Raw genomic sequence first — 144,179 nt, 5'->3', positions numbered from 1 at the left:
AAGATTAAAGGGAAGAAAAAGAAAAACTGCTGATTCCAATTTAACTTAAGGAGAAAAGAGAAGAGAGAAAAAGTTTTTTATACTCACGTGTTCTAGCAGCTGTGTCTTTAAGCCAAGTTTGCTGTTAAAAGGGACTAAGTGGTGAGAAGGTAGAGTAAAAAGGCAAGGAAATTCAGAAGTTTATTGATATAATTCTTTAGACTCCCGTGTGGTCAGCCACAATGTGATATGGAAATCACTTTAAAAGACTGATATATATTAATTTAAGGTTGCCAAGGAATTCAGCTATATAATTCCTAAATGAAAACTCAAGTCAGCAGTCAACCTTTATGGAGTTTTTAATTACAAAGAGGAGGAAGAAAGGTATTAGAGGGAGAGAGAGAGGGATAGAGAGAGAGAAAAAGGAGAGAGAAGGGAATAGGGCTTAAGAACCCCCTCTGCTTAGGCTGGGCCAAAGGCCCAAGCCCTTAGATAGCTGAGACAAAGAAAAGAGATCAGTCCCTATCACTCATGTGACCAAAATGGAGAAACAGTCTCAGGGGCCTCCACCTCCAGCCTCCTTCAGAGCAAGCCCTCCTCTCAGATCTCTCCAGGAGCTCTCCCTCCAGGACCTCTCTCCTCTCAGAGTCCTTCAGAGCAAAACCTCTCAGAGCAAAACCTCCTCCTCCTGTCCTCAGACCCTGCTATCTTTAAGGCAACCATCTAAGTCCCCTCCTCTCAGTTCTCACATCTACCAATCACTGTCGATGTCTCCCCTGTGCCAATGGTGGCTCTAGCTTAACCCAGGACCGCCTAGAGGTCTGTTTCCTTTGCACATGTCTGTTGAAGGTCATATTTTCAAATAATTAAATCTTGATCTTTGCTTCAGCCCTTCCTAAATCCTGTTATTCTGAGTAGGGTGGAGATTGTAAGTTCCAAGACCTGGTTCTGTCATTCCAAGTATCTCTATTGTATCAATTCTAAAATCAATCATGACTCAAAGAACTTCCTGTTCTATGCTTAAGCATAGGTCAAAGCCCTTTCCATTGTTTAGCAAAAGGTTTCTGTCCTAAAGTAGTCTTAAGTTGGGAGGAGAAGGATCCTCCCATGCCAAGGAGTTTCACATTCCATTAGAGTTCTTACTATCAGTAGAAAATTTTTTCAAGTATGAAATTTCCCAATGGGGAATTTTCCAACATTCCTAAGTCTAAGAAATTTTAAGGTTTACAATGTGAAAGGAAAGAATTTAAGACCAAGTAAGAAATAGATAATATTGTAAAATATAACATGAATAATTTTGATTACATTTCATTAAAAAGATTTTCTAAAAACAAAACCAGATCTTCAACTGTACCATAAAGCAGTGATGAATATTTGAAACAGTCTGATATTAGATAAACATGGAAAGGTGAACCAATAGAATAGGTTAAGAGGAAAGGACCTCAGCTATCTACAATTTGATAAACCCAAAGATTCCAACTTTTGGGATAAGAAATAACTGTGTTTTTGTAGTGGCAAAAATTTGAAAATGAGGGGTTCTCTATAAAATGGGGAATGACTGAAGAAATTGTTGTATTTAATGGTGATAGAATACTCCTGTACTATTAGCAATGATGAACTAGATGATTTCTTTCTAATTTGGAAGACATTCCATGAACTGATAAAGAATGCAATGAGCAGAACCAGGAGATTGTACACAGAAACTCAAACACTGTGGCTACTTAATAGCAAGACAAGGATCCAGAAGGACTTATAAGAAAGAACTCTATGCTCATGCAGAGAAGGAACTGTGGGAGTAAAAACACAGAAGAAAATCATATAACTCTTCACATGGTTCTATGGGTATATGATTGGAGGGTTGGTTTTAAAAGATCACTCTATTACAAATATGAATAATATGGAAATGGATTTTGGGCAATCATACATGTGTAACACAGTGGAATTGTTTGTCAGCTCTGGGAAGGGAAGAAGGGAGGGAGAGAGCATGAATATGTAAACATGGGAAAATATTCTAAATCAATCAATAAAGAAATTTATAAAGAAAGTAATAGGAGAGATCATATTTATAGGAAAAATACTTCAATTGTGAAAATCTATCTTTCAGATAGAAAATCTATATTATATAATAAATATGTTCTGGTATTTATTCCAACCTTTCATTCATTGCCTTTTCTTATGACTCATCAAAAGAATTCCTCTTTTCCAAAGCTATTTATTATATCCTTCCTACTCTCTCCTTCTCTCCCTTCCTCCCTCCCTCCCTCCTCTCTCCCCGTGTACAAGTATTTATATGTGCATATATATATGTAATATATATGCACATATAAATATATGCTACATACATATATGAATGTGTCTGAGTGAAGGAAACTGGCCCATAGTTTTACTACCACTGTTCTATATGTTTGAGATATATTTGAATCATGACTGTCATTCAGTATTGTATTTAACATCTCAGTTTTGTATGTCATCTACAAATTTGAAAATCATATGAACTATCTTTTATCTAGCTCTTTGATTAAGAATATTTAATATGAACAATGTGGATAATATTGATGTTAAGTTTGTAGACTTTGTATATAAAGGTAAAATGGTTACTTGATACACCTAATAGGGAATAAGCCCAGCAGGTCCTTCTAGGCCCAGAAGGCTACCTCACTATTAGACAAAGGTTTAGAAACACCAAAGATAGTTTTATTATTATTCAAATGAAAGAGGACAGGAGGACTAGGAACAAAGGAACCCCTAATTTTGAATTCTCGATACTCCTCACCCCTTTTTCTATGGATTTTGCAAAGAACCATTTTCAAAATCTTCCAGATGCCTATATCTATACTCTCTGTCTATAAAACCCACTATATATCTACCTGATCTACCTAGTCCTCACAAATAATGTTTGGATAAGTTTATATTTCATCAGAGTAGCAGCTTTGAATTCTTGCTGAGTTCACCCTCTTCTGCCTGGGGCCAAGACAGCTTCAGGCCTTTTCCATAGACAGGTTTAATGGCTTACCAGCAGTTCTCTTCACAGGTGTCAGGAACCAGGCTAAGGAATCAGGACCACTTTGGATGACAGAATGAAGAGATAAAGTTGATAGGATCTCACACCAGGATACTAGGACAGCAGGAATGGTAGCTTCGTATCCACCAGGAACAGGTAGGCACCACCCTCAGACAAAAATCAGTCATAGAAAGTTGACTCTCCAAGCTCTCCCAAGGACAGGGACTAAGGGCCCTCAGCTATTCCAGTGTGTCTCTTACATCTTCCCCACTCTAGAATAAGGTTATCACAGTTCCATGGAATGCAGCAAGTCCTCTTTGCAAACTCTTGCATCTGCTCTCTGTTTACAAAGTTTTTCTTTCCTTTTCCTTATTGCAAATAGTAAAATTGAAGTTTAAACTATAACACACATGTAAGTTGGTATCAAACCAATGCTGGATCTGGTCACTGGGAGCAGTTACAAATCCCAAATAGTTTTACTATCTATACCCTACTTTACTATTTTGTATATATATATATATTCTGTATGTATAGTTGTATATATATAAAAATTTTACTATTTTGTATATATATATTTTGTATATATATTTGTATATATATAAATATTTGTATATATTTGTATATATAAATATATATATATATTTATATATGTATGTGTGTATATATGTATATATACAATATACATATATACATATAATATGAATATATAAACATATATAGATAGATATACACATATACATACGGAGATAAATATACATATATACATACATAATCAGAATATATCTTATCAAATATCTCTCAAAACTCTACCCATGTTATATCTAAAGGATTCTTCTTATCTATTCATCTTATATCAGTTTAGAAAATTTATAGAAAAAATCTAGATCCCACATATATGAATCTAGAAGCAAGTTATATGTTTCACCACCTGCTCAAAACAGCTCATACTATTAGGATAAAATGTTATGCCCTTTTCCATCAAGATAGGCAACAGTTCTTCTCTCCTATTACCAGAAAAAAACATTATATCCCACAAAAGCAGCAGAATTACTTTCATTTTTCCATCATTTCTCACTAGGAAATCATTATTGAGAAGATTCCATCATATTGTGATTCCATCAATTCAACCATACTAGTTTATTATGGTTTTTGTTTATTTTTTTTAATATCTACTATATTCAGGTTCTAGGCCAATCACTGGAAGAATAGAAAAAAATAAAGTCTCCTCCCTCTTCCCTCAATCAATCAATTAAATATATTTACAAATAAAACTGGGAAGAGAGCAGTAATACATTTCAATTTTGAAAGGAGGGCATTAGTATCTGAAAGCATAGAGGAGGGATTTTAAGGATATATCATTCATAGAAAGTGATACATGAGGTGATTCTTGAGAGGAGTGAAAGACTCTCAGAGATGAAAAGAAGAGCTAAGGAGTGTATTAATTTTCAGCATGGAGTCTAGCCAGTTTAATGACATGGAAAATGGAGATACAATGTTGTATCTGATGAACAATAAGAAGGTCAAATTGAATATATTTAAATATCCATGGAAGGGAATAATTATTAAGAATACTGGAAATTTAGTGAAAGGCAATATTATCAAAAGAAAAGTTAACATGTAAGTTAAGTTTACATTTAAACTGATGTTTATGGAGGGGAGAAGTTACATGTCCTGGATTATGAGAAAATCATTTTGGAATTGAAGGAGGATTAGCTGAGAAGTCTGCAATAATCCAGGCAAAGGAGATAAGATACTGAACCAGAATGGTGGACGTTTGGCATCCTGATTTTAAAAGATTAATAAGTCCACATTTAGTCTCTAGCTAGCAATCAATTGATTTCCTCCAACTTTATTCATCACAATCATTGTTAAATAGTTGTTCCCCTTCAGTCAGCTTGTGCTTTATAATCGAACCATTTTTCTCCTCTACAACCTTGAATTTATAAATAAAAGTTTTTATAATTCTTTATCTCCCACATTTTAGAATAAGTTCCTTACATTGATCTTTGGTTCCCTAAGCAATATTGGTCCATGTCAAATATATATATATATATATATATATATATATATATATATATATATATATGTATATATATATATATACACATTTATATATAATCATCTTCCTCTAATTCACTTATTTTTATTTGCTCACCAAGCAATGTATTTTTTTTTCAATCATACTTCTCTCTCTTTGGATTTATTTCTCTTTGTACCAGCAAATTTCTCCATTAATACAAACCCATTTAACCTGGATTTATTAATTATTGTGAGATCTTAGAAATAATATTATGACAATTTTCAAAAGTATGATTACTCAATTAAAAAAAATTATATTTTGTACTAAATTAGAGTTACCGATGGTTAACATCTGCTATCTTCATGAGCAAAGGGATATAGAAATTAATAGATAGTTCTACATAAAACTTTCAGATGACTAATAGGAAATTCAATCAAGAGTAAAGAGGGGGAACAGCTGGGTAGCTCAGTGAATTGAGAGCCAGACCTAGAGATGGGAGGTCCTAGGTTCAAATCTGGCCTCAGACATTTTCCAGCTGTTTGACCATGGGCAAGTCACTTAACCCCCATTGTCTAGCCCTTACCACTCTTCTGCCTTGGAGCCAATACACAGTATTGACTCCAAGATGGAAGGTAAGGGTTTAAAAAAAAAAGAGTAAAGAGGAATAACAAGTTTCTGTATCAATTGTAGATATGCGGTATTTAACTAATATTAACTAATATATATATATGTATATATATATATATATATAATTTATATTCACTGAGTGTGGTACTCTGTGACCCTCAGGTCCAAAGACCCTTAGCAAGGCTTAGGCCCAAGAAGGGTCCCCAGCCACATTCCCCTGCCTTTTTCTCCTTCTGCATTTAGGTTATGTATGTGTTCACTACCCCTAGAAACCCAGACAAGCATTTGTGTATGTATCATGCAACCTAGGCAATTTCTTGCTTTGTATCCTTTAATCTATGGACACCCCCAGTTCTCCAATACCTGTATGAGATGTACCCTAGAAAAGCACTGATGTATGGCATTGCATTGTGTCACTTAAGGTCTCTCTGTAAAGCATTGCCTGTTACCATGTGTATGGAAAGTTTGGGTAGAAACAACAGCCTATCTTGGTTCTCCTATAAAAAATCATGACTACTTAATAAAGTGAATTTGGTTTCCATAAGCACCTTAATCCTCCTGAATCCACTTAATTTTTCTTACTCCTTTGGACACCAGATTGTTTTCTGGCTGGCCAATCCCTGCCACTTACAACTGAGGACCATGTCATCAGTATTGCAGGACCAAAGGTCTCATATAGTTTTCAATGAAATAATACAATTTCATTTAAATATGTCTTTCTGTTGGAATATAAAATAACTAAAGAAAATTAAAAGTAGCTTCACTATTAGAAGATGCAGAGTATTACAATTTCAAGAAACTTGAGATAAATGACAAGAAGTTATACAAAGTCATAAAATCAGACATATTTTGTTATGCTGGTCACTGACATGAACATAAAAGAGGAATGTTTCTGCACAATCATATTTTAATTCATAACTCCAGAGAGACTCTTATGTGTAGATCTAAGAATAGAATGCTGATGGCAAATAAGTACTATGTAACAATTATGATATCCCCAGAATAATAAACAAAAGAGAAAGAACTCAATATCTGCACATCTGACTAAATTAAAGCTCTTGTATTTCTAGAGAATTAAATACTTTTTTCTTTTCCACACTTTTATTACTTAGAATAAGGCAAAAAGTTCAAATTAACTGATAACTGAATTCCTTCTTCATCTTCCTTTGATCAATTATTATTCTAGTTCAGAATACTTTTTTTTTGTTTCTGAGTGTACAGAATATAAATTGTTTTGCCTATGCAATGAATTATAGCTTTCATTTTTTTAAGTTTTAAACTGCCTGGTTTAACAAATTAAAATTCAGGACTCACTAAGATCGATAAGCAACTGAGAATGATATCAAATATGTATACTCTTCCATTGTATTTAAATACAATTGTGAGGTAAGAAAAATATTAGTTAGAAAGGGGTAAATGCTATAGGCATTTAGAATAATTCAGGAAATTACTTCATTCTTCCTGGTAACACAAGAAGAGGTGATGCTTAGGAAATATTGAAAAAAATATCTAGAAAAGGAAAAGATACTTCAGGAATAAAATATAAACCTTTTTGAGCTGTAAATATTAATAGAATATTCACAATTCCTTTTATTATCAAATGTTTAGATATGAAAATAAAAGGTTTTTAATCAACCCTAAATTCAATAAGGTTTCTGAATGTTCATAAATGACATCTTCATCTAGTAGCTGATGAAATTTGAAATCTTCGCTAATTAGGCTAATAATTACCTTGAAATTCATACCCCAACAATAATTGCTTAACTAAATAGAAGCAGGTAAAATGAGTAATATTCCACAAGGTTATGTCCTGAAGTAATTTTTTACTTAAATTTTATTAATAATCTGTATTTTTAAAATCATGTATTAAGGTCAAGTTGCAACTGTATGTATTAATAATAAATATTTATATGTAGCATTATAACTAAATAAGTATATGTACATATAAAGAATTAATAAACAGTTGGCTGCAGAGATTAAAGAATAAATTAAGGATTAAATATTAATAACCTTTGAAAAAACTGACAAAAACAATGAAATTTGACAAGAACAAATAGACATTTATAATTAGAATATACAAAACCAAAAATATAAATAAAAAGAACAAGCTATTCAAGATCCTATAAAGGAAAAAAATAGTTCATACTTTATGAGGTAAATAAGAACCAATAATGCCTTACTTTTGTATTTAAAGGATTGTTAGGATAAAATTTATATGTTGGCAAAATATATTTTAAATTAATATGCCATCATGATAAGTTACAAAGATCCCCATATCTAAAGTCAGAAGATATGTATTAGATACCTATGTCTATGTATGTATATAGATTTAGAAAAATATTTTCTTCTGGATCTCTTTCCTCAATTTCACGATGAGACATTAAAACTAGAATATGAATAATTCCTTTTGCTATCTAAATTTTTAACCAAATATGTATTATCTGGTATCACATTTCCAAATGTGTACTTGACTACTTCTACCACATATATTATAGAAATATTAAGCTCAACACTCTCAAAATTAACCTCATCTTTCTTCAAAATCTCTTCCCAGTCCCTAACTCCAACAATTATACCAGTCACTTAGGCTTATAGCCTAGGTGTCATCTGTAAGTGCTTATTCACTCTTTAATCTTCCCCAAAAAGTTTCATCTGCTGCCAAATTTTTTTTCAGTTTTACCTTCATAACATTTGTCAAAGCATCCCCTCATTCCTTGATATTATTACCATCATAGTTCAGGTAGCCATTTCTCTTGCCTAGACTATTGCAACAATCTTCTGGTTGGTCTCCCTTCCTCAATTCTCTCCCCACTACAGACTATTTTGAGTTAGATATAAAATTTATCTTCCTAAAGGATAAGTCTGTCCATGTAATTGCTTCATTCAATAAGCTCTAAGGAATTCCTGTCAACTGCTCCATCTAAAAACAAATATTGATCCCTTTATGCCTGTCCAGTCTTCATACACCTTACTTCTTCTATGTACCCTTTTCCTGGTCCTCATTTAGAACTTTCAGTCTCTGATTCCATTAATTTTCATTCTTTGCCCTAATTAGCTATAGTTCCTTTTCTTTCCTTTTCTTTTCCTTTTTTTTCATTGTTGTCTCCTGGTCCCACTGCCTTACTTCAGATCTCATTTTAAATCTTGTGTAAAAAAACCTGTCCAGCTGCTGTTGCTTAATATGAATACATCTTCTCTGAAATCATCTCTAATTTATTATGTATATGTTTACATGGTCTTTCAGATTAGACTAAGAGTTACTTGAAAGAAAATACTTTCCCCCCCATTTTCCCCAATTATCACATAGTGTTTAGAACAGTGGTCAATTATTAGTCAATTAATATTTCTTAATATTTATATTTCTTCATCATATTTTAAATATTTTTTCATATTTTATTTTTCCCCATGTGCCAGCTGCAATCCTAAGCACTGGGGATACAAAGAAAAATAGAAGGATATTCTTTCCTTCAAGAGTGACATAACATGTAAACAGTCATGTGCAAAGAAGCTCTATATAAGATAAATTGGAAATAATTAACAGAGAGAAAGCACTTACATTAAGAGGAATCAAGAAAGCTTCCTTTAGAAAGTGAGATTTTATTTGGAATTTGAAGGTAGTTCAGGAAGCAAGGAGTCAGATGAGGTGGGAGAGCGTTACAGGCATGGGAGATAGATAAAGAAAATGAATAGAGCCTAGAGATAGAATGCCTCATTTGTTTGGGGTAACAGAAAGGAAGCTAATGTTACTGGATCAGTGAGTAAGGCATAAGAAGACTGAATGTGACATACAGAATGTCTTATCATTATGTCTGTAGTTTTATATGTATACATATATTAATTTATTTGTTATTTAATTGTATATTTTAATTTATTATATATTTATAAAGATAATAAAATAGTCTACTACAAATAAAAAGGAACCATTGGAGTTTGAGCATGGAGTCCACATTAGGGACAATTCTTTGATAGAAAAGTGAAGGATGAAATGAAGTGATGAGAAAGTTGAGGCAGAGAAATACATGAGTAGCCTGTTGGAATAAGCTACGCATGAGGTGATTAGAGGAGAGAAGATATATTAGAGAGATGCTACAAAGGTGAAATATTGGCCAAATGTTCAATATAGTATAGTGGTGGATGGGTTGGGTGTAAAATTGAAAATGATATGTATATTGTACACCTATAAAAAGGAATAGTCATATCTTTATATATAATTAAGAAGTTAAGAAAAGGGGAAAATTGAGAAGAAAAAGAGCAGAACATAGTAGTACTTTGCTACCTTCATTTTACTTGACCATTGCTCCCTACATATTTTAACATATGTGTTACCCAAATCTGTGACAATAAATATATTGATATAAACCTTCTATTATTCCAAAATACCTCAGACTAAGAACAGGAGAGTGGTTGATTCTTCCCATTATAATCATGTTTAAATACAGAGATAACAGTAAAGTGAAAAGGAAAATGCAAGTTAGCAAAAAAATAAATCAAAAGTGATTTTGTTATTTTTATTGTTTATTTTGAAAAAGAAAGAAATGCAGTTGTCTTCTTTTTTATCTTCAGAAAACACATGTGGGAGGGTATACTCTTCCCAAATCAAAAGGTCTCAAAGTTTTTCATGCAATAAGTTTACACTTTGTAATACAGATAAAAATAGAGAAATATTTACTGAAATAAATGCTTCTTGAAAGCAGCTATGTGGCTTAATGAATAAATTGCTAGAAATGAGTCAGCAAGACCTGTTTTCAAATCCATCCTCAGACACTTAGCTGTGTGACCAGGGCAGATCACTTAACCTCTCAGCTTCAATGTCTCACATAAAAAATTGGGTTAATAAAAGCCCCTACTTCCCTTTAGGTTTCTGAGAATGAAAAGAGGTAACAATTTTAAAATGTTCCATAAAGATTAAATATAAAATCTATAAAAATGTTATCTAGTATTATAATTAGTAGTAGTAGTAGTAGTAGTAGTAGTAGTAGTAGTAGTAGTAGTAGTAGTAGTAGTAGTAGTAGTAGTAGTAATAGTAGTAGAGGTAGCTGGATTCTTAAACTTTAAAGTGTTCAGAAAATTGATACAAATTCCAGTGTTGGCAGAAATCAACATCACACAAAGTTGAATAGACTTCTTGTATTTAGTAGCATCAGCACAAAAGTAAGCTATTAAGCAACTATTTCTGTTAATTTTTCAAATAACGATTTTCATCTCACCCCTCCCAAAACCCAGAAGGCGACCATTGGAAGTGAATGATTATCAGGAGATTAAAGCTCTACTAATATTTCCAGGACAATGACTTCCCTCAGAAAATCCAATCATGCTCTCACTTGTGCATCTGTATCTTCTCTCATCTTTGTGTGGCCAACTAAGTAGAGAGAAGGCAGCTAGAAGAAAATATGCTTATGTGGGAAATTTTTAAATGAGCCAGAATATGCTATCAATGTAGCTGTTTATGAGTTAGATTTTCCAATCATCAGTGTTGCAGAAACTGAATTTGAGCTCTCTCCCTAATAGCTATGGTGAAATCTATTTGATGGCAGAATTTCAGGAAACACAGTTTGAGGGATAAATAGCAAAGACGTATTCAAAATACCATTTAGCCTCTAAGCAACTAGAAATGACTGTAAACAAAGAGTTCCAGTTAGCCAATTAAGATGCAAAAAAATGCTTGTAATAAAAACTTAATTAACAAACATAAAGCAATTTCCTTTGGAGGAGTAATCTAGAATCTAACTCATCTTCCACACAAACATCAGTAGCCCATTTTACTACCTATTTTATGATGAGTACAAATGCTAGGGTACAATAATAATTCCTTATGTGATCTAGGTTACTTAGCTTAAAATAATCTAATATTTTCCTTTATTCTTTCAAAAATGAACATCAAATAAAGGACATAAAATGCAATTTATTCCAAAAGTGTATGAAATCCATTTTGAAAAAGGAAATGCGATAAACTGGAAAGAACATTGCTCTAGAAAAAGAACATTAAATATTGCCTTATTTCTTCTTAAACTCTCTGGCCAAATCTGCTAATTGAGGCTTGACTGAATGCCCTTTTAGTTTGATTTCAGGTCTAGATCTATTATCATATGTATTGTATTGGAACAATCATTAAACTAAGAATTTGTGTTCTGTGACTTGGTCTAGCTGTTAGGTATTCTTCATCATCTCTAAATTGAAGGGTCTGAATTAGATGAGTTAAGATTTTTTTTCTACCTCTCATTATGGATCCAATTGTAACAAGATTTAGTTAATTTCAGAACCTCACCAAATTTTTCACATGAGGACATTTTAATTTTTAATCATAAAGTGACAATCATGATCAATTTTGCCTTATCCTAGAGTATTTCCACATTTGGATTTCTAATTTAAACTTGTGCCTCAAATAACAAAATACTGCCTTTAATTATTTCTTTAAAATAGGTTTTCAACATTCAGCATAATATCTGTCAGATAGTGAATAACTCTTCAATTCAACTTCAGTTGAGTGATGAAATAATAAATATTTTAATATATTCAAATTGATAAATTCTCAATTTCCTCAAATAATCTGATTATAACATCTTTGAATCTTGAAAGAATGGCTATGTTCTAAAGAATATTCTGATTCTGTCACATGGTCTCTCAATTGCCCTCCAACCCTAAGGGTTTATGGGTATTAACCTTTAGGTAATGGCAATTCAGAGCAATATTAAAAATAAACATATGCCCAACCTACATTTTGTTTAATTGACAATGTATACATTTCAACCCTAGTCATATATTTCCCAGGAGCAGAAATATTTATGTATGTCAAACTTTTCAGAGGATACATGCATTCTGTGAAATTCTTTACACACACATATATACATATATACATATTTTTTCCTTTCACCGATAAATGTCCTCATGTATTAGACTTCTAAATGCCTTTGTAATCATACACTTACATGATTTCATGTTTATAACTATGAATCATAGCACTTAAATATGTACATCTAGATCTGTGATTTCTTTTCTGAGCTACTGTTCCATATTCCCATAAATTTAGTGGACTATCTACATAACCCATAGACATATAGAACACAATCTATTGAAAATGGAACTCATTATCTTCCACCAGAAACCTGCTCCACCACCTAACTTCTATATTTCTGCAAAATGTAAACATTATTGTGCTAACAACCAAGGAGAAAACTTCACTTTTTTCCTTTAATTTACTTTACTCCCTTTGTCCAATCAGTTGCAAGCTTATTATTTTTACTTCCATAAAAGCTTTGGCATATATATTTATTTCTACTTTCCTTTCCACCACCCTGGTTTAGACATTCATTACTTCTCTGCAATACTGCAACATCTTCTTAACTATGAATGTTCAGTCTTTTTTTTAATTAACATTTCTAAAGCAAAAATGTCACCTCACTTACATGCTTTAAAAATAAACAAGAAATACCTCAGTATAAACTATAAATACTTCAGTCTAACATGCATGAGCCTTTATAATTTTCCTTTATTCTACATTCTCAAAGACTTCTAGAATTTGAATGAGTCCATTAACTTGCAATATCTGTGTTTACTTCAATTTTTTACTTCTATTCATTCCCTAACTCATCTCATAGATGGTTAAGTGGGGCTTAGTTAAAGCACAGTTCCCCTTAGGAACTTATTTTTTTGGTCTAGAAAAGTGAAGAGTTATTAAAAGGAAAAAAAATTTGTCTAAATTTTACCAGACTGAAAGAACAACTTCTACAAACACTCATATTTTTTCCATATTTGAGGTATTAATTAGAAAAATAACAGAATTGGAAAATGTTATTGAGAGTAGATCAGCAACAAAATTAAGTAGGCAAAATAAACCACAAAACACAAAGTCAAACTAAGAAGTGAAAAGCCATAAAATATTCAATGGAAGTCATTAAACAATTAACAATTATTACACCAAATATCAGGGGATTAAATTTTCAATTAAAAAGAAATACAAATAGGAATATATCTACAGTTTTTAAAATAACTTTTATTTTCCTTGTTTTAATTAGTAAACATTTTGCATTTTTCCTATCAATTTTATTGAAATAAAAATAACAAAATAAAAAAAAACCTAAAAAATATTCATGATAAATCAAAAAAATTATTTCTTTGGACATGAGGAAAAATGTCTATTTTATTCTTCATCTTGGGTTTATTCATTTTTGTCCAAAAGTTTGTAGTATGATTCATTATAAATATTCTAAAAATGAGGTTTGTCCTTGTATTGATTCAGAGTTCTAAAGTCTTTAAAACTTGTTTGCCTTTAAATTGTTGTTACCACGGCATGAATGATTTTATTCCATTCACTTCACTTTTTATCAGTTCATACAAGCCTTTTCAATAATTTTTATCATATCTTACAGAGTAATCGTCTTTTGTTATAGTTACAAAAATTTTTTGTCTTTCTTCAATCATGAGGCTTGTTAGTTTGGATATATTCCATTTTTCAAGATCATTTATTGTTCCTTATTTCTTCCGATATAGAATAAAAGCTCATTTGCTTGGCAAGTAAATTCTTTCCAAATCTGGCACTAGCTTACATTTTATATAGATTTCAAAATAAATTACTTTCACTATACTCTCCAATCCAGCCAAACTAATTGTTATAACATGATATTCCCCTTACTGATTCTATGAATTTTCACAAATTTCTCCTATGCCAATATGTGATATCTAAGATGTATTTACCAACTCCTGCAACAAGACTTGCAATTATGTTGTGATACCCTATTTCATTTATTTTGGACATTTTTGTATGTAGTTGTTTTTTTTTTTCATTTTAAATTTATATTCACAAGGTCTACCTTTATACCTGGAACAACTGTTAAGTGGCTGACTAATTATAATGATTTAACCCCAAATATTAACTAATTAAAAAAGTCAAGAATAATGAATGGATTAAAGAGTCGATATAAATAAGAGTGATAAAATGAAATAGTCTAGAGTAACGTATGAACATAAGAAATTCAATTCATAGTGAAAATCATGTTTATAGTATCAAAGCAGATGAATAAAAATGCAAAAATGTGCAAAAGAAATTCTTGAACATAGCAATAATTAAAGATAAACACATGAGAGAAATCAAGTTGTCAAATGTTTTAAATGAACAATGTAAATTGCAACTGTAGATGGAAGCAATATAGGAACCAAAGAAGTTGCTATTCTATGATAGATTTATATTATGAATATGTGCATTGTTCAACATTTGGAAAATGCAATTAATAATTAAATAAATTAGATTATAATATTAATTTATTCCGGAAAATATTTTGATAAAATACATAATCACTTTGACATCAATGAAAATCTAGCATCATTTCATATGGAGAAACACTAGACATTTTCCCTCACTAAACAAAAAATATACAAGGATCTTATTTTCCCCTCACATTAATTGTCAGAATCTTAGAAATCTTATCTATAGCAAAAATGAGAAAGAAAATTGTCACAAACATTTGGAAAAAGAACCCAAACTATCCCTATTTTCAGATATAATATTTGTTTTACTTGAAAACCTGAGAGAATCTACAGCAGATGCAGCTGGAATTTCTACCTTCAGTTAAGTAGCAGATCACAAAATCAATTCACAAAATCAACATTTTCATAAACTGGGGTTGGGGGGAAGACCAGAAGACAAATATTCTAATTAATTTCAATAAAATTTCCACAAAACACAAACAATATCTGGGAAATATTAAAGACATATAAATATAAGGAAAAATACCTTAATACAAATAAAATGAAAAAAAAATTGGAAATATATCTAAGGCTCATGAATGGGCTATTTCAATATATTTAAATGCTAATTCTACCTAAGTTATTTAGAAATATTTTCTTATCAAATCAATGCAACAAATATTCATATATGCATTTTGAAAAGACATTGAATTCATGTGAATTAAAAGCAAAGAATATAAAGTAAAATTATAAAAAATATATAAATAAAATGGTAAAATATTACAAGTGCTCAGACAAAATAATCAAGCAATAGTCACCAACATTAAATTGTACTGAATAAAAATACAAAAAGTAAATTAGTAGCACCAACTAAATAAGTAATAAAGTTGTCCCTCTCTATATTGTGGTTCACTTATCACAGTTTCACTGTATCACGGGTTTTAATATATATATATATATATATATATATATATATATATACATATACATATATATGTATATATATAGTTTTGCATAGCAGAGTTTTCACTATATTGCAGGATGCTGATGAATATCCTACTATACACAAAGGAAATACAGTTTGCCACTACTACTTTCCCAAGTTTGCCAATGTGGGATTGTACTCAGCACACTATTGACTGATGGAATTAAGGCAACCAACCATAGCTCTGTGTTCTGTACCCTGGCCACTGATTGGTTAATGACTGTAGCATCCGTCTGTTTGCTGTCCCACAGTGTGCCCATATATTCAGAAAGTGTTTAAGAGCATATAAAGTGTTTATGTGGGTATGGGAAAGGTTAATGAGAGTGTGGAGAAGGTTTACAGGAGCTTTAAAATATATATGTATAAATAATAAAATAAATATAACACCACTCCTTAAGCAGATTTTTGCCTATCAAAGGGTCTCTGGAACATAACTCCTGCAATAGGAGAGGGCTGACTGTACTAAGAAGCAATGGAACATGGAATTCTATTGTTTGATAAAGACCAGCATGTATTTTCTTCCTTTTAATATTTCCTTTGAAAACTTAAAAATATTTTTGTCAAAATAGCCCTGGCCCATCACTTATATAAATAAGTTTTTGACTTGTTTTAAAGGTATTTTCTTTAAAATTAGAGAAGAATCAAAGGATATATCCTTCACAATAATGGATAAAGTATTTATAGCTAAGGAAGGCATAGAGGAGATTCAAGTTACAAAATCAATAATTTTATTAATAAGGTACTTGAGAATATTTTAAAAATGTGAATATAATTATCCTTTAAAATTAAATCAAAGTGGGAAAATAAATTCATAAATAAAGCTAACAAAGAGCAATATCTGAGTTAGTTAAGGAGTTGATAAACAAAAACATCATAAATTTTAAATATAAAAATATCATTTCATTAATATATATCCTCTTTAGTATGATCATCTAATTGTGAAAAACATTTAGAATTCATTTTATCATATTGTATCTATTAATTGTAAAGGTAATTGAATAAATTTTTTAAATTATTAAAATAATATTATATAGCATTTTTGCATTCATTATACTATAAGTTAGTCATAATCACTTCAGTTTTTCCTTTATGTAATTCTTTTTTTGTGCATTTTAAAGTATTTTCTTAATGCACTTTTTTCAGTCTGTGTTCTAGCCACCAACTCACTCTAGCTTCCTCTAAGTAGAAGCCCTTTTTTATAATACATTAGTGTTAAACAAAATAAAGATGTTTAGCAAGTCTGAGAATGTGTCTTCTTTTGTACCTATAAATACTCATATCAATGCCAAGTGTTTGGACATAGGTTCTTAAAAACATGATTTATCAGTGCTTTCATTAAAGCTTTGAGGTCTTTCAAAATAATTCCACACACACAGTATTATTAAAGCTATCATGTACATTTGTCCTTCTGGTATTCATTTCATTTCACATCATTTAATAAAAATCTTTACAAATATCCTTTGAACAAGAAAGGAAACATTTTCAAGAAATATTAAAATCCCTGTTCTTGGAATTAAAATCCCTCAATAACCTAATTCCCAACCAACTCATTAACAATTTTATTCTTCTTACTATTCACTCCCTGCTTCACATTCTCAGATCCAATAGCATTGGTATCCTTGATGTTTTTCTAACAAGATACTACATCTCTTGAATGTGAGAATTTTCACTGGTTATTCTTCATGCATGGAATACTTTCCTGATCTGTGTCATCTGGCTTTCTTGGTTTCTATCAAGTCCCAAACTAAAATCTCACCTTCTACACAAAGGTTTTCCCAGCTACTAAATTCTCATGTCTTTCCTTTGTAAATTAATTCCTGTTGATCCTAAATGCAATTTTTTGTACATATTTGTTCATGTGTTGTTTTCTTAATTCGGTTCAAATTTCCTTGAGAGAAGGGCCTCTTTGTTCTATCCCTAATGCTTAGCAAAGTATTTGCCACATAACTGGTGCTTTATGATTGTTTATTTATTGACTGACATTGCATAACTATTAACATACACAGCTTGGGAAGCGATGAAGGTCTAAGATGTTAGTATTACAAAAACAATAAGAGGTTGAATGGACATATGAGTTCTACAAATATGTGCCTCTCCTTCAGTTTCACAAGCCAAGAAATTATTTTTCACTGTCCTGCAACTTGTTCCCTAAATCAATACTGTCATTGTTTTTGTTTTACACTTTTACACTTTGAACCAATTTTTAAGTCATTTCAGGAACTATTGTGGATTGATTTGTGATAAGCATATTCTATGGAATCAGCAAAGGTTACATCAAGTCATGCAATCATTGGATTTGGAGCAGGAAGTGATGCTTCTGCTGCCAAAGATTTCTATTATCCAAGTCTGAGTTTTGCTCTTAAAATTAGCAAGGAATTCCTTTTTCCTATACCTGCTTGAGGCCCCAAAGAAATTACTATCATTTGGGGCATCTGTCAGGATTCAAGAGAAATATGCAAGCAACTAGCTTCTATTTAACCCAATGCTTGAGAAAACTAGGCTTATCCTCAAGCAAGTAGGCTGAACTTTAAATACACCTATCTCTTCTCCAGGCAGAAAGAGATGAGGAAGTAGATAAAGATCTAAGAAGTCTAGGCCAAATTTCCCATCATTACTAGAAAGGCAGTTAGATAGGGGGACTGTAAGGTGGAGGATGATAAAGGAATAGTTTCATGATGAAATTACTGCCTAAACAGGCTTAAGATGCAGATCATTCTTAAAGATTTACAATAGCCGGATAAAACTGCTAGAGCATGGATATGAATTTTACTAGGGAGGGTTTGACTCTGACTTCCAGGGAAGTGAGACAAGTGATATCTATGTGCAGGAATGTTGCACTAATTGTTCACATAAAAAACCCTGAAGAACTTCAAAAAATAATCACAACAATTCCTACATGATACAATATTTCTTTTCTTTTCTCAGGTGGGTTTTCTGAGCATTGAGAGCTGCCATTCATCACAATTAAGACACAAGCCTGACAGGTATTGTGTTTTCAGTCTATCATAATACTAATGTACCTTCCCAGGAAGAGACCAGAGAATGCCTAACTAGATGAGAAAGCCAAGGTTGTGCACAGCTCCAGAGAATCTCCAAGTCATTTGTTTCCCCTGATGGCAAGTACTGAAAGTGTTTAGTCTCTGTTTGATGACCTGGACCTTGTGGAGGAACAGCAAAGTGAGCCTAAGTCTCAGATATTTATCATTTAATGCAATGGAGATAGCAAGACAAGCAGGGAGAAGTAAGTGGAAGTGGCCAAAGTTCCAAACTGAATCAGATAATAGAGAAGTGGGGATCCCTGAGATAGACAAGAAAGGCATCACCATCAGACAGTGCAAGGGGCCATGTATTGGTTAACAACAGATTAGGGATCCCTAGCTCGTAGGTATCATTCTATATTCCTCCCCAAATTCAGGCCCTTATAGATGCAATGTAGTGAAAAGAATAGGCGATTTCAATATATTCATGTGTCCGGCAGTTTTCTTGAATGATTTCAATCATAAGGAGAACTCCATTGGAACAATTGCTCCTTCATTTCACTCAAGGTGCCTTGGGCCCCTGGAAAATAGGATAATTGAAGTGCTCTGCTAGATATTGGATCTCAGGTCACCTTAATTCTAGGCAATCTTGATATATACCAAACCCGACTAATTCCATACACAATGTAGAAGGTACCACTACCGAAGGCACTAAAATAACTGTAGTAATTGTGGGAACAATAAAAGTACTTCAGGTCTAAGTAGTTCTAGTTCCTGAATACTCCATTCCCTTACCTAAAGTGGCTTGCATATCCTAGGACAGTGATGTTGCACTATTTAGAGATGAGCCTCACCCCACCCCCAAACAATGCCATGTCCCAGTCCCAACTGTGTGCACCACTCCCTAACTGCATGCAGTGCCCCACCACTCAGGGGTACAGCCAGTGGCTGGGCCAAGCTCCACTCCCATACTCTCCCCTTGCCTTTGGAGTATAGGTCCATGCTAAAATATTGAAGACTCTAAGAGCATAAAAGGAATGTAAATATACCAATATTTATTTGGGAATGAAGATAAATATTTGTAACAGTGCTATATTATGGTTAAGCTCTTCCAGAGACTTGATAATATATCATGGAATAACTTCATTTGAAAACAATTTGTGTGTAGTATTCTATAATTGTTGACATTTAAAAGAGAAAAGTAAAATACCATTCAAAAATACAATTCAAAAATATCATTAAAGATATGAAATATAAACAAAAATCATTATATAATAAATTATGGCAAAAGGTCAAGTTGCATGGTAATATTTGCATGTATATATTTGAATAATATATATGAATAAATATATACATGTGAACATATACATAAATATATATATATACACACACAAATATGGGGTTCTGGAAAATAGTCATAAAATTCATGAACTATGAAACTATACATCAAGAAGATAAAAAATACATAGTGCATATCAATTTATTTATTTCAAATTTGGCATAATTACTACATATTCGACACAACTGTTCCTGAAACTGTATTTCAAAAACAAGATTTTATTGCATCAGTAACAACACATATAGAGAAAGTTTTCTTATGGGAAAGAAGAGCAATAGCACAATATAAAATATGGGCATGGTGAATATTATGTCAAAAACTGAGCTCATAGTCTTCCTCCCAAAACTAATCTCTTCTCTAACATTCCTATTTCTATTGAGGGTATATTTATTTTGGTCATATACACTTTCAACCTAGGAGCTGTAAACATAAATCTCCAATTTCACTTGTTTCTCATATTTTATATGTTTTTTTTCAATTATACCTTCTCATATTTCTCTCACCAGTTTCCTCTATTCTCATGAAGTCACTGCCCTAAGTCAGACCCTGACACTTCTTACCTGAAATATTGAAATGGCTTCCTAATTGGAATTCCTATATCCAGTTTCTCATCTCTGCAAAGTCCTCTTCATGTAATGACCAAATTGACATTTTTAAAGTGTAACTAATCTCACTAATCTAATCAAAAAAGCTCCAGTGGTTCCCCATTACCCCTAGGGAAAATAGCAATTCTTTTCCTCTCATTTCAAGCCCTTCAAACTATTGGCTCTGCATTGTTTAACCATGACTTCCATTCAAGTACTCTATGCTTTAGGTAAATTGTTATTCCCTGGACATGACAGTCCATCCCTTGTCTCTATGCTTTTTTATAGAATATATCAATGCCTATAATGATTTATTTCCTCATTTATGCCTTTTTAAATTCCTTTAGTGTTCAGATACTGTGTCAATTTTTCTTCCTTCACCTATCCCAAATTAGGAAATCCCTGTATTTCTTTTATATTATATATTTTGTATATTAATATAATATGACATATACTATAGAATGAGTTGACTTAGAAGCCCAGAAGACATACTGCCTGGGTGATAACTTTACCCATTAAAATTCTATCAGGAGTTCCTTGTGACATTGAAATAATAGGTAGTGTCAGTATCCACATTTTGTTTATAACTTATGCTTACGTTGCTACTTATGGTATCTGCCCTATTATTCCCATTCCCTACTATTGTGCTAAAAGGAATAATAAAGTGGAGGAATTCCACGGATACTGGAACAACCTCCAGGAAGTGATGCAGAGCGAAAGGAGCAGAACCAGGAAAACATTGTACACAGAGACTGATACACTGTGGTACAATCAAAGGTAATGGACTCCTCCACTAGGGACAATGCAATGTCTCTGAACAATCTGCAGGGATCTAAAAAACACTATCCACAAGCAGAGGATAAAAGTGTGGGAGTAAAAACACCGATGAAAAGCAACTGCTTGACTACAGGGGCTGAGAGGAAATGACTGAGGAGAGACTCTAAATGAACACTCTAGTGCAAATACCAACAACATGGAAACGGGTTCGAACCAAGAACACATGTGAAACCCAGTGGAATTGTGCGCCAGCTATGGGAGAAGTGGTTGGAGGGGGGTGAGGGGAGGAAAAGATAATGATCATTGTTTCCAATGAATAATGTTTGTAAATAACCAAATAAAATAATGTTTAAAAAGTAAAAAAAAATCCATAATAGACTTTTTAAAGGTTCATTGGTCACATGAAAATGAAAATGGTCTTCTACTTGATCCTAGTATAGAGAAATAGAATGAACATGTAAAATTTTCAAAATGGAAAATATAGTCTACATGTAAGAATATACAATTCCTTTAAAAAAAAGAGCCATCTAAAGGTAAGACAGGCTGATTTTGGCAAAAATGGGTACCCCTTAGTGGAGGTCTTCAAACAAGGGCTGCTATTCTGTTGAAGAGATTTTTGTTTAGACAGTTTTTCTAGATGAATTATTTTCTAAATATGCTATTTCATGATTTTGTAATTTATATCAACAAGCAAATTTTTAAAACTTCTCCATTCCATCTGGCCACTTAAAGTAGGCACAGAGTGACAAAATATAAATTTCCCTTCCTTGATTTAGATTATAAAGGTGAATTTTATATCTAATTTAAGGGAATTATAAAGATGAATTGAATCCATGTCAGAAAATAAATTGCTAGATATTATATACTAGTATGATTTTCTTATTTTGTCTCAATCTTGAGGCCCAACATTCAATTCTTCTTCTTTCTTATTTTTTTCTATGGGAAAGTTAAAGCTTGGATCTAGTAAATGTCAGTGCTAGGATTTGAACTATAGTCTTTCTACCACCAGATCCTGTACTATATCTACTCTACAATCATCTGGATTTTTCCACTGGAAATATCTTGGCAGAGTCTGCCACCTCCTATCAAATTGCCTACAATCATTTCTATTTTTTCATCCTTCACACAATCTCCCACTATGATTCTTTGGAAGACAAGCATGTTAAGTCTCCCCAATCTTGGTTTTTCCAAGAGATTAGAATGTCAGATCTCCCCAATGAATCATTCTACACATGGAATCTATACTTTTATGATTTTCTCACTAAAGGGTATAAAAATGGAGAAAATGTTGCACATTTCTAGAAGGAAGTTTCAACAACTTAGGGAATAAAAGAGAAAGAAAGAAAAAAAAACACTGAAAGACATATTGACAAAAAGATTAGGGGGTACCTCCTTTTGGCATTAGAGTTCACAATCAGGATAAATGGCAGGATCAACCCCTTCTCAGTTCAGTTCATTATAGCCAAAAGTTCATCTGAATCTCCTAATGTAATGTGAGATTTCTGCAAGGATCCTTATAACATCTTCTCCAGAAAAACCACATTCCTGGCCCAAGTTATTGGTGATTATATTTTTCCTAAAATTACTATAAAAGATCTTAAATTTTAGATTCTTAGATTAATTACACAACCCCCCTCAGGAGGCTATATACTAACAATAGAATTGACACAGGATACATGGCTAACTTATAAGTTATATGAATCAATTCTCCCAAAAGCAAAAGGAGAGGAGAAAATTAGAGAAATATATATATATATATACATATATATATACACACACATATAGTTATAGAGACAGGAATGTATATATGTTGAATTCATATATGTATAAAATACCAGTATAAATTAAAATAATAGAAGATCTTTGATTCTCCATTAAAGTCCAATTGAGATTACTTATATCCTACAAGCATACAAGACACATACAGCAATATTGCAGCTATCCAACATCAGTCAGAACTTTAGAAAATTGCCATACTACAGAAGAAAAATAATGTCAAAAATCTTAAGTAAAATGGAAATATGATTCCTTGGTCTTATTTCTACTTCAGGCTCAGGGATAGTAAGCCAATGTTAAAGTCAAACACAGATACATGTTATTTTCATATAAAGACAAGAAACAAAGAAGTCCAACTTCAGGACATGACAAAAAGTCACTTCCCTGAATTCTTCAAGACAATCTGCCTTGTCATAGATTCATATCATCCTCACAGGGATTATCAATTTCCTTGACCTTGTGCTTCTTCATACTGATCAGTGGCTTATTAGCAGTCTCTTCTTCTGAAATCATATGCAAGTATCAGTTAAAGTACTAAAATATTTAACAACCAATGGCAGGTTTCCATAATCTAAAGCTTTTTCATATGCAATATAATCAGGGGTTGATAGGTATTTTATACTAATAATTCAATATGAAATGAGCAATACAGCTTTCATATACTCAAAAGAAAAAATCAAATTCCAATTAGGAAGAAAGAAACAAGAAAAAAAATTAAAAAGAAAATCATATCAGAACTCCCATTAAACAATGAGTCAGCCAAACATAGGCACAAAAAAAGATTTACCCTTAAAAATGAAAGATATTATCTCTCTAACTTGGCTATGATCCACAGTTTGATTGAATATTTTTTCTCCTGGTAAAAGTTTGGTATAATCTTTGCTACAACAGTGAAGACAAATCCAAAAGATCACTGTAATTCCCAAAATTAAAAAGGCACATTTGGCTATAATAGTTAACAAACCAAATCCCTGTAGCCATGACAGGTTCGACCAGATATCACATGGGTCTCTAAAGCAATTTTTGAGAGTCATTCAAAATCCTTTGAAGCTCATGAACATTTGTAACAATTTCACCAGATTTATTTATATAGGAACAATATTGAATAATAAGGTGACACCACCCTTATTACTATAAACATATCAAGATCTACTTGGTTTTGTATAACTGTCTTTGCTAAGTCAATCTCATCAGGTAGGAATGAGATAACCTTAGTTCTGGAGATGGCTTTAACTGTATCTTGAGCCTATCTTTCAACTTCAGCAAATATATTTCTAATAAAATATATTACTGCCATCATTCCAAAATTAGGAAGAACTGCCCACAAAAATCTCTTTATTCTTATTAAGGATACTACTGAATTAGGCCTTGATTCTTCAATGCCACCAAGTACACAGATTCCTAGAGGTGGACTTGTCTATCTGACCAATATAGAGGTCATGCATCCCTAATGGCAGAGTAGCATAGGCCAGACCACAAGTGCTATACCACCTTTGGAGAAGGGTAGAGTAAGCTGAAGAGTTACAGATATAAAATTACCCAGGGGTCACTAAGCCCCATGGGAAATCTACCTTCAGCTGGGATAAGGCAATAGCAGTTGTAAAAGACATGTATTTGTGTATCCCATTCTTTGTGTTTTCTAGTTTTGCCTTAGCACAAATAAATATTGTGGTAGGGAATGGGATAGTGAAATTGCTCTTACATTGTCATCCATAAACTTAATATTCAGTGGGCCCTTACCTCTCTTCACATGACAGTCAAATGTAGGCACATGATTGATCAGAGAAAATCAGGCTCCCAAATATCTAAAAACCACTTCAGAAGACCAGTTAAAATCAAGTGAGATTTTTAACTCTTTAGATATCTCAAAAAACAATGTTACAGGTTGTGACCATTTTGTGACCATCTGACATTATTTGTGTGATGTGTAAGAAAAGCAAAAGGAGGAAAATACTGTTTGATAACATATGAACATCCTGGAATGCAAGTTGTGGCAAAAGTTCATTCATAAGGACAGGAATTTTTGCCCATGACAAAACAGAACTCCAATGGTTCTGGTGATAGACTCAGCATGGATAGGGGCCAATTGTGTTGCCTTGGAAAAAAGTAGGTCTAATTGGACTATGACTTTTTATAATAGCATCATTCCTAGTCCTGTCATGGGAAGAGGGTACAAATTAAGACAGTACAACAGAAATTATAGTTAATAACTAAAACATACTAACTGAAGGTAACATTCTGTAACAGAATAAGCTTAACATAGTAAAGTCTTAGTCTGATGACAATTCCTTATTATTTCAATATGAAATATGAAATTTCAATATGAAATGCTCCAGTGGTGTCCAGCTGCTTAATGCATTGCTCCCAGTGAATATCTAAGGAAAGGGGACTTTAATAAATTGAATCAATATGGAGTTACTTTAAAGACTGTCCTCATATAGAATATGCATGTATTAAGCTATAGATGAGTTTAATTTTATTAAAGGGAAATAAATCTAAAGTAAATTATTATATATAAATTTCCCAAACTGTGAGATTTTTTGGCTGTTTTCAGATTATCCTTTAATAATAAATAGTCAATTTAAGCTTCCTCAGTATAAAATACTGGCTTATGTGATAGCTCTGATGAAAAATGTTTCATAATTTTCAATTCCTAAGTTTTTAAAAATGTCATTGATTCCAAATTACAAACAAAACATTTTACGTTTAATTATTAGCATTTAGTATTTTCTAGGCACAGTTTCATAAAAGTCTAAACACTATTTCTTCCAGAAATGTTGAAAGAGGGAATTATGTGTTCCTGAGTAAATCCTTATCAGTCAAGGAAAAGTGGGAGTATACTTGTTTGTTTGTTTTTATCTTGAAAGTGTACCCAGAGCATTCCAGGTTGTCAGCTTATGAAGTCAAGCTTTTTGGAATTGTGTTGTCTTTAAATGCTCCCAGTAGGCCAAAATGTAGAGAATCCTTGACTCTTACATCCATTTATCTCCTCTTGAATCCCAGTAGAGAGAAATTATTTGAAACAAGATTCAACAATGAGTCAAGCAGCATACTATTGGGAAATCATCCTTAACTGACTAGAGAACATAAATGAAGGGGCAATACCCTTTTGTAGTTTTGAATGCTGAAGAAATGTTTAATTTCTGGTGTTACAGACAATTAGTGTAGAACACTTTAATAGAATTCATTTCTATTGGGTCTCAGAGGCAATTAGAAAACATCTTACTTTAAATTTATTGGGATCTTAACCTTATACTTGAACTCTACTTTACTTTTAAGAAAAATAGCATTGTATGAAATCCAAAAGTTCCCAGTTATCTGGTGGATTCTCTCTATACTTCTCACTCCTGAAGCCTTTTCAGGCTAGCTTTTGTTCCCATTACTTCCATTACTCAATTTTACTCCTCTCTCCAAAGTTACCAATGATCTCTTAATTGATAAATCTGATAGCCTTTCCTCAATACTATTCTTCCTAGACCACTTGCTGCATTTGATACTATTGAGCATTTACCCTTTCATGCTTTGTTATTCTTGGGCTTCCATGGCATTATTCTGTACTACTTCACATCCTATCTATCTATACCTTTTTCTCTTCTGTTTCCCCCCCCAAATACTGTGATTTTCAAATTATGATAAATCTTTATTTTTGGTTATAGATTCCCTTTCATCAAAGATCTTTCATTGTTGCCAAAACAAATATTTTGAGTAATTTGTGAATTTTTTAAAAAGGGTTATGTAAGCGTTATTACTTTAAGAAGGACTTATAAAATATAATTAATTTAGAATTTAACTAAACCAGATACTTTTAAGAGAAGTCTCCCAAAATGTCAATTAACACCTGCTCTTTACAGGACTAAGGAAGTAGAAGAGGAGTGAAGAAGTTCACAACAGTTAGTGTTTGCTAAAAGACTGGGGTACCATCAGCTGTGGTCATTCCCAGGAGAGTGGAGTCCCTGGTTGTTGTCACAGGAGGAGGCTGGACTGGCAGCTTACATTTGCAGTAGCAGAACTGCCTGTAGGTTCTGGTTGGAGTATATGATATCAAACATCAATTGGGGCTTGAGCAAGGGACCAAGAGAATATCTGACTGGATTATAAAAACTTCAACAACTAAATAGCCCCAGGAAAATACACATACTCACACACACATACACACACACACATCATGAAACCTAGATAACATACATAAACAAAATAGGAATTCAGAAACTCCAGGAAAAAACATATAATTGTTTTTAGGTCTGGCCACTAATATTATAAATAAATAAACTGAGCAAGAAAAAAGAGAAAAAAACCACTACAAATAACCATTAGGGGGACAGAAAAAAACACAGCTTAAATTCCGAGAACTGTTAATTAAAAACACCTAATTCAAAAACAGCAATATGTATATGTTTATATATATATATATATATATATAATAGATGGCCATAACCTCAAAAAGAAAAATTGGAAGAGTTTTAAAAAGACAAAAACAAAGGAGACATGTTGAGGGGAAAAAAAATTAGAGAAATAAGAATAAAGAGAGAATTAGGAAAGGAAGATTACTCAAATGGAAAAAGAGATACAAAAATGTATGAAAGAAAATTATGTATGAAGAATTATAAATGAGCAAGGAGAAGCTAATGATTTCCTAAGACAACAAAAAAGAATACAGCAAAATCTAAAAAAATAAATAATAGGAGAAAAAATTGAACACCATATCCCAGAAACATCTGATTTGGAAAACAGATCAAGGAGAGATAATATAAGAATAGCTATCCTCCCAGAAAGTTATGATAAAAAAAAGTTTTAAACTCAATACTACAAGAAGTCATCACTGAAACCTACCCAGAAATGTTAGAAACAGAGTATAAAATTAAAATTGAAAGGATCCACAGATTATCACCTGAAAAAGACCCAAAGATGAAAATGCACAGGAACATCATTGCTAAATTCCTTAGATCCCAGATTAAAGACATAATATTAGAAACAAAAAGAACAACAAATAATTAAAATAATATGAAACTGCATTCAGAATAACACAAGACCAAACAGTTACAATATTAAAAGTATATAGGAATTAAATAGAGCAAAATAAGCTGGTGTACAACTAATAATAACATATCTAACAAGATGAGCATATTTTAAAAGGGGGGAATATATAATGAAATAAAAGAATTCAACCTTTACTTGAGAAAAACCCAGAAAATTTGATGCACAAGAAACATACTAGGTCATTAAAAACTTTTAAGAAATGCAAAAGATCAAATTGTTTAATTCTGTTACTTTTTTTCTTTTCAGATCTTTTTTAATTTTTAATTTTAATTTTTTGTCAGCATAACTATTTTTATTTAAATTTTTATTTAATTAATTAATTTAGATGATTTTTCTTTTTTCTTTTTTTAAATTTTATAATATTTTATTTGGTCATTTCCATGCATTATTCATTAAAGCCAATGATCATTTTCTTTTCCTCTCCCCCACCCACCATAGCTGACGCTTGATTCCACTGAGTATCACATGTGTTCTTGATTCGAACCCATTGCCATGCTGTTAATATTTGGATTAGAGTGTTCGTTTTAGAGTCTCTCCTCTGTCATGTCCCCTCAACCACTGTAGTCAGGCCCTTGCTTTTCCTCGGTGTTTCTACTCCCACAGTTTGTCCTCTGCTTATGAATAGTGTTTTTTCTCCTAGATCCCTGCAGATTGTTCAGGGACATTACACTGCCACTAATGGAGAAGTCCATTACATTCAATTATACCACAGTGTATTAGTCTCTGTGAACAATGTTCTCCTGGTTCTGTTCCTCTCACTCTGCATCACTTCCTGGAGGTCATTCCAGTCTCCATGAAATTCCTCCAATTTATTTTTCTTTTTTGCACAACAGTATTCCATCACCAACATATACCACAATTTGTTCAGCCATTCACCAATTGATGGGAATCCTCTCATTTTCCAATTTTTGGCCACCACAAAGAGAGGAGCTATGAATATTCTTGTACAAGTCTTTTTCTCTTTGATCTCTTTGGGGTACAGACCCAGCAGTGTTATGGCTAGATCAAAGGGTAGACATGCTTTTATCGTCCTTTGGGCATAGTTCAAAATTACCCTCCAGAATGGTTGGATCAGTACACAACTCCACCAGCAATGAATTAATGTCCCTACTTTACCACATCCACTCCAGCATTCATTACGTTCCTTTGCTATCATGTTAGCTAATCTGCTAGGTATGAGGTGATACCTCAGAGTTGTTTTGATTTGCATCTCTCTGATTATAAAAGATTTAGAACACTTAATGTGCTTATTAATAGTTTTGATTTCTTTATCTGAAAACTGCCTATCCATTTCCCTTGCCCATTTATCAATTGAAGAATGGCTTGGTTTTTTGTACAATTGATTTAGCTCTTTGTAAATTTGAGTAATTAAACCTTTGTCAGAGGTTTTTATGAAGATTTTCCCCAATTTGATGTTTTCCTTCTGATTTTAGTTACATTGGTTTTGTTTGTACAAAAGCTTTTTAATTTGATGTAGTGGAAATTATTTATTTTACATTTTGTGATTCTTTGTATGTCTTGCTTGGTTTTAAAGCCTTTCCCCTCCCAAAGGTCTGACATGTATACTATTCTGTGTTTACCCAATTTATTTATGGTTTCTTTCTTTATGTTTAAGTCATTCACCCATTTTGAATTTATCTTGGTGTAGGGTGTGAAGTGTTGATCAATTCCAAATCTCTCCCACACTGTCTTCCAATTTTCCCAGCAGTTTTTATCAAATACTGGATTTTTATCCCAAAACCTGGGATCTTTGGGTTTATCGTATACTGTCTGGCTGAGGTCACTTGCCCCCAGTCTATTCCACTGATCCTCCTTTCTGTCTCTTAGACAGTACTAAATTGTTTTGATGACTGCTGCTTTGTAATATAGTTTGAGTTATGGGACTGCAAGGCCCTCCTCATTTGTGTTTTTTTTTTTCATTATTTCCCTGAATATCCTTGATCTTTGTTATTCCAAATGAACTTTGCTATGGTATTTTCTAAATTAGTAAAAAAAATTTTGGGAGTTCCATGAGTATGGCACTAAATAGATAAGTAAGTTTCAGTAGGATGGTCATTTTTATTATATTGGCTCATCCTATCCATGAGCAGTTAATGTTTTTCCAATTGCTCAAGTCTAGTTTTAGTTGTGTGGAGAGTGTTTTGTAGTTGTGTTCATATAGTTCCTGTGTTTGTCTTGGGAGATAGATTCCTAGGTATTTTATTTTTTCTAAGGTGATTTTGAATGGGATTTCTCTTTCCAGTTTTTGCTGCTGAGCTGTGTTGGAGATGTATAGAAATGCTGATGACTTATGCGAGTTTATTTTTTATCCTTCAACTTTGCTAAAGTTGTTGATTATTTCAATTAGCTTTTTGGTTGAATCTCTAGGATTCTTTAAGTAGATCATCATGTCATCTGCAAAGAGTGATATCTTGGTCTCCTCCTTGCCTATTTTGATGCCTTCAATTTCTTTTTCTTCTCTAATTGCTACTGCTAGTGTTTCTAGTACAATGTCAAATAGTAGAGGTGATAATGGGCATCCTTGTTCCACTCCTGATCTTATTGGGAATGCATCTAGTTTATCCCCATTGCAGATGATATTAGCTGATGGTTTTAGATATATACTGTTTATTATTTTTAGGAACGACCCTTGTATTCCTATGCTTTCTAGTGTTTTTAATAGGAATGGGTGTTGTATTTTATCAAAGGCTTTTTCTGCATCTATTGAGATAATCATGTGGTTCTTGCTAGTTTGTTGTTGATGTGGTCAATTATGTGGATGGTTTTCCTAATGTTGAACCAGCCCTGCATCCCTGGTATGAATCCTACTTGATCATGGTGAATGATCCTTCTGATCACTTGCTGGAGTCTTTTTGCTAGTATCCTATTTAAGATTTTTGCATCTATATTCATTAGGGAGATTGGCCTATAGTTTTCTTTCTCTGTTTTTGACCTGTCTGGTTTTGGAATCAGTACCATGTTTGTGTCGTAAAAGGAGTTTGATAGAATTCCCTCTTTGCTTATTATGTCAAATAGTTTTTATAGTATTGGGATTAACTGTTCTCTGAAAGTTTGATAGAATTCACTTTTGAATCCATCAGGTCCTGGGGATTTTTCTTAGGAAGTTCTTTGATGGCCTGTTGGATTTCATTTTCTGATATGGGATTATTTAAGAATTCTATTTCTTCTTCTGTTAGTCTAGGCAGTTTGTATTTTTGTATATATTCATCCATATCACCTAAATTTGCGTATTTATTGCCATATAATTAGGCAAAGTAATGTTTAATGATTGCCTTGATTTCCTCTTCTTTGGAGGTGATGTCCCCCTTTTCTTCTTTGATGCTGTTAATTTGCTTTTCTTCCTTACTTTTTTAAATTAGATTGACCAGTACTTTGTCTATTTTGTTTGTTTTTTCAAAGTACCAGCTTCTAGTCTTATTTATTAAATCAATAGTCCTATCAGTTTCGATTTTATTAATTTCTCCCTTAATTTTTAGAATTTCTAGTTTGGTTTTCTGCTGGGGGTTTTTAATTTGGTCTCTTTCGAGTTTTTTTTATTTGCATTTCTAATTGATTGATCTCTGCTCTCCCTAGTTTGTTAATATATTCACTCAGGGATATGAATTTACCTCTGATTACCACTTTGGCTGTATTCCAAAGGGTTTGAAAGGATGTCTGGCCAGTGTCATTTTCCTCGATGAAATTATTAATTGTTTCTATAATTTCTTCTCTAACTAACCAATTTTGGAGTATCATATTGTTTAATTTCCAATTAGTTTTTGATTTGGTTTTCCATGTACAATTACTGATCATTATTTTTATTGCCTTGTGGTCTGAAAAGGCTGCATTTATTTTCTCTGCTTTTCTGCATTTGTGTGCCATGTTTCTGTGACCTAATGTATGGTCCATCTTTGTGAATGTGCCATGTGGTGCTGAGATGAAGGTGTATTCCTTTTTATCCCTATTTATTTTTCTCCATATATCTATTAATTCTATTTTTTCTTAGATTTCATTCACTTCTCTTACCTCTTTCTTATTTATCTTTTGATTTGATTTATCTAAATTTGATAATGGTTGGTTCAAGTCTCATATGGTTTTACTGTCTATTTCTTCCTTCAATTCTCCTAGTTTCTCCATTAGAAATTTGGGTGCTATATTATTTGGTGCATACATGTTGATTAATGATATTTCCTCATTATCTAATGTCCCTTTTAACAAAATATATTTATCTTCCCTATCCTTTTTGATCAGGTCTATTTTTGCTTTGGCTTCATCAGATATCATGATTGCCACTCCTGCCTTCTTTCTGTCAGTTGAGGCCCAGAAGGTCTTACTCCATCCTTTAATTCTGACCTTGTGGGTGTCTACCAGCCTCATGTGTGTTTCTTGAAGACATCATATGTTAGGGTTTTGGATTCTAACCCATTCTGGTATTCATCTATGTTTTATGGGTGAGTTCATCCCATTCACGTTCAAAGTTATGACTGTCACTTGTGGACTTTCTGGCATTTTGATATCCTTCCCTAATTCTAACCTTTCTTCTTCAGCTGTACCTTTTAGTCCAGTGATTTAATTTAAATCAGTCCCCCTTGTACTTCCCTTTCTACCCCACTCCCTTCTTATTCCCTCCCTTATTTTCCCCTGTAGTCTTTTTAAAATTCCCCCCACCCTCTCCCTCCCTTGTACTGCTTCCCTCCCCACCAGTCTGTTTTTTACCCTTCTACTCCCCTATGGGATGCAGATCTATTCTCTTCCCCAATGGATTTTATTGTTCTTCCCTCTTTGGGTCAGTTTCAAAGTACGTAAGAGTTGAGTATTTCCTATCTCCAACCTCTTTACCCTTCCAGTGTATCAATGTTCTCCCTTCTCCTGCCCTGAGCTTCATTGTGACATATAAATTTACCCCCATTTGTTTTTTTCCCATTTCTTTTGATCATAACCTCTTTTCTTTTTTAGCTTTAGTATATAAATATATATATATGCATATATATTTACATAAACATGTATATGTATTTATGCATACATATATCTATATACCTATTTATGTCTTGTCCTTTCATCCTATACAGTTTGTCGTTGTTCCCTCTGAGTGTAGTTCTTCTAGCTCCTGAGGTGATAGCAACAGTTTTTAAGAGTTGCCAATGACCTCTTTTCTTATAGGGATACATACCATTTTAACTTATTGAGTCTCTTAAAAACTTGTTGTTGTTGTTGTTGTTGTTGTTGTTGTTGTTGTTGTTGTTGTTTCCCCTCTTTTTAAATTTCCTTTTGATGATTCTCTTGAGTTCGGTGGTTGGACTTCAAATTTTCTGTTCAGGTCTGGTCTTTTATTTATGAATGCTTGGAACTCTTCTGTTGTGTTAAATGACCATACTTTCCCCTGTAAGAATATAGTCAGTTTTTATGGGTATTTTATTCTTGGCTGTAGACCTAGTTCCCTTGCTTTCCGGAATATCGTATTCCATGTCTTTCGGTCCTTCAGTGTGGATGCAGACAGATCCTGTGTTATCCTCACGATGTTTCCATGGTATCTGAATGGCTTCTTCTTAGCAGCTTTTAATATCTGTTCTTTCATCTGATTGTTTTTGAATTTGGCTATAACATTTCTTGGTGTTGTCAGTTGGGGATTAAATACAGGAGGGTGATCTGTGGATTCTTTCAATCTCCACTTTCCCCTCTTGTTCTAGGATCTCGGGACAGTTTTCCTGGATAATTTCCTCTAGTATTATGTCCAGGCTTTTTCTTTTGTTGTGGTCTTCTGGTAGTCCAATTATTCTTAAATTGTCTCTTCTTGAATGATTTTCTAAATTGTCTGTTTTGTGAATGAGATGCTTCACATTTTCCTCTTTTTTTTCATTCTTTTTGTTTTGTTTTATAGTGTCCTGCTGCCTTGTGGGGTCACTTGATTCTAGTTATTTTACTCTGGTTCTTAAAGATTGGATTTCATCTCTAGCTTTTTGTTCGCCTTTTTCCTTCTGATATGATTTTCTTTGAATATTGCCTTTCATCCTCTTTACCTAGTCTTTCATCTCCTTTGCCTCATCTTTCATCTCCTTTGCCTCATTTTCCAGCTGGATGATTTTGGCTTTCAGGACACTATTTTTTGTTTTAGTTCAAGTGCCTCTGTTTCCAGATGACTTATCTTAATTTTTAAATTCTTTTCCCAATTGTCTTCAGGCTCTCTTAGTTGTGTTTTGAGTTCTTCCACAGCCTGTATCCAATTCACTGGGATTTCTGGTTTATCATTTGCTGATGTCTCCCCCTCTGTTCCATTTGCTGAGTAGTAGCTGTCTATTGTAGTTTCTTTCTTCTGTTTCTGTTGTTTGTTCCATTTCACCCCTTCTTTCCTCCCCATATTTGTCTGTGCTCTTGTTCCACTCATTTTTTGTTTGTTTGTTTTTTGGGGACTTCTTTCGGTCTCCCCTCTTGGAGCTTTAACAGAAGATCTCTTGGTGTAATCTCTGGGGGAGAGTTGTTGGGGATTTGAGCTTTCCTGTCCTCTGGAGGCTTTTGATTGGCTTAAAGTCCAAAAGTCAATGAGGATGAATGGGGAGCCTGGGCTTCCCTGTGTTCTGGAGATTTTTGATGGGATTGAGTTCAGCTTAGTTGGACTGGGTTTACTCTGAGTTTTAAACTTCCTGGATGACTGGAGCAAATATGGAGGATCTCCAAAGCTCTGGCCAGGCTGCCAGGTCTCTGATTCTTCTAGGCTGCCATCTTGACTTCGCCTCTATGTTTCTGTTATTTCAGAAGACCCTGCTCTCTAAGGGGGGAGGTGCGTGGCCTCCCTGGACTCTGAGGGCTCCTAATGGGATTAGGTTCAGCTGGTTCTTTCAGAAGACCCTGCTCTTTAAGGGGGGAGGGGTTGTGCCTTACCTGGGCTCTGTGGGCTACTGATGGGATTAGGTTCACCTGGTTTGGGCCAAATGAGCCCTGAAGCAAAAAACCTCCTCCTCCACAATCTATGTTGAATGCCTGGAGACTGACCCCAGTTACTTTCAAGGTAAGCTCTTTGGAGCAACCCCTTTGCCATCCCTGAGTTTTCTGTCCTTTCAGTCACTCTGAGGGCTCCTGATGGGATTGGGTTCAGCTGGTGCCCTAAAGGTGGGACTTCCCTTGAGACTCAGATGGAAGGACCCAGCCAGGGGGCTACAGGCTCCCCCCTTCTCTCTACATTTCCCTGCCATCTGTGTTGGGCGCCCCAGAGACTGGCTCAGGTTGCTTTCAAGGTGAGTCCTCAGAGCCCTGAGGTTCCTGCTGCTGCCATTGGCTCAGCACTCTGGTTTGGGGGGGGGGGTTCTGGTACCTTCCTTCTGCCTACCACTTAGATCTGAGTGATCTAGGGTTCTGGCTTTTGGGGTGTGGTACCTTTTGATCCAGGTCCAGGAGGAGGGTTCCCCAAGTCTATTCTGTTGTTCAGCTTGAATTTTGGTGTCCTAGGAGCACTCTGCGATTGGTAAGGAAGGGTTTCCGAGGTCTGAACTTTTGCTGCTTCTACGCCCCCATCTTGACCGGAAGTCCTGTTTAATTCTGTTATGGAGGACTATCATCTATGGTCCTTGGGAATGTCATCATTGCCTTGATATTTTGAAGAGACAGGTATGGATGGACTACTCAAGATTGAGGGAATGCATTGCAATATGCCAAAATGGTAATATAATAGACTAGGAAGAGGTGGGAAGTAATGGTTATCTCATATTGTGAAGGAATGAGTAAAATAACTGCCAGGAGAAGGGAGTGAGGAGATTGAGAGAAGAGAGTACTATCTCCAACTCTCATCATACCTGGAATAAATAGAGAAAGCATGCAATTTGAAAGATTAAAAAATCTCTTTATTGTATGTAGAAATGAAAAGGAAGAGGGATGGGAGAAGAGACAGACTAGAAAGAGAATTTGGAGATATGCACTGTATATTTAAAAAAAAATGAAATATAAGCTTCCGGGTCAAAATCACTTCACAATAGAAGCAGAGCTCTTCTCCTCTCCACCATTTGAGACAGAGTGCTCAAAATGACAAAATCAAAGTTAGACAAGCAAAGGAGTTCCACAGTAGGACACAGTACAGATTGTAGGCAAAATTAGGACATTTCCACACTAAAAGGGGGAAAAATTTCCCTCACCAAGGGGCGACCTATCACCCCTCCCCCACTTCACCTTTCCAGAGTCCAGGCTAGCACAGGACAAACTTCTAAGTTCTAGAAGGGAGGTTGGCTGAGGTCAACACAGAGTTACCCCTAAGAGAAACAAGACTCAGAACACTGGGAAGCTGAGGAAACATTGAAATAGGATGCTGAGCTTGGGGAGATGGGGAAGGTCACAGCAAAAGGCCACAGAGAACCAAAAAAAGCCTTCAATCTAACACTTCTCCAGTGCTCAATACAGAGTCTTGCCTACACTCCAAACCCAGACCTCTTCCAGGCAGTCTTTAAGTTCTCAGAGTCTAGACCTGCCCTTAAGAACAACAAGACTAAGAACCCCAGGAGGCTTCCACTGAGACTTTTTTCCTTCACTCACAAGGACATCATATGAGGATAAATGACAATCTTTATTCTCACAATTATTGTCAAGTGCAAGACAGGAAGATGACTGAAGGATTAGGATCTAGGAGAAAGGAGGTCCCTGTCAGTCTAAATTTTCTTTTCCTCCCTCCAAAGTTGAGAGACACAGGCTTGACACCCAGAAGTTAAGGTTTGGTGAACCTGGTCTTTTGTAACAGCAGAGCAATGTCCAGACTCATGGTGTCAAGAAGCTATGAGAGGTCTTGTTAGGACTGCTTCTTATTCTTCTCAAGTTTCTGCTATATTTGTTGGGATCTATGAGGAGGGATAGTGATTGATTCAAGGAGGAATTTAGTCTAAGGCTCAGGATACGGTCACAGACAAGACTTTCTCCTTTGCTGTTGAGAGAGAGAGAGAGAGAGAGAGAGAGAGAGAGAGAGAGAGAGAGAGAGAGAGAGAGAGAGAGAGAAATGATTTCCACTATTAGAATCTCCTCCTCTTTCAAGATTCTAATCCTCTTGAGCCCCCTCCTCATTGTGAATGGGAAGCCTCTGCAGCTTTCCAGACTGTCAATCAAGTCCTTGGATTAGACCTCTATCTCACAACCAAGGATCAACTACCCATCAAAATTGACTATATACTTCCAGGGGAAAGCATGAGCATTCAACAAAATAGAAGACTTCCAAATATTTGTAAAGTAAATAACAGAACTAAATAGAAAATATAATATCAAAATACAAAAAATAAGAAAAACATGAAAAAGGTGAATAAGAAAGAGAGGTGTTCTATTTTTTTTTCTTTAAGGACCTCAATAAGGCCAAATTGTTTATATTCCTCTATGGGAAAATGTTACTTTTAAATTTCAAAATTGTAATCACTCTTATAGTATAGAAGAATTATCCATAGGTAAAGATTGGGGTATTAAGTGGTTTAAAATAATATATAAAAAAGAAGAAAGAAAGAAAGAAAGAAAGAAAGAAAGAAAGAAAGAAAGAAAGAAAGAAAGAAAGAAAGAAAGAAAGAGAGAAAGCAGAGAGAGAGAGAGAGAGAGAGAGAGAGAGAGGATGGCACCAAGAGAAACTTGAAAGAATAAGAAAATTAGGATAACCAATACTACACAAAAAGGTCATGGGAGTGGGAAGGGAGAAATACAACTATAAGAAGGAGAGGAAGAGTGGTAAAAGGTAATGCTCAAACCTTACTTTCAGTGGAATCAATTCTGAGGTGAAAGATCATCTAGATCCATTTGGGTATCAAAGTCTAGCTTATCCTATAGGGAAGTTGAGCGGGAAAAACTAAGGGGGGGGATTGGGCAGGGAGTTCAAATAAGAGAAAGGGAAGGGAATTTAATAGACCCTAAAAAATAAAAGGGGAATACAAAGTGGGAGGGGGGCAGAAAGGGAGGGTGGGGAGGAAAGCAATACTAGGGAGGGAGAGTGGGTGGGGTAGCGTAAAATGACACCAAAAGAAAAACTAGCGAGGAATAAGAAGGGAAGTGGGGAAAAAGGAAAGCAAAATGAGGGAGGGAAATATGGGGACAGAACACTGGTGTAGAAGTAATAGTAAAAGAGGAAAGGGCAGGACAAGGAGAGAAAATCAAAATGTTGAGGAATACAGAGGTAGTAATCATAATTTTGGATGTGAATGGGATGAACTCACCCATAGTAGTAGTCTCTCGGTAACAGAGGATGACAATTGTCTTTGTGCATTTTCATCTATGATACATGAGTGTGCACAAAGACATTTGTGCATGAAGGAGATTTAAGTGGAAAAGTCGATACATAGAGACAGTCCCACTCTCTCGGCATTGGGAGTCTGGGTCCATTGACATGAAAAATCATTACACCTGGAGACTTCCGCAGCTGCATTGGATGGCCATGTTGTCTTTTGGGCTCCAACATGCCCTAAGCACTCACTCCACAGTGCTTTGCTGTGTCGCCATCTCAGCCTTTGAACCTTCTTACTGGTTTCTTCCGTCTGTTCAGCTGAAGCAGTCTTCACATGCTGGGTGAGCAAGGCCTTAGTTCACCAGGGGTCTATGACCAGATGGCTACTCTCACAAGGTTTAGCTGGCCTGTTGAAGCCATTGCCCAGGGTGTGGCCGCTGCCTTATGCTAGCAGCTACTAGGAGCCACAAGTGAGAGCTGGGTGTCAGGTGAGGATCAGAGGTTAGAGAGCTGCCCTAAGAGGGCACGACAAGCCCTCCATACCAGAGATACTACTCCTCCCTGAGCACCCCATACACCCCTATAACTCACCCATAAGGGGGAAGCAAATAGCAGAGTAGATTAGAAACCAAAATCTTACCAAATGTTGTTTGCAAGAAACAAACATGAGGCAGGTAGATGCACAGAGGTTAAGGGTCAAAGACTAAAGCAAAATCTATTGGGCTTCAAATGAGAAAAAGAAGGCAGGAGTTGCAATCATGATATCTGACAAAGCCAAAGTAAAAATAGTTCTGATTAAAAGAGATAGGGAAGATAATTACATCCTGATAAAAGGCAGTATAGACAATGAGGAAATATCAGTACTAAACATATATGCACCAAATGGTATAGAATCTAAATTTCAAAAGGAGAAATTAGAGGAGTTGAAAAAGGAAAGAGATAGTAAAACTATCTTAATGGGAGACCTGAACCTTCCTCTATCAGATCCAGATAAATCAAACCAAAATATAAATGAGAAAGAGGTCAAAGATGTGAATGAAATCTTAGAAAAATTAGACTTAATAGATATATGGAGAAAAATAAATAGGGACAAAAAGGAATACACCTTTTCAGCAGCACATGGTATATTCACAAAGACTGACCATGTACTAGGGCATAAAAACATGGCAAACAAATACAAAAGAGCAGAAATAATAAATGCAACCTTTTGTATCATAACAGAATAAAAATAATAATTAGTAAGGGTACATGGAGAGGCAAATCAAAAATCAATTGGAAATTAAGTGATATGATTCTCAAAATTGGTTAGTTAAAAAACAAATCATAGAAACAATTAATAATTTCATTGAAGAAAATGACAATGATGAAACATTTTTCAAAATCTCTGGCATGCAGCCCAAGCTGTATTAAGGGGGAAATTCATATCCTACTGTTCCTATATTAACAAATTATCGAGGTCAGAAGTAAAAAACAGGGCATGCAAATTTTAAAAATAATGGGAAAGTAAACAAATTAATAACCTCCATAAGAAAACTAAATTAGAGAACCTAAAAATTAAAGGAGAAATTAATAAAATTGAAAGTAAAGGAACTATGAATGAATAAACAAGACTAGCAGCTGGTACTTTGAAAAAAATCCAAATAAAATAGACAAAGTACTGTTACTTTAATTAAAAAAGGAAAGAAGAAAACCAAATTAACAGTATCCAAGATGAAAAGGGAGACCTCTTCTCTAATGAAGTGAAAATTAGATCAATCATTAAAAACTGTTTTGTGTAATTAAATGGCAATAAATATGGTAATCTAGGTAATATGGATGAATATTTACAAAAAATATAAATTGCCTAGATTAACAAAAGAAGAAATAGAAGACTTAAATAAAACCATATCAGAAAAAAGAAATTGAACAAGATATCAAAGAACTCCCTAAGAAAAAATCCTCAGGGCCTGATGGATTCACAAGTAAATTCTATCAAACATTCAAAGAACAATGAATACCAATACTATACGAATTATTTGACATATGGGGTTTTGACATAATGAGCAAAGAAGTAATTCTACCAAATTCCTTTTATGACTCAAATACAGTACTGATTCTAAAGCCAGGAAGGTCAAAAAGAGGGAAAGAAAACTATAGACTGTTTAAAAAATAAAAGAATGGGAAGTTTTGTGCCCCAAGGGAGGATTGGATTTTCAGTAGGGAGAGGGGAAAGGGAGAAGACAGATGTAACAGGTTGGCTCAGAGAAAGGAGAGGGGGTTTGAAGATTTTCCCCTTCTGCCTTCCCTCCTTAGCTAAACCTGCTCTACCCAATTCACTCTTGTCCCTCTTGTCCCCCCTCCTCTACTCAAGAACAAAGGGTCTCCCCTTGATACGTTCACTCACACTCAACTTGGGGAACAGATAAGTTTTAATGTTAACTCAATCAGGTAATACAAAAGGAATAACAGGAAGGGAAGAATGGGAAAAGCAAAGTGGGAAAAGGGGACCCCTGCCTCTATCTAAACCCTTTCTCTTCCCTCCTTGAGTTTGAGGGGAACTCAGGCCTTGGCAGCCAGAGCCCCCTGAGAGAAAGTCAGGTTTACTCACCCCTGGGCAACAGGAGTTGAGGTAAAGTCTGCTCAGGTTTCTCTTCAGAAAGTCCCTTCAATCAGGAAGTGTTGGGGGAACGATTTCCAGTCACCAGCAGGAAAAGTGGGTAATCCATAGAAGAAAGTCTTTTTTTCCCCACCTCATCACTTGATGTCTCAAGACCCAGAGCCTGTCACTGCTCTCTCTGCCAGAGTCTTCTCTTTCTCCAGAATTCACTCCTGGGGTCCCTCCCCTGTTGAGGTGATCAATTTCACATACTTTTCAGTCTGGCACTTTTTCCTAGTGCCAGGTTCTAGCACAAATCCTCAATTTCCTGTTGTTTGTGTGGTGCCACCCTGGCCCATGCCAGTTACTTATCTTCTATGTCTATTCCAATCTATCTATGCTACTTATTATTCCCATCTAACCTCTCCCCTCCCAAAAGAACAAATCTTATCCTAATCTATCTGTTTGCTGATCTAAATTCCTATCTTATGCTAAGACTGAGTTGTGGATAGAGGGTTAGGATTATGTGCCAACAAAATTTTTTACAATATAACAATTTCTTAATACAAAATCATTCATATTTCAATCAATATAAAATTTAAAACTTAAGTAAAATTGAACTATCCTATGCCTTATATAATGCAAATTCCAATGTAACAATTTATAAATTATAAGTATACATATATATGTATATATATTAACTTGTATATAATGAAATATGGTTTATTCTGTCCCTATGTTATCTCTCTAGTTACAACATTCCATTTTCCACCCTAAACTACTCTGTCCCTGTCAATTAACAGTTAGTATTTTAACTCTCCTTTCTATCTATATTACTGGATTAGATCATTATTATGTTACATATATATATATATATACATGTCTGCAATTTTTACACATTTATATATGTCACATGTTATTTAAATACATATATACATATATATCTTCAGGTAGTAGAGATTTATTTACAGATATACAATTCATGGGCTGTCCTCATTTATGGCACAGTCCCCATTGTCAATGTGAAATGTGTTCATATTCAAGATATATCATGGTGGATGCATATTTATTCCAATGTATATGTGTATGCACTTCCCTATATGTGAAGTTAATGTGATTGGTGATCAATCTTACATGACCCATTTTCCTGAAGTTCATTCCCCATAATGTCTTTGATTCAAAGTTCTTTGCATTTGTCCATGTATCTTCCATTCTTTGGTATTGCTTGAAGTTTGTCACAGGTCCAGGGGTGCCTTCTCCTTTACAGGATACATACTTCCCTGTCATCTCACCTTGAAAGATGATCTCAGGTATCTAGAACTACAGGATAAAGCGTGTGTGTAAGATTAACGTGTGCGCGCATGTAAGAGTGAATATTTTGATGCATGTGAGTGAACTTTTTATGGATGATTATGCAATCCTCATGTGTGCAAGTGAGATTCTTTTTTTTATTGTAATGAATGTAGGTATTGTTCTTAATGTGTGATTGTAAGGTGATTATTTCATTCCTATGTGGTTGATTGTAGAGGTCAATGATAATTTAGTCTAGGCTAGAGATTGAAATTCATATATAGGTTTAATAATCCTAAGGGATTCTAAATCCACAAAGTTCCACAAGGAACTGCTTCTCCTGTGTTCCACAGGCTTCGCTAATCCTCCCTGATCTAACTAACACAAGTTTATACTATCTGTCTTGGGCATTATACTATTTCAGTTTCATGTAATAATTTTTGTTTGGGTAAGAGGCTCCAATAGCATATTGGATGTTTCTAATCTACATTTGCTGGGGTTCATGTACTTGTCTCAGTTTTTTTTTTCAGTCAGGGATTGTCACTATGGGCTTAGGGGTTTTTCTGATTTGAATAAGGTTTCTTTGTGGATGATGTGTCAGACCTTATGCCTAGTACTAGTCTGGGTTCTTATAAGGTTTCATGTTTTTTGCTACCCTATAGAACTCAAACCAGTCCTCGTACCAACTTCTTTAATCATATTACTTCCAATTCAGTATCACTGTCCCCTAATTTATATTTCTTACAAAATTATTCATAACTACTGACTCCTGTAATATAAAGTATTTCCTTTACTGATAGTTTCCTGTTTTCCATTGCTGAATCAGAATCAGAATCAGAAAAGCTTATTTGTTCTGAATTCAGGTGTTCACTATGCCAATTTGTGTCCCATTCATAGAGCTTGATGTACCCATAGGGTTCCTGTTCTTCATCACTTTTCTGTTCAACTATTATTGTACCATTTGGTACTGTATCATCTGATTCTGAGTCTGGTCACTGATTTCTGTACTCTCCAGATCTTTCATTAGCTTTTGTTCAGTGATCTGTTGTAATTCTGTGTCAGATGTTGTTAACTCAAGTTTTGTGTCTTGGTCTAACCATATTTCAGTGATTTCTGTATTTTCTATATTTTCCAATTCTTTTTCTCTCTGTTGCCCAGTAATATGCTCTAATTCTGTTTGTGACAAATTTGATTCTTGTGGGTTTACTGTTTCCTGCAGGTCTGCTTTTATGTTAATGGAGTGCACAGGTTCTACCATATCTTTTGGATCAGGTTCTTGTGTATCTACTCCCTCTTGTGAATCTGTTGACCTAGAAACCATTCCCTCTATGGTGGTATCTTCTGGGAATTACTTCAATACAGATCTACTTGCCCCTATATCAGTGAGAGGTTTGTGCTTTTGTTCTCCCACTTTGATCCATACATATAGCTACTGTATCTCTGCCTCATATTGCAAACTAGCTATTGTTTTGTTTGCATGCACAGGTTTCCCATTATCATCTTTACTTTCTTTCCCCAGGGTTTGTAATGCACTTGTATAACTAGTAAATGTTTCAGATTTTGTAGATGTTATAGTGCAATCTACCATAATCTCTTTAGTTATTTCATCCCCATTTAATGCACTATTATTAACTAGCTCTGTATCACTTTGGACCACTGATACCTGTGAGCTAAGAGCTTGCTCAGAAGAAACATTTGTGATTGTATTAATATCAGTTTGAGAACTGCTTGGATGATGTTTCTCTATCAAAGACTCTTCTGTTCCCACTACCTTATATTGTTTTTCAGTATCTGGTTCGGGGAATATAAAGTCATTGGAAGTTTGATATCGATCTGTGCTAACCCATCCCTAGGACTGGTATCTTTGAGTGTTATAGGATTTCATGGGTAAAAGTCTTTGCTTTTCGATTTAAGTTAGTTTTCTCCTAATTTTTCTTTCTTTCCCCTCTTAAATGTACAAATGTATCAGCTCCAGAGCCTCTTGCAATAATGTCTCATTTAGCTATCTTGTCAGAATGGTCTGAATACTTAAGTAGCGTTTTGAAAGATTTGCTATCCCCGTTTGAGTTTCCACTACCTAGATCCATTCTGCAAGCTAAAAAATTTTCCAAAAAGGATTTAATCAGTACATTGCTTATCTCCATGCAGTTTTGTGTACCTATGTATTGTGAACCATAAATGTCATGTTTCATGTCTTCTATTATCTGTGCAATTTCATTTTCCACCTCAATTCTAGACTTTTGTTTTATACTTAAGTTACTGCCCTTGGCATCTTGCCCAACTATTTGTTTCTCCACCACTAAAATTTTAAAGTTTTCATTTTCCTTTCTACCATCTCCTTTTTTTCCCCTTTATGCTTATGCCTTCATGTTTCCTCCCTGGGGTACCTCCCAAATTCATCTCTTTTTCAATAGATAATGCTAGAGCCTGGCATCATGTGGTATAATGCTTATTTCTTGCTACAACTTCTGAATAATGGGGTTTTGCTCCAGAAGCTATTGCTGCTTCCATGGATTTCATTTCTGGGGTCTCCTGTTCTCTAAGTCTGCAATGAGAGCAACACTGCTTGCTATTAGAGTCCTGTCTCCCATAGTTTTTTGCTATTATATACTTTTTCCTGATAATATGCATTTTGACCTCTCCCATCTCTCTTATTTTGGCCCTGTTCATAGAGATGTGCCCTCGTGCAGTTTCTTACTATGTTTCCTTGATGAGAACACAAAAAGCAAGTCTTGGTATCTCTTTGCACCCTCTGTTGACTTTGAGGTGTCTGTCTATACTGTGTGGTTTGTTTGTTAAATGTCTTAATTGTAGCCAGGTTTTTAACCTCCTCTAATTCTTTCTGCCTTAATATTTCAGAGGTCTCTTGGAGCTTTTTTCTTTAGATCATTCTTTTCTCTTTCTTAATATACTTTGTTATCATGAAGATAGGTGGTAATGTCTCTAAGTCCATTAAGTGAGATGGTGTGAAACTTAGGCTAATAATTCCTGAAGAAATCCCTCAAGTGCTTATCACAGCCCATGAGAAATTGTCTCCTCACATGTACTTCTGATTCTTTTGAATCAGGGCTAAAGTCTAATAGTTCCTCATTTTTTCCCATAAGGTGATCAATAAATGTGCTTGTGTGTTCATATTTTTCTTGGGATAATCTGTCAAATTTTCTCCATGAATTGGGTCTTTCCAACAATTGCTTCATTCCCTGCAATAGATTCTCATGGCATTTTCTTACATAAGCCATGGATCCTGGATTAGAAAAATTCAGATCCTCAAAAACTTTTGGCCAGCTCATATTTGAAGAATCTTTTCTAGTCTGCTCAATAAAGTTTTTATGTTCCTGGGGTGTAAAAAGTTCAGATAAAAGAATTTCTACATCCTCAAAATCTGGTTCATAGAGGCGAAATGCTCTCTTCAGTTCTTTAATTGTGAGATGAGGTTCTAATAAAAATTTAGGCGTACATTTACTTAAAGATTCTAAGTCATGGGTGGTGAATGACTTCTGAACCTTTGCATGTAAAATGCCAGAGTTATCAGTGACCTTAGCTATATCACACAAAGGCATAATCTTTTGAGCCTTTGATGAATTTTCAAGATTGTTAGCAGATGCATTACTTGTTGCCTGTATGTTATTGGCAAGGTCATTTCCCCCTACTGCACCTTATGATGTCCAGGTATTAGTATTAGTAACTACATCATCCTTATTATTCTGTCCCATCATGTCCATCCCCAGTCTCCTCGTCGTTTCCCTTCCTCATGCCTTGTTTTCTCTGCATGTAATCCTGGCATATGTCAGTTATAATAGGGATCTGACCAAGCAATGTCTCTAATCTATCATCAATGACTAAAGCATGTATAGATTTCTTTTGGCAAATCAGGTTGGCACCAGCTTTGATATTCTTTATGATGTTTGTCACTGCCATGAACACAACATAGACTTGAGGTATGATTTGCCAGAGGTAATTTACATCTAGATAATTCATTGGCAACTGTGTCCATCCCATAGTCATATTGGTTAATGTCCCCAGAACATTGTCTATCATCCCTGCTACTGTATTATAAATGATACAGTAGCCTTAATAAATGGCACTTATGCCTAACACAGTCGAAAACAGTCTTAGTTGTGAGATGTTCCCCATTAGATCTTTTCTAGCCTCTAACCACCAGGAATTACAGTTAGAAAATGGTTGTTGTCCCCACAAGCTTTGCTTCTAGCTAGAGAGGATCCAAGATGGATAGATCCTATCACTGACAGCCCTAGTACAGCCTCCCTTTTAAAATAGACTCTCTCACTCAGTATTGTAACTGACCAGAGTGGCAATTGGTAACTGACTTGTTCTCCGCCCACCCCCAACCAGGAATCAAGATGTTTTTGATCCTGTTTAGAAACTGCTAGGCAGAGTCAGTGACAAAGGCTCTTAGCCTCAGGAGTTGTAATTGACAACAACTTCACAACTGACAGATGACAGTTGTTGACAGTCACTAAAGCTTTTTTTTTTTTAATAAATGAGGTCCATTTAAATCTAGGGTATCATCTGTTTTAAAAAAAAAAAAAGATAAAAGAAGTTTTGGTGCCCCAAATGAGAACTTTGGACTTTCAGTATGGCTAAGGGGAAAGGGAGGAGAACCCCCTTTCACAAAGCGGGGTTCATGGGACACAGCTGATGTTTAGGGTTGGCTCACAGAGAGGAGAGGGGGTTTGAACATTTTCATACTAACTGTTAATAGACAGGGACAGAATAGTTTAGGGTGGAAAAGGGAATATTGTAACTAGAGAGGTAACATAGTGACAGAATAAATCAGATTTCATTATATACAAGTTAATATATATGTACCTATAAATGTTATGAATTGTTACATTGGAATTAGTATTATATAAGGCATAGGATAGTTCAATTTTATTTAAGATTTGGATTTTATATTGATTGCAATAGGAATGACTTTTGTTGAGAAATTGTTATTTTAAAATTTTTGTTTGCACATAATCCTAACCCTCTTCCCACAACTCAGTCTTAGCATATGAAATGAATTTAGATTAGCAAATAGACAAATTATGATAAGATTTTATTATTTTGGAAGTGGGGAGGTTAGATAGGAACAATAAGTACCATAGATGGATTAGAATAGACATAGGAGATAAGTAACTGGTTTGAGCCAGGGTGGAACCACATGAACAACAGAAAATGGAGGATTTGTGACAGAGGTTGGCACTAGAGAAAAAGTGCCAGGCCAAAGAGTATTTGAAATTGATCACCTCAATTGGGGAGGGACTCCAGGAGTCAATCCGAAGGAGGAAAAGACACTCTGTCGGAGAGAGCAATGATTGTCTCTCAGTCTTGAGACATCAAAGAGAAGTGGATAAAGACTTTCTCCTAAGGGTTAGCCATTTTTCCTGTTGGTGACTGGAAATCTTTCACCTCAAAACTACCCAATTGAAGGGACTTTCTGAAGAGAAACCTGAGTAGACTTTACCTCAACTCCTGTTGACCACGGTGAGTCAACCTGACTTTCTCTCACAGGGGGCTCAGGCTGCTAAGACCTGAGTTCCCTCCAAACTCGAGGAGGGAGGGGAAAGGGTTTAGATAGAGACAGGGGCCTCCTTTTCCCACTTTCCTTTTCCCATTCTTTCCTGCCCTTTATTCCTTTTGAATGACCTGATTGAGTTAACATTAAAAGTTATCTGTTCCCCAAGCTGAGTGTGAGTGAATGTATCAAGGGGAGACGTTTTTGGTCTTGAGTGGTGGAGGGGGGACAAGAGGGACAAGAGCGAATTGGGGAGAGCAGTTTTAGCTAAGGAGGGAAGGCAGAAGGGGGAAAATCTTCAAACCCCCTCTCCTCTCCCTGAGCCAACCATGAACATCAACCATCTCCCCTGAACACCACTTTGTGGAAGGCAGTTCTCCTCCCCTTCCCCTTATCCATGCCAAAAGCCCAAAGTGGCCATTTGGGGCACCAAAACTTCCCTCCTACTTTTATTTTTTTTAAAGCAAGACCAATCTCCTTAATGAACAAAGAAGCAAAAATTTCAAATAGAATACTAGCAAAAATATTCCAGCAAGTGATCACAAGGGTTATTCATTACAATCAGGTGGGATTTATATCAGAAATGGAAGGATGTTTCAATATTAGGAAAACTATCCACATAATTGACCATATCAACAAGCAAACAAACAAAAACCACATGATTATCTCAATAGATGCAGAAAAAGCCTTTGATAAAATACAACATGCATTGCTATTGAAACCACCTGAAAGTATAGGAATAGAAGGGTCTTTCCTAAAATAATAAACAGTATTTATCTAAAACCTTCTGCAAGCATCATCTGCAATGGGACTAAATTAGAACCATTCCCAATATGATCAGGAGTGGAACAAGGATGTCCATTATTATCTTTATTATTTAACATTGTACTAGATACACTAGCAGTAGCAATTAGAAAAGAAAAAGAAATGAAGGTAATAAAAAAGGCAATGAGGAGACCAAGGTATCACTCTTTGCAAATGGTATGATGGTCTACTTAAAGAATCCTGGAGAATTAACTAAATATCAACAATTTTAGTAAAGTTTCAGAATATGAAATAAACCCACATAAATCATCACCATCCCTATAAACTTCCAACACCTCAATAGCAAGGGTCAGAAAAAGAAATTCCCCTTAAAATCACCATAGACAGTATAAAATACTTAGGAATCTATCTCCCAAGACAAACACAGGAACTATATGAACACAACTACAAAACACTTTCCACACAATTAAAACTAGATCTAAATAATTGGAAAAACATTAATTGATCATGGGTAGGATGAGCTAACATAATAAAAATAACAATCCTACTCAAACTAATTTACTTATTTAGTGCCCTACCCATCAAACTACCAAAAAACTTTTTATAATGAATTAGAAAAAACAATAACAAGCTTCATTTGGAAGAACAAAAGATCAAGAATATCAAGGGAAATAAAATTAAAAAAAATGTGCAGGAAGGTGACCTAGCAGAACTAGATCTCAAACTATACTATAAAGCAGTGATAATCAAAACATTATGTATTGGCTATGAGATAGAAGGAAGGATCAGTGGAATAGTCCTGGGGTAAGTGACCTCAACAAGATAGTCTATGATCAACCCAAAGATCACAGCGTTTTGAACAAAAAAAAACTGCTGGGAAAATTGGAATACAGTATGGGAGAGATTGGATTTGCATCAACATCTCACAACCTACACCAAGATAAACTCAGAATGTGTGAAAGGCTTGAGTATAAAGAAGAAAACTGATTAATTAGGTAAGCACATGATAGTATACTTGTCAGGTCTTTTGGTAAAAGAAAAATTTTAAGACCAAGCAAGACTTAGAAAAAATTACAAAATGTAAAATAAATAATTTTGATTGCATTAAATTAAAAAGTTTTTGTACAAACAAAACGAAGGCAACCATAATTATAAGGGAAGCAACAAAGTGGGGAAAATCATAACAGAAACCTCTGACAAATGTCTAATTACTCAATTTTAGAAAAAACTAAATCAATTGTACAAAAAATCAAGCCATTCCCCAATTGATAAATGGACAAGGGACACAAATAAGCAATTTTCAGATAAAGAAATCAAACTATTGATAAGCACATGAAAAAGTGTTCTAAATCTCTTATAACCAGAGAAATGCAAATCAAAACAACTCTGAGGTATCACCTCACACCTAGCAGATTGGCTAACATGACAGCAAAGGAAAATAATAAATGTTGGAGGGGATGTGACAAAATTGGGACATTAATGCATTTCTGGTGGAGTTGTGAATTGATCCAACCATTCTGGAGAGCAATTTGGAACTATGCCCAAAGGGCACTAAAAGATTGCCTACCCTTTGATCCAGTCATAACTTTGCTGGGTTTGTAGCCCAAAGAGATAATAAGGAAAAAGTCTTGTACAATACTATTGATAGCTGTGCTCTTTGTGGTTGCAAAAAATTGGAAAATTAATTCATGCCCTCAAATTGGGGAATGACTGAACAAATTGTGGTGTATGCTGGTGAAGGAATACTATTGTGCTCAAAGGAATAATGACCTAGAATAATTCCATGTGAACTGGAGAGACCTCCAGGAATGGATGCAGAGTGAAAGGAGCAGAACCAAGAGAACAATGTACAAGATGGTATAATAGAATGTAATGGACTCCTGTACTAGTAGCAATGCAATGATTCAGAACTATTTGGAGGGACTTATGATGAAGAATGCTATCCACATCCAGAGGAAAAAAATGTGGGAAAAGAAACACTGAAGAAAAACAACTACTCAGTCACATGGTTCCATGGGGATATGACTGGGAATGTAGACTCTAAAAGATCACCCTAGAGTAAATATTAATAATATGGAAATAGGCCTTGATCAATGACACATGTTAAACCCAATGGAATTGCATGTCAGATATGGAAGGGTTTGTGGGTAGGGGAGATAAAAAGCATGAGTCTTGTAACCATAGAAAAATATTCTAAATCATCTTGTTAAATAAAATTTTCAAAAGAATTAATTTAATAATTATTTTTAAAAATGAAATATAAGTTGTTCACAATAATTCCTTAATACTTTAATTGAAAAGAATTGTTTATTGTATATTATTACAACACTTCCTATTACTGTCAGTACTAAATGTTAACTTTTTATTGGTAGGCTGAACTAATTCTTCATAAGAAAACATAATAGCAAACATAGGTTATTGAAAAGACAATTTAAATCAAGGTTCCTTTCTTGAATCTGCTACTTACACCAAGTTAGACCTGAGTCATTAATTTGTCCCTCATTAAAGTCACATTCATAGATGTGGTATGTTTTCACATGTCATTTAAGATAAGCTTAGCAAATAGAGAGGTTTACCTAGATTTGGATATTTTTTATTTATAATTTTCTTAATCTTTACAATTACACATATTCAAAAATATGTATTTTTAAAAATCGTACCAGAAAATTTGGCTTCTAGTAGCCAATAGGTTTTTTTGATCTCCATTTCAGACAGTCAGCAGACACAAACTACCCTAAAATTTCTCCTACATAGCCTAGCACTATCCAAGAAAGGCAAAACATTGTATCAGGATACTTAATACCCTTTTAAAAGTGGGAGAGTAACATTTACTTATCTCCTACTATTTAAAAAAAAAAAACATTGATAGAATTTCATACTACCTAAACTATGCTTCTTTACCTCTTTCTGTTCTCTAAAACAGTAATCCTAGCAAAACTGGCATTACCTACATTCCACTTACTTAAGCTTTCTTTTAGAAGTCACTATTCCCCAGGTGTTCCATAAGCATGCAGCACACTGTTCATTATCTGAACAGCTAAATGCTATGACATTACCTTCCAAACACCATTCTTTCTATTGCTACTTTTTTTTAATATCCCTCATGAAGTTTGCTTGGATGATTCTCTTATCTACACATTTTTTTTCTGAAATATCTACCATACAAACAATAATTGTCCTTTTTGTATAACAAATGATAACCTGTTGTCTGCTAAAAAATACTCTCTTGAAATAGTTGAAGTTAAAACTTTTTGACCTTAAGAACATATTATTTTATTTAACAATTCTAAATGAGCCTTCTGGTTTTTTGCGATGGCTCAAGCAAGACATTCTGCATAATAAGACTACTTATTCTTGGTAATTAGAATGCCATAAAATGGGGGGGAAATGACCTTATGAGTAATTTTGTTGCAATGATTAAAATAATATTATTTTCTTAAAAATATTTAAAGTGACCTTGCAACAGTAAGACAAATGACATTCTAAATAGCTAGCATACAAGAAAACATATACATAGCACAATGAAATACCTCCTTCAATCTAGTCAATCTTTTCATGACATAATGAATCTATATAAGTTCCAGAACTCTTTGTAGGAGTTTGTTAGAGGTTTGGATACATATGGTTGTGAAATGATGAGAAGTAACCATCTTATGTAAAATAAACAACCCTTGGTCAGTATTTACACTCAACCTGTTTATACTCATCATATAAGGACAATAAAAATAAAGTTATCTATTGCCCAATCTTCAGATTTTTTTCAAAAGACATAAAATATTATTTTTCAGGGGAACTGAGTGCTACTTAGAACAGTGAGACAAAGAAAAGATTATCTATTTTCTAAGGATTTTACAGCATGTATGTTAATTTAACTGAAAGTTTATTTCAATAAAAACTATCAAGATTCACTGGGAAATAACTACAGAACTATTGTAGATGGTGTTATTAATTTTTCTGATACTAAAAACAGTGACTAGAAGAATAATATATTTTAAAAATAGGAAAGAAGGGCATTATGTCTTAAAGGACACCTTTTAAATTGAAGACCTGAGAAAATGGAAATGCATGATTTAGCATAAAGAATGATATAATTAAGCATCAAATCATTTTTAATTTTTTTCTCAAAGATTGATTATGTTCTGACCTCTTGAGCAATAACAATATGCCTTGAAGCATGAAAAGTGAATTTTGGTTATTTTCTGCATAAATCTCATTATCATAACAGTCTTTAAGCAGCTTTGATTTTTTTAACCAAGGGAATAACTCATTGTGTATTCAGTACTTCATATAATATATGTAGTTGGTACAACAAGAATATTTTCAAACTGCCAAACCTTAACTTTGTTTGTTGCTTTTTCCCAACAAACCTTTATTTCTCTAGCAAGTTCAACCAACTACAAATTATTCTCAATATTTGAGATAAGTGATGCTTTAATTGTGAGATATGTAGATTTAAAATTTGGGGGAAATCAAATTTGACAAAATAAAAAAGCAATACAAAAATATTTATAGCAACTCTTAAGTTAAGAAATATTATTAAATATTACCTCTATTGTACTTTGAATCATAAGGCCTAAAATTGTAAAGACAATTCTGAATTCTATCTAAACAATCCTTTTATGAAACAAAACTTTCCTCCATAATCCTGATGAGATATCTTTGAGTTTTTGCTTCAAAACCTTGGGAATCAGGAATTCACTACCATTTTAAGATAGCCCACATAATTATTGAATATATTTCATGATTAGGAATTAATTTCCCTTATATTAGGAATACATACACATTTACCTTTATATTTCTTGAATACAAATTATATGGATTTTTTTAAATTTTCCTAAATTTTTAAGCATATGAACCCCATCACATGGTCAAAGAAACAAATGTCTTTTTTAGGCTATTTCTTTTTCATGTTTAGGATTCTAAATTTTTTAGTTTGTTTGAGTGTCCTAGTCTAATCTGATCAACCTTGTTAATGTATTTTCTAAAATATTTTTTCTAAATATAATACTCAAGATGTGTTATAATCATATTCACACAAAGTACAAAAAGGCTACATGTTTTCTTATTCTTAACAGTATTTGCTACCAATTTCCTCTAAAATTGCATATTTATTAAACTATTTTAACTCATATTTTTTTAAGTTCACTAAAACACCAAAATATTTCCTCCACATTAACTGCTAACAATTATATATTTGCATACTGTGCTCAGGAGTGCAAGATTATATACCCAGGTAGGGACCTTAACATTTCTCTCTATTAAATTTTACGGTAACTTTCTGAATTAGTACATCCTTACAATTTTTCAAGATCTTGTCAATGTTGATATTGATATATAGTCAGTTTCTTAACTCTCTTAGTATCATCCACATTTTAGATAAGTATAATGAATAAATGTCTTTACCCATATCATCATGAAAAGTGGGAAAGCAAAAAGGTCAGGATCGATCCCATTGTACTGCAGAACCAGGATCAACCTAGCTTAAAATAAAGACCATGAACCCACATTGATTTGATTAATTTTTTAAACCCTTACCCTCCATCTTGTAATCAATACTATGTATTGGTTTCAAGGCAGAAGAGTGGTAAGGGCTAGGCAATGGGGATTAAGTGACTTGCCCAGGGTCATACAGCTGGGAAGTGTCTGAGGCCAGATTTGAACCTAGGACCTCCCATCTCTAGGCCTGGCTCTCAATCCACTGAGCTACCCAGCTGCCCACTGATTTAATTAATTTTAGGACTAGCAAAATCTTATCAAATGTTGCTACGTTCTCCTTCCTCATTGATAACCTGAGAATATAGTATTCCTAATATCAGACACTAGCATACCCAGATGAAAATTAGTCCTTCATTGTTCTGCTTTTGATCAGTGTCTGTATCTCCTCTTTTACCCATCACCACTGGAGCAATTGGAATAATCTTTGCTCCCTGGAAATATTTTAGAGATCTTTCTGCCACCATAACTCAGCAACTTCTCCTTCACTCAAGTTTATTCTATTAAAATTTTGTCCTGAGAGAGAGATAATGGTGTTTAAATTATCTGCCTGTCCCCATGTCTTCTTCCCTTTTTTCTCAAGGAAAATTCAGTATGACTCATTCTATTCCTCTCCTTTCCAATTCCTAAACTGACACAAAGCATCTTCTATGTTGATGTTGACTCTATCACATGTCTTAACTTCTAAATTTTGGAATCTCCTTAAATCTAGTGGTGTGGTCTTCCACATCACATCATGGATTTCATCATTTTAACTTTTTAATTCTGTGATGAAAAACATGATAATCTGCTATCTAATCAGACCTGTTATTAGCCCACATTTTTGTATACTTAGATCTCCTAAAACTATTCCTCATCCTCATTATAACCCCAATTCTTCCTCCACCCAATACTTTCTTAGGAAATTAAGATGTTTATGATAATTTTCTTCTTTTCTTTACCATTAGACTCCCTTTAATCAGTCTCATTTTTACTATGTTCTTTACTCAACTCTCTTGTCTCCTTATTCTGTTGCTCCTCAAACCATGTCAAACTCCAAAACAGAATTATCCATTCCAACTGCCTATGGCATTATATTTCATATGCTACACTAGGTAGTAAAAGAAGATAGACCATACAAATAACAGTGATCCTTTATCTTGTATTTAGAGAAGCTAGTGATACGAACAAAATATTAAGAGTTACTCAAATATATATACTCTTGTCATTTCCAATGGAAATTTAAATTATTTAAAATTAATCAAGCATGTTCAGATTAAAGTAATTTAGAAATAACCTCATTTAACAAATAATCTGCTTGTCAAACAAAGACAGGGCTGCCAAAGCCAAAATTGATTGAGAAAGTCAATTAAATTTAAAATTAGAGTTAGTAAAAGATACTGAAAGCAAAGCATAAAACTTAAGGAAGTATCAGAGGGAAAATTAAATTGCAGAAACCCTAGCATGAATTCCAAAAAATCCAAAACATCACAAAAGAATGGAAGAATTAAGGCTAAATGTATGATTGACAACAAAAATAGACTAAAACAGAAAAGATCTGTTAAGATACATTTAATCTATGACAGTAGAACCATTCCATTTTAAATCTTTATGTTCATTGCTCAAATTTTTCATGAGAAAGTTAAAATGACATGAAAAATTAAAAGTCTTCAAATGCAGGTAAATAGTCACAGAAGATTAACAGACTACAAAATTTGGGGTATTTAGAATCAATTCACAAGGTATGTAAAAGAAGGGGGGATTTCAATTGTTTGGGAAATTAGGCAAAAGTTATTACTACCAACTAAAACTGAATAAGAAAATACTAATAGCACAAATCTCATGTGTTTACTTTCCCATTTGTAAAATAATCCTTATGATTATATTTATAATATCTTTATATAATATAATATTTATATTATATTATATATTATATTAGTATATTTATATATACAGACACACACACACACACACACACACACACATATATATATATATATATATATATACATATATATGTTGATAGTGTCTTTGGTGGAAATATAAGAAGGTAACAGGCCAGTTGGTTTTCAAGAATGTCTTTTAGTAAACCTCATCTCTTTAATCACACAAATGACTAGAAAGTGCAGAGAATACAAGATCCCACTCTTCTATTTTTTGGTTATTTCTGTAAAATTACTTGATTCTTTGTAAAAGTGTTAACTTAAAGTTCTCATGCATACATGCTAAATATATATATATACATATATATATATGTTTAAAAAATTTAATGCTATATTCCTGGATAGTTGCAATAACAGTGTAATTTTCTCTAATGATCTTCTGATTAGTCATTTCAAGTAAGGCATGAAGCAACTAGATTCAATCAAAGTATTTTTGCTCTCTTGGCATAGATCCAGTTCAGAACTGAAATGAAATAATTATTCTCTAGAGATAATGAAATTATTAAAGTGTACTATTGTGAATATTATGTGCTGATTGCATCAAGTATGGGAACCCTGCAATGAGTCTTCTAGTAAATAATATTGATGATCATTCAAAAGTTCAAATTGTCTACAAAGAGAAAACCAAATGAATAATCTTAAACAGAATAGACATTCTAGAATCAATAATTCTAAAAAATAATGAACATTCATATGTCTAAATTGTTCTGGCACAATTATAAATCTTTATTATCTCCTAATCTTCACAAACACCCACCAGGTATTATTTCTATTTTCCTTTTACATTTTAATAAAACTTAATGATCTATTTAATATTTATGTTATATATATATCATTTTAATAATAAATCTCTGACTATTTGTAATCCATCTTTTCTCTCTATATATTCCTTCCTTCTCAAGATAGTGGTCAATATGATATATTATACATGTGTTTTCATATAATACATTTTCCATATAAATCATGTTGTGAAAGTAGACATATATTTCTTACACTAAAGAAAATTCAGAGAACAAATAAAGTAAAAAATATTTTGCTTCAATGTGCATTGAGACACCCAACAGTTCCTTCTATGGCTGTGGATAATCTATTTCACACTGAATAATTTTGGGGTTGTCCTGGATAATTTCATTGCTGATAATAACTAATTCATTCATAATTGATCATCATATATTATTTTATTACTCTATACCATTTTCCTGTTTTGCTCACTTTATTTTGTATCATTTCATATAAGTTTTTTCCAGGATTTTTTGTGATTGTCTTGTTCATCATTCCTTATAGCACACTAGTGCTCCATTACAATCATATATCACAGCTAGTTCATCAATTTCCTAATTTATGTCCAACATTTCAGTTTCTAGTTATTTGCTACAATGGAAAGAGCTGCTAAAAATATTGTTTTCCAATAGTTCCCTTTCTCATATGTTTATTCTCTTTGAGATACAGATCTAGTAGTGGTTATTCTGGATCAAAACCTATGCATAATGGTCCTCTAGGCATGATTACAAATTTCTTTCCAGAATGGTTGTTTCACTTCATAGTTCAAATAATGGTATATCAGAGTTCCAATTTTACTACACCTTCTAACATTATTATTTTTGCTTGTTTTTGTCATATTAGCCAATCTGATAGGTTTGGGATGGTACATCAGAGTTGTTTCATGTACATTTTTTGAATTAATAGTGACTTGGAGAATTTTTTCATGTGACTAAAATAGTTTTAGTTTCTTAATCTGAAAATTGGCTATTCATATTATTTGTCTATCTATCAATTGGGGGATGCTTTGTGTTTTTATAAATTTGACTGAATTCTCCAAATATTTGTCAGACAAATGATCCATACCCTCCATTCTTCCCTACCCCATACCAAAGTTGGCAATCATTTCAATCTAGGTTAAATGTGTATTATCATGCAAAACATGTTTCCATATTATAAAAACAAAGGCCTAAAATATGTACCCAAATAAAGAAGTGTTAAACCATATGCTTTCATCTACATTCCTACTCCAACAGTTCTTTCTATGAAGGTGGATAGCATTCTTTTTCTGTATCATTGTATTGCTGTTAGTAGCTAAGTCTATCATATCTGATCATTCCACAATATTGCTCTTATTATGTACAATGTTTTCCTCATTCTGCATATTTAACTGTGCAAGAGTTCACATATCTTTCCAGCTCTTTCTGAAATCATCCTGTTCCATAACTTCTCATAGAACAATAGAATTTCAGCACCATCATATATTACAATTTGTTTAGTCATTCTCCACTTGGGGGATACCCCTTTAGTTTCCAATTCTTTGCCATCATAAATAAAGCAGCTCTAAATATTGTTTAACGCAGATGCTTTCCAAATTTTTAAAAAATATCTTGGGATATAGACTGTAAGAATAATTTAGGGTTGTGACCGAATCCAAGTTTGATTTTTGGTTGCCAGAGGATATCCCAAATTAAATTCCCAAGTCAGTTTGGAAATCTAGGGTAGTTTAATCAATATATAGGGACGAAATCAAGGAGAAGAGAGAGGGAAAGGTATAGGATTTCTCCCACCTGGCCTGTGCCAGGTGAGTTCAAAGTCCTCCACCATGAGGTCTTTGAAGATTAGAGGCTTTCTCCAAAAGGATGGTGTTTGGAAGGTAAAAGATAGAAAAAAACAGCCCAAACTCCAAGAGATCTCAGAGATGGCACCCTACCTGAAATAAGTCACTAGGCTTCCTCCAGTATGGTATCAAGGAAAACTCACCACTAAACCCGGACAACAGCAGCCGCCAAGATGCCTACATGCTCAGCAAGCTGCTGCCAACCACCTCTCTGCCATCAAAGAGGCTGGAGAGAGAAAGTGACCCAAAATATATAGATGGTTTTACACCACTTTCCTGAGTCTCACATGTACCAATGATATCTTAGGCTTGATTGAGGACAGCCCAGGGGTCTGTCAGTTGTTTCTGATTTGACATTTGCTAGCACATGTCTGTCATAGGCCATTCTTCTAAATACTTAATCCTTAAATATGGGTGTAGACATTCCTGATTTTGTTAGAATAAGTAGGGTGGAGTAATCTAAAGTTCACAAGACCTGGTAATGGCAATACTAGATCTAAAGACATGCATTGATTTATAATTTTTTGGGCATAGTTCCAAATTGCCCTCTAGAATGGCTGAATTAGTTCACAACTCCACCAACAATGCAAATTGTCACATTTTGCCACATCCGCTCAAACATTTATCATTTTCCTTTACTGTCACATTGGCCAATCTGATAGTTATGAAAAGGTACCTCAGAGTTGTTTTAATTTGAATTTCTTTAATCAAGAGTTATTTAGAACATTTGCTCATATCATTATTGATGGTTTTTATTTATTCATCTGAAAACTGCCTAATCATTTCCTTTGACAATTTATCATTTGGGGAATGTCTTGGATTCTTACAAATTTGACTTAGTTCTCTATATATTTAGGAAATTAGACCTTTATCAGATAAAAATTTTAATAATTTTTCCAGTTTGTTGTTTCCCTTCTAATCTTGGTTGTATTTCATTTTGTTTGTACAAAAACTTTTTAATTTAACATTATCACAATGATTCATTTTACATTATGTAATGTTCTCTATCTCTTGTTTGGCCATAAATTCTTCCTTTCTCCATAAATTTGTTATGTAAAGTTTTCTGTTTTCCCCTAAATAGCTTATAATATCACTCTACATTTAAATCATATGTATTTGGGCTTTATTTTGTTAAAGGGTGATAGAAATTGATATCAGACTAATTTTTGCCCTACTTTAACTTTTTAACCTCTTTTAGCATTTTGTTTTACCTTGAAACTCCTTATTTTGGCTGTGATATTCTTAAGAGAGAGATTTCAAACTGGGGTTTCATTTAAGAGTGCATTTTTAGCATTCTTGTTTTAGTCTTCTAGCTCGAGGGTTTTGAGCCATCTTCATTTACAATTTCTTAAAATATAGCCTTCACGGTTTTGGGGATTGTTGATATATATTATATTTCATATTTTATTTCTCATATTTTACATTTTCATATTTCTTTCTGACACCTTGGACCATGGTTTTCCAACTGACCTATTCTGATATTAATAGCATTCACTTCTTTGACAGAGGTTTATGATTGGCTCTTTTCTAAGTTGTCAAATCTATTTGTCAATCTTTTCTCCTACCTTTAACATTTAGTATAACTGTTTTTTAAATATCATCTAAGTTTTCTTACAATTTTTAAAGGTAAGAGTTCCCTTTTTCTCTAAAGATATATTTGGACTTATGAATTCACTCTCTGGATTTTTCAACTTGAGTGTCTCAGACAAATTTATTTCTTAATATTCTTTGTGATTTTCTTGGATCTTCTCATAATAGAAGTCTTGGTGTCTGTGTAAAGGGACTTTTGTCAGATTCGAACTCTATCCTTACATTCCCTAATTGTATTAGAAGTATTGCTTGGTTTTAAGTGTAGAAGTTAAGCTAACATTTTGTTATCTACTCCTTTTGTGGTCTAGACCATCTGAACACAATACAGGATTGGGATTATCTATTGGTTCCTACTCTATTGCCTATAAGCAAATCCATGTCTGCCCTATTCTCAAAAATAATAAAAATACTTCACTTGATCCTTCTATTCTTGATAACTATTGTTTCATATCTCTTCTCCCGTTCATGGCTAAACTTCTTTAAAAGACCATTTACAATAAGTATCTCCACTTTGTCTGTTCTACCTCCCTGCTTAACCCCTCAAAATCCATTTACTGACCTTCCCAATTCACTTCAATTATTCTCTTTAAAGTTACTAATCACCTATTAATTAGGAAATCTACCTTTTTTGAAACTCGAGACAAATTTGATCACCTTTTTTCTTCATGTTTTCTTCCTTCTATGTTTTTAGAACATCACCCTTGTATGATTCTTCTACATATATGATTTCTCCTCAGTCTCTATGGTTGTATCCTCATTCAGATCAAAGCATTTAACTAAAAATATCCCTCAGGGTTCTGTCCTAGGTCTTCTGTTCTCCCTCTGCACTAATTCACTTCATGATGTAAGAAATAAAAAGACCTGGGTTTGAATTCTGAGCTGATAAATCTAACTTTTTTGTGAAAAAATAAATGTGGAGGGGGGCGGAGTCAAGATGGCAGCTTAGCAAGCAGAAAAAGTTTAGACCTCGAGGAAGACCCTTCCTTACCAAAACAAACTGAATGCTCCTAGGGCAATGAAAATTCAAACTGAACAACAGGACAGAAGCTGGGAACCCTCCATCTGGACTCAAATCAAAAGGTAAGCCCCCCAAAAGCCAGAATCCGAGAATACTCGGGTCTAAGGGGAAGGCAGAGGGAAGGTCCCAGGACCCCTCCCTCACAACCCAGAGGGATGAGCCCCCAGCAGCAGAGGGAACCTCTGAGCAGGCAAAGGTGCTGGTTTGGAGGGTCTACCTTGTGAGCAGTGGGGCACCGGACTCTGAGCACCTAGCGTGGACAGTGGGGAGGAAGCCAGGGAGAGACCAGGGCGTGGCTGGGTCCCTCAATCAGGTTCCAGTCTCACCTTTGCCTCAGTGCACAACCAGACCAATCCAGCTGAACCTACTTTGGTCAGGACTCCTCAGAGCTCAAGGACACAGGCAAAGGCCCTGGCTGACAGCAGAGAAACAACTGGAGAGAAGAGAAGAGTGCCTGGGAAGTTCTTACCTGCCAGGAGTCTTCGGCTGCAGAGAACATACAGCCCAAAGCAGTTGTACTTACTCCAATCAAAAGTCTCCAGAGGACAAGGAAGTTAACATTCCTCCCCTAGAGACTGTACCAAGACATCAGACAAAGCTCCAAGAGGGGAGATTGACAGCCCCAAAACCAAAACAAAATGAGAGGAGCAAGAGCACAGATAAATACAAGGATCAAAGAAGGGGTAAACTCGAGCAAACAACAGAAAAAGAAGAAAGAAATTACAATAAACAGCTTCGGCACAGGTAATGAGCAAAAGGCAAATGAAACAGAGGGGGAGGAATCAGCAAAGGAAAAATCAGAAATCCCAGCAAATTGGATACAGGCTTTGGAAGAACTCAAAATGCAATTCAAAACACAATTAAGAGAGGCTGAAGACAATTGGGAAAAGAACTTAAAAACTAAGATAAGTCATCTGGAAACAGAAAATAGTGTCTTGAAAGCCAAAATCAACCATCTGGAAAATGAGGCAAAGGAGATAAAAGATGAGGCAAAGCAGATGAAAGATGAGGTGAAGAAGATGAAAGATGACCTCCAAAGAAAATCCGACCAAAAGGAAAAGGATGACCAAAAAACTAAGTATGAAATTCAGTCTTTAAGAACCAGAATACAACAACTAGAATCAAGAGACCTCACAAGGCAGCAGGACACTATAAAACAAAACCAAAAGAATGAAAAAAATTGAGGAAAATATGAAGTATCTCATTCACAAAACAGAGGATTTAGAAAATCATTCAAGGAGAGACAATTTAAGAATTTTTGACCTACCAGAAGACCATGACAAAAGAAAAAGCTTGGACATTATATTACAAGAAATTATTAAAGAAAACTACCCTGAAATCCTTGAACAAGATGGAAAAGTGAAGATTGATAGAATCCACAGATCACCTCCTCTACTTAATCACCAACTGACAACACCCAGGAATGTAATAGCCAAATTCAAGAACTATCAGACCAAAGAAAAGATATTACAAGTTTCCAAGAAGAAGTCATTCAGATACCAAGGAACCACAGTGAGAATAACTCAGGATCTGGCTGCATCCACACTGAAAAAAAGAAAGGCATGGAATACGATATTCTGGAAAGCAAGAGAACTAGGTCTACAACCAACAATCAATTACCCAGCAAAATTGACTATATTCTTACAGGGGAAAGCATGGTCATTCAACAAAACAGAAGAATTCCAAGAATTCATAAAGAAAAGACCAGACCTGAACAGAAAATTTGATGTCCAAGCATAGAACTCAAGAGAATCATCAAAACGTAATAAAAAAAGAGGGGGGAAAAAGAAAAACAAAAAAATTTAAGAGACCCAATAAGTTAAAATGATATGTATCCCTATAAAAAAAGAGGTCATTGGTAACTCTTAAAAATTGTTATTACCTGGGCAGCAAAAAGAAGTAAACTTACAGGGAATAGCGACAAACTCTATAGAATGAAAGGACAATACATAAATAGGTATATAGATTTATGCATGCAAATTCATGAGTATGCATCTATATATACATATATACATATATACATATATATATATAACTAGAGCTTAAATAGGTTAATATTAAAAGAAATGGGAAAATAAACAAATGGGGGTAAATTTATATGTCATTAAGAAGCTCATGGTGGGAGGGGGGAGAACTTCAATACACTGGAAGGGTAAAGAGGTTGGGGACAGGAAATACTCAACTTTTACATGCTTTGAAAGTTACTCAAAGAGGGAAAGACAATCCAATCCTTAGCACCCTATAGGGGAGAAGAAGGGTAACAAATGGTCTGGTGGGGAGGGAAGCACTACAAGAGAGGGAGAGAGCGAGGGGTTAATTTTAGAAAGACTACAGGGAATATAAGGGAGGGATAAGAAGGAAGGGGATAGAAAGGGAGGTATAATAAGGGTGGGAACGGGGGACTGTTTTAAAGAAAATATTGGTGTAGAAGGAAGTAGTGAAAGAAGAAAAGGCAGGAAAAGGAGCAGAAATCAAAATGCTGGGAAATACACAGCTAGTAATCATAACTCTGAATGTGAATTGAATGAACTCACCTATAAAATGCAAACGAATAGAAGAGAGGATGAGAGTCCAAAACCCTACCATATGCTGTCTACAAGGAACACATATGAGAAAGGTAGACACACATAGGGTGAAAGTAAGAGGGTGGAGCCAAATCTATTGGGCATCAACTGACAAAAAGAAGGCAGAATTCGCAATCATGATATCCGACAAAGCCAAAGTAAAAATAAATCCAGTAAAAAGAGATAGGAAAGGTAATTACATCCTGATAAAAGGCAGTATAGACAGTGAGGAAATATCTGTGCTCAACATGTATGCACCAAATGGCATAGCATACAAATTTCTAAAGGAGAAACTAGAGGAGCTCAAGGATGAAATAGATAGAAAAACTATACTAGTGGGAGACCTGAACCTTCCTCTATCCTAACTAGATATATCAAACCAAAAATAAATAAGAAAGTGGTAAGAGAAGTGAATGAAACCTTAGAAAAATTAGAGTTAGTAGACATCTGGAGAAAAATAAATAGGGACAAAAAGGAATATACCTTCTTTTCAGTAGCACATGGTACATTCACAAAAATTGACCATGTATTAGGGTATAAAAACATTGCAAACAAGTGCAAAAGAGCAGAAACAATAAATGCAACTTTCTCAGATCACAATGCAATGAAAATAATAATTAGTAAGGGAACACGGAGAGGGAAATCAAAAATTAATTGGAAATTAAACAATACTTTTTTTCCAAAACCAGTTAGTTAAAGAATAAACATAGAAACAATTAATAACTTCATTGAAGAAAAGGACAATGATGAGACATCCTTTCAAAACCTATGGGATGTAGCCAAAGCAGTACTCAGGGGGAAATTTATATTATTGAGTTCATATATTAACAAATTAAGAAGGGCAGAGGTCAATGAATTCGGCATGCAAATTAAAAAATTAGAAAGAGAACAAATTAAAAATCCTCAGAAGAAGACTAAATTAGAAATCCTAAAACTCAAAGGAGAAATTAATAAAATTGAAAGTAAAAGAAGTAATGATTTAATAAATAAGACTAGAAGCTGGTACTTTGAAAAAAAAATAAAATAGACAAAGTACTAGTCAGTCTAATTAAAAAAGGAAAGAAATAAACCAAATTGAGAGTATCCAAGATGAAAAAGGAGACCTCACCTCTAATGAATAGGAAATTAAGGCAATTATTAAAAAAGACTATACCTAATTATATGGCAACAAATATGGCAATATAGGTGATATGGATGAATACTTACAAAAATATAAATTGCCTAGACTAAAAGAGGAAGAAATAAATTACCTTAACAACCCCATTTCAGAAAAAGGAATGGAATAAGCCATCAAAGAACTCCCTAAGAAAAAATCCCCAGGTCCAAATGGATTAAAAATGAATTCTATCAAACATATAAAGAACAACTAATCCCAATATTAAACAAACTACTTGACAGAATAAGCCATGAAGTAGTTCTACCAAATTCATTCTATGACATAAATATGGTACTGATCCCAAAGCCAGGCAGGTCAAAAACAGAGAAAGAAAACTATAGACCAATCTCCCTAATGAATAAAGACGCAAAAATCTTAAATGGGATACTAGCAAAAAGACTCTATCAAGTCATCACAAGGGTCATCCACCATGACCAATATGACCATTCATACCAGGAATGCAAGGATGGTTCAATATTAGGAAAACCATCCACATAATTGACTATGTTAACAAGCAAACTGACAAAAATTACATGATTATCTCAGTAGATGCAGAAAAAGCCTTTGATAAAATACAATACCCATTCCTATTGAAATCACTAGAAAATATAGGAATAGAAGGGCCTTTCCTAAAAATAATAAACAGTATACATCTAAAACCATCAGCAAACATCATCTGCAATGGGGATAAACTGGAGGCATTCCCATTAATATCAGGAGTGAAACAAGGATGCCCATTATCACCTCTACTATTTGACATTGTACTAGAAACACTAGCAGTAGCAATTAGAGAAGAAAAAGAAATTGAAGGTATTAAAATTGGCAATGAGGAGATCAAGCTATCACTCTTTGCAGATGATATGATGGTTTACTTAAGGAATCCTAGAGAATCAACCAAAAAGTTACTCAAAATAATAAACAACTTTAGCAAAGTTGCAGGATACAAAATGAACCCACATAAGTCATCAGCATTTCTATATGTCTCTAACCCATTTCAGCAGCAAGAATTAGAAAGCGAAATATCATTTAAAATCACCCTAGACAATATAAAATACTTAGGAATCTATCTGCCGAGACAAACACAGGAACTATAGGAACACAACTACAAAACACTTTCCACATAGTTAAAGCTATATCTAAACAATTGTAAAAACATTGATTGCTCATGGGTGGGATGACCTAACATAATAAAAATGACAATCCTACCCAATCTAATTTACTTATTTATTGCCATACCCATTGAATTACCAAAAAAACTTCTTTACTGAATTAGAAAAAAAAAAACATAACTAAGTTCATTTGGAAGAACAAAAGATCAAGGATATCCAGGGAAATCCTGAAAAAAAATGCAAAGGAAGGAGGACTTGCAGTCCCAGATCTCAAACTATACTATAAAGCATTGGTTATCAAAACAATTTTGTACTGGCTAAGAGACAGAAAGGAGGATCAGTGGAATAGACTTGGCGTAAATGATCTCAGCAAGAGAGTTTATGACAAACACAAAGACCCCAGCTTTTGGGACAAAAATCCAGTTTTTGATAAAAACTGCTGGGAAAATTGGAAGACAGTGTGGGAGAGATTAGGTTTGGATCAACATCTGACACCCTACACCGAGATAAATTCAGAATGGGAAATTCAGAATGGGTGCATGACTTGAACATTTGTTAGAGACAAGAAAACATGTGATACCCAATGGAATCGTGCATGGGCTATGGGAGACGTGGGGGGGGAGGAAAGAAAAGAAGGAAACTATAAGTAAATTAGGTGACTACAGAATAGTATACATGTCAGACCTTTGGGAAGGGAAAGTTTTTAAAACCAAGCAAGACTTAGAAACAGTCAAATAATGTAAAATAAATAATTTTGACTACATCAAATTAAAAACTTTTGTACAAACAAAACCAATGTAACCAAAATCAGAAGGGTAGCAACAAATTGGGAAACAATCTTCATAAAAACCTCTGACAAAGGTTTAATTACTCAAATTTACAAAGAGCTATATCAATTGTACAAAAATCAAGCCATTCTCCAATTGATAAATGGGCAAGGGACATGAACAGCCAGTTCTCAGCCAAAGAAATAAAAACTATTAATAAGCACATGAAAAAGGGTTCTACATCTCTTATAATCAGAGAGATGCAAATCGAAACAACTCTGAAGTATCACCTCACATCTAGCAGATTGGCTTACATGATAGCAAAGGAAAGTAATGAATGCTATAGGGGATGTGGCAAAGTAGGGACACTAATTCATTGCAGGTGGAGGTGTGAACTGATCCAACCATTCTGGAGGGCAATTTGGAACTATGCCCAAAGAGCAATAAATGACTCTCTACCCTTTGAGCCAGCCATAGCACTACTGGGCTTATACCTCATAGAGATAATAAGGAAAAAGACTTGTACAAGAATATTCATAGCTGCACTCTTTGTGGTCGCCAAAAATTGGAAAATGAGGAGATGCCCTTCAATTGGGGAATGGCTGAACAAATTGTGGTATATGTTGGTAATGGAATACTATTGTGCTAAAAAAAAATAATAACGTGGAGGAATTCCATGGAGACTGGAACAACCTCCAGGAAGTGATGCATAGAGAAAGGAGCAGAACCAGGAAAACATTGTACACAGAGACTGATACATTGTGGTACAATTGAAGGTAATGGACTTCTCCATTAGTGGCAATGCATTGTCCCTGAACAATCTGCAGGGATCTAAAAAACACTATCCATAAGCAAAAGATAAACTGTGGGAGTAAAAACACCGATGAAAAGCAACTTCTTTGGAGGAGATATGACTGAGGAGAGATTCTAAATGAACACTCTGATGCAAATACCAACAACATGGAAATGGGTTTGAGTCAAGAACACATGTGATACCCAATGGAATCGTGCATGGGCTATGGGAGAGGTGGGGGGGAAGAAAAGAAAATGATCTTTGTTTCAAATGAATAATGTTTGGAAATGACCAAATAAAATAATGTTTAAAAAAAGAATAAATGTGGAGTTTATTATCATATTCAGAATGTGGTAAAGACCCCATTTAGATATTGAACATTTTATTTTATAAGCTATTGACATTTTATTCACATAAGTGATTAAAAGGACCATATATTTAGGGTATGTTAGCTGAAAGTTAATAAATTATCTTAGAAAGTTCAAGCATTACATTTATCCTATAACTAATACATTCAGACTCAACCCATCACAAAAACTCTGGGAAAGAGGCTGAAAGATAAGCTATACTTGCTTTTCAATCCAATAAAATGGTGCCTGTTGTTGTCAGGAATCCTTTTAAGACCAAATACCACTAATAATAAGTTCCATCATCAGCAACTTTGTACTAAACATCCCATGGTTAATAACAAAACTCTCATGCTAACTGTTTCCTTATCTACCACTATGCCTTTTCACATTTAATTTACTAACTGGGACAATTTATATAATCATCATTACATTTACTATCTAAAGGAGTTTATGAAAATAATATAAAAACAAAGATGAAATTTCATTTCTTTGGTGATTTCATTAGTTCTTATAGATTTAATTATTTTCTCTATGTTAATGATATTTAAATATATATATATATATACATATATATATATATATATATAGTGCCTTAAGCTCTCTCCTGACCTCTAATAACACATCTTCCAATGATTTTCAGTTATCTGAAACTGAATGTCCAATTCTTGAACATCTTAAGCTCAACATGCCCAAAACAAAACTCAGCATCTTTGTCCTCAAATATTCATTACTTTCTACCTTCCCAGTTATGATAAAAACAACACCAACCTTCTAGTCCCCCAAGCTCAAAATCTAGGGATCATTCAGATCATTCTCATGTCTACTATCTTTCACCCACCATTTACTCTCAGTCAACTTAGCTTCTGCAAAATCTCTTTGGTACACCTTTTCTTTTCAGACACTGATGCCACCCTCATGCAGTCTTTTATCATATCATACCTGGACTATTGTAATAGTACATTGGCAGGCATAACTGCCTCAAATCTTTTCCCAATTCTAATCTATTCTACATTTGGCCACAAAACTATTTTCATCAAAGAGAGGTTTACTCATGTTTTGTCCCCATTCACTTAACTCCTGTGGCTCCAAAATAAAATAAAAATTCCCTCTTTGGTTTCAAAACCTTTAATAATTTAGTTTTGTATATTTTTAATCTTCTTATACCTTGTTTCTCTCTACCTACTTTTCAATCCAAAAACATTGACCTCAGCATTTCATAAATAAGGCACTTCATTTGTTGGCTTTTGTCACTTTCTCTGACTATCTTCCATTCTTGGAATGCACTCCCTTCTCATCCCGTTTTCTTAAATCCCCTAACTTCCTTTCAATCTTAACTAAGGTCATGTACTCTATATGAAATGTTATGAAACACTTTTAATTCTAGTTATTTAACTATCCTTATTGTTTCCTGTCTAATGTGTATATAACTTTTTTTATTTGCTTATTGTAAGGGGTTGTCTTTTGCTTCCTTGTATTTGGCTCTAAATGAATGTTTATTGATTGACTGACTGCCTAGAAAGTACTAAGGTCTTTCTTCTGCTTTTAGTATATTTATGGTAAGCACTTGATAAATGAATAAGGACTAACTGTCTATATATATAAGGTTAAAGTGACCCTGCTGCTGAGGCCTTTTTCTGCTTCTTCAACTCTCAGGATTTATCATTTTTCCTTAGAATAGAATCAAAGATGATGATTTATAATTTTAAGGAGATGCTACGAAGAATTGTAAGAAGAAGCAGATGAGGTAATTCTGGAATGAACTTCTATTAATGAAGTAATTATGTTTTTATTTGGAGGGGTATGAAGATTACTGATGATTTTGCCCTCTGTTCTTTATCTCTTTCCTAATGTAATCTAATATTTTCCTATAGTTTAAAGTCAAGTTTATTAATATAGAGTTTTAATACTTTGTGTTCTTATTTAGAAAATCTGAAGTATATTTGCACTTCTCTCATTATATGACATCTCTCTCAGTTTCCAAAGTACTTCTCTGATCACTTTCACTACTTCACAAAGGATTTGAATCTAAGATTTTTATATTGCTCCAAATTGTAATATCTCTCTTTCCTTTTTAATAATTTTTCCAAGATTATTGTTTATGGAAAATAACTAAATTTTAAATATCAATTTATTTTGCATAAATCAATTCTTAATTATTAGATCATTTTCCAAAGAGCATTCTTTCAATTTCTCTCATCATTAGTAAATGTAAATGAAACAATTACTTAGTTAAATTTTAAACAGTGCTATTCATTTGAGAAATCTTTATTTTGTAGCGCAAAGGAAGTAATTTTTCCACCTTTGACACTTGACAGTAAATTCATTTTGATCTAAATTGATTGCTTTGGGATTATTTTAGACTCATTAAAATATTTCTATATTGACATTCACTAACATCTTTTAATGAATGACGTCAAATCTCAACATTTTTATTCAATATGCTCTGATTTTTCTTAAATCCATAGAGAAGTTCATACTTTGTATTTCCAATTAGTATATCAAATGATTGTTTATTTTGTTCTTTCATCAAGCTTTTCATGTTTTAAGTCTTTGTAGATCAAGCTACCTATACTTTTAAATAAGGTAGCTTTTCCATTACTTTGGGGAGAAGCTGACATCTAGAACTCATCTAGACTTTGGATCATGTCTCTTTTTCCCCTTTAGGAAAGATCCCGAACTAACTAACTAACTCTCTCTCTCTCTCTCTCTCTCTCTCTCTCTCTCTCTCTCTCTCTCTCTCTCTCTCTCTCTCTTTCTCTCTCTTATGGGCATTGAGACACTTAACTTGAAATAGGAGAGTGGCTGTAATCTATATTGTCTGGTTAATATTCTGATATGCATGCTTTCTCATTCCTTTTTCATTATCTATTCAGATAATAGGGTTACTTTGTAATTTACTATGTGTGCTCATTATAGACCTGATATTTGGTGAGAAGGGAGTAGTATTCTATATAAAGTTTGGATTCTCCCTTCCCCTTTAAGAAATAGCAGTCAATAGTTTAGTTTGAATGTGAAAACTACATCCTCTTGACTGGTATCTCTCATCTCTGAAGTGAGCAGTGACCACCTCTGGCCCCAAATTTCTCCTCCTTCATCTGACAGGAACAAAAGACTCCCTTAAAGAATTGTGAAATTAGATGTTTAAAATATGTTCCTGTTCCCTTAAAACAAACAAAGGACAGCCAAATTACACAAAAATATTTTTCATGGGGGAATTCTATGCAATTCATTCCATCACTTGTAGTTATATCTTAGGAAGTGAGCTCCAATATTGTTAAGAGGGCAATATGCAAAATTTACCCCAAAAAGTTACAATTTGAGATTTTTAATGTATCACTAATTTAAAAAGGAATTTGCCTTAAATTTAGGTCTACAGGGACAGCTGGGTGGATCAGTGGATTGAGAGTCAGGCCTAAAAATGGGAGGTCCTAGGTTCAAATCTGGCCTCAGACACTTCCTAGCTGTGTGACCCTGGGCAAGTCACTTGATCCCATTGCCTAACCCTAACCACTCAACTGTCTTTGAGCCAATACACAGTATTGACTTTAAGATGGAAGGTAAGGGTTTAAAAAAAATTTAGGTCTACAATCCCATCATGTTCCATTTTCATATTGCTTAGTTTGTCTCATAAACAAAGTAAAAGGGTTGGAATTTATGGGCAATATGCCTCTTTTTACAATTAAAAATTATATTTTTAAAAATAAAAATTTTACCATGTCAAATTTTTCAAGAGGAGAAATGAAGTGATTTTTCATGTTGTAATTTTAATACTATATAATGACCTCCATAAACATTTTCTACATATAGAATCAAAAATGGCTTAATTTCGCTTATTTGGTAGTTAAAATATGCTCATATGGATGTTAAAATTTAGTAAGGTTTTTTAATACATTTACATTATATTATTCTTTTTTTTTTTTACTTTTTAAACATTATTGTATTTGGTTATTTAAAAACATTATTCATTGGAAACAATGATCATTATCTTTTCCTCCCCCCATACCCCTCCCACCACTTCTGCCATAGCCAGCTCACAATTCCACTGGGTTTCACATGTGTTCTTGGTTCGAACCCATTTCCATGTTGTTGGTATTTGCTCTAGAGTGTTCATTTAGAGTCTCTCCTCAGTCATTTCCTTTCAGCCCCTGTAGTCAAGCAGTTGCTTTACATCGGTGTTTCTACTCCCACAGTTTATCCTCTGCTTGTGGATAGTGTTTTTTAGATCCCTGCAGATTGACTAGGGACATTGCATTCTCCCTAGTGGAGGAGACCATTACCTTCGGTTGTACCACAGTGTATTAGTCTCTGGGTACAATGTTTTCCTAGTTCTGCTCCTTTCTCTATGCATCACTTTCTGGAGGTTGTTCCAGTCTCCATGGAATTCCTCCACTTTATTATTCCTTTTAGTACATTAGTATTCCATCACCAACATATACCACAATTTGTTCAGCCATTCCCCAATTGAAGGGAAACCCTTCATTTTCCGATTTTTGGCCACCACAAAGAGTGCAGCTATGAATATTCTTGTACATGTCTTTTTTCTTATTATCTCTTTGGGGTACAAACCCAGCAGTGCTATGGCTGGATCAAAGGGTTTTCTATCGCCCTTTGGACATAGTTCCAAATTGCCCTCCAGAATGGTTGGATCAGTTCACAACTCCACCAGCAATGAATTAATGCCCTTACTTTGCTGCATCCCCTCCATCATTCATTACTTTCCATAGCTGTCATGTTAGCCAATCTACTAGGTGTGAGATGATACCTCAGAGTTGTTTTGATTTGCATCTCTCTGATTATAAGAGATGTAGAACCCTTTTTCATGTGCTTATTAATAGTTTTTATTTCTTTGGCTGAGAACTGCCTGTTCATGTCCCTTGCTCATTTATCAATTGGAGAATGGCTTGATTTTTTGTACAATTGATTTAGCTTTTTGTAAATTTGAGTAATTAAACCCTTGACAGAGGTTTTTATGAAGATTGCTTCCCAATTTGTTGCTACCCTTCTGATTTTAGTTATATCGGTTTTGTTTGTACAAAAGCTTTTTAAATTGATGTAGTTGAAATTATTTATTTTACATTTTGTGATTCTTTCTATGTCTTGTCTGGTTTTAAAGTCTTTCCCTTCCCAAAGGTCTGACATGTATACTATTCTGTGTTTACCTAATTTACTTATAGTTTGCTTCTTTATGTTCATGTCAGTCACCCATTTTGAATTTATCTTGGGGTAGGGTGTGAGGTGTTGATCTAATCCTAATCTATCCCACACCGTCTTCCAGTTTTCTCAGCAGTTTTTATTGAATAGTGGATTTTTAACCCAAAACTGGGATCTTTGGGTTTATCATATATTGTCTTACTAAGGTCACTTGCCCCAAGTCTATTCCACTGATCCTCCTTTCTGTCCCTTAGCCAGTAACAAATTGTTTTATAACTGCTGCTTTGTAATATAGTTTGAACTCTTGGACTGCAAGGCCCACTTCCTTTGTATTTTTTTCATTATTTCCCTGGATATCCTTGATCCTTTGTTCTTCCAAATGAACTTTGTTATGTTTTTTTCTAAAACAGTAAAGACATTTTTTGGAAGTTCTATGGGTATGGCACTAAATAGATGATAAGTTTGGGTAGGATGGTCATTTTTACTATAGTGGCTCATCCTACCCATGAGCAGTTAATGTTTTTCCAATTGCTCAAGTCTAGTTTTAGTTGTGTGGAGAGTGTTTTGTAGTTGTGTTCATATAGTTCCTGTGTTTGTCTTGGGAGATAGATTCCTAAGTATTTCATTTTGTCTAAGGTGATTTTGAATGGGATTTCTCTTTCTAGTTTTTGCTGCTGAACTATGTTGGAGATGTATAGAAATACTGATGACTTATGTGGGGTTATTTTGTATTTAAAGTTGTTGATTATTTTGAGTAACTTTTTGGTTTATTCTTTAGGATTCCTAAAGTAAACCATCATATCATCTGCAAAGAGTGATAGCTTGATCTCCTCATTGCCAATATTAATACCTTCAATTTCTTTTTCTTCTCTAATTGCTACTGCTAGTGTTTCTAGTACAATGTCAAATAGTAGAGGTGATAATGGGCATCCTTGTTTCACTCCTGATCATATTGGGAATGCATTTAGTTTATCCCCATTGCAGATGATATTGGCTGATGGTTTTAGATATATACTGTTTATTATTTTTAGGAAGGACCCTCATATTCCTATGCTTTCTAGTGTTTTCAATAGGAATGGATGTTGTATTTTATCAAAGGCTTTTTCTGCATCTATTGAAATAATCATGTGATTTTTGTTGGTTTCTACCCCCCTTGGTTTTCCCTTCTCCCTACCTTTGTTGGGTAAGATAGAATTCAAGATACCAATGGGTCTGGATGTTTTTCCCTCTCAGAGTTGATTTCCCTGTGAGTAAGGTTTAAGTAAAAACTCTCTTCCTCTCCTTCTTATAGGAGTTTTCTTCCCCTCCCCTTCCCGTGTGAATCTTTGTGTGAGAATGTTTATTCTATTTGATTTTTCCTTTCCCCCTATTTACACATTACATTTTCCATATATCAATATATATAGATTGATATAAATGTAGTCCTCATAGAAGAGAGTTTGAATAAATGAAAAGATAACAATTTTCACCTCTTCCCTTTCCATCATAATTACCTTTTCAGGTATTCCATGCTCTTTGTTTTTCGATATCGAAATTTCCACAGAGCTCTGATCTTTTCTTTGCAAAGAGTTGGAAATCTTCTATTTTGTTGAATGCCCATACTTTCCCTTGGAAGTATATAGTCAGTTTTGCTGGATAGCTGATTCTTGGTTGAAGACCCAGCTCTCTTGCCTTTCTGAAAATCATGTTCCATGCCTTACGATCATTCAGAGTGGAACTTGCAACGTCTTGTGTGACCCTGATTGGCATTCCTTTATATCTAAATTATCTTTTTTCTAGCTTCTTGTAGGATTTTTTCTTTTGCTTGAAAGCTTTGGAATTTGTCAATTACATTCCTGGGAGTTGTCTTTTGGGGATTTAGTGTAGAGGGTGTTCTGTGAGCTCTTTCAGTGGCTGTATTGCCCCCTTGTTCTAGAATCTCTGGGCAATTTTCTTTGATTATATCTTGTATTATGATGTCAAGTTTGCTGTTTATTTCTGGATTTTCTGGTAGTCCAATTATTCTTAAATTATCTCATCTTCCTCTATTTTCCAAGTCTGTCACCTTGTCAGTGAGATATTTTATGTTCTCTTCTAATTTCTTGATCTTTTGGCTTTGCTTTATTGATCCTTGCTCTTTTACCTGCTTGTTGTCTTCCAGTTGCCTAATTCTGACCTTTAAAGCCTGGTTTTCCTTTTCAGTTTGGTCAAACCGATTTTGTAGTTGCGTGAAATTCTTTTGCATTAATTCCCACTTTTCCTGCCAGAAGGCTTCCATCTTTTTGATCATTGTCAATTCAAATTCTTCAAAAGTTTGTGGAGAATTTCCATTTCCTTTGGAAGGTTTCGGCACATTTGTTTGTGTTTCCTCTTCTATCTCCTCCTCCATAAAATGTGTCCAAAGTTTCCCCCTTCTTGTTTTTCCTGTTGTTTTGAGCCTTTTTTTTCCTTCTGTGCTGTTTGCCATCTCTATCTGAGTGAGGGGGACTGTCTCTTCTCTTTTCTGTCTGATGTTTAGTGGCTTTAGCCCCAGGCAAATTGTCTGTTTTCCCCAGGAAGCCCGGAATTGCTGGTGTTTCGGTGTTTTGGTGTTACTACCCTCCTCAGTTCCTTCCCGATGCTTCTCTGTTGCCTTACTTCTATGCTCTGCCCCTGGCTTGACACTCTTAGAGCCTGAACTCTGAGGGGGTGGGGCCATGGCTTCCAGGAGCTCTGAGGGCTGGTGATAGGATTAACCTCAGACTGAGTATGCCCTGAGGCAGGGACCTTAGGTGAGACTCAGATGGAAGAATCTGGTTAGGGGACTACAGGCTCCTTCTGTCTCTCTCTGTTTCCCTGCTGTCTGGGTGCCCCCTCGACTGGTTCAGGTTGTTTTCAGGGTGTGGCCTTCAGAATAGCCGGCTCCAGAGGCCCTTTTTCCTGCCCTGAGGTTCCTGCTGCTGCCTCAGATTCAGTGCTCTGGGTTTGGGGGATGGGTCCTGGGACCTTCCTTTTGCCTACCCCTTAGATCCAAGTGATCTCGGGTTCTGACTTTTGGGGAGCCATACCTTTTGATCCTGGTTCAGGAGGAGTGTTCCCAGGGTCTATTCTCTTGTTTGTTTTGAATTTCTTTGCCCTAGGAGCATTCAGTTTGAGATTAGTAAGGAAGGGTTTCTGGAGCTCTGAACTTTAGCTTTCTCTAAGCTGCCATCTTGACCAGAAGGGTTATTATTCTTTTTGCATCTGCTGAAAAATTAAATGTGTTTTTTGTCATTTAGTGCTCCCATTGTATAATGAGAAAAAATGAGGTCAGGCAGACATAGAGTGATAAGGCTACAAGGCATACTTAGGTAGTTAGTCCAACCTTCCTTAAAACAAGATGACACTTCAACCATAAAGGAAAAAAGAAGAAAAAATATTTTCAATTATTTTTTTCACCTATCTTCAGGAAGAAGATTTTATAGTATTCCCGGAATAATCATTTTATTGGGACAAAGAAGAAATACTACTTGTAGTATTCTTCATACTATAGGCGATGACAGAAATAAAATATAATAAATTCTACTGATAAGTGCTATGAACAAATATGAATATGTAAATTTTCATACTGAAGAGTCTGCATTCTTTGTACATAACAATGTCATACCCCCTGCTTCCCTGAAATAAATCCCTCTATCATCTTTTCCTATTGGAGCTCCCATTTTCCTTCAAGGCTATTTTCAAGTCTCCTGCTTCTACTAATTGTCATTGTCCATTGATATATTATGTATTTTCATTTCTATATATTATCTGAATACATGATGTATCCTCCATACCTTTTCTTTCCTTCTATGTTCCTTGAAAGCAAGAACAGTTTTCTTCCCATGTGTTCTTATTGCTTAGCACAGTTCTTGGTATATAGTAGTAGTTTGATAAATGCTTGTTTAAATGAGTTGTACTGGTTTGAATGGAATTGGATCAGATTTACTATTTCTGGAATTTTTGGAGATAGGTAGTTTAGTGACAAACCAAACAACCCCAAAGCAAAAACAAAACAAATCAAAACCAGAAGTCTACTTTCCCGCACTGCCTCATATTACCAATGCTGAGAAATTAATAGGGTTATTAAAATAAACCATAATTTTTCAGTTGTGTCTGACTCTTTATACCTATTTGGAATTTTCTTGGCAAACATAATGACATTAAATATAATTTTCAAAAAATATAAATGGAAAAATTAAAAGGACTGAAATGGGGAAAGAATATCATTCATTCTGTGATTAACTCTTGGCTTTTGCCCATATGAAGAGGGGGTCTGTACCAGTTGTTGAAGGAAGAACATAGATAGTTCATCATAAAGAAAATGCAAAATAGGACAATATTTAGCAAGTATCTGTTGGTCATTGATGGAAGTTTGGCCTCTTATAATAATAGATAAGATAATATGTACTTATAACTTAGAAAGTGTGAAGGATGGTACTCAGCAACAGAAAATATAAGAAAAAATGAGTGGCTCTGCCCTTGAAAATGAAAGACTAAGATAAATATAAACAAAATAAAACTACCTAATGCACATATCTAACTGCTGAAAAACCTTTAGTGACTCATTGCTTCTAGGTTAAAAAAATACAGTCAGGGTTCTTCATGATTAGGCCCAATCAAGCTATTCACGATCTTTTCTTACTCCACCCCACACCCCACCCTCTTGCATTCCCATTCACATACTATTATTCAATTAAAATATACTAGTAATGGTTGTATGAACTTCCTCCATGTATATAAATAAATATCTGGAAGGCATTGCCTCCTTATCACATTATTTACAGATATTATGAAATTTCATCCTCAAAACAAGCCTGAGATGAAGGTGCTATTATTACCCCCATTTTAACAGATGGGAAAACTGAGGTAGGCAGAAATTAAATGTCTTGCCCAGAGTCAAATTTCTACTGAATCAAACTCAAGTGTTCCTGTCTATAGACCCAGTTCTCTACCTTCCTCCTTCATGACATTTTTCCAGTTTCTACCCAGATTAAAGTGTTCAATGCTTCATCAAATTCTCCAAAAAAAACTTGTAATTTGAAGTCAGTAAATATATGGGTTTAAATTATACTCATATAGTATTGGTCTAATAGAACTAGATAGAATAGATCATTCCACATGAGGGGAATAGCATAAGTAAAGGCATATAGGTGAACTGGTCAACCAATAAATATTTGTTAAGTACTTGCTATATTCCAGGTAGTATACTAAACACTGGAAATAAGTACAGCACTAAGACATATTTAAAGGCCTGTTCCAAAATTTACTAACTCTAAGACTCTGGTCAAGTGATTTAATTATTCTGGGTATTGGGTTTATTTGTTTTGTTTTGTTATCTGGCAGTTTATTTTTTTTTCCTATACAGGACAGCCTTTATTACACAACACAGAAAATGAAGAATATATATATATATATATATATATATATAATATTATAATAATAATCCAGAAACTATACATATATTTCTCTTCTGTATTCAGTGAGTTTTGGTGAGCCAGGAGTAAGGAAGACCTTAGTTCAAATACACCTAATATACTTTCTAACTGTATGACTCTATGCAAGTCATTTAACATTTGTCAGTTTCAGTTTCCTGATCTGCAAAACAGATTAATAATAGCACCTACTTTCCCAGTTCCCATCCTGATCTCAGGATCAAATGAGGTAATTATAAAACACTTAGTAAAGTAACTGGGTCTCAGTAAAAATTATATAACATTAGTTATTATTATTATTACTTCTTTTTAGTCGGGACCTTGAAATCATCATTCTACTGCCTAAAATTCTATTTTCTCTCAGAAGGAATACTTAACAGCATTTTAGAGAGTCCATTTTTTCTAACAAGAAACCCAGAAATGTATCAAAAAGAATGACTCTCCAATGACGTTCAGACTTATCTGATGGAAAATACATTGGGGATTACTAGATACATAGTAAATCATTTTCACTCCCAGGAACTCATATAGGCATGCGACCTTACAGTACTGCTCTGATATTTGGATTCCTTTAAGAAAACAAACTTGGAGTAGATGGATAGGTAATCTCTTTTCCAATTAGAAATGGCACTGCCTTAAAAAATCACATAGCAGAGAAAGTCTTTGTTGGTGGTGGTAGTGTTGGGTTATTTAAATTGTGTCTGGCAGTTTCTGATTCTATTGGAAGTTTTCATTGTACAGATGCTACAGTGGTTTGCCATTTCCTTCTCCAAGTCATTTTACAAATGAGGAAACAGAGGCAAAAATGATTAAGTTACTTGACCAGGGTCACAGAACACTTAAGTGTCTGAGGCTAGATGTGAACTCATTAAGATGTCTTTCTAATTCTAAGCTGACTACTATCTCCACTCAACCAGGTAACTGCCTCTGAGAAAGTGCCTTACTTTCCCAAATTAACTCTCCTTCACTACCCCAAACCTCTTTTATATTCCTTTTGTTTCTGGGACTAAGCATATACTTAAAAAAATTATTTATTTAAAAATATCTTTGCACACTCACATAATTCATTTTCTTTCCTTCCTATTTCTCCCCCACACCCCCAGAGACAACAAGCAATTCCACTGGGTTGTATAAATGTTAACACTTAATACCTATTTCCATATTATTCATTTTGACTATAGAGCAATCATTTAAAGACAAAACTGCTAATCATATACCCTTATATACAAGTGATAAGTTATATGTCATATGTTTTTCTTTTGCATTTCTACACCCATAGTTCATTCTCTCAATATAGATGTCATTCTTTCTCATAAGTCCTTAAGGAGTATCCTGGATTATGACATTGCTACTAGTAGTAAAGTTCATTACATTGGATAGTTTCACAATGTTTCACATTCTGCGAACAATCTTCTTGTGATTTTCCTCATTTCACTCTGCATCAGTTTATTGAGTTTCTTATTGGTCATATAGAAATCCTTCATATCATAATTCCTTATAGCACAAAAGTATGCCATAACCATCAGATAACAAAAATTGTTTAGCCATTCCCCAATGGAGGGACACAACTTCATTTTCCGATATTTTGCTGCCATAAAGAGCACAGCTTTGATTATTTTTGTACACATATTTTTCATTATTATTTGAGAGGGGTACAAATGGAGTGTTCGTATTGCTGGATAAAAGGACAGACATTCATTTAAAGCCCTTTGGGCATAATTTCAAATCAACCTCCAAAATGGTTAGATCAATTCACAACTCCATCAGCATTGAATTAGTGTCCCAATTTCGCACATCCTCTCTAACATTTATCATTTACATTTACTTTCATAATGCCCAGTTTGCTGGGTATAAGGTACTACATCAGAGTTGTTTTGATTTACATTTCTTTAGTCAGGAAGGAATTAGATAATTTTTGTACAATTATTGATAGTTTTGATTTCTTCATCTGTAAACTGCATTTGTATCCCTTGACTATTTGTCAATTGGAGAGTGATTATATTTCTTATAATTTGTCTTAGTTCTTTGTATATTTGAGAAATTAGACCTTTGTCAGAGAAAATTATTATTAAGTTTTCCTCTGGTTTGTTGCTTCACTTATAATTTTTATTTCATTAGTTTTGATTGTAAAACAAACTTTTAAAATATTTAATATAAGGAAACTATTTATTTAACATCTTGCAATGTTCTCTGTCTCTTGCTTGGTCTTAAACTTCAACATTTCCCATACATGTGACTAGTATACCTACACTATTATATGTTCACCTAATTTGTTTATAATTTCCCTCTTTATATTTAAGTCATTTACCCATTTTTGAATTTATCTTGGTATAGGACAAAAGATGTTGATCTAAATCTATTTTTTCCGATTCTGTATTCTAATTTTCCCAGCAATTTATGTTAAATAGTGGGTTCTTTTCCTAAAAACTGGGATCTTTGTGTCTGTTTTACTACTATATTTAATCCATATCTATTCCATTGATCCATCCTATTGTGGTTTTGATGATCAATGCTTTATAGTATTATTTGAGATTATATTCTAGGTACTATGCCACCCATATTTCATAAACTGCTAATGATATAGAAGCTGCCATGGGAATATTTCTTTTGAATCATCTTCTCTACTCATCTATCATACACTTTGTATTCCAGAGACATCACAGAGTTGATAGAGATGACTGAAAATGAATGGTCACCTTTGCCCTATTTCCCATCAGTGAAAACATGTTATTTTTCCCTCATTCTAGAAAGAGAAAAAAAAAGTGTTGACTTTCCTTTATGCATGTTGAATTTACTTATGTCAACAGTTCATAAGAGCAGAGATCAGTCAGTGGACTACACAAGAGCAATCATTCCAGAGTGCAGTGATATGGTGGATTTGTCAGAAGTAGCACCTTGCTACATATTATATGGTTGGCCTCCATGTAAACTCAACCTTTGTAGGGAATTATAAGAAAACCCAGGAATGTTGATTGTGGAACATTATTTAATTTGTATTTACTGTGAATTATAATTATGCAATATCAATAGTGGCCATTTTTCTTTTAATTTTTAATAAAGTAGTCTTTTGTTATAATATTTCCAGCCTGTTTTCAAGTGGAATGGAGTAAGTTTTAGTTAATTTAGTCGTAATGAAGAAAGGTTTCCCTTGATTTTGGGGTGGCTATTCAGAATATTACAATTATAAACCTTATATATATATATATATATATATATAATAAAGCAAGGGTTCTTAATCTTGACTTTGTGAACTTATATATGAATGTGGAAATATGTGTATACACATGTTCTTATATGCTATAGGAGTATGTGTGTATGCAAATAGGTACATAAATATATGTATGTATGTACATAATCACCTATATTTGCATATACATACATGTGATTTATTTTCATATAATTGAATATTTCTATGTATTTTATTTTATACATTTATAAATAATATTCTGAAAAGGAGTCAAAATGCTTCATCAAACTATCAAAGAGTTCTATAGTATAAGGATAAAAAGTCATGAATTCCTGGTCTACAGTAACCTGGGTACTTTAAAATATGAACATGATGATTCTATGCTTACAAGTTCTATTTGTATGGGTAAAATTAGAGTTCTAATTTAAAAAAATGTTCTTGGAGGCACAATCAATATATTACATGAGGTATGTGTAGAAAAGGGGACAGTATCAACAAAGGAGTCCTCAGATAACTTTCTTTTTTAAACTTCCAGGGAGTTACTTTATATGGCTGAGAACACTGAGACCTTAATTAAGTGCTTTCAGCAATAATAAGACATATCCCACTCCCCAAACAAATTAGTATAAGTCAAGGTGAGTGTGCAACTGATATGTGTTCAGTAATATGTTATTGAGTCTGAGAGAAATCTTGGAACCTCTAATAAACTCAAAGTCAAATGCTGAGCACACCATGTTCCAGACCATTGCAGATGCACTCAGATCAGATCCTATTACTAGGATAATTATGTGGGATGTTGAAGTGATGGACCAACAAACATGACAGGACACTTCAATGGTTTACATGCTGGTTAAAAGAAAAATCACATAACTAAATCTAAGTGTAGGGAGGCAAAAAAAAAAAAACCTCCCAGGGAAAACTAAGAAGGAACTGAAATAGAATTTCAAGGTACCTCTGAATTTTATATTTTAATAATTCCCCATGGTTGACTAAAGGAAATAACATAATATAAATATTAGACAATTTATATTCCAACACAAATCAACTACCTTCTTCACAAATGAAAATTCAAGGTGCTTTAAATATAACTTCAACTGCTCCAAAGTATTTTAAATGTTTTAGATTAATCATAATATTTTCAGGCAGACAGGATGAATTTATCAAATAATTATTAGGTATCAAGTACAATGCTAAGCCCTACAATATGACTATAAGCAAAACACAAGATAGTCCCTGTCCTTTGAAGTTCACATGGATATCATGCCATGACAGACAAGTTCAGAGAGTTTGAAGCATAATCTGGAAGAGAATTAAGTATTTCCAATATGGGTCTATCCCCAAAGTGGAGAACCTGGAAAGGAATTCATGAATAGAAGAATGGCATGTAACCACTGCAGAAAAGATATATTTTATTTAACTTTACTTGGATATATTTTTACATTTTTATTGAGATCCTCCCATATCCCAAAGGAAAGAAATTTGGGAAATATTTTCATCATGAAGTCTATGCAACTAGATAACTTCAATTCCAAAAGCAGTAGGCAAGACCTTAGCTCTCAGCTTCCTTATCTTGGCCTCAGGTTGTAAGAAGAAATGAGCATTTTAAAACAAATCAAGATCATGGGGAACAACAGAAGGATAGAGCTGACATCTTCTCCCCCAATAATAGAAAACTCCAAATTATTATATTTATCATTGCCATATGTCATGAATGCCAGTATCTCTTACTTAGTAAGGTCACAATTTTCTCTGTTTCCTTAATAAGGAAAGGGCTATTAATGTCTAGGAAGACTAGGCAATGGATTATTTAAATAAAGATTTAAATTCACAGCATTAAAATAATAGATGAAGAGATGGATTCTGATTTGTTCTCTATCACAGATAAAAAAAAGTCTAAATAATTAGCAAATATTGCAAATATGAAACCAATGTGTGCAAAGGATTGGAGATAGGAGGTGGAAACATGAATTCAGGGGAATAATGAGAGGGTAACATCAATTTTTTGTATTAGGAGTAACAGAGTCAGATGTATGATTTGGGAAAATTATTTTAATAGTATGTGTTAAGTATGAATAGGCAACAGAAAGAATAGATTAGGGGGACAACATGCAAGAGTCTATAAAAGAGGTGGTAAGAATCATAACTAGAGTAATAGCTCTTTGAAATGTCTGCCACAACCATTCATTCTTCTTCATTTCTGCTGATAATACCTTAATCCCAAATCTCATCAGATATTATTGCTAAAAGTCAATCTGAATTATGATGTATAAGATAGAATGATAGGCCTGATGTCAAGAAATATAAGTTCAAATATCACCTCAGATATTTACCAGTTATTTGATCTTGGACAAATAATTTTAATTTTTTGATATCATTATTTTTTCTATTCAAATGTTTCTATTCAAATAATTCAAATAATCATAATTTTTCTCATCTCTAAAGTATGGGTAATAGTTCCTTCCTAAACAACAACCTTCATTGTTGGGAGAATCAAATGCAGTATTGTATGTAAGGTTCTTTGAAAGTTTTAAAATGAAATAGAAGAGATAGTTGGGTGTCTCAGTGGGTAGAGAACAAGGCCTAGAGACAGGAGATATTGGGTTCAAATCTGACCTCAGACATTTCTTACTGTGTGACTCTGGGTCAGTCACTTAACTCCGGTTGCCTAGCCCCACAATGGTGAACCTATGGCAAGTGTGCCAGAGATGGCACATATAGACTTCTCTGTGTACATACATGCCACGGACCCAGTGGCCCAAGGACCCAGTGCTCCTATCCCCCACAGCACATGGTTCACCAGAGTTCCAAATTAGAAAACCAGAGGGAAGTATAGCTGGGCAACCCCCCTCCCTGCTCTCCCCAGTAGAGATAGTAAGCAGTTCTCTTCAAGATAGCATCTCTTGTAGGACAAGATTGCCCCACCCCATTCAGAATACAATGGCATCTTAATTACCTTTGGCCTGAGTGAGACATAAACAATATGTCTTTACTATTAGAAGCAAGCAATGTCTCTACTTATACAAATTATTTTTTTTTATTTGGGGGTGTCTTGAGTTTGTACTTTAAAAATGTTCCAAACTGTAGTCTATTGATGTAGGAATAAGTTTTATAAACCTGAGGCTAGGTTAATAGCCTCTTCACTGTTCTACAGCTCCCTTCTCCAGTTTCTTAAGTAAATGTGGGCTGCTTTGATTTTCATTCTTAATCCTCTCACCTCTTACTAACAGTTTTTTTTTTAATTTGCATTAAATGCCTCCCTGAGGGAGAACAGGTATACTAGAAGCTCTGGAAAACACATTAGTGACTTGTCAATCTCACAATCACCCCTGCATCCAGATTAAAAGATGACATCAGCCCTTGACACTTTGCTAATAAAGTTAATTTGGAGGGTACCCCCTTCAGGAAGGCTGGAACATGATGGGTTGAATATTTCAGGATGATGTCATTTAACCTCAGGGTTATGCTTTCCTATAAATAAGTGGTTTTCCTGTAAACTGAGGCTTTTTGCTTCTTTTTCTAGGTTTTAGGGGATCATAGCACACATAACTATAGGGGAACAGAGTGCTTACACCCCTTGCTTCTCCTCCCCAAGCCTGACTATATTACCTGCTCCTTTGCTCTACAATCCAACAGGAGTGCTTTCAACCTCTCCTGGAAACCATTCACCTGGCACTCAATGTGTCATGGGTCACAGAATTTAGTCTCTGGGGTGGGGGATCAGGGTCATAGCACTTGGTCTGGGGAGATTGGCTGGGGGCAGGGCCTGGCACTCAATCTCTAAAGGGTTCTCCATCACTGGCCTAGGCCTTGTTCTTCTTCTGCCTTAAAACCAATACTTATTGACTGTAAGTTAGAAGGTATTTTTTAAAAAATAAAATCAAGAGATATAGGAATATATTATTAATTCATTATCCTAGATAAAGATTTTGTCAATTCAGAATTAGTTTTGAACTTCAATAAGACATACCCAAAAGACAAAAAAAAATAAATATTTTTCCTACTTTTGAACCTCTCAAAAATATCCAATTTAAGAAATTTGTGAAAAAGATAAAGCAATTGCAGCTATCTTAACAAACTATGACACCAAAAATTCTATAGAGATAATAGCTAGATCACTGATAGCAAATCTTTTAAAGCTGGAGTGCCATATTCCACTCCCAGATTGAGTACTGTACCCAAGTGGCCCAAATAGAAGCCACATGCCATGCCCCTTCTTACCACTAAATGCTGGGTATGCTCTTCCCCCCCCCCCCACTTATCCCACACAGCGGAGAAGGAGAGAGTGCTCCCATTAGGCTACTGGGTAAGTGAAGTGAGGAATGTCCTCAGTGAGGTTAGGGAGGGGATAGGGTTTGGCCTAAGTGCTCCACTACTGTCCAGCTCTGCCACATGTGAGCCACTCCCTGTTTACTCCAGGGAGTTTACTCCCTGTTTGCTCCCATTGGGCTTCTAGGCAGAGGGACAGGTATTGTGAAAAGAAATGTCATCAGGCTCAGTGGAGTGGGAGAAGGGAATAGATCTGCATGAGGTTCTCATCCTTTCCAGGAAAAGACTTGGGAGGGGGGGAGGAGATATGAGCACAGCTCACCCTCATGCACACACAGAGTGCTCTGAGTGCCATTTTTGGCACCTATGCCATAGGTTCTCCATCACTGAGCTAGATGATATAAGAAAAAATAAGGTTAATGCCCAATAACAACCAAAATATCTTCCCAATCTGCCCTCGTTCCCAGGCAGGATTACATAAGATACATAGATATGTACACAGGAATCCAGGAAGCAATTTCTTTGTTACTTTTTTTTAGAGGTTGGTTTATTTTATTGGTTCAGTGAGTACATATTTTTTGGCACACAATCATTTTCCAACATGCATGATCATTTACAGATAATTGGATATGTCACATATTAACAAATCACATAATCAACATTTTGTGATCATTTACTATGTTTACAAAGACTGAGATAAATGATATAAGTAGGGTGATTTGAAGGTTAGTCCCTCTTCACTTAAGGAATGACCAGTTAGGAGAATCATTGTTACTCTTGGTTACCTTTCTCAATCAATCACAGTTACTTGGGAGATAGGTAACAAAACATTTTGTAGCTAGGTACAGGGTTAAAGGGTAATTTAAGATAGACCAGAATTGGGATTTTCTTCAATTTATAGTTTCTAATACCAATCACTACCCTACCCACCTTCCCATCATGTATCTGGTAATTAGTATTGAAAAACAAAGCAAAATAGATCAACATGCAAAGAGAAATATGATCCTATGGGTCCTCAAAAGAGCATGCAATCACCATAATCTGTGTAGTTTAACAATTAGATCAGAATTATCAGAGAATATTGTGAAAGCAAAAATAATTGACAGAATCAAAGTAGTAGGAAATGTTATAAAATAAATAAAAAGAGAAAACTGAGTAGTTAAATATAATGAACAATTTGAAAGAAAAGAAAAAAAAATATCAGTAACATTAAAAGAAAAATGATTTGCATATAAACAATATATATTTATCTCAGAGACAAAGTGTATAGATAAACTATAAAAATTCTATGTATCCTTGAATAATATAAGATGAAAAACATTGGTATAGCATAATGTTAAAAAAAAAAAACATTGAAAAACGTCCCTGAACTTCTGAACAGAGAAAACCTAAAATAACCTTCAGATTATCTAAAAAATGAAAAATGCCTGTAATAAAAATTCCAAGATGACTAATTGTTTAATTTAACAATTACAATCACAAACAGTTTTACAAGTTACCAGGAGAAAGACTCATTAATATAAAAGGAAATTTTAAAAAAGATTATTTATTAAAAACCAAAATCTATCGGAGGGAATGAAATAATTTGTTGTGAGCAAAGGAGATAAAAACCAAGCAAACAAGGCAAATTAACAACTAATGAATAGGCAAATAGTTTAAAAATTAAGAGTTGTTTTGCCATTCATATGCTAATAAATCTGACAATGAAATCAAATAGATGAATGTTTTAATATTTATAAATTGTCCAAATTAAATGAAGAAAGAGAACATTAAAAAATCCTCCTCTCAGAAATGAATTTAAATAATTCACCAAATGATTCACTAAGAAAAAAAAGCCCAAGTCTAAACTGATTAACAAGCCAATTCTCCCAAACATGTAATGAACAATTAATTCAAATATTATATAAACTATTTTGGAAAACAGCTGAAGAAGGATTCCTACCAAATTGCTTTTATGACACAAATATGGTGTGTATGCCTAAACCAGGAAGAGAAAAATCTGAGAAAGAAAACTATAGACCAATGCAAAATTTTTGAATACAATAGTAACAAAGAGATTAAAAGTAAATGTCACAAGAATCATGTACTATAATAAGTTGAGGTTTTTACCAGGAATACATAAATGGTTTAATATTAGAAAAATTTTCAGCATAACTGACAATACCAAACATAAAACCAATAGAAGCCATCTGATTATGTTAATAACTGTAGAAAATAAATCTTGACAGCTGACAAAATAAAACACCCAATCCCATTAAAAACACTAGTGAATATTGGAATAAATGGAACATTCCTTAAAATGTTAAATAAGACCTATCTAAAATAATCAACAACCATTATTTGTAATGGGAATAATCTGAAGACCTCAATAATATAAGAAGCAAATGAGTTTATATGCAGTGACAACAATAATTTAAAATGATCAAATATTAATGACAACTATTATTAGAAATCCAAGGATCCAGGACAATTCCAACAGATATATGATGAAAAATACTATCCACCACCCTCAAAGGAATTGTCAAAATCTGATAATACCTGCACAATCTATTTTATTTTACCTCCCACTTGAGGGAGGGGTGTTGGGGAGGGTAAGAACATAGATCCAAAATGTCACAAAATTATTATTAAAACTTTTATTGATATGCTGGGAAAAAATAAAATAGAAAGAAGTGAAACAAGAATCTCCATTACCCTTACTACTATTAAATATCATACTAGAATGAGAGCTATAGCAATAAGAGAATAAAAAGTTGAAAGAATTAGAATGGGCAATGAGGAAAAAAGGTACTACTCTTTGAATATGATATAATATATACTCAGAGATTCAACCAAAAACCTAATTGAAAAAATTAACAAATTTAGCAAAGGTGCAGGATATAAAATAAACCCATTTAAATAATCAGTATTTCTTTATACTACCAGTACAGGACAACAGCAAGAGCTAGAAAGAAAAATTCCATTAATAATTCTAGACAATATAAAATACCTGGGATTCTGCTTGCCAAGCTAAACGTAGTAACATAGCTACAAAATGCAAAGTCTCATCTAAAGAACTGGAAAAAATAATTTCTCATGCATAGTCAGATCCAGTATAATAAGAATGACAATTTTACCAAAATTAATATATCTATTGAGTGCCATATCCACCAATCTACCCAAAATACTTTCATAGAGCTAGAAAAATAATAAATTTATCTGGAAGAACAAAAAAGCTAAGAATATCAAGGGAAGTACTTTAGTTTATCTTGATACTGTATCTAGATATAGATTGCTTTGTATATATTTGTTTGCAGGTTATTCCAATATACACCCTCCATTAGATTGTAAACTTCTTAAGTGCAGTCACTATCTCTTGCCAATTTGTATTGCCGGTCCTTAGCACAGTGCCTGAAATGCAGTGGGGGCTTAGTAAATGTTTACTGAAATGAATTTAATTGAATGGCATTAAATTGAGCAAAAATAAGAAAAGCAAAAAAATTCTCACTTTACACAGTAACCACAGAGTCAGAAGATCCTAATTCATAAAAAAGAGACAAATAATGGAAAATATAAACACAGCTTTCAAAATTTTAAATGATAATGGTTTTAAACAATCAGGTAAAGCAAAATAAAATGACAAATTGGGTGAGAAAACAAAAATCATACAAATTGATACATATAAGGGGCCTTAATGAATAGCAAAAAATACCCAGAATTAAAATAAAGATGATTAACAAAATTTATTCTTCATCAAGTAAATCGTTTAAAAAAAGGAAATAAAATCATGCTATTATAAAAATCAAAAATAAAATTTTCAGACTAAAAAGAGATAGAGAAGGAAAGTATAGTTCATTTTTCTGAAAGAAAAAGATAATAAACAATATAAATATTAAATTTATATACCAGAATTAATGCACATTGAAAAAGAAGTCTTTTTACTAGGGTTAATAATGTGTTTTGAACAAAATAATCAAACTTTTTGCATGTTACCATGTCTAAATATAGTTTTTGCCTGACTGTGTCTTTTGATATGACTGGAGACATTTCTGTTCTTGAATTTATTTTACAAATATTGCCTATCTCAATGGTTATTTGTTTCTGTGATTTTTTTTAGTTGTGATCATGATCTGGATCTATATTAATTCTTTTGGATTTTGACTTAGAACACTACTTCTTCCTCAGATTTATTCTCTCCTTCCAAGTCTAAATTGTTGCTTCTTCATATACATTGGCTCTTACTAATATATCCATCCTCAATAAAGGAAAGGAAGTCATGGGTTATTACCTTTTGACTCTTCTTGCTTGTGTCATACCTATAAATATTTAACAGTCTTATTGCTTTTAATGCTATACTCTTTCTCATACCTCATCATTGTCTCTATCCTTACTGCTTCTTTTCTGAACAGATCCTAACCACCTACCTAGACTATTCCCATAACTTCCTTTATAAATATACTACTTGGCTATGTGTGTTATAAAATTATGTATTCTGGGGGTCTCCCAGCATTCCCTGCTCTCCCCAGGGTTCCATTCTCTTTATGTCCTGTCATGGGATTGGTCTATAAATAAACCAATCCCACACTGGGAGGGTCTTTTTGGTCTGATTTTTGGTGGGAGAGCAGGAGGTTGCTGGAGCATGGGTGATTTTTTCTCTGCTTTCTACCCTTTTCCTACATATCTACATTTCTATAAACCCAGGTTTATGGGTGTTAAAAAAGACTAGTACCTCTGGAGTGTGGGATTGATGAGAACTTTTCAAGGGTTCTAATCCAAATTTTATGTCCACCTGGCACTTAACTCTCACCTTTGGCTCCAAAAAACTGTAGCAATTGACACATTCTGGTACAAAGCATCTCAGCAAATGGGCTAAATGAGATTGAGGGTAAAAAAAAATAACACAGAAATGTATCTATCACAAGTATGTGAACAGTTCCTTCATAGAATGGGCAGTTTCCAAACATAACATGTTTCATAACATGTTTCAGAAAAGATGCTGACCTGCTTTGGTTGAGGAAATTTCCTTACCTAGGAGAGTCCTTATACCAATGAAATCAAGTCAGGTTTTACTCCTTGGTCAACTGGTGACACAGTGGCTATGGCACAGGACAGGAGTAAGGAGAACTCATCTTTATTTGCTACATATATCATATTTACCAATTATATGTCCCTAGGCAAATCACTTAACCCTATTTACCTAAATTTTCTCATTTGTAAAATGAGCTGAAGAAAGAAATGGCAAAATACCCTCATTATCTTAGCTAAGAGAAATCCAAATGAAGTCACAAATGACACAAATGAAAATGACTGAACAACAATAAACCAGACACCCTGGTAGATACTTTTACCAAAGCTTTCTTATTTGATCCTCACAACAACTCTTCACTCTAGGGGCTACTATTATTCTCATTTTTCAGTTAAAGAAACTGAGGTAAATAAAAGTTAAATTGATTACATTAAGATACAACAGTGTCTGAGGGTAGATTAGAACTCAAGTATTCCTGATTCTATAATCAGTACTTTAGTCTGTGTGCCACCTAACTGCACTTGAATAAAAGATGATTCATACAATTTCCAGGGGATAGGGTCTAAACAATTTTTACTAGAACACAACATGAAAAATTTCAACCCAATGGGAGAAAACAACACTAAAGTCCATAATCCTGGCTTTTAGGAAATGGGAGACAGAAAGAAAAGCTGTATATCCTACCAGTGTGAGTAATAACTACAAACAAAAATACAAAAACAATTCAAGTTACTGACTACTACATTACCACTCCTGTCCCATCCCAGTAATGATCCAGAAGCCTAATGTAATGCCAAAGTGTCCTTAAAATAATTTTTGGTAAAGACAGGTGAAATTTTTCCCTTAAGTTAACAAAACCAAAGTCAATGAACAGTATATAGAATAGTTGCTTATAGAGATATAACTTGATGTATACTTTGCAGATCTTCTGACCTTAAATATCTCCCCTATTATAATATCTGTCGAGAGACCCTAATATTTCAGCAAATGGAAATGTAACATGAAGAAGCAACCTATACCTCAGAGATTAATTCTCCAAAATGAAACTTTCTAAGATTCAAGACATATGATTGGTTGGTATCTGCTCATCTTAGTATCTTAGTTCAAGAGGCCCTCTAGGCATATGATTTTTACTTGTCAATTAGAAAACATTAATTCAAGGAAAAAAATAAATTAAATGGTATAGCAAAAAAAAAAGTTCAATATAACATCTCTTGTGTAAACCTCAGATACAATCTTACACAGGTATATAAACTCTGAATGGGAAAATTATATAGACACAAAGCACATTTGTGACAAGGATTATAGTGTAGATAGGAACATGTATAAGAACGATACGTGACTAAAAGATCCTCATGCATCTGCCACTGAACAGTGACTGATATATTCTAGCCATATTATACTTGTCTTTTCCAATTTGTCTTTTTTTCTTTCATAGAATGCATCAAGTTCATTGTCTCTGAAAAAAAAATTCTTATATTGAATGGATTTCTTTACCATTTGCTTCTCTGCTAAACATACTATCTCCTCTGGACAATGCACATATTAATTGTTTCTTCCGGAGACTACATCACTGAATTCATAGCCTTTTCTGGATATTTATCCACTGGATGAGTGGTTGTTTCTTGTGATTTCCTCTCTATAAAAAATATAGCTAATGAGCTCCTGCCTCTCTGCTCCTACCTTCCAATAAATTCATTGGATAAAGTACTATCATTGTTTATAAAAAAAAATTGAAAAAATTGTGGGCAAATAATATTATTTTCATTTAAATCCCAGGACCTTTTCATAGCTCTTTTAGAAAAAATAATGAACCTTAAATTCAACCAGGAATTTGAAACTTCAGAGGGAAAAAAAAAAGGAAAAAAACAAGCAAACAAAAATCATGGCACTTCAACTCAAGGAACAGTCTCTTGCATCTTTCAGAGTCTTGATTCATCACTATTAGCCTTTTTAAACCTTATGAAGGGTTACATTTTTATGGTTTCTAAATCCCTAAATTATTTACTCAAGTAAATGAAACTTATGGTCATTTATTTTTACAATAGAGGGAAGATATTAAGGAAGAAAGGAAAATAGAGAGAGAGAGAGAGAGAGAGAGAGAGAGAGAGAGAGAGAGAGAGAGAGAGAGAGAGAGAGAGAGAGAGAGAGAGAGAGAGAGAGAGAGAGAGAGAGAGAGAGAGAGAGAGAGAGAGAGAGAGAGAGAGAGAGAGACCTCCGGCTTCCTCTGAACCAGTTAGAAATTCTAAGGCAACAGTCAGGGGAAAGGAGTTTCAAGAGGATGGGTCTTTCTCAGAGGGTCACACCTCCAGAAAGGGCAAAGAAATAAGTCATCCTTTACACTCACCATGGTGACCATTTAAAAGGAAAAGGTCTCCTGCAGGAGCTTCTCCAGGGGTCCAGTTCCACAGCCAACTATCTTCACTCCAAGTCTGGGTGACTGTCTTCCAGTCCAACTCCAAGTGACTGATCCTTCTTGTGTCTCTGTTTCCATTATTTAAAGATCTTTTTCTCTTGTGTCACTTCCCCTAAATTTTATTTCTATCAATTACAGCAGATGCTCCTCTCCAGGACTGCCCACTCTTTCACACATGGGTCACAGAGCTCCCATTCAATGTATAAAATAGTTGTTTATACCTTTGTGGTTAGTTCACAATTTTTGGTGGTTAGTTCATACCTTTTTGTGGTTAAAATGTGTAGATCTACTTTAAATACTGGGTTTACACTTTGGGGATAAAAATCTAAAAATAGACAGGGGATTACAACTTAGTCTTCACAATAAAGGAAGAACTAAATACCTTCATTTCTATAATCAGGGGAGAGCCAAATCCAATCTTCACAGTAATTGTTGTTGATCCATTATTTTATTAGCATCTAGTCTTTGTGACCTCATTTAGAGTTTTCTTAGCAAAGATATTGAAGTCCTTTAGCATTTCCTTCTCCAGCTCATTTAACAAATATAACTAAAACAAACAGGGATAGGTAACTGGAATACAATCACCTAGCTAAGGATTGTCTAAGTCACCTAAAAATGAACTATTCCCACCCTTCATCTTCTCTATTAGTCCTGTTTATGTGATTTTGAGAGAAGCTAGATTAAATCATGAAATCATTCTAATTGTGTTCATTATAAATTTATACTACATAATTTCATCTGGTCTTCACTTGAGGAAGACAGTTCTTCAATTCCTTACTGATTAGTTCACTATACCACTCTCCACATTTGTCCCAAATCTCTTTGTCTTCTTTCAAGCTTCCCTAGGCACTCTTTCTTCTCATATCAGAACCATATGTCTTATTTCAGTGGAACAAGCCAAAACAAATAACAACAACTGTGGAAAAACACTCAGCCCTCTTCACCTTTCCTTGTCATATTTCTTGCTGTACTCATTAGCATCCATGAGTTCAAATATCATTTATCTACATATATTTAACAGAATTATACCTCCTTTCCTAGATTCTCTTCCAAGCTTCAATCACACATCACAAATTTCCTCTTAGACACTGAAATTGGTAATTAAAATTGAAATGGATAGTCCATTGGCATCAAACCCAGCATGTCCTAAATAGAATTCATTATCTTTCCTTAAAACACTAATTGTTTCTAAATTTCTCTTTGTTAGTGGCACATATTTTTTGTTGTTGTCAGTGATTTCAATTGTTTCCTACCCTTTATGACCTCATTTGTTTGTTTTATTTTTTATATTTACTTTTTATTTTATTACATTAAAGTTCTCTAAGATTGTCCTGCCTCTCTCTCCTTCGGGGTATACATCAATTGACATATATATATATATGTATATGTATATATATATATATATATATATATATATATATATATATATATATATATATATAAACTATGTCTTGTTTGTTTATTTTTCCCAATTATTTTTCTGGAGGTGGACATACACAAGATATTCTTTGAGCAATATTTCTGTTGTGGTTTATAATATCCTTTTTCTTTTTTTATAATATGTTCTTCTTTCTGATCATGTTGCTTTTTATAATTTTATTTAGATCCTTCTAGATTTTTAAATTTGTATTATTTTCTTCCAGATTACATGGAGAAACAATTTTCCTCTTTGTTTTCTGACATTTTATGATCCATGTTTTCTCCCTCCCTCCTAAACATTCTTCCCCCAAGACAGTAGGTAATATGATATAGTTTGTATATGTGTTATCATTCCATGCATATGTTCATGTTTGTCATGTTGTGAAAGAAGACACATCACTTATATTTCAAAAACATTCATGAAAGAAATTAAGTGAAGAATGGTACACTTCAAATTTCATTTAGACTGTCAGTTCTTTATATGGTGGTATCCTTTTAAGTCATGAGTCAACTGGAGTTGTCTTGAATCTATTTATTTTAATTCACCTGTTCCCACTACTAGGTGTGTATCACAATGAGTACAAAGACAAGAGAAAAGGACATACTTGGACAAAAATATTTTAACAGCTTTTATGTGCTAGCAAAGAATTGTGAACTTAAGATATATCCATCAATTGGAGAATGACTGAAAAAGTTGTGGTATGTGATTGTGATAACATATTATTGTACCATAAGCAATTTCAAACAAGATGATTACAAAGAAACTTGGAATAGACTTATATGAAGTGATACAGAACTAGGAGGACATTGTACACAATAATAGTAATAATATGCAATGATCAATTTTGAATGGTTAAATTATCTCATGACTCATGACCAAAAAAGGCTATCGAATGATATCAAAGGAATTGATAATATCTGAATAAAGATTAAAGCATACCAGTTTCAAATTATTTCCTCCATAAAATGTTTGTGTAATATAAGCATTATGTATCTTTTTCACAAAATGATGGACAAAAAATTATATAATAAATGATAGCACTTAGTAATATTATTTGCCATTCCAGAGATCAAGTAAAGGCAAAAGAGAGAGAAAATGGTTTGTAAATTACCTTAAAATGATTATTAAAGTTATATCTATATATAATCAGGAAAAATTTTAAAAAGCATGATTAAAAAAATTAAACTGTTCATCATTTCTTATCATAATCATATGTCACAATTTACTTGTGTAGTCATTCCTCAATTGATGGGTATCTCATCAATTTCCAGTTCTTTGCCACCATAAAAAGAGCTGCTACAAATATTTTAAGACATGTAGATTCTTTTCCCCTTGTTATCTTAGAAAACAATTAATAGTGCTTTGCTGGAGAGTATAAAGAACTTTGAACTCTTACAACATAATTCAAGACTCCCTTTCAAAATATTTGGATTGGTACAAAGTGACACCAATAGTGTGACCCTATTTTTCCTCCTGTTCTCTAACATTTGTCATTTTAATCTTTTATTATCTTAATCAACCTGATAGGAGTGAGGTAATAGAGTTGTTTTGATTTGCATTTCTATAAGCAATAATACTTTTAAAGAATTTTATATGATTACATATAATTTTGATTTCTTTTTCCACAAAGTATTCAAATCCTTTGACCATTCATAAATTAGGGACTGGATTGTATTCTACTAATAGTCATCAGGTTCTTTATATATTTTGATATCATACTTCTATTTAAGAAGTTGTCTACAAAACTTTCCCAAAAATTTCTTCTTTCCTTGTAGTCTAGGGGTTTTCTTAGCAAAGTCTCTGGAGTGGTTCCTCATTTCAATATCTAGGTAATTCTACAGATGAGAAAGCTGCGACATACATATTGGAAAAATTAAACTTAGATCTCAATAATAAAAATGTTATATATTAGGAGATTTATTATTGATCATTAGAAATAAAAGAATAAAAAGATACAAAATAAAAAAGACATGCCCATGGTTGATTAATCAGTTCAAAATCTCCCATGTTTGCCACCACCATTCTTTCCATGAAGCCAAAGAGGCTGGGACCATCCACTTCACTGTCTAATATCCCCTGTATACAGGAAATATATAATGATATGAAGTCAGTGGACTCCTGGGAAATATAGGGGTTTTTTTTAGAGTAACAGATTTTCAATTATACATTCCCGCCTGATGATAATTGGGAGAGTAGTCTCCCCAACTGATCATGCAATGTAATCAGCTTTTAAAATACAGTATTCTGGGGTTAAAAAGGAAAATAATAAGCCCATGATTGCTAGGCACATTGACAAAATGCCAGTTAGGGAGAAGTCCCCTTCAGCATAAGAGTGTACATACAAAACAATTGCATTTAACCCCACAGAGTTCAAATCACCATATCCCAAAGTTCACTCTGGATCTTCTGGTGCAGTGTATTGTCTGTGAATGCAACTTCATGGTGCCTTCTCCAAAGAGTTCATTTTCTGGATTTGGGGAGGTAGCTTATTTCTTAAATTAAAATTACTATCAAAATAATTTAAACTTTACATTTTAGAAGAAATATACATTCCATCTTGAAGGTGTTGAAAAAAATAGGGATCACTTAGGGATGAATGACTGAGTTATGAGGTATATGAATCATTTGGCAAGAGAAATAAAACACATAAAAAATCCAAATAAAAGAGAAAAGATAACTTCTAGATGAAATATATACTATTAAAGTCATATGTGTGAAAATTTGAAGTAAAGGAAAAATAAACCTAAAGCAGTTTCTTGAATCAGGGCCTAATTGTAATGATTGAAGCAATTATGTACTTTCCCAATCAGTAGCCAGGACTACAGAAAGTTTGCCACACTATGAAAGATAGAATAGGGACTAGATTATAAGAGCAAATGGGAGCCAGGATGGAGCCAGAATAATTGATATCATGTTGTTGATATAGAGTGTGTGGTATTAGGAAGTCCTGCATTTAAAACATGTTAAACAGTCACAACCTCGAGTCTCACACATGATCAAGTCCTTGCCCTCTTTGCACAGAATGGTTTGGTCTCTTTGACTTTGGGCTCAATTGGCACTATGCAAGTAGCTTTCTGCTTTTTTGGCTCTGTGAAATGGCTCTTTATGTACTTACTTTTCCTGGAATCAGACAGAATCATTAAGCAAAGTCACATATTTTTTTTTAATTTTAAACATTATTTTATTTGGTCATTTCCAAACATTATTCACTGGAAACAAATATCATTTTCTTTTCCTCCCTGCCCCCCCTCCCACCACTTTTCCCGCTCCCATAGCCGACACACGATTCCACTGGTTATCACATGTGTTCTTGACTCGAACCCATTTCCCTGTTGTTGGTATTTGCATTAGAGTGTTCATTAGAGTCTCTCCTCAGTCATATCCCCTCAACCCCTGTAATCAAGCAGTTGCTTTTCATTGGTGTTTTTACTCCCACAGTTTATCCTCTGCTTGAGGATAATGTTTTTTATATCCCTGCAGATTGTTCAGGGACAATGCATTGCTACTAATGGAGAAGTCCATCACCTTTGATTGTACCACAATGTATCAGTCTCTGTGTACAATGTTTTCCTGGTTCTGCTCCTTTCACTCTGCATCACTTCCTGGAGGTTGTTCCAGTCTCCATGGAATTCCTCTACTTTATTTTTCCTTTTAGCAAAATAGTATTCCATCACCAACATATACCACAATTTGTTCAGCCATTCCCCAATTGAAGGGCAACCCCTCATTTTCCAGTTTTTGGCCACCACAAAGAGTGCAGCTATGAATATTCTTGTACAAGTCTTTTTTCCTTATTATCTCTTTGGGGTAAAAACCCAGCAATGCTATAGGTGGATCAAAGGGCAGACAGTCTTTTTTCACCCTTTGGGCATAGTTCCAAATCGCCCTCCAGAATGGCTGGATCAATTCACAACTCCATCAGCAATGAATTAATGTCCTTACTTTGCTGCATCCCCTCCATCATTCATTACTTTCCATAGCTGTCATGTTAGCCAATCTACTAGCTGTGAGGTGATACCTCAGAGTTGTTTTGATTTGCATCTCTCTGATTATAAGGGATGTAGAGAACTTTTTCATGTGCTTATTAATAGTTTTGATTTCTTTGGCTGAGAACTGCCTGTTCATGTCCCTTGCCCATTTTTCAATTGGAGAATGGCTTGATTTTTTTGTACAATTGATTTAGTTCTTTGTAAATTTGAGTAATTAAACCTTTGTCAGAGGTTTTTATGAAGATTGTTTCCCAATTTGTTGCTACCTTTCTGATTTTGGTTACATTGGTTTTGTTTGTACAAAAACTTTTTAATTTGATGTATTCCAGATTATTTATTTTGCATTTTGTAACTCTTTCTAAGTCTTGCTTGGTTTTGAAGTCTTTCCCTTCCCAAAGGTCTGACATGTATACTATTCTGTGTTCAACTAATTTTCTTATAGTTTCCTTCTTTATGTTCAAGTCATTCACCCATTTTGAATTTATCTTGGTGTAGGGTGTGAGGTATTGATCTAAACCTAATCTTTCCCACACTGTCCAAGTCACATATTTTTTAAACAATCCATGGCATCATTTTTTTTATGGTCTAAACCTTTTTGGGTATGCATTGACATTGGAGCAAATCTATTTAAAGTTTTTATTACTGCAAACTAAAAAAATAAAACAAATTCAAAATATTCTCAATACTGTTGACATGTGTTTTAAATACAAAAAAAGGAGAGAAAAAATGAAACTGAAATAGTATAATGCACATGCAAGTAAAAACAATAATAAAAAGTTTTAAAAATCATAAATATATAGCTTACAATCATTTATATAATGTGGGAGCTAGGAAAAGGTAGAGTACAAAGGTCTCTCACACCAAAATGATATCCATTTCCTTTTCAAACATGGCCCTGATCGACTGAGAATGCAAATTATTTTCACAAAGTAAGAGTTTTTTATAAAGAACAGTAGTACAAGTAATCGTAGTAGTAGCAGTAGTCTCTTGGTGATTGAGAATGACTATTGTCTTTGTGCAGTTTCATCTATGGTGTACCCTCATGTGGCTTTGGAGTCCAAAGACTGAGGCACAAAGCTTGTGGCACGTGGGGCATGGAACACCAGTTGTTACGGGAGGTGCGGTTGTGGCCTGTTGTCGGCGTTCACGCGCAGCGGCAAGACGTCGACATCGCTCATCTTCAAAGGAAGTGGTGGCATGGTGAATGTGGGTTCGCCAGCTGCTTCTGTCAGAGGCAGTGAGTTCTAGTTGCTTTGGTGTAATGCCAGCCCACTTCAAGTTGGACTTTAGATGATCCTTGAATCTTTTCTTTGGTCGGCCTTGTTTCCTGAGTCCAGCTGACAGTTCACCGTAGAATACCTGTCTTGGTATTCATTGTGGGTCCATGCGGATGATGTGTCCAGACCATCGCAGCTGGGTTTTGAGGACCATGACTTCGATGCAGGTGGAGTTGGCTCTGTCGAGTACTTCCTGATTGGTGATTTGGTCCTGCCGTCAGATCCTCATGATTGACCAGAGGGAGCGTTGGTGGGATGGCTCCAGCTGTTTCATATGCTTCCGGTACAGTGTCCATGTTCCACAACCGTACAGGAGCGAGCTGAGGACCACTGCGTTATATACTTTGAGCTTCGTTGCAGTGCTTACACCTCTGTGTTGGAGAACTTTGCAGCACAGCCACCCAAGTGCCTGACTGGCCTTTTGGATCCTGGCATTAATCTCGTGGTTTAGGGACCCGTCGTTGGCGATGGTGCTGCCCAGGTACTTGAAAGTGTTGACATTAGAAAGCTGCATGCTGTTGATTGTAATGCATGGCTGGTTCGTTGGCCTCCCTGGTGCAGGTTGGACCAGCACCTCTATTTTGCTGAGGCTGATAGTCAGGCCAAACAGTTTTGTTGCAGTGGAGAACCTGTCCACAATGGTTTGGAGATGATTTTCTTGGTAGGCCATTAGAGCACAGTCATCTGCAAAGTGAGCTTCCAGGATGAATCTCTCTGTTGTCTTTTATTGCAGTCAGGTGGCGAAGGTCAAATAGTGAGCCATTCAGTAAGTATTTGATGTAGACGCCCAGGTCTAGATCCATCACAGCATGTCGTAATACTTGGGTGAAAAATAGGTTGAATAGTACCGGAGCGAGGACACAGCCTTGTTTCATGCCATTGGAGATGTTGAAGCGATTGAAAGTCTCTCCACCAGATAGGACTTCCCCTGTCATGTCAACATGAAAGAGCTGGATCAGTTTGACGAATTTTGCTGGGCAACCAAGCTTGCTGAGGATCACCCACAATGCATCCCTGTTCACTGTGTCGAAAGCCTTTGTCAGGTCTATGAAGACAATGTAGAGACTCAGGTTCTGCTCAAGGCATTCTTCCTGCATTTGCCTCACTGTGAAGACCATGTCGATTGTGCTGAGATCTGGTCGAAGCCACATTGTGATTCAGGCAGGTTCTGCTCTGAAACAGATGACAGGAGTCTGTTGAGTATAACACGGGCGAGGATCTTTCCGGAAGTGGAGAGTAGTGAGATGCCTCTGTAGTTGTCACAGGCTGCTCGTGAGCCTTTGTTCTTGTATAGGGCTATGATGGAGGCATCTCTGAGTTCTGGGGGCATGTCTTCCTCTTCACATATGCTGGTCAGTACTATGTGGAATGCCTGGAGCTCCTTTCCATTTAAGGCCTTGTACACCTTGGTTGGGATTCCGTTTCTACTGGGTGCCTTGCCTGCACTCATTTGTTTAATGGCTTTTTGGACTCCCTCTATTGAAGGAGGGATATCAAGTTGTTCAATGGAGCAGTTTTGGGGGATCTGGTCAAGGGCGCTTTGGTCGACTGAAGAGGGTTGGTTGAGAAGCTGACTGAAGTGTAAGAAGTACCAAAAATCCCCAAAGTTATAATAGCCCATTTAATGACAATTGAAAACATATTCTATGATAGGTTTCAAATGAGTCTACTGTGTGACATTTAAAACTAATCAATACTTCTCACAAGTTTTTCAGGTATAGCAATATTTCAACCTTGACTGATTATAGATAGATAGATAGAGAGATAGATAGAGAGATAGATAGAGAGATAGATAGATAGATGTAGATATAGATATGCAATCTATTACTGCAATCATTACAAAAAAGTGGCAGAGGAGTCCAGAAAAGACAAAACTTCTGTACTATTGATGTGGGGCCTAAAAATGTCTCCAAGAATCTAGATCATTTTGGTGGAAGGGAAGAGTAAGCTAAAGGGTTACAAATGAGAGATTCTCCCTTTTGGGAGCCACCCAGGGGTATCATAACCTGGGAACACCTTACCAGATCCTTTGGTATGAGACTGTTATGTCTCATCCATTCACATTTTTACAAATGTGGAGGTGGGGATTATAATAGTGCATCATATCAGCTACTAAAATGCACTCTTTACCTCCTGTTACAAATAACTCATTGGCAGGCAAAATGATCGGTCAGAGTTATTGATAATTTTTTAAATCATGTCTAAAGACCCCTTAAAACAATTTGAGACATTTAGCTTATTAAATTTTCCATAGAAGAGAGGCACAGTCAAGATGGCAACATAGAGGCAGCAAAAGTTCAGACCTCTGAAAACTCTACCTTATCGATTACAAACTAAATGCTCCTAGGTGACTGGAAATCAAACCAAACAACAAGACAAAGCCAAGGAACCCTCCTGCTGGACTCAAGTTAAAAGGTACCACAAAAGCCTGAATTTGAGAACACTCAGGATTAAGGGGAAGGAAGAAGGAAGGTCCCAGGCCCATCCCCCACATAGAGCTCTATGCCTCCAGCATCAGCTAGCCACCCAGAGAGTGACTTCAAGTTTGTGAGTTCCAAAGACACAGAGGCAGCTACCAGCAGTCAGGGCTGGGGCTGGGGCTGGGGCCTGAGCAGGAGGAGGATTCAAAAGCAGCATCAGAAGCTCAGCAGCAATAACCAGAGGCAGCAGTGTGGAATAAGGAACACAGGCTCAAGCAGATGGGTGAGAGAGAGATTTAACTCTTCTCCAGCAAGAGTCCCAAGCTAAGTCCCTGAAATTTAAGCAGCCAGGCCAGTAGGGAAGTCAACCTGGCAAAAAGTAGGGAAAAAGAAAGTAGATAATTTGGAGTTCTCTAGGGCTGGTGGTGGGGGTGAGGGTGGAAAGAAAGTCTTAGCAGGAGAAATGTGGCTTAAAACTTTATCTAAACTATCTTAAAAAATTGAGAGTTTTTTCTCCAACTTCTAGTTGCCATCAATGTAAAAATTAAACTTAGATCTCAATAATAAAAATGTTATATTTTAGATTTATTAGTGATCATTAGAAATAAAGAAATAAAAGGGATACACAATAAAAACCATGTGCACATGGTGGATTAGCCAGTTCAATATCTCCCATGCTTACCACCACCATCCTTGCCATGAAACCAAAAATCCTAGGACCCTCCATGTCATTGCCCATTATCCCCTGTCTATGGGAAGTATATAATGGCAGAAAGTCAGTGGGCTCCTGGGAAATGTAGTTCATTTTTAGGGTAACATATTTTCAATTATACAATATTAAATGACTTGCCCAGGGCAACACAGTTAATTATTATACCTGAGGTGAGATTTTATCTCAGGGAGATGAGTCTTCCCAACTTAATTCCTGGTACTTTATCTACTGGAACCCCTCAAATATTAAATACTTGTCAACTGAGAGACTCTAGGATGAAATGAGATTTATGTTTGGTTTTAATATTCTTGGAAATTTATTTTCCCAAACTATGTTTACAATATATACATTCCATCATATTTGCTATTCCAGACAAATTGCCCCATCTAATGATAGGTTCTTTCTTCCACCCTGTTCCTCTTCTGGCTTTATACAGGTTTTCTATACACAATGCTCTTCTTTGTTCTTATTGATAGAATACCTGTCAAAGTTTAAGTGTCACTTAAAAAAACAAAAACATACATTTGTTTGTCTTCTCTATATGCTTTCCGTGTGTATATACTTGTCTAAGTGTTTTATTTTTCCCAAACCAGAACATTTCTTTTTTTTTTTAAATTTTAAAACCCTTTCCTTCCATCCTGAAGTCAATACTGTGTATTGGTTCCAAAGCAGAAGAGTATTAAGGACTAGTAATAAGTGACTTGACCAGGATCACACAGTTGGGAAGGGTCCAAGCCCAGATTTGAACTTAGGACCTTCCACCTCTAGGCCTGGCTCTCAATTCACTAAGCTATCCAGATGCTCCTCCCACCCAGTACATTTCTTGAAAATAAGGACTATTCTTATTTTTTTTGTTTGTGTCCCCAAGGATTAGTTTATACCTAATGCATAAGAGATGTTCAAAACTGGTTAAATTTATCACTTTAATTGATAAATAATTAATTGTAATTTCAACATATATAATATAAATACATATTTAATATAAAATATACATATATAAATGTAATTTAAATTATTAAATTATTAAAATAATTTCATTTGGTTCAGTTTGGTTTTTTTAATAACCATTCTCTCCAAATTCTGAAAATTCATTTGTAAAATTGAGATACCGAAACCATGGCTCCTACTTGGCTTCTATAATCTGGTCCCTTTCTTTTCTGCCTCTCATAGTGTGGAAACTTTCTGTAGTCCTGGCTACTGACTGGGTAAATGCATCATTGCTTAGATCATTTTGATTGGGCCCTGGGTGAAGGACCTGTTGTAGATTTGTTTTTCTTTTACTTGGAATTTTTACACATAAGACTTTGATAGTCTATATTTTCATCCAGAAATTTTTTTTCTTTTCTTTTTGATTTTTTTGATGTTTTTGTTAATTTCTCTTGCCAATTGATTCATATACCTCATACCTCAGCCATGCATCCTTAAGTGATTCTGTATTTGTCAATCACCCTCTTAATGGGGGGAATGTAAAAAAAATATTATTATTTAAATTGCAAGGTTTAAATTCCTTTTGAGAAGAATTTTAGGTAAAGAAGATGTTACCTCTCTGAATCCAGAACTGAACTGTTAGAGAAGCTACCATGAAGAAGCCTCCAGACCACAAGTTGCACAAAATTGAACTTTGGGTGTGGTTGATTGAACATTTATTTGTATGTATACTTTCATGCCAAAGGGTACTGCCCCCTAATTGGCTTTTTGTCAATGCGTTCAACAATTATTATTTTTCTTCTTATCCTGAAATTACTGTAATCTTTAAATTGATTATGTTTTTATGATCCTTTGGGGAAGGACTTCTTCCCAGAGGATCAAACCTGGGGAATGTAAAATTGAGATTTGAACACTGGACTTCAATCCCCACAAACCCTTGCTCCACTTCCCCAAAATGCTTTGTAATATCACGGAATTCTGAGGTGGGTGAGATCGAGAAGGTATTTAAGCTGATTCCAAAGGCTTTTGAGCTCTCTTTTTGGACTTCCTTTTTGGAGCAGAGGCGTCTCTTCCATGATGTGAGATTATCTTGTCTAGGCCTCTGACCTAGGCACATGTTTTTTCTTACTTGTATATTCTTAAATCCTTAATCTTTAATAAACCTCATAAAAATATAATACTCCTTGCAGAGAGACACTAATTTCTGCCTCATATGCCTCAGTCTCCCCTAAACTTTCATCTTTACACATTTGACTATTTAAGTGAAATATTAATTTGTATTAATTGAAATCCATATTTTTTTAAAGATTTCTACTGTATGAGATAGGAAACAAGTGAAACAGTTTTGTTTGGACTATGATACAGCCTCTATACACAAAATCAGTCATTTAATTGGAGACTCTTTTTATTGAGATATTGTCATCCAAATTTGGAAAGAGGTAACAATTCTTTTAAATTTTATATGATTTTCACTTCCTCCCATGAAGCTGCATCATGATCTTATTTGAAGTTATCATTTCCTTTAAAAATGCAGTTTCTGAAATCTAATAGTTTGGTTACACTAAGGGAATATAAAAATCCTTCTATAAACATAAAATATGTTAAAAAATAACTACAGAAACCTTAACAAAAGCTATGGAATACTCAAAGCTACCTTTCTTCAATAAAACCTTTGTTTAGTCATTTATTTTCAGTGGAATTTTGTGTATTCTACTCGGGTCAATTTTTGTGCAGTCTTAGTATTTTTTTTTACCTGAACCTATTCTTTTTTCAGCAAATGTCTCCAAGTAGTTCTCTTGTACTTGTTCAAATGCAATCAGCCAATTGACCTACTCTCCAAAATGTTTATTCTAAATTTTTCTAAATTTACTTTTTATGATTGCTCCCAAATCCTGGGATTTTTTCACTCTTTTGGCAGAATACTGCCTTCCAACTCAAGCCCCAAAGAGCAATGAAAAGTACCCACTTGTTATTTAAAAACCTTTTCTTTCTTGGTTTAATGCTTCTAGCAAAGAGGGAAAAGTCAAGAATCCTGTGTAAGAGAATATTATCCTTCCTCACTTGTAGTATACATTTTATTTTTAATGCTTTATGAAGGAATAGGTCCCTAGGATCCTATCCTTGCTTAGTAGGAGTTTTTTATTTGTCTTTTTACTTTTAAATGAGCATTTTATTTAGGTTTACTTCCATTCAAAATACTTATCTTCCCAACTTCCTTTCCTTGGTTTATTTAAATTTAATTTAGAAGATCTATATCTTTTTTACTTTTATGTTTATGAAAAGATATTCAATAACAGTGTACAGCAGTCTTTTTCAGACTTTTGGTACAGAAAATTAGTTCAAACAGAGTCTAATAATGAGACATCTGCTAAAATAGAACATTTGATTTAGAAAGGTCAAAATATTAGGTACTAAAAAGTCATTTGGTCAAATCAAGGTAGATCATAAAACTGGAATTTCAGGTAATCTCAATACTCTGAATAAAGGAAAGATAATAGATAACATAATGAACCATGACAATGCTATTTTGGAGAAAGGAGAGGGCAGTATTAGCATAGCTTTGATAAAAGGTCTCATGGATAAACACTACAAAACTGTTTTTCACAAAAGAATAGTACTATGTGATGAACCATTTAACTCTGACATATTTAGTTAATTACCTTGGCATTTGAATCTCTAATTTTACTTTTAGTCACCCATCTAAAAGTTTAGTATGCTGGTGACTTTAACTTTAAGGTAAAGTTAACTCTTAATTCTTATTCTTTTGGTCTACCTTCCCCCATCTATCATTCACATGAGTTTCTTGGAGAACAAGTTACTTGGGAATTAGATATCTTGCAAGTTAATACTCCAAAAGCTTAAGTTCACAAGATTACATGAAAGTGTTTATTTACTTTTCACTATTCATCTGTAATATTCAAGGAGTTCAAAGTAAAGATTTGCTGAAATAATATGGTATGATTTACAATAGAACAAAATAACATTTAGGATCCTTTACCAAAAAAAAAATCATATTTTCCATAAAGAGAGAGTGCAAGTACAGTGACTAAGCATGCGAATCTTATATGTGGAAGAGTTTGAATGGGGCCTTTTTTGTACTCTTATAGATATTCTTTCCTAGATGAGATATCTTATGTAGGTAAGTTGTTCTGTTCTTTATGAAATGTGTTTTCCTAATTCATGTCCTAGTGCCTTCAGCTTATGGCTTAACTGAAATCTTTGGCAAGGAAATTGTTAGCTTTGTTAGAAAGAGAATTCTTATCGAAATATAAATGAGAGACCTCCTCTCCTCCCATGTAGTCTTGGCTGTGAGCTATAATATCTCTCCAATAAGGGGATGCCACCACTGGGCAACAACCTCTCTCTCTCCTAATTAATTTTTTCAGGAATAAATGATATTCAGAAAGCAATGTTTTTGGATTTTATTCTCATGTTTCATATATTCCATCTTCTGCAGTAAGATGCCATTGCTAATGGTTAGGAAGGAGGGAAGAGCAAGAAATAAATTCCTTCCCCTTCTCTGTAGCATAAAAAAACAATAATCAAGTCTTAAAAACCTGTGAGCATATTCTATATTCAGTGGATGGATTCTTCCATTTCTCACCTATTTCTTGACTGAAATTCCAGGGTTCTATACCTGTTTTAGAATTCTTATTCTTTCTTGACTTTTACAAAGATAACCTGTGACTGGAGGGAAGTCTATTGTCTCCATCAATTCTTTTCATTCTCTTATCATAATTCAATCTAACATAAAGTGTTTACAAGATTCAAATTGGCCCCTCAAACCTTAGGCAAACTCAATTAATGTCACTGAGCATTTTGTACTTCTTTTTCATATAGAGAATTCAGAACAATCATCCTTCCCACTAGACTCTCTTACTTCCTTCTCCTCAACTGAATATAACTGTTTTAAACTTATATTCAACAATATTCTTCAATTTACAGGTAAAAAGGACTATGAAAAAGTAGTGGAGATGTGGCTTGAAGCAAGGCATGAATATTTGAAATTGGGAAAGTCATTTAAACTGTTAATACTAAAAACAAATCTAGAAGGCTATTATTAAGTTGTGGAGATTGTGCAAGTAGGAATTATTAGAGAATAAATTATTTCTTTCTCTCCCCCTCTTGTGCATGCTCGCTCTAGCTCTATCTTCAAATCTATATGTGTAATTATGTATGTATATATGGTGGAAATTTGATATATTCTGATCAGATACAAGCCTCTCAGCCTTTTCATGAGACTGAGATCAAGTAAGTTTCAAGGACCCACTGCTAACAATCTTTACCTTTTAATCAGAATCTTAACTATTGCTTCTATAACCCTAGAATTCACCTAAATCAGAACCAAACAGATAGGACCTGCTGCTTAGATTAGTATTTCCCAACTCTGTGCATTTGCCTTTAGCTTTCCTTATTCTCTATGTACCAATTTTTATTAGAGGACTATACCTCAGTCATTGACTCCCAAACCCCTTTGTCCTATGTTTGCTTTGGTTTGATGTCCAATGTCTGGGATACTATCTTGCACCTGAATTCTAACACTGAACCCTTTTAAATCCGTCTTAATAGGAGGGGATGGTTGCTGCTAGTCCCATTACCTTTCTATTACCTTATTTCAAGCCAATCATTTTCTACTTCATTTACTGCTCTGTACCTTATGTATTCTTCTCTGTGGTTCTCTGCTATTAAAGTACCCTATTCTCTAAATGGACATTGGGTAGTTTAGTCCTCTCCCATTAGGCTGTCTCAGCACCTGTACATCCGTAATAAAGATGCCTGATTTTCATCTAATTCTGCCCTGTCTCAGCTTACATTTGGTCTAAATTCTGGCCTGCCTCAGTTTATATATTTATGTTGATCTTTATAATTTCTGTGATTTTAGGACAAAGACTGATTACATGGGGTGGGGGAATGGCAGGTTTTGTTTTCTAATTTAGCAAAGGTTAAATCTCACTTGATTTTACATAATAGTACTCAAATAAAATGATAGAGGAATTTTAATGGAGCCATTAACACTTATATGTATTAAGTTTAACAAATTCCAAAATAAAATATGTTAAAGTTATTCCACTAATATCTTCCATGTACAGAGCACTATGCAATGTGCTGGTGGAATATATAAAAAAGTTTAGATAAGAGAGAGTCCCTATAAGTAGAAATAATAGTCTCAACACAGCAAAATATCAAAATTATGGATTAATGTTTATATAAAGTAATCATACAAAAATAGTTTTAAAACACTTAATTGTTTGCTACAGAAACCAGTACCATGTACACATTTCCTCAGAAAATGTGGAAGACTCAACCATTTTGATTTTTGAGTACACATTCAAAACACATAACACAATCAAAATGGGAAACAATAATGCAACCAAAAAAAACCAGAAGAAAACAAATAAAGCCACTATTTTGGTGACCATTTAAGAAATGATCTGCTCTTTAAGAATCTATAGTTGTTTCATTTCCCCTAGTTTTATTATGTCATTTTGAGTAAAATAAAATATCCTCACCTTTAATTTGATTCAATGTGCAGCCTCACTCTGTTGAAGGAAGCCATAATATGTGGGGGTCTGTTTGGCAGGCAGCCAAAACCTTGAAAACACAGAGGGTGACAGAAAACTTCAGAGGGAAAACTGGGGAAAGGAGAAGCAAAGGATTTTTTAGAAGTAAGAAGAGGAAGGTAAAAGGCACGAGTAAGGAATAGGAAAGGAAAAATATGAGCCAAACATCAGTAAGACTAGGGATGACAAAGATGTAAAGGTTGAAGGTTTGGTCACTGCTCTGTGAACCTCTCATGTGAGCAGAGCTTTCAGGCACCAAGAGAAGAGGAAACTAGAAAAACTAGAAAAAAATAGCAAGAACAGCAACTTATTACACCTCCCCCACAACAAAGGGCCAACTCTCTGGGTGTGCCAGACTGAAAACATCCTGAGCCTAAGTCTACTGCTGATTCTTAGGCCCAGTGAGTTAGGGGAGATTTTCATTCATATGATTTCTTTGGAAGCATAACTAAGCATGCTTGAAATCCCACTGCTAGCAAAACCAACTGAAAGAGGGGAGGTAAAACTGCCACTGAGTTATCACTAGTCTGCTCTGTCTCTATTGTGGATATTGAAAAAAGAAGATGAAAGAAGACAGTCTATTATCTAGTCATTTTTGGAAATACTAATTACTATAATTCCACATTTCATATTATAATCTTTGACACCTCACACTCCACCTAGGCTTTAAAAATATATTATTCTTGGAAACAACACCTCTAGAAACCAATCCTTCTTATTAATGAAGCACAACAGCAGAAAATGTTGATTCACAGGGAATATAAATTATACAGGAAAGCATGTTGCCAAAGAATAGCAGCTTATCATGATGAGACTACTTAGATTATGTCTATAGGAATACATTATCTAGAAATATGGGCAATTATGGTGGGATCAACATGATCACTGAGGTACATGCAAATCTAGAGAGGAAATATGAGCCACTTAGAACTATAGAATTTAGAGCCAAATGGAAGCTAAGAGATAATTTAGCCAAGTCTCCTCATTTCACAGATAAGGATATACTATTAACCAATATTTATAAAATGATTTCAAACCTGTGAAATATTTTCCACACATTTGAGCCTGACAGTATTATTACATATATTATATTCTCTGCTTTACAAAAAAGAAATGGAGTTTCAGAGAAAATCCATGATGGGCTTCTGCTTCCATTGCTAGTAGGATGTGGAATTTAAAGCCAAAACCTCCTAACCCACAATCCCAAACTCTATCCACTATGCTAGATTGCCTCAAGAAAACAACATTAAAGCAGTAAATTGACTTGTCCATGGCCAAAAAAAAAATGAGGTGAGGAAAGAGGAGTGAGAATTTAAGTCTCCTCAATCAGTTAAACCATTCAGTTACCATAACTATATCTCAAAGATATCTAGGAATTTATTCATACTTACATTGTGAGATGAGACAGAAATAATTATCCCTATATTATTAAAGATGAAATATAGTCTCATGTAGATAAAGTGAAATTATTTCATGTTACTTAGTAAATGCTATAGAGGAAACTTCAATCTAAATCATTTTTATATACCTAAGGTGAGTCTTTGTTACTAACTATAAATTATTTATTCATAATTTAGTTCTCTTAATTTCAAATATTTAGTTTCATTTTCTGCAAACTTGTTTAAAAAATTGAATCATTGCCTCACACCTCAAAAGATTTTTTAAAACCTTTCTCATGGTTCCTTCAATAATTGCTTGTTGACTTACTATCTTAGCCAATAGAGATAGAGAAATTAATAGATAGTAGTATCAATAATGAGACATTTTATATTTGCATAAACTCATTTCACATTTGTTGTTGGGGGCCAAGAGAACTGTGAGGAAAATAGGTACAGAGTGGAAGGGGAGAAATATATTTTCTTCTTTTGTCTAGCAAGGGTAACGCCTCCTTATTTTTTAGCCTTCCTTTATTTTTTGCCCAAATTTAAAAAACAAAACAAAACAAACATTTCCATACACAAAGAAAAAAGAAGACCATACATAAATGAAATCACAAATCTCCAATAGGTTCAGCTTATTTTTCTTCATATCTACATAATAAATCTCATCCTCAAGTATCCCAAACTCTCCCCACACATCTCACCACAGCAGATAGTGTCAAGGAGAACAGCATTTACATATAAATTAAGTCTTTCATATTTCATCTTTCTGTTCATTTTCTGAAGGTAACACACAGTTTATTCTTCCAGAATTAATTCTATGGCTATGTATAATGTTTTCCTGGTTCTACTCATTTCACTGTTCATTATCTCATGTAGTTCTTTCCAAGTTGATTTTTTACTCACCCCATCATTTCTTATGGCTAAGTAGTAATCCATCATGATCATAAATGACAATTTATTTAGCAGTTCCCCCATTGATAGGTACTTCCTCAGTTTCCAGTTTTTATCACCATGAAGAAAGCTGCTATAGATATTTTGAAGCATATGAATTCTTTTCTTCCTTCCATTATCTTCTTGATGTAAGGGTATATTCAGTTTTATGACACTCGGAGTATAATGCAAAATTGCTTACCAAAATAGTTGGATCAGTTCACAGCTCCACAATCAATATATTAGTGTCCCCATTTCTCCATATCCCCCTCAACATTTGTCATTTTAACTGGTTTGATGGGTGTTAGGTGACATCTTTGAGTAGTGTTGGTTTGGATTTCTCTAAACAGTAATTATTAGAGAAATTTTTCAAATAATCTTATATATCTTTGATTTCTTAATCTGAAAATTATCTATTCATATATTCTGCCCATTTATCAAATGGAGAATGGCTCTTATTCTTATAATTTGACAAAGTGACCTATATATTTTATATGTGAGAGGTTTATCTAAAAAGCTATCTATAATTTTTTCCTTAATTTTCTGCTTTCCAAAACCCATATTAGTTCCAAAACTATCTCTATGAATTTGTATATTTTCTTGAGTGAGAACCACAAAAAAGAATATTATTTATTATTTTCTCATATTAACAGGAAAGAATACAGATACATTCACACAAAAACACATTTTCTGTTTTTGATTTTTTTTTCTTTGTATTCCTAGTACTTAGTACGCCACCTTGCACGTAGCAAACATTTAATGCTTGATTGGATTTTCTTCTATTAAAAGGCATTATTTGAACATGTCTATATCCAATTTAATCCATGTTCTTATCTTTTTTTTTTAACTACTAACAACTAGCAGAGATTCAAAGCTTTTTCAGGCAAACAATCTAGTCCAATATAGTTTTGTATCTGTCATTTTGCCTAATAGATAGAGCAGATAGGTCATTGAGGATCAGACCATGAATTAGAAAGACTCTTTTTCTTAAGTCAAAAGCCAGCCACAGACATTGTGTGAATTTGGCCAAGTCATTTAACCCTGTTTGACTCAGTTTTCTCAGCTGTAAAAGAAGCTAGGAATGGAAATGGAAAATCACTCCGGTATCTTTGTGAAAACTTCAAAAAAGACTATGAAGATGCACACCTTTTGCCAATACACAGTATTGACTCCAAGACCGAAGGTAGGGGTTTAAAAAAAAAAAGCACACAAAGGGGACTAAAAACAACAAACACATTACCTAAAAAGGTTCTTTGCCTGTAGTGGGCATTTACTAAATATTCATTGAATGAATCAACTCAACTCACTAACACTGGTTAATTCACTTTTTTTTTTAATTTTTATTTAATTTTTTTTTCTTTGGTTAGATGATTCATAATTCCCCCTCATCCAGGAACTCTTTCTCCACTCCCAAAGCTGACAAGAAGTTTCACTGGGTTATACATATATCATTGTTCAAAACATATTTCTATGTTATTCATATTTGCAGTAGTGACTTTAACATCAAAACCCTAATCAAATCCCTTTCACAATATGTGATCAAACATAGATTTTTCTAATGAATTCCTGGTTCCACAGTTTTTTCTCTGGATATGGATAGTGTTCTTTATCACAAATTCCTATGGACTGTCCTGGGTCATTGCATTGCTTCTGGTAGAAAAATCAATTACGTTCGATTATGCCATAATGTGTAAAATATTCTTGTTCTATTCCTACTTCTCTGCATCAGTTCCTGGAGGTCATTCCAGAACTAATGGAATTCCTCCATTCTTCATTCCTTTTAGCACAATAATATCCCATCACCATAAGATTCCACAATTTATTCAGACATTCTCAAATTAATGGACACCCCCTCGTTTTCTAATTTTTTGGGACGACAAAGAGCATGCCTAGAAATATTTTTGTAGAAGTCTTTTTTTCCTTATGATCTCTTTGGTATACACATTCAGCAGTGGTATGGCTGGGTCAAAGGGCAGGCATTCATTTAAAGCCCTTTGTGCAGAGGTCCAAATTGCCCTCCAGAATGGTTGAATCAATTCGCAATTCCGCAAACAGTGAAGTTTCAATATTGCCACATGTCCTTCAACATTTATTACTTTCCTTTGCTGTCATAAGTCAATCTGCTAGGTGTGAGGAGGTACCTCAGAGTTATTTTAATTTGCATTTCTCTAATCAGGAGGGATTTAGAACACATTTTCCTATGTTTATTAATAGTTTTGATTTCCTTATCTGAAAATTGCCTATTCATGTCCCTTGCCCATTTTTCAACTGGGGAATGGCTTGATTTTTTTGGTACAGTTGATTTAGCTCCTTATAAATCTGAGTAATTATACCTTTGTCAGAGGTTTTTGTTATGAAGATTTTTTTCCCAATTTGTTATTTCCCTTCTAATTTTGGTTGGATTGGTTTTCGTTCAACAAAACCTTTTAATTTAATGTAATCAAAATTATTTATTTTACAATTTGCAATATTTTCTAACTTTTGCTTGATCTTAAAATCTTTCCATTCACATGTATCTGACAGGTATACTATTCTATGTTCACCTAATTTAATTATAGTTTCCTTCTTTATATTTAATTCATTCACCCTTTCTGGATTTAGCTTGTTGTAGGCAGTGAGATGTTCATCTAAACCTAATCTCTCCCATAACGTTTTCCAATTTTCCCAGCAGTTTTTTATCAAATAGTGGATTTTTATCCCAAATCCTGCGATCTTTGTCTTTCTGAGGTCATTTACCCCGTCTATTCCACTTATCCTCCCATCCGTCTCTTAACCAGTACCACATTTTTTTAATAACCACTGGTTTATAGTATAATTTAAGATCAGGTACTGCTAGGCCCCCCTCTTTCCCAATTTTTTTCATTATTTCACTTGATTCCAACAAATATTCTTCATCTTTTGTTCTTCCAAATGAATTCTGTTATATTTTTTCTAATTCAGTAAAAAAAAAAAGTTTCTTGGTAGTTTGATTGGTATGGTACTATAGAAGGGAATTAATTTGGTAGGATTGTCATTTTTATTATGTTAGCTCAACCTAACTATGAGCAATTATTGCTTTTTCCAGTTGTTTTGATCTCATTTTAATTGTGTGGTAAGTGTTTTGTAGTTGTGTTCATATAATTTCTGTATTTGTCTTGGCAGATAGATTCCTACATATTTTATATTGTCTAGAGTGATTTTAAATGCAGTTTCTCTTTCTAACTCCTGCCGCTGAGTTTTGTTAGAAATATATAGAAATGCTGATGATTTGTGTGGGTTTATTATTACCCTAAACTTTTTCCACTACACTTTTAGTTGATTTTCTGTGGTTGTTTAAGTAAACCATCATATAATCTGAAAAGAATGATAGTTTAGTCTCCTCATTGCCTCTATTAATACCTTTAATTTCTTTTTCTTCTCTAATTGCCCGTTAATTGGTTCTAGTACAATATTAAATAACAGAGGTGATAATGGGCATCCTTACTTCACTCCTGATCTTTATTGGGAAGGCTTCTAACTTTTTCTCATACTTGCTGTTGGTTTTATGTATATACTGTTTATTATTTGGAGTAATAGCCCTTCTATTCCTATTACTTTCTAGTATTTTCAATAAGAATTGGTGTTATATTTTGTCAAAGGCCTTTTATGCATCTATTGAGATAAGTGTGTTATTTTTGTTGGTTTGATTATTGATATGGTCAATTAGGTAAATGATTTTCCTAATATTAAACAATCCTTGTATTCCTGTTATGAATCCCATTTGATCATAGTGAATAATCCTTTTAAACACTTGCTGGAGTCTTTTTGCTAGTATTCTATTTAAGATGTTTGAATTTATATTCCTTAATGAGATTTGTCTGTAGTTTTCTGTCTCAGTTTTTGGTTGGCCTGGCTTTGGAATCAGTACCATACTTGTATCATAAAGGAATATGGTAAAAATTCTTATTTTCTTAATTTTGTCAAATAATATGCATAGTATTGGATTAATTGTTCTTTAAATGTTTGATAGAATTGACTTGTGAATCCATCTGACCCTGGGGATCTTTTCTTAGGCAGTTCCTGATGGCTTGTTCAGTTTCTTTTTCTTAGATAAGATTGTTTAAGAATTATATTTCATCTTTTGTTAATCTAGGCAATTTATATATTTTTTAAATATTCAACCATTTCACCTAGATTGTCATATTTATTGCCATATAATTGAGCAAAGTAGTTCTTAATATTTGGCTTAATTTCCTTTTGCATTAGAGGTGTGATATCCCCTTTCATTTTTGGTACCATTTATCTGATTTCTTTTTTTCTTATTAGATTGACTTGTAATTTATCTATTTCATTTCTTTTTGTCAAAGTACCAGACCCTAGTCTTATTTATTATTTCACTAGTTCCTTTACTTTTTACTTTAATTTGTTCTTTTGTAATTTTTTTATGTTGCAAGGGCAATTCAATGATCTTGGTTCTCTCTATTTTCTTGGTTAAGGCACTCAGAGATAAACATTTTCCCCTGAAAACTGCTCTTGCTGTATCCCGAAGGTTTTGGTATGGTGTCTTCTCATCGTCATTCTCTTTGCTGAAGTCTCTAGTTGTTTCTAAGATTTCTTCTTTGATCCACTTGTTTTGAAGAATTAGATTATTTAGTTTCCAATTAATTTTAAATTTGCTTTTCCATGGACCCTTGTTAATTATAATTTCTACTGCATTATGTTCTGAAAATGTGGCATTTATTATTTCTGCTTTTCTGCATTTGTTTGCAGTATTTCTATGCTGTAGTACATGGTCAATCTTTGTATATGTACCATGGACTGCTGAGAAGAAGGTATATTCATTTTTATACATGTTCAGTTTTCTCCAGATATCGATTAATTCTAATTTTTCTAGCATTCATTTTCCTCACTTCTTTCTTCTTATTTTTAGTATGATTTATCTAGTTCTGAAACAGGAAGTTTAAGATAGTTTAAGATCCCCCACTAGTATGGTCTTACTATCTACTTCCTCCTTGAGTTCCTTCATTTTTTTCCTTTAGAATTCTAGATGCTTTACCATTTCTTGCATAATTTTTTAGTAAAAATGTTACTTCATTGTTTATAGTACCTTTTAGCAAAATGTAATTTCTTGAAGTTAATCTTAGTATTATCGTGGTTCCCCCCTCCCTTTTCCTTTCTTTGCCCCAACTTTCCCCAAATATTCTTAATGCCCCTATCTTTCCCTATGCATGTTTCTTCTAACTACTCTTATGATGATACAATTTATGAGAGTTACACAAAACATTTTCCCCACATATTAATATATATAATTTGATGTAAATGTAGTCCTTATAGAAGAGAGTTTGACTTAAAGAAAAAGATAAGATTTATCTCCTTTTCCCTTTCTTTCATATTTACCTTTTCATGGTTCTCTTGCTTTCTGTGCTTGGATATCGAACTTTCCACAGAGCTCTGGTCTTTTCTTAGCAAATGCTTGGAAATCTTCTATTTTGTTGAATGTCCATACTTTCCCCTGGAAGTATATAGTCAGTTTTGCTGGGTAGTTGATTCTTGGTTGGAGACCCAGCTCTCTTGCCTTTCTAAATATCGTGTTCCATGCTTTGCGGTCTCTTAGTGTGTTAGCCGCTAAGTCATGTGTGATCCTTATGGGAGCCCCCTTATATCTGAAGCTCTTCTTCTTGGCTTCTTGTAGGATTTTCTCCTTTAATTGGAAGCTCTTGAATTTGGCAATTACATTCCTAGGGGTTGTCTTTTGAGGATTTAGTATAGAGGGTGTTCTATGAATCCTTTCTATTTATATTTTGCCCCCTTGCTCCAGAAACTGTGGGCAATTTTCTTTTATAATCTCCTGTAGAATAACATCCAGTTTATTGTTTATCTCTGGTTTTTCTGGGAGACCGATAATTTGGAGGTTGTCTCTTCTTCCTCTGTTTTCCAAGTCTGTGACCTTTTCAGTGAGATATTTTATGTTTTCTTCTAATTCATTCATTTTGGGGCTTTGCTTTATTGATTCTTGCTGGTTTATGATCTCACTTTCTTTGAGTTCCTTAATTCTGGTCATTAGGGACTGGTTTTGCTTTTCAGCTTTGTCTGCCCTTCTACTGGATGTTTCGAGCTCTTTTTCCAATTGAGCAGTCTTATCTGTTAGACTGCTGATCTCTTTCTCCCATTTTTCTTTCCAGCTTTCCATCTTTTCTGTAAGTTCCAGTTTGAGATCTTCCAAAGCTTTTTGATAGTTTCCATTTTGGGAGGCATGTTCTGATTTGTTTTGGATTTCCTCCTCATTCTCTTCTTTTCCTTGGGTACTTCCACCATAAAAGTTTTCAATAGTCACCTTTTTCCTGGAGGCTTGATTTTGGGCCATGTGAGCCATCCCTTTGGTGGTTTTATTCCCCTTTCCTTTTTGGTCTGGTGTCTGGGTGATATGAGTGTGTTTTCTGTGAATTTTGGTTTCCTCAGATTAGTTCTTCCCAGCCTCCGAGGCTTCTTAGAGCTCTTGGCCCCTGATCACAGCCAAACTGCTCAGGTGTTCAGCTCTGCCCAGATAATCAGCATGTGGTCCTCCCCTGGTGTTTAACTCCACCCAGATGCTCAGCACAACCACCCCGAGTACAGCTCCCTTGGCCCCTTGTGCTCAGAGCAGGATTCTCCCATGAAACCGCCCTGAGATGTTTTTTCCTGGAAGTCCCCAGATCCCAAGGACCCTAGAGTGCCCCCCCAGACAGAGACCTTCCCCATTCACTTGCTGTCCCAGTGAGCCCTCTGGTACCTCTCTCTGGTTTTTAGGGGAGGTGGGGGGGAAGGGCGGTTCAGTTCACGTTTCTGTGCAAGCTTTTTTTCCTTCTTATTATAATGTGTAAATGTTCAAACCCCTCATACCTTCGCCTCTGTGGGGTACTGGGGAGTCCTTCTTTTCCTCCAAAGGTGATTTTTATGCTCCTTTGATGTAGTCTATTTTGTTCGTTTCGGTGTTGGGGAGAGGAAGCATGTGGCATCTAGATTGCAGCCATGATTACCCACAAGCATTTTCTGATCAGTGAATTACAAGGTATGAAATACCTCGTTAAACAATGAAAACATTATCTTGAAATGCTGTACAACCCTTTACCCTGCTATCTTGTTTCCAGATTTACCAACTTCACAATAAGCATTAAACAATTGTGAAACATTAGTGTTCATGGCAGAAAAGCCTTGAGATAATCTCTTGGACAGTCCCTTAGACAATCTAGATCTGATCTTATTTACTGATGGTTCCTCTTTTATGAGGGATGGCATAAGCTACACTGGAACTGCTGTAGTCACAGAATTTGCCACTGAGTGGTCAGCTTCACTGCCCTCTAATATTAATGCTCAAGGAGTAGAACTCATAGCTCTGAAGCATGCTTATATAATTGCCAAGGGTAAAAAGGCAATAATTTATACAGATTCTAGTTATGATTTTGGCATTTGTTACTCAATTGGAATGCTATGGCTCCAGAGAGGATTTTTAGCCTCAGCTGGAAAATTTATAGCTAATGCAGAAATTATTAATGAAATTCTTTCTGCTCTCCAGCTGCCTAAAGCACTAGCTTTAGTTCATTGCTCTGCCCATACAGGTGGCACTGACCGTGTCTCTACAAAAATTGTTAACTACTCCAACATCTATAAAGGTTGGAGAGAAGGACTCTTGGATTCATTCCTCAATGTAAAGAGAGCATCTTCTGGTGAGACTGATTGACTGCATCCTATTGTAAAAATGGAGACTTGAATCCAGGACTTCAATCCCCAGAAGTCCTTGCTCCACTTCCCCAGAATGCTTTGCAATATCACTGAATTCTCACCTGGACCCAGATCGAGATGGGTATTTAACCTGATTGGAAAGGCTTCTGGGCCTCACTTCTCTTTCTGTCTCCCCTGGCAAGCAGTTGTGTCTCATGATGTGAGTGAAATTGAATGGGGGCTGTTGGCCCACCTGGCACATGCTTTTCTTACTTGTATTTTTCTTAAATTCTCAACCTTTCATAAACCTCTAAAAATATAATACTCCTTGCAGAGAGAAACTAATTTCTACCTGCCTCAGTTTCCCTAAATTATAACTCTTACACTATCACAGTCATTGGAGATATTAATTCATAAACAAGTGAATGCTATTTTTTGAGGACACACTGAATTACTGATTTTTCCTTATTTTTTATTGCTTTTTTAAAATTTTGATTAGAAAATTTGATTTTTCCCCTTTTTCTCATTTCTTATACTAAAGGTACATAAAATTAATATTATTTTTTCTGCAGTAATACAAATTTTATATATATATATATATATATATATATATATATATATATATATATATATATATATATATATATATAATTTCAAAACTACTCAACCCTATTCAGACCAGTCTTTAGAAGATAGGATTTAGCTATTTCCTGATCAATAAAAATAGATACTTGGAATAACAGAATCAGGTCTTGGAAACTACAATCTCCACCCTACTCAGAGTAACAAGATTAGGAAGAGCTGCAGTAAAACTCAAGATTTAATTATTTGAGAATATGGCCTTCAACAGACATGTGCAAAATGGACAGATCTCTGGGCTGTCCTAGGTCAAGCTAGAGCCACCATTGGGAGATGTGAGACACAGGAAATGAGGTAGAGGACAGCTCAGGAGTTCTTGTGGCTTCCTGTGAGGAGGGAGAGAGGTCGTTGGAGCCTGGTGCTTGGAGTTGGAGGAGCCCACAGACGGTTTTCTCCATTTTGGTCATGCGAGTGATAGGGACTGATCTCTTTCTTTGCCTTGGCTATCCAGTGGCCTTGGGCCTGTTTTGGCTCAGCCTAAGCAGAGTGGGTATTGTGATATGGAAATCACTTTAAAAGACTGATATATATTAATTTAAGGTCGCCAAGGAATTAATCTATGTAATTCCTAAATGAAAACTCAAGTCAGCAGTCAACCTTTTATGGAGTTTTTAATTACAAACAGGAGGAAGAAAGGTATGAGAGAGAGAGGGGGGGGGAAGAGAAGGGAATAAGGCTTAAATATCCCCTCTGCTTAGGCTGGGCCAAAGGCCCAAGCCCTTAGATAGCTGAGGCAAAGAAAAGAGATCAGTCCCTATCACTCATGTGACAAAAATGGAGAAACAGTCTCAGGGGCCTCCACCTCCAGCCTCCTTCAGAGCAAGCCCTCCTCTCAGATCTCTCCAGGAGCTCTCCCTCCAGGACCTCTCTCCTCTCAGACTCCTTCAGAGCAAAACCTATCAGTGCAAAACCTCCTCCCCCTGTCCTCAGACCCAGCTATCTTTAAGGCAACCCTCTAAGTCCCCTCCCCTCAGTTCTCACATCTACCAATCACTGTCAATGTCTCCCCTGTGCCAATGGTGGCTCTAGCTTAACCCAGGACCGCCCAGAGGACTGTTTCCTTTGCACATGTCTGTTGAAGGTCATATTCTTAAATAATTAAATCTTGATCTTTGCTGCAGCCCTTCCTAAATCCTGTTGCTCTGACTAGGGTGGAGATTGTAAGTTCCAAGACCTGGTTCTGTCATTCCAAGTATCTCTATTGTATCAATTCTAAAATCAATAATGACTCAAAGAACTTCCTGTTCTATGCTTAAGCATAGGTCAAAGCCCTTTCCATTGTTTAGCAAAAGATTTCTGTCCTAAAGTAGTCTTAAGTAGGGAGGAGAAGGATCCTCCTATGCCAAGGAGTTTCACATTCCAATAGAGTTCTTACTATCAGTAGGAATTTTTTTTTCAAGTATGAAATTTCCCAATGGTGAAATTTCCAACATTCATAAGTCTAAGAAATTTTAAGGTTTACAGTATTTAAGCCCTATTTCCTTCTCTCCCCTTTCCCTCTCTCTCTCCCTCTAATACTTCCTTCCTCCTGTTTGTAATTAAAACACCATAAAAAGGTTGGCAGCTGACTTGAGTTTTCATTTAGTAATTACATAGCTGAATTCCTTGGCAACCTTAAATTAATATATATCAGTCTTTTAAAGTGATTTTGCTATTACTATATATATATATATATATATATATATAGTGAATATATATATATATTGTGAATATATATATATAGTAAATATATATATATATTGTAAATATATATTGACTATATATATTCTTGCTATAATATCAATGCTTACCCAAAAGCTTTAAACTGTGGGAACCTGCCATTTATTGATAAAATGTTATTGGACTTTGATTATTGTTTGTGTCTTATTCCAGGAATTGGGATAAAAACAAGGATCACAGACTTAACCTGAATAGTGCAAAAAGAGCACACAGGAAAAACTAGTGTGAGACTCGAGGTTGTGACACTCGACATAAGTTAATTCATAGGACTTCCTTGTATCTGTACTCTTTGTGAAGTACTCATACAAGTACCAAATTTGACTATCATCCTGGCTCCCTATATCCCTGAGAATGACACAAATCAGACCAGGGAATGACACTTCCCTATCAAAATAGAATTCTAGTTCCTTTCCTTCTTATAGTATGGCAACTTCCTGTAGACTTGGCTGCAAATGGGTAAGTGAAATATTGCTGCATTCTGTCCTACAGACCTGTGTGATAGAAATTACATTAAAATGGACCTTTACAAGGGCCTTTTAGAAATTTATTAATCCCAAATAAGGACCTATTTTGATTTTTTTCTTTTTTCTTTGCATTTTTTTCTCCTTATGTTTTTTTGTTGTTTTTCTCTTCTTTTCATAATTAACTCTTACACCCCCATAACTCAACATTGCATCCTGAGCTGAACTGGATGTTTTTAACACCCACTTCAAGGTGGGATTGTATTTTAGTAAAAATCCAAGATTTTGATTTTTTGTTTGAGAAATAATTTCAAGGAAGAAGCTTGCTAACTCCTAAATCCAGAGAATGAACTCTTGCAGAAAGATGCCAGAAAACCTACAGTACATCAAGAAGATACAGAACAAACTTTGAGTGTGTTTTATTGAACTGAAGTTTGATTGAGCATTTATTATAAAAGTACATTTTTATGCCACGGGGATTGTCCCTAATTTGGCTTTTTGTCAATGCGCCTAGCAAAACATTGTTTTTGCTTTCTCTCTTTTCTATTTCTCCCTAACTATTGTAATTTCCTCTTAGAAACTGAATATTGTATACATCTGTAATTAGAAGTGCTTTAGGACCACAAGATGATTATGTTAAATGATTAATGGGGAGACTAGTCTCCCAATGATCATCAGGGGAGGTTTGTGAAATTTAAACCTACTCCATCCTACTCAGACTTTAATGGAAGATAAAGTTATAAACTCCTGGTTGATCAATGAAGGTACTTAACTCATACCTTATAGTGAAGCTAGAACCTTAAGATAGGTCTACTTTTTGATCTAATACAAAAAGGTGTTAAGTACCTATAAAGGTTAAATTAATCACAAAAAGGTCAAGTAACTCACAAAAGTTAAGTTTAACAAAGAAGTGTGAAATACTCAGAAGATATAATCTAACCAGAGAAGGTGAGAACTAAAGAGTATTGAGAACTAAGAATGGGCAGTCATGGAAAAAAAGCATCTACTGTGATTGGTAGACATGAAAGTTTAGGGGAGGTGACATGAGAGAAAATTTCTTTAAAAGGAGGAATAAAAAGTCAGTTGAGGCAATTCAGTTCAGAGTGGAATTGGATTCAGAACACAGTTCAGGAGATTGAGTTCAGTGGAGGACTGGAACCCAGCTTGGAGACTGTCTCCTAGTGAGTGATAAGTCTGACTTCCTTACCCTTAGGCTCAGGGAGGCCACTTTGGCCAAGGCCTTTAACTACTGCCTTGCTCAATCTGAGCCAGAGCAGTTTAAATTAATTCTCTCTCTCTCTCTCTCTCTCTCTCTCTCTCTCTCTCTCTCTCTCTCTCTCTCTCTCTCTCTCTATTTCTCTCTCTATCTCTCTCTCTCCCTCTCTCTCTCTCTCTCTCTCTCTCTCTCACTCTCTCTCTCTCTCTCTCTCTCTTTCTCTCTCCTTTCCTTAATTCTTTGTCTCTATATTAATTAAAATCTCCATAACTCCAGATGACTTGGGTATTTTATTATTTGGGAATCATCCCTGGTGACCAAATATTTAAATTTTAAGTCAAACACTATAATTATCTTACATATGTCAAATAGTTTGTATAATATAGGATCTCATTATTTTATGAATGTCTGATAAAATTCACTTGTGAATTCATCAGGTCCTGGGGATTTTTATTAGGCAGTTCTTTGATGGCTTGGTTAATTTCTTTTTCTGATATGGGATTATTTAAGAATTCTATTTTTTCTGTTAATATAGACAATTTATATTTTTGTAAGTATTCATCTAAATCATCTATATTGCCATATTTATTGCCATATAATTGGGCAAATAAGTTTTTAATGTATTCCTTAATTTCTTCTTCATCAGAGATGAGGTCTCTCTTTTCATCTTGGATACTGTTAATTTGATTTTTCTTCTTTCCTTTTTTAATTAGATTGACCTCTAATTGTTTGTTTTATTTATTTTTCAAAATATCAGTTTCTAGTCTTATTTATTAGTTCAATAGTTCTTTTACTTTTTATTTTATTATTATTTTTTTAATTTTTAGGAACTCTAATTTAGTTTTCATCTGGGTATTTTTAATTTCTTCACTTTCAAGTTTTTTTTTTTAATTTACATGCCTAATCCATTGACCTCTGCTCTCCTTTATTTGTTAATATATGAACTCAAGGATATAAATTTCCCCCTGAGTACTGCTTTAGCTATATTCCATTGATTTTTGGAATGATGTCTAATCATTGTCATTTTCTTCAACGAAATTATTAAATGTTTCTTTGATTTTTTTTAACTAACTGGTTTGGAGTATCATATTATTTAATTTCCTTTTAATTTTTTATTTGCCTCTCCATGTACTCTTACTAATTCTTATTTTTATTTCATTATGATCTGCAAAGTTTACATTTATTATTTCTGCTCTTTTGCATTTGTTTGCCATGTTTTTATTCCCTAGTTCATGGTCAATCTTTGTGAATGTACCATGTGCTGTTGAATAGAAGGTGTGTTCCTTTTATGTCTCTTATTTTCCTCCACATATCTATTAAGTCTAAATTTTCTAAGATTTCATTCACATCTCTTGCCTCTTTTTATTTATTTTATGGTTTGATTTATTTAGATCTGATAGAGGAACATTCAGGTCTCCAACTAGTATTGTTTTTCTATCTATTTCATCCTTGAGCTCCACTAGTTTCTCCTTTAGACATTTGGATGCTATACAATTTGGTGCATACATCTTGAGTACTGAGTACTTGAGTATTTCCTTACTGTCTATGCTTCCTTTTATCAGGATGTAATTACTTTCCCTATCTCCTTTAATCACATCTATTTTTACTTTGGCTTTGTCATATATCATGATTGCAACCTTTGTCTTCTTTTCCTCTTTTGAAGCCCAATAGATTTTGCTCCAGCCTTTGAGTCTCATCCTGTGTGTGTCTACCTGACTCATGTTTTTTTTTTCTTGTAGACAACATATGCTAGGTTTTTGGTTTATAATTCATTCTGCTATTTGATTTTGTTTAATGGATGCTTTCATCCCATTCACATTCAAAATTATAATTGCCACCTCTGTATTCCCCAACATTTTTATATCCTCTCCTAGCTCTGTCCTTTTTTCATTTGCTATTTCCTTTTAAACCAATGGTTTGCTTTTAATCAATCCCCCTAGTCCCCAACCTTATTTTACTTCCCTTTCTGCCACCTACCTTTTTGTTCCCTTCTTCTTATTTTTTTTAGCATCTATAAAATTCCCTCCCTGTTCTCTTTCCCTCCCTTTTGGTACTTCCTGTCCCACTCCCCATCCCCTAGTTTTTCCCTTCTCAATTTCCCTATAGGGGAAGGCAGAATTTAATACCCCAAGGGATCTAAATGCTCTTCCCTCTCAGAATTTATTCCACTGAGAGTAATTTTTAAGTATAACTTAGCACTCACTTTCTCTCCTTATAATAGTATTCTTCCTTTCCCCTTCTCATGCACCTTTTTTTTGTGATATAGATTGTCCTATTCATCTTATTGCTTCAAATTTCTCTTGGTGCCATCTTCTAATCCCCTACCCCTTTTTCTTTTTTATACCTAGCATATTAAACCACTTATTACCCCAATCTCTTTTTTTTCTAATTAATATAATATGAATATAATTTTGAGGAGTTACAAGTAACATTTTTGCATATATTGATAATAGCAATTTGATCTTATCAAAGCCCTTAAAGAAGAAAATTTAAATAAAAGCATTTTTCCCCTCTCTTTCTTATTTACTGTTTCATGTGTTTCATGATTTTTGTGTTTAGACATCAAACTTTCCACTTAGTTCTCGTCTTTTCTTTACAAGTACTTGGAAATCTTCTATTTTGTTGAATGTCCATACTTTCCCCTGGAATTATAGAGTCAGTTTTGATGGGTAGGTTATCCTTGTTTGAAGACCCAATTATCTTGCTTTTCTGAATATAATATTCCAAGTCCTGCTGTCCTTTAGTGTGGAAGGTGCCAGATCTTGTGTAATACTAATTGGTGCTCCTTGATATCTGAATTGTATCTTTTTTGACTTCTTTTAGTTATTTTCCTTAGCTTGGAAGCTCTTAAATTTGGCAATTACTTTCCAGGTGGTTATCTTTTGAGGATTTAGTGTGGAAGGTGTTCTATGAATTCTTTCAATATCCACTTTGTCTTCTTGTTCAAGGACATTAGCGTAGTTTTCTTGGATAATTTCTTGTAGTATAATGGCAAGATTTCTGTTTATTTCTGTGTTTTCAGGTAGACCAATTATTCTCAAATTGTCTCTTCTAGACCAGTTTTCCTAATCAGCCATCTCGCAGTGAGATATTTCATGTTTCCTTCTATTTTGTTAGACTTTTGACTTTACTTTATTAATTCTTTCTGTTTTGCAAGATCATTCTTTGGCTTCCAACTATACAATTTTCTGGTCTTTAAAGATTGGCTTTCTGCTATAATCTTTTGTTTTTCCGCTATAATGTTTTGATTTTCCTTTTTAGCTTGGTCTATCCTGTTTTTCATGGCTTCCAACTGTTTAATTGTGTTCTCTAATTTATTTATCATTTCCTTTGATTTATGGGCTTTTTTCTTGAATTGAGAGTTTATGTCTTTTATGCTGTAATTTTCTTTTTGAATTTTTTCCAAATTTTCTTGCCAAAACTCCTCCATTTTTCTTAAAATCTCAGATTTAAATTCTTCAATATCTGTTTTTTGGAAGGTTTGGATGCATTTAATACTATGTTGTCATCTGCTGTTTCCTTTGTGGTCTGGATATTTTCTCCATAAAATTTATCCAGTGTCAAAGTCTTTTTGTTAATCATCTTGGCATTTGGAAGTTGTATTTTCTGGGAATTGTTTGCCATCACTAAGCTGTTTTTTCCTTACCTTTCCTGTTAGAAATTTGAGTGAGAAGGGCAGTCTCTCTGTGTATGGAGCTAAGGAGAGCAGGTTTTGCATGAGGCCACCTCTTGAGTCTCCATGACTTCTACTATGTGCTGCCCCTCTCTGTGTTATCTCTTTGTCCAAGCTCTGTACTCTTTGGCCCACTGGTGTATCAGATCTAGCTACTCTCAGGGTTAGGTCCCTGGTGGACTTAGTCATCTGGCAAGGATCTAGAGGTGTCCCTTGCTTGCCCACTGATTCTAGCAAGCTGGCTCTGACCCTGGATCTGGAGGTGGGGTGAGGGATGGTTGATCACCTCATGTTCTCATGGGAGCTATTTCATCCCCTTATAGTGTGGAAATGCCTAAATCCCATACGCCTTCAGTGTTGTGCCCTACTATGGAGACACTTTGTTCATCTGAATTTGGCTCTATTGGCCTTTTGAAGAAATCTATATCAGTAGGTGATGAGGAGAGGAAGAGTCCTATGTCTAAATTCCAGCCATGTTAACCTGGAAGTCTCTTTCTAATGCTTTAAGTTGCATGAACAATTCATTAATTCTATATTTTATTTTTACTTTTAAATAATTTAATGAAAATTTTAATTTTGAAGTAGTTTAAACTGAATCTCATTAATTGTAATATATTGTTTTATTTTAATCATGAGATATAATGATTTATTATTTCAATCATTTGGTATTTGAATCATTTTCTATAGAAGTCTATATTACTTAATCTCATTTAGTTCTGTATATTTTCTCCATATTTCTTATTTTGGTGGGCTATCATATAAATGATACTTTCAAAATAAATTATCATTTAATAGGTCATTGTGATTCCTTTAAGCACTAAAATATGGTCAGTATTGAGAAATGTTAGAAATACTTCAAATTCACATTAAAAAATTGACAAGTTAGTTGAATCTATTGTTTCCCAACAATTCATTCAGTGCTGTATCCTCCTTTATCTTTCCCTTAGATTTTTTTCATTGGTGATTCAAGAATATAAAATCCTCCTACTATAATAGTTTCTATAAATATATATTTGATAAGCATATGACTTCCTAGTATATGTTTTTCTTTATATAAATAAATGTGGGTTTATTAAAATTGTGTCATTTGTTATATCTTTTGATAAATCTTGTGTTATCATTATATATGTATAGGAAACAACTGTTGGAGGAGAGTCTAAATGTAATTAATATTATTGAAGATTATTTATTTTATTTTATAAGAAAATACAGTAGAGTCTGATATTTTTGCCACTCATTTTCATATGTATCCATGTATGATTAGTTTATACAATTAGTCATTTTTTAGGAAATGAGTAGACACATTTGTGATTTACTTTTTTTTTTAATTAAGTGAGCTCCAGAGAAAAATATGGATAAGAACCTATTGTGCTCTAATGTAAAAGAATGGAATATAAAAGAAAGTCTGGAATACTTGCTAAATAACTTGTGTGGGTTAATACAGTCAATATGTGTCAGAATCAACACTTGAGATTTTATTATCTCCAAGTAAAAGGCCTTATCATGCTCTTACATATGAAAAATATAGATCTTTTAAAAGCCACTACCAAATATGGGTTGTTGAATTCATAGAATCTAGACCATTCTAAGATAACATTCCCATGACATATATGACATCTATTTTCACTTTGGTTTATTCTGTGATTAATCTTGGGCTACCTTAAATTTCAGTGAATGTTTTTCCTTATTTAAATCAAAGTGTCCATTCATGTCAGTGGGTCTTCATGAATCATATTAGCTCTTTGAGAGAAAAATCATATTGCTCTGCCCTCAAGTATGAAAAACAATCCCTTCACTCATTACGATGAAGCTGATGGAAGCAAATATTTCCGAGGAACCCCAACTAGAATTATCATTTCCTTTGATCAGTATAGGGTCATTACTAGGGAAATACTCCCTTGATCATTTTAAATGGGAAAAATTGTTGATGAATCTTCATAGCTTTTTTAATATTTCATCTCCAAAATGCTAATAAACTATTTAAGCCATTAAAATAACTTTTTCAGCAGTATGTCTTAATAACTGAACTATTTGAAGTCAACATTGATATTTCTCTTTGAGGTACTATTGAATTTTATTATTATTGGCATTGTTTTAGAGACCCATGTATGCTTATTAAGATTCTTAAAAAAAAAAACTTGAATCTTTCTATCCTCCTTGATGCTTTTTCTTACACTGGATTAATCATTATTTGACTAATGGAAAGGTGGACCAAGATTGTGATATATATCTTTTAATTTTTGCAGGCTAGCCAAAATATCTCTCTCGTCATTTTTAGACAGTAATTCTGTCTCTTCTGACCTTCTATTGCCCATAATCTAGATTCTGTGAGGTTTCCTATTTCCCTAGATAGATAAATCAAGTTGTATTTCTAGCTCCTACAAATATATATCCAAACAAGTAAATTTTTGCTACCATGAACCATTTTCAATATGTTTATTTTTTTGCCCTGAAATATTATTTTCTTAAATATTTACATGGCAAATGTATTAGTAAAAAAGATAAATTAAACTTCTATGGATCATCACAAAATAAATACTCTGCTTCTGTGTCCATCTTATTAGCATTGACTTCATTCAAAATTATAGCTTATATTATATTTATCCTCATTCTTTTAATTTCTAATAAATTCTCTTTGAGTTCAATACTAAGTACCTATGTGTCTCCAAAAGTAAATGGATAATGCTAAATAATTTTTCTTAATGTCTCAAACTTCTACTGTCTCTAAATGGACTCAGCTCAGATTATGTCAAGAAAGCTGGGATGGCATTATTGGCTTCATGAATAAATTATGTGGATATCCCTGAAACAGATAAATTCAGAATGCACAAAGAGAAAGAGGCCAAAAAAGTAGTGACATACAACAGAAGCACTCAAATGAGAGGAATAATTATTTTTGAAGTATATTGTTTCTTCTTGTGAATCAGACTCTCTTTGTTTCTACTTTGTTTTAATTTTATTTTTAATTCTTTTTCCATGATTATATGATTCTTGTCTCCCTCCTCTCTTCCTTCCCTCCTCCCAGAGATGATAAGCAATTTCACTGGTTTATACATATTTTATAAATCAAATCCTGTTTCCATACTATACATTTTTGTTACAATCTTTTAAAACCAAAACCTCAAATCATATACAAACAAATAATAAATCATATGTTTTCTTCTGCATTTTTACTCCAACAGTTCTTTCTCTAATGTAGATAGCATTCTTTCTCATAAAGTCCCTCAGAGTTGTCCTTAATCAGGGTGGCCAGTATGAAAATAAAGGAAAATAATAAGTATTGAAGGGGATGTGGCAAAATTGGGACACTAATATGTTGTTGGTGGCATTGTGAATTGATCCAAACATTCTGGAGGGCAATTTGGAATTGTGTCCAAAGGGCTTTAAAAGAATGCATGTCCATTGATCCAGCCAGGTTTGTTTTCCTAGATCAAAGGGCATGCATTCATATTGGCCACCATTTTAGGTGTAAGGTGGTACCTCAGAGTTGTTTTGATTTGCATTTCTTAAATCAGGGAGTATTTAGAACATTTTTCATTTGATTATTGATAGTTTTGATTTCTTCAACTGAAAACCATTTATTCAAAGCCATTGATTGGTCATTTATCAATTGGGGAATTATTTGATTTCTTATAAGTTCGACTTAGTTCTTTGTATATTTGAGAAATTAGACCTTTGTCAGAGAATTTTGCTATGAAATTTTTTCTCAGTTTGTTACTTCCCTTCAAATATTGGTTGCATTGCTTTTAATTGTATAAACCCTTTTTTAATTTGATATAATCAAAATTAGTCATTTTACATCTCATAATGTTCTCTGTCTCTTCCTTGGTCTTAAATTCCTTCCTTTCTGAAAGATCTCACAAATAGACCATTCCATGTCCACCTTAAATATTCACAATACCATTCTTTTTGTTTAAGTTACATATTCATTTTTACCTTAGTGAGATATTAATCTAAACCTAATTATTGCCGTACTATTTTCCAATTTTCCTAGCAGTTTTTGTAAAATAGTGGGTTCTTATCACAAAAGCTATGATCTTTTGATTTACTGAACACAAGGTTTCTGATGTTATTTACCTCTTTTCTATTTCATTGATCCACCCTTCTATCTCTTAGCCAGTATCAAATGGTTTAGATGGTGATTTCTTTATACTAATGTTTAAGATTTGATACTGCTAGGCCACCATCCTTCACAGTTTTTTTTTTATTATTTCCCTTGCTATTCTTGATCTTTTTTTTCTTCCAGGTGATCAAAACTTTTTTTTTCTAATTATCAGTCGCCAGAGGAACTTTTATTTCAACTTACTTGGAAACAAGTCTAAACTATTTAATGGACAGCTCTACATCATATTTCAGAGAAGATGTACTCCATTTTCCTTTGATACCTTTTTTGAGTTATCTTCCCACCATGAAGGCAAAGACTCTCTTAATTGCTTCTATTTTTATATTTAATGTATATTATAGTAGTTAGCCTTTGATAGATGTTCAATCTATCCATTTATCCCCTGGGACTAATAATTATTAAAACTATACCACCTTCAAAAATGATCTCTGCAAACCATCTCTCTTCAAATCAGAAGTTCTTATCTTTCCATATATTCCTCTCCCTAACTCCTAAAAATTTTCTTTAACCATTCTATTATATTTCTAACCTCCATTTCTTTTCCCCAATTCTTGCTCTTTCCTCCCTTCACAATGAAACCTATTTTTATATCCAGTTTTGTTTCTTTTGGCATCCTTTCAATGTTAATTGTTTTCAGTCATCAACTTTATGTTTAATGATCCTTTCCTATATGCAAACTGTTGAGTGTTTTAGAGGAAGTATTAAGATATGATAAATGAGTTCTCTCATCTCATCTGGAATTTTACAATTACACATAAAGGCTTTTGTTATTATTATTATTGTTTTATTTTTAAAGGGTTTGTTGTTACTTATCATTATTATTCCTTTATTATGGATAAAATTGGGGAAGTGAAGAAATATATAGAAAGCAGGTACTATGCCCCAGCTACTGTTCCATGAACTTTATACATATTATCTGATTTCATCTTCACAGCATCCTAATGAGGAAGGTGCTAATATTGTATTTATTTATTTATCATATTTTATAGCTTAGGAGACAAAGTTAGACAGATGTCAAATGACTTCCTCAGTATCACAGAGCTAGAAATAATCTGAGGACAGATCTGAATATAGATTTTCTGACTCAAATTCTGTGCTCTATGCATTATGCCATTTAGTTGCCAAATAAAATACCTGTAAAAAAACAACTTTCAGTGATGCATTTTGAGCTATTTTTTCCCTCCAAATTCCACATTGTCTTTCTAGATGTGTTTTCTTCTTTCTCAATTATACCTATCATTGTTTGGTCTATTCCAAAAGCATTCATTCAGAGACTCCTACAGGCAAAATATTGTACTAAGTGATAGACATATAAAGAAAGGAAAATAAGTTTCCCTTCTCTTGAGAAGTTTCTAATCTAATGAGAGACACTTGAAATTGCCTCTGGAAGCCAGGACATAGAGGTGAGGAGAAAGAAAAGTCAATTAAAAGGTCATGTACTTATTATCTGCTGGCCCTTTAATCCATGATCCTCAAAACTAATTTGTTTAGTAAACTGAACCAAAGCTCCAAGAAATACACATACCTCAGTGAAAAAATCTTTAATCTATTACTTTTTCTTTTATTAAATAATAAGAATGATGACTAACAGTTATATAAATCTTAAAATGTACCAGGTTTTATTCTGAGCATTTAAAAAATATTCTCATTTGATTCTTACAACTTTTCTGGGAAGAATGTGTTATGATTATCCCCAATTAACAGGTAAAGAAAATAAAAAGAGAGGGTAACTTGTCCAGAATCTCCTAGCTAGTAAGTATGCAAGACAATAATTGTATTCATATGATTCTACATACACTATTGACTGTGTGAATTTTAGATTTTATCCACCCTGCTTGGTCTTTGGAAATTCTAGTAACTAGGAATGTATATATCCTTGCTTAAGGATTAAGCGTTGAGAAGGATGGCCTATGACAGACATGTGCTAGCAAGTAACAAATAAGAAACAACTAATAGACCCCCTGGGCTATCCTAAATCAAGCTTAAGCTACCATTGGTACATGTGAGACACAGGAAGTGATGTAAAGAAAGAACAGTCTATATATTTTGCGTCACTTCCTCTTGCGGGGGCACTCACCTTAACTCGCTTTCACTCATGGAGACATTGGTTTCTGTGGGCAGCATGGGGAGCGCTGGGCAGCAATCTGGCATGCTTGCAGCTGTTGGCAGGTTTTGGCATTCATGGCTTGCTGGTGAGGTGACTGGGAGAAGCTCTTAGTGTGCTTGATGAGTGGTTAGGCTGATTCGTTTTTCCTTTAACTCCTAAAGGAAACAGTCTTCTGAGGAGACCCCTCATCTTGGAGGAGGCCTCGTGGCTGGAAGCCAAACTAGATTGAGAAGGACCCTTGGTCTAGGCCTCTGAACTCCTATCTGGTTTGATAGAGCAGTCCAAGTTCCCTTACCCCTCTCTCTCTCACTTTCTTCTTCTTCTTCTTCTTCTTCTTCTTCTTCTTCTTCTTCTTCTTCTTCTTCTTCTTCTTCCCTCTATTGTAATTAAACCACCATAAAAATCCTAAACTGATGAGTATTTTATTGGGATTGAATTGATCCCTGGCAACCACTAGTATAATATATTCATTCAATAACCCCTAAATTTTACCCCTTATAACTGTGCCACCCTGGATCAGTACCTGAAAACACAACTAAGACAACTAAGGTTCAGGTGTTTTGTTTTGTTTTGTTATCTCCCAATGAAAGAATTTCCTTTCAGCATCAACTTGCTATTTCCTTTTTGATTGAATTTTCAGGAATATGTTTATCAAAGTATCTTAGCAATTTCCTTTCAGCAAGATTTGAGTTCAAAACTTGCCTTAGACAACTTTCAGGGTTGTGAAGATCAAATAAGATATGTAAAATGCTTAGCCCGATGCTTATCACAAAGTAGCTGCTTAATATGTGTGTGGGTCACTGTGGAAATAAGACAGTTTACCTCATTCTTTTGACTAGACCTGGGATTTAATTGGGGTAATGAAATGCCAATCTAGAAAACTATTTAGTCCAATGTAGTTCTCTATCTACCCTATAGAATAGTTTTGGAATTTCCTGGGGCTTAAGAGAGATATGAGTAAAGACGACTTTTTTACTTCTCAAATACATTTTAGATTATATATTAACTCCTCTTTGAAACTGAGAGAGTATTAATAGATCAGTAGAATTTGGGATAAATACATAATTCATGAACCAAGATTCCCCAGCCAAAGGGAGACTACCTGTTGATTAATTCTGGAGACACATTTGTAAACAGAAAAGAATTTGTTAGTGCATAAAACCTATGGGACATGAAAACACCAGAATATTTCTGGGTGTCTATAGTCCTTTGAGAATGGCAATAATCAATTTTATCTTAATAGATAGTTAAAGAAATTCTAAAGTAATGTGATTAAGCATTATTAAAGATATAGCACCATATTGTACTTTTTGGAAATATGTTTTTTTTATTCCTTTTGTGCAAAGCAACAGAATATTAAAACTTAAAATTCTCCATGTCACTCACTTATCTGTTTGTTTAGCTTTTCCCATAAGTCCTCTATTCACTCTTATATTACTATAAATGACTTCAGAAAATCTTCAAGTTCTGCTTTGTGTGACAAGTGGGGAAGAACAAATACATGAAACTAGCTTGGATGCCATATCACACAGAAGGAGAATAGAGTGCAATGATGTTTTGTGAACATAGTGTATACCTTAATAAAGTTGTTGATATAGCACATACAACAGTTTCTAGAACATCTTGGGAATATTGAAAAAGGAAAATAGTTCTTGGTTACTTCTAAGTCAGAGCACCAGATGCATTAATGCCATAAAATACAAAAAAAAATCCAATAATAATCCTTGTAACACTAGTGTACACATCCAGGACCACCCATTCAGAGCCAGAGTAGCTGAAAGGTTCAGAGTGTTTATTTCCTTCTCATGGAGGTTTCCATGGTCAAAACAAATGACTGTGTGATGGGAACAGACAAAATTTCAAGATCCTCAGGGAAACCTCAAATTAAAAATAACAAAAACAAAACAATAGCAATCTTTAAATAACACTTAAGACCATAAATGTAGAGGTGGAAGCAGTCTTAGATGTCATCTAATCAAATCCTTTCATTTTACATTTGCAGTGACCAAGACCCCAAAAGTATAAGATCTAGATTATATGCAGTTTATGGTTATAAAAATCTTCAATGACTGATTTGAATCCAGAACAGAAAATTCCAAATCATTGTTTCCTCCATTTTATTGATTCTCTTCATCTACTTGAAAAGGAGGCTTCAGTCTACTTTTACTTACCACAAAATAAATTCATGTACTGAAAATTAAGTACTGTCATAAAAAAGTGGTGCACTTTGTGTACCATAAGAAATGACAAACAAGATGATCACAAAAATTCTAGGAAAACTTACAAAAAATGATGCAAAGTGAAGTTAGCAGAAATAGTATGTTGTAAGCAGTAATAGCAATAATGATGTATGAGGATCAACTGTGAATGGATTAACTTATCAGCAATGCAAAGATCTAGTACAATTTCACAACATGATGAACCTGTAAGTATGTATTGTATAATAGTACTTGTTCAACCTATATTATATTACATTATGTCTTGCAGAGGTGGGCAGAGGGGAAGAAGGGAAAGAAAACAGTTTACAGAATGTCAGGAAATAATTATTAAAAATTGTACCATTTATCTAATTTATAAACAAAATAAAAAATAAACAAATAAGATATACCCTTGCAAAAAGCAATATTAATATTTTGTCTCACCAAGATATCCTGTGTTATATCTTAAGAGGCTGCCTCCATCACCCACTTCTATCATATCATCTAGTTCTACACTTTATATATCCACAAAAGTTTCTAAAATGTGAGTTAAAATTGAAGAGGGATCTGAAAATGATTCATCTACCATAGTAGGGATTAATAACCACCCTACACATCACAACTATCCCACTGATCATCAAATATTGTATTGCTCTTATCCAGTGTCTTCACAGGTATTTAAGCTATATTTTTGCTTTGTTATAGGGTGAACTGCAGGTTGGCCTAAAAAAACATAGCCGTTAAGGAATAATTATGATTTTATCTTATATTTCAGTTGTCTGGGAATTTTCTGCCATTTTGATGTTTTGCTCAAATATCTCAATGTAAGTCCTGAAATAAGTTCTCCAGAAACTAATGGAAGCAGACAGGTATCTCAGTAGATAAAGCCTTAGGCCTGGGATCAGGAAGACTTGAGTTCAAACCTATACTCAGATACTTACACATTGTAGCAATTTAGGCAAGTCACTTAATCTGGGTTTATCTTAATCCAATGGAAAAGAAAATGACAAACTACTCAGATATTTTGTCAATAAAAACCCATGATCAGTATTCATGTGGTATACTTTTTGGAGTCAAACATAACTCCACAACAACAGCTGTTGATGGATTTCTTCAGATATACTAGAGTACATTCCAAACCCCAAGCAAACAGAACATTTTATTACTTTTATTATTTTTTATCATTGCTAAACTAGAACTGAAGACCAAAGACCATCACTTAAAAATGTAACACCACTTCTCCTATTCGTTGTAAGGTAGATAGATTGGGAATGATAGTTTTTCCACTTCATTGTATTGATCTTCCAGGACATTGCTTTGAATTTCTCTGGCCTGGGGTTGAAGGAAGCCGTGCTCCATATCTATGGACCACTCATATTAGCAATGTAAGGGAAGTATAATGACCCAAATACCAAAATAGACACACATATAGTATATTTTTAATTCCAAAGAAGTAACTCATTCAATTTAACTTAAGTATATTTTATGGAGTGCCTTTTTGACAAATTCCCAGTTTAAAAGCAAAAAATTACTTAGATGCTTCTGTATCTTGATTTTATGTCATTTCATGCATCTTAACTAAGGTTTCTAAAGTTCTCAGTAAAGTCACATGAGTCTAATTCCATTAGATTTTTGGCCTGTGTCAATTAATTTTCTTTTCTTAGATAATAAATTTAAACTTCTATTTCTCCACTGAGCAGTTAGACATTTTCAGTATAGAACATCTCATTAAAATGAAGTGACAAATGGCTCTGTAGCACACAAATTTTAAAAAGCTGTTTGGTCTAGTAATATAATTCTTAGTGGGTTCTTTCCAATATGATACACAGGAGGTGTGTGAACAAAAGGCATTATTAATTTTCTGCATTTACAAACTATGCATAATTTAAAAGTGATGTCATGGGTGCTCACATATATCTAGGTCCTTTCAGACTGATTGATAATGTTCTGTGTGAAGCTGGGCACAGAAGTACAGTATATAATCACATTTTATAATCCTCAGTACAGTCCCTGGTTTTCTAAATCAGACTCTTTTGTCATAGATGTGTCCTCACTGAACACATTGACTAAAAATAAGACCAAGTCTGCACATTTGGAGATATAAATCTTGGAGATTGCTACAGTTGGAACCATATATTCATCATATGCTAGTATCCTTAATCTTTTGGCTTTCACCTCTCCTATGACTGCTATTTATGTGACTACATACTTCGGGTCATATTCATCAGCCTGGTAATATAGGATATAGAATAATTAATCATCCTATAATTAGTGACTTCTTAGTGCCACATTTGTATAATATCATATAGTAATTATTTCAAATCCTCCTATACTTTTCTTAAAATGGATAAAACCATTCCAAAAATGTAAATGAATGTGCTGACAAGCAGTATTTGAATTTGACATGAGCTACTTTCTCAGAAAAGGTGTTGTAATTCAAACCAAAGCAAGTTAAATTTGATTTTTCCTTAGAAACCAAGATATAATACGGGGCTATTTTCTGTCTATGAATGTGATGTCTGTCTCTTCATATAAATGCTTGTAAACACAACATTTAATAAAATGAAGTGAACCTATAAATAATGGGCATTTGCATTGTTTATGTTTCTGGAGTTTGTATAAGTTTCTGGATCTCAATTCTCTCAACATTAGTCAATTAGGCTAAATGTTCTCTAAAACACTCTTAGATCTATAATTCCTTTTAAAAATAAAATAAACATGAAATAATATATAGTTAATAAAATAGGATATAGGAAATAAGCTTTTAATAAGTGATATATGCTAGATGATATATCGTATATAGTACTCGTTGTGGAGACAGGAAAACAAATTCATTTTTGGTCTCAGAAACTTACTAGATTTTTTACCCAAGTCAAGAGTCTTCACCCACACTTGTCTTTTGTAAAATGTGGATAATTATAAAACGTATCTCCCAGGATTGTTAAGAGGACCAAATTATAATGTCTTATTAAGCATTTTAGAAAATTTAAAATGTTATGTAAATGTTAAATGTTTTAATTGACTTAAATTATTTGATGAAGTATACTTAAGTAAACTTTAATGTTATTTAATTAAATAATAAAATATTTATTGCAATTTAAATGGTGCCTACTTCTATTCATCATTTGGGATTCAGAGATCACGTCAAGTTGTCTCTTACTCACTTCAATATCAATATGATTGTCAAGTCTCAAATTCTACCACCATAATATCTCTTATGTTTCTTATTACTTCTCCATTCACATGATCAACACTCATTATAGTCCACATTAACCTTTTCCTTGACTACGGATGTGAATTCCTAATTGGGTTCTCTTTTTTTAGTCTTCATCCGTCATACACTCATGCAAATAATCTTCTGAAACCATGGGCACTCAACTATTTTACTCTCCTGCCCCAATACCCCCAAAAGGTTCATTCACTAAATTATTGTCTTTAAGAATCTAATGTAATTTTCCTCATTCTAGTATTTGTATACCTTCAGAATCTATTTTTCTTAATTTGCTTTTTATTATTCTCCTTTACATTATCTGTCTTGCAGTTAAACCAAACTACTAATTGTTTCCTAAGATTAAGAAACTGTTCTACCTCCAAAAGGTTTGTACAGGTTATCACTTAAGATATGTTTGCTGAATTTAAATTGTAGGGAATTCTGAGAAGTGGGAAGAGATACATGGTGAGCATACATAAGCTAAAATATATTACCAGTACTATCATGTGGACAAGAAGTGGAACAAGGGATATCTTTCTGGAAATTTAAGGTCAGAAAAATAATTGAGCTTACTGTGCAATGAAAACAATGGATAACAGTTAAGTTAAGCACTTCAGTGGTTCTTACCAACCTTTTAATTATAGATTAAGGCAAGCTGGAAGGAGGGGTGTGTGAAATGGTGAATTTAGGGCACATCTAATTAAAAGGCAGAATAATTAGCAAAAATAGCTTCTGTAGACAATAGATAATGCATTCTACCTAAGATATTAATATTTTTCAGATATATGTTGATTTCTTTTTAATTGTTCAAGTTCAGATCCATTTCAAAATTGATGGAATCTTTGTATCACCAGGTAATTTTTTAACCCTTACCTTCTGTCTTAGAATCAGTTTTGTGTATTGATTCCAAGGCAGAAGAGTGATAAGGTCTTAGCAATGTGGGTTAAGTGACTCGCCCAGGGTCAAGCAAGGTATGAAGTGTCTGAGTCCAGATTTAAATGTAGAAACTCCAACTCTAGGCCTGATTCTCTATTTGCTGAGTCATCTGACTGCCCCTCTGATTAACTCAGCTTCCTTCCAGGTACTTTCATAATCAGCAGATATTAATACTAGGATTATAAATTAAGGTTTAGAGGGTACTTTAAGTGCCATTTCATTTAAACCATATTTTAATGAAAAAAATAAATCTCATAAGTTATGACCTTTACCCAAAAGTCACATGAGTAGTATCTTGCAGAACTAGGATTCAAACAAAGGAATGGGTGATAATATAAATAGTTCCATCTGTGTGTATATATTGCTTTAAAGTTTACAAAGTGCTTCAAATATCATCTCATTTGGTCCTGAGAACAACCTTCTAAGCAGATATTTTTGTTACATTTTAAAGATGATCAAACAAAAACAGTGGGTAAGTGGCTTTTCTGTTTTATCATGGCTAATAAGTACCTGAGGTTGCATTCAAAATCAAGTCTTTCTCATTTTCCAGATCTGATATTCTATCCTAGGTTTTCCCTCCCAGTCTCTAAGCAGGCAATGGCTAGCAAGAACAAAAATAGTCTATAAGGAGCTAATGGAAGGTTTATTTCTTAGTAGCTTACAACTTGTTTAGCTCAAAAGGGAATATTACCTCTATTTTAGATAAGGTGAAAGGAGCAACTTTTTGCTGTTGGGTCTTTCTGGTTACAATTAAACCATTAGTAATTGTTGGATCAGTTCTGACTAAATGGGAGTTTATTTAAGGGGATAAGGAAAGAAAGAAAATGTACTTTTTAATACTGACATTAGTATAAATCATTGAATGAACTCATTACTTGAAAAGTTAGTTTTCTGGAAAATAACAAATTGGATTTTTTTTTCATTGACTCCCAAAGGAAATAGTTTTACATGTTGTCACAATATGATAAAGTAACCTTCCATAGCTCAGAATAGTACTGTGGGTACTCTAAGAGGTATGGACAAGAAAAGAGTAATGCCACTACTGTCACTACCTTGTCCCTTTAACCTCTAACCTATAGGCTAATTGATTGACAATGTCTACCTCACAAACTCTATTTGCCTTCTCAAATAAAACTATCCTATTAATTCCAATACCTGACTATCCCATATTGAAATGTTAAATATTATGTTATTTAAGCATCCAGTATTTAACTCAAACATCAGAATCACAAAGAAATAAGTAAACAATTAATTTTATCATATATTCACCCGAACTATTCAGATATATACCCTCCTATTGTTTCTTTAGATAGGAAATTATTTTTAGAAAAATTGTTCATATCACAACATTTTGTTATTTTTAATTTTTAAAGTTATAATGTAATTAGTAGGAAAATGGGATCATAACTGCAAGAATGTTGTCCAGAATACTAGCACTTTGTCAAAGAACTGATTTAAATGCCTGGAGAAGCTTAGAGTGCTTTATGATCCCTAAATATGAGCTCAAAATAGTTTCATTATCATAGAAGACTTAAAAAGTTTAAGCAATTATTCACATGAAATAGAAATAAAGAATATCTACTCTCTGGAGGTGAGAATGTCACTGTTCTCAAAATATTTCTAATGACTAGCTTACTGAAGAAAAGCACTTTTGTCTCATTTAATTTAGTAGAATCACTGTCTTCTGCATAATTCAAATTCTTTTTTGCCCATAGGAATAGTGAGTCAGGTATGTATTAACTCATGTCTTATTACATGAATAGGTAGTAATAAAACACTGGCATTTTCCAAATTGCCAGTATTAAGAATCATCAAGAGGACATGGGTATAAGCTTTAGCTTCTCCAAGGGGTTAACCTTTATGTTATCTGTTTAATATGAATTATGTATTAGCTACTCATATTTTCAAATATAAAATTTCTTGGCTTGGTCCTGTTCCTCAAGATGACCTTGAAGCAATTAGAGATAACACTGTACTTTCCCAAAGACATTAATCAATAACTTTATAATATGAAGCAAAATGAATATTTAATAGCCCTACCCTGAATAATTCAAATTTTGTATCACTAAAAAATAAAACCAGGATTGGGACAATGATTATGTAGTACAGTTTCACTGTTTTATCTAGTGTCCACTGCTTAAGAAGGATGTGAAATTATATAGCTTTAGCTGAGGTGGAATAGATTTTTTTTCTTTTACTCATTCTACATTTGTTTAGAATGCCTCTCTAGCATTCAGAGCTTATTAGTTTGCCATTTTATTGCTGAAAACCAGCTTTCTGTTTGGTTAGCTTCCATTCCAAAGGGTAGTTCACATGCCAATAGCTAGAGCTAATATATTCATAACTAATCTGCTGATGGACTATTTCTCAGGAATAGTTTTTTTTTTTTTTTTAAGAACACTCATCAAAAGAAGAGTTCAATTTGAAAATGGAAAGAGGTGATAGATTTTTTCCAATATTAGATAATGCCCATGCTATCATTCAAACTTTAAAAAAGAAAGACAAGCAAAAAATAGCTCAGGCTGAGATCAAGACTTTAACTCTTTTAGTAAACTAAGAGAGAAGAAAGACCAATTAACATTTAGAATTCATTAAAAAGCAATTTAAACATACATGCACAGAAATAGTTAATAAAATGAGTTAATAACAAAGAGTTAATAAAATGAATGTTCACTCTTTCCTTTTTATGAATCAACTAATTCTCATTCAAATCTATTTGATAATGTAATAACATTTGCATCTTCTGAGTGCTTTATATTATTTCTTCACACCACAATAATTAGTAAATCTGATGTGAGTATTCATATATTGACAAATAGGATTAATCATTTTTTCATCATGGAAAACTATTCCTTTTTCAACCAGAGCACTGTACGTAATATCAAAGAGAAATCCTAGGCAGTTTTTTGAAGCACATTGGGGTTAAATGTCTTGTTTACATAGAACACAAATAGTGAGTGTAAGAAGGGACTTAAACTAGACCTTCCTGAGTGAAGCCAGATCCTTATGTACTATAGTGTCATGTTATACATGCCCTAGATGTCCTCTTTTAAAATTCTCAGCATCTCAATACTAGAGACGGGAGGTCCTAGGTTCAAATCTGACTTCAGCCACTTCCTAGCTGTGTGACCCTGGGCAAGTCACTTGACCCCCATTGCCTATCCCTTACCACTCTTCTGCCTTGGAGCCAATACATAGTATTGACTCCAAGACGGAAGGTAAGGGTTTAAAAAAAATCTCAGCATCTAATCAATATCTTTCATGAAATATAGAACTTAGAATTGAATTAAAACAAAGTAAAATAAAACAACATGAAATTAAATAATGTAGATATTTTGGTAGTGACAATGTATGGCAGAACAATTATCTTATTTTCCTAACTATGTCTTTTTAAAGTAGCCTAATTTCACATTAATTTTCTTGACTATCCTATCATATGACTATAACACAATAGTGCCTTAACTTTCTGTTGTTTTACTCATTTTTCCTCAGCTAAGATAATATTAATGCTTAATATAGGTTTACTTCAATTATATATAAAATAAATACAAATAATATAAACAATATATTATTTATCCCAGAAATATCATGTATATATATATGATTTTAGAATCCATTTAGTTATATACATAAAACTAAATAAACTCTAAATATGCATATATTATATACATCTATATCAGCACTGAATTTTAAAAACAATTACTAACATTTTTAAACTATATTCTCTTTGCAAAGAATTTATTTAGGCAGTTTAAAATTCTTTCTTTATATAATTTGTGAGAATTTCTTTAATTTAGGTATTTTTATGATAAATTATTCAAGGTCTATAACTTTCAAGTAAATTATTTTCTTTTTAAACACTATGGTCACAAATGTAGAACATTAAATAATTATAGTTTGAATATAGCTTGGAAAAAGGATGTGGTAATGGACATGGTTTACTTAAAATCATACATTTATTAATACAATGATGTAATTGTAATGCATGTATTCAAATTTGCTTATAAAGTATTCTTATTCCACAAAAATGAAAAATTGAGGTTTTTCTGACACAGGAATTAATCTCCTTAATGCAAGATTATATCTCTAATCATGCAGTATAATTATTAAATTTGAAATAAATAATCTTAGAAGAAAAGTAATTAAAATGGCAATGTTCTATTCATTGGAAGTCTAGATAAAGAAGTTAAATTGCTACATGTCAGTTGTGTAAATAAAAGAATCATATTTCCAGATATGCTGCACCAAAT

Source organism: Monodelphis domestica, chromosome 3 (assembly GCF_027887165.1).
Source record: "Monodelphis domestica isolate mMonDom1 chromosome 3, mMonDom1.pri, whole genome shotgun sequence".
Lineage (NCBI taxonomy): Eukaryota > Metazoa > Chordata > Mammalia > Didelphimorphia > Didelphidae > Monodelphis > Monodelphis domestica.
Note: the sequence above shows the minus strand (reverse complement) of the source record.